General features: G+C 39.8%; 2 protein-coding genes across 3 annotated transcripts; both read right to left on the minus strand.

Annotated features, from left to right (window-relative positions):
* Window positions 1-7319: 7319 nt before the first annotated feature.
* LOC149163230 (uncharacterized) lies at window positions 7320-55948 on the minus strand. Of its 2 annotated transcripts, none has more exons than XM_089437579.1 (4): window positions 55802-55948; window positions 55210-55657; window positions 54901-55022; window positions 7320-7891 (listed from the first exon to the last, which is right to left on the minus strand). In XM_089437579.1, exons 2-4 carry the CDS (start codon window positions 55571-55573, stop codon window positions 7727-7729), a joined length of 651 nt encoding a protein of 216 aa, XP_089293705.1. In that variant the 5' UTR covers window positions 55574-55657; window positions 55802-55948; the 3' UTR covers window positions 7320-7726. The 2 variants fall into 2 exon arrangements, with proteins under 2 accessions (XP_089293705.1, XP_089293706.1); XM_089437580.1 differs by having other exon boundaries at window positions 55210-55644; window positions 55802-55931.
* A 69586-nt stretch (window positions 55949-125534) lies between these two features.
* LOC149163231 (uncharacterized) lies at window positions 125535-126296 on the minus strand. Its single transcript, XM_089435381.1, has one exon. The coding sequence runs from the start codon at window positions 126294-126296 to the stop codon at window positions 125535-125537; it is 762 nt and encodes a 253-aa protein (XP_089291507.1).
* Window positions 126297-144179: the final 17883 nt, after the last annotated feature.

Below are 144179 nucleotides of genomic sequence, written 5' to 3' on the forward strand. Positions count from 1 at the left end.
AGAAAGAAATGAAGATGTACAGGGATATTTTGTTACCCTAGCCAGTGAACTGTCAGAAACATGATTTACCAGAGAAAAGTGGTGAGAAGACAACTTAGTAGTTCTATTTTGCCAGACAACGGTGAGCAGAAGTCAAAACACATTAAAGAGTATTAGATCAAGCATTAAAGAGTATCAGTGCAGAATTAAAGGCAAGTCAAGTCAGAATTAAAGAGTATCGGAGCCGACAAAGAGAAGCAGATCAGAATTTAAAAGCATAATTAAGACAGACAGTTGGCACAGAGCCACTACAGAAGACAGTTGCAAGTCGAACCCTAAAGGCCTGCCTCCAGCGCAACATCAGTTATCTTTCTCGAGCCACTTCTATGTTACTTGTACACTGTTTTAGGTTAAAAATAAATATTATCTCACAGCTGTTATGAGATACTTGTTGTACATATTTTGTTGTATAAATACCCCCTTCATTAGAGTTTTAAAGAGGTTGGGTGCTGTGTAAATTCCTAAACTTTGCTGTAACTGTGAAACTTTGGAATAAAAAGCCGTTGGAATCAGATTGTTGTCTGGCCTACTGGATGAAGAATTGAAGCAGAGGACTTGTCACAGAATTCTTGAATCAGACTCCGGATCAATAAGTCCCCTATATCTCGTGTTTTACAGTTTTCTGGTTTACTATATCATCTGTGTTTCATGACCTGAATGGTAAAGAAAAAGGTTAATTCAGAATTTGCTTAACTGCACTCTGTTTTCAGTCTTTATTATTCTCTGTGTTTTCTTCAGAATTAGCATAAACAGTGAATTCTTAATTGCCCCTGTTTCATGGTTCTTTCATGTTAATTATTTGGTAAAGAATTCTTAACTGCTCTTTGTCAATAATCATCCATTTTCCCTCTTTCAATATGTTGAAGGATTCTTAACTGCCCTTCACCCATTTGAGTCCATTCCATCTGATTCCAGCCTTTATTTGTTCCCTGTTTGACTACTTTGCTCTGTGATGCCATCCTCTGTTAGAAACCAAATCCAGAAAACCATCTTCTTTTTGACTCCATCATGCCCAATGGACTGAACTCTTCAGTTTTACCTCACTGTTCTATCGAATCTCACCACCCAAACTCAAAACAAAACCCTCAAACTTCATAACTAGCCTAACACCTTTAAAAACAAAGCTACATCATAAAGAGAGAGCCCTCTCTGGATACAGATTGGCTAGATTTTGTATCTAAATATTGGTCTGTGGTTACCTCGGCCGTATTCCCTTTCTTACAACTTTTGGGAACAACCTGAGTGATAACACTACCTATGCTCCAAGTTTGGTGGGCATCCGCCCGAGTTTCATCCATAAAATCTCTCGCCCTAGGTGTTACTCTAAAAGGGAAAACCTAGGGCTTTCTCTCACCTTGGGGACTTCTTTGAGGGTTGTATGAGCTTAGCATTCATTGGAATAAATCATAAGAAGCCCTTTCGTCTCTCGAGCCTTGACCTTGTGAATACCTATTACGATCGAGAAAGCTCAAAGCCCTAGGTCTTGTGCCTTCTTTCTAGGGTTTTTCTTAGAGAGCGGTTTGCTTCATTAGAAAGCTCAAAATTTTGTATTCTTAAGGGAAGGTCGGCCCTACATTTGACCGACTGTATATATTCACCCTAGTCTTGGACATTCCAAGCCATCAATTCTTGGATTTGAACAACGAATACCAAGGAGTAGTCTGAGGCTTTGAGCTGCGTTGAAGATCTGGTGAAGGAAGCCGAAAAACTAAGGTTCTTTGATTCATTTGGCTTAGCTTTCTATAGTTGTTTTCTCGTTGAGCTTCTAGGCCTGATTTGAGGCCATTCTTGAACTAAAATTCCATCCTCTTGAGGCAATAAGGCTGAATTGTTTAAGATGGCAGACCTGTGGCATTCAATTGCCGAAACCAATCCTGATCTGAGGCCATTCTCAGCCCCTTCCTGAGGCCTAACTCAAGCCATTCTTGAGCCTATATTTCGGTCCCTGTCTAAGGCATTCTTGAGGCAAATCGAAGTCATATTTTGAGGCAGATCCAAGGTATCTCTTGAGGCAGATCAACAATCTTTACTGAGGCACATTTCAACGGTCTGAGGCAGTCTTTCCTGAGGCACATTTCGGTGGTCTGATACCTATGTGTGAGGCAAAAATCCATCTACGATAGAGGTCTAAATATGAGGGAGTCTGAGGGAGATCCAAATCTGAGGAAGTCACATATACGCTGGACTGATCCAGGTTTCTGAGAAGGATATCTAAGGCAAAATCTGAGGCCCTTGCTTTGGTACAATTAGGCTTGTTTTGAGGCTTACTTTAAGGCAACTTGTTGACCTGTTTGAGGAGTTTTGTTGAGGTAATTGAGGCCCTAGATAGGGCTATCCTAATTTCCGAATGAGGCATGGTTAAAGGTACAAGTTAGAACCTCTTTAATAAATTATATATCTTTAGGATCTCCACAGATTGGAAGGCAAAGTTACAATAGCATACATATTGGACAAATCAATTTAAGGAGCAGACCTGGTGTTGAATGTGACTTGCAGAGACAGCAGCGATTGAATGTTGTTGTAATCGGGTCATTGTCCCTAGTAGCCCAAGAATTCTTTCTCTATCTCTTCTTGTTAAGGGTGGCAGGGTGGTGCTAGGAAAGGAAGTTGTGATTTCCTTCAGGAGGTTGTCGCATCCTTTTAGTGGAAGTTGGTAAACTTGGGGGTGTATCCCTTCCAGTTGTAGCTTCCATCATTATATATATATATATATATATCATGTGTTCCTTTGATGCAATGTTATTGGTTAATGCTTTATGATACTAAATTGTAAGAAAAAGGGAAATACTAATTCACCCCCCCCCACCCTCAATATTTCCAATCGACTTGATGAGAATACTTAATTTTATGGTCTAATTTCTTGTGTGTTTGTCATTTGATCATCATCAATATAGTCCTAGTAAGTAGTAGCTAGTTGTGCAATTGAATTTATAAATGCAAATGTTCTAGTTTCTAACAAAATTTGAATCATTATGTCTATATTTCATTTTTTTATGTGTTTGTCCTCCATGACCTGTTTCCAGGGCTGCCATGTGTTAAAATTGGTAACTAGGGCCAAATTCCACTTTGGACAGCTCATTTGATGGAGATGATTATTGCAATGAACTCCTTGTTTCGAGAGGACCAAAATCGACCTAAAGAACATCAAATTTGGACAAGCAGAAGTGTGTTTTTGAATTTATGCCCACACATGTGCTAATTGTCAAGGTTAGCCTCATCATCATAAAGCCCAATAGTCATGTCACTAGACCCCAAATGATTTGTATATATAGAGGTGCCTTCAGCCTCATTTCATACATCACAAGGGCTCCAATTTATGTCTGAGGTAGCTGAGCTCTTGAGGAGGACGAAGGTCTGTCTGTTTTGGGTTTTTCTTCAGCAACTAGGGCTGGGATTCTTCAGATAGACAGCCGCAGGATTTAAGAAAATATCTGGGCAGCTCGTATGGGTAACCCTGTCATTACTGTTCCGAATTCAACCACAGAATGTCAAGCTGAGTTTGGGTATCGTCTCTGGGCTGATCTATGGTCAATTTGAGAAAGAATTTCTCACTTTGTGTGACGCACTTCAGAGCTATTACTCCAGGTAGGTCCGCAGGTCTGCACCAGCATAGACAGAGGGGCTGAGAAGCCTATCTTGGGTTCAGATCAATTCTAAGGGCCAGTGATGGGCAGCATCTTGCTTGCCAAGGAAAGCCGCAGTTGAAAGGAGGGTTTCTGGATCAGTTGAATGAAACAATAGTGGACTATAAGAAACCCTAACCAAATCTTAGCTGATTATTGTTGACAGAATGATGATATTGCAGTTTTGGTCTATTCACTTGTCTAAGGGCAGTCATATTGGATCTTCAAATTGGCAAGTCATTTTGACTTTAAATTATTGTACTTTCTCTCTCTGCTGAACATTCGATATTAATAATAAGATGAATCGATCAAGGATTTTCCCCGTCTTGGCGTTTTTCCCTGGCTTGTGCCATATCCTTGTGTTCTCTTGTCTTGGCTTGTCTTCTGCTTCTTTCGTTCATGTTCTTTCTTCAGTTACAGTCAATATGATAATGTCTTATGTGACTGCTAATGAAAATGGAATAAATTGAAAATCGGGCTAATCTGGATCTCTAAAGTAACTGTTCTAAACAAAGAACATGTTAATCTAAAATTAACATGGTATCAGATCTCAGGAGAAGTCAAGCCCAAGCAAGAGTAAAATTCTCTGTGGGTCCTAACAAGGAAAAAGATCACCACAGTTCTAGGACCGAGCTCTTTGTCAAATTCTGGGCAGAATCACTGTGTCTAGGCCGAAATCTTATCTGTGGAGAGCGAAGACTTTGAGGGCATACAAACCCTGATATGGAAAAGCTGGGGCTGATTCAATAGCCCACACCAAACTGAGTTTGTTGTTCAGGAAATCGCAGTCCTGAGCTCAACACATAAGGTCCGAAATTAATTCTGTGAGTTTCCTCAGAAGTCTGAAATTCTGAAGCTCTGTGAATTACTGTTTGAGTGATGGCACGGTCTAGAATCTACAAATTGAAGCATCCTTCACTGTCACTTCAGATCTGTTCTATCTTGACTCTACAGGACCATGCTCTCTCTCTCACAGATGTTTTAGAACTACTCTCGATCTCCTATAATGAACTTCTACATGATGAAGGACTCTCTATCTGGTATGATCTAATCATAATGACAATGATCTCGCACCTTTGAATAGCCTCAGTATATTACAGTCTTTGCATAATATGGTCTCGCTTCATACAAGTCTCCTCTGTTCATAATCTCGACAGCATAATTCCGGCACTGTTGTATACATTGAATTCTGTACAATGTATGGTCGACCTTAGTAAGTTAGTACCATATATGTACAGTGATATCAATCTCTGCATTCTTGGCTTTGTTATCATGGCTCAGTAATTGGTATAATCTTAACTCAACACAATGATGTATGGTTTGCTTTATAATTCACGTCATTCATAAAATTCTGTCTTGAAGAACATGGGGCAGAGCCATTATGAAGCCACGTTTGAAGCAGTACAGGAAGAACGAATCTCCAAGCATGCAGTTGGAGTATTGCTGTAGGATAACGCAGGTGATGTTTTCATCCGAGATCCTTACATTGATCTGAGGCTCTTCACATAGCTTTACTGACTCTTGAATTTTTTTCAGGTAATCATAACCCTTGAGGTGACATATTGACATGTTTTGATTTGAAGAAAGTGATTGTCTGTGATATTATCTAGCAGTAACTTATATGACAGAATGTGAGCTCTGAAATCCTTTGGAGTAAAGGCAACTCAAAAGTAAGGGTGTATTGTCGAGACCCCATGATCTTCTCCCTTTGCCAGTCTGGAAATAAGTAGACTATGGGTACACATTTGTTGTTAGACAAAAAGGGTCAATGTTTTTTTTAAGGTCTCAAATCAGTGATTAAGTCATAGGATAATAAATTCCGATTATCTCAGTATTAGAAGACCAAAAAATTAGTCAAATCGTCATACAAGATTGAACATCCTATCAAAGGTAGCTTTTTAAATATGAGGAGTGTTTCAAGTCTGTATGAGTAACAAATCTTCATCTGATAGTGGCCTATAGCTTGAACCTGTTTATGGCTCACTTACCTCAGAAGGGACCTCGCTCATTCTACAGCATAACTTGCCAATCGTTTGATATTCTTCAGGAATGAACCAAGTAGATTGGGAAAATCCTGCCATGGAGCCAAGTCTCCCTGTGATCCTAAGCTTATCCAGATTCGATACAACTGAAGTATCCACTGCAAGCAGTTAAATGATTGACAGTCGGGGAGCTATGATCTGAACTCATATATATATATATATATATATCCCATCCCTATCTTCTAAGAAAGCCGACCCGACAAGGATGATCGAATGGACCAACATTCTTGCTGTTCTCGAAGGAAAAGTCCTGGATTGTGCTTTTGATAATAAGGCCGAGAGTCTACATCAAAAGATCCTCAGTTATAAAGAATTCATCCCTGTATGGAATCATACAATGAGAGCAGTCCTTTTGTGAAGTCTTTTCCACAACCTACAACGAATGGTACATAGAGCTCAGTTGGTCTAACGATATAATTTTTTTGTTAACTGCCATCTTCAAAAAGTGCAGATCTGTGATCCTCTGTTCAGATTCACTTCTTATGCAGTAAGAAGGATCAACTGACCAAGAGGGAGTTGGTGCCTTGGTCTGGCCTGTTATCTTGAAAAATCTGCTCTCTTTTGTAGAAAGGTCAAGCCTCAACAAAGAAAGGACTTATGTGTTTTAGTGAAGTTGTCCTTTAAAGTCTGTGACCCAAATCAAGGTCAAAGAAAGAATTCTCTTCAAAAGGGACAGTGTGCACTGTGTAGATGCCTTGCAGCTGATGAAATCTTGTTGAATAGATTGAGGGCAGTCATTCATATCCTTATCTAAGTAGCTGAATCAATGGAAGCTCATACTGGCACCTTTGGATACCTCTTAGAGGTCTGGCAGCTGGAAAAAGAAGTGCATGGCACTTTGGAGCCGTTCCTTGTATCGGCCTTGATAAGCAAAATAGATGTCTTAGACCCTTAAATATGATAATGTCTTATGTGACTGCTAATGAAAATGGAATAAATTGAAAATCGGGCTAATATGGATCTCTGAAGTAACTGTTCTAAACAAAGAACACGTTAATCTAAAATTAACACCATGTTTCATGTCGGACACTCATTTTTCTGTGTGCTCCATGTACCATGTCATCATCTCTTCTGACTTAGCTCACAAGTCAAATTTAGAATTATACTAATAATATAGGGAAACCTTCTCAAGTCTCTGGAATAACTGATGCAGCACTGAAAAGCACACTAGAATTGGAGGTGGCACATATCCTCAAACTAGTACATGTAGAACCTAAAAGAGGATAATTCCAAATCACAGATCACAATAAAGATCCTGCATATAAGGATAGTTTATCCACATACAATCAATTTTATCAGGCATAACTACTGTAAGTAACATCCACAGGTACTAAAATATCTGACATCTGTCTCTTCCAGACCTTCAGGTGCTTTGGAAGGATGAACTGCAAAACATACCCCACTAAAGTAACAAGGAATTCAGGTAACTTTCGTATCTAGTTCAGAAAAAAGTCACTGATTTTTCACCCTTTTGGGTGTTCTCTGTGTGCACGTAAAACACTTAGGAGTATTCCTTTATCTGAATATTTTGGAACTGCACTTCTAGTTTGCATATCAGTTATCTTTAAAAAATGTAGGGACATCACACATTAATTACACCAAATCTTCACAAATCTATCCCGAAAACAAAATTTAGTGGACTCTGACATTCATTCTTGATATTGTTCCTTGAAAGAAAGTTTGTTTCAAAAGCATAGGAAGGATAAACAGTGATTATTGCAGAAGTTATTAAAAACAAGAATTGTAATATGTGCACAAATCACTTATGGTTAAAACTTGATAGTATATACTGGTTGTGTGAAAACTGCTAAAATTCGGTTGCAAATCATTGAACAGCCACCACCTTTTAAACACAGTGAGGACCAGAATAGTAGCCAAAATTTGGATCATTAATGAAAAAATAATACCAAGATGATGCTTATCTGTCTCCCAAACTCAACCATTGTTCATATAATCCCCATAAGTCCTGCCATTGGTCTATCTTGATATATAAGTTGTGAAGGAGTTTTCCTCCAGTGGGTATCAAGTCGTAGTTCTTCCTGCCTCAGCTTCAGCTTGCTGCAATTGCACTAGCCTTTCAGCCCAGGCTCTCTCCCTTGCAACAGCAGCCATCTTGCTCTCTATCTTTTTAATTGCTTTCCTTCTTCTAGCTCCTGCCAATTGGTCCTTCCGTTTTTGAGCTTCTTGCTGAAAGTCACAGGTCAGTATTGGAGTATAAATACCATTAACTGCAAATGCAAACGGTTCACATTTTCACCTAAATAACCTTTTAAAAAGAAGCATAGCTCTAAAAGCTTCAGCCGTCAAAAGCCACAAAATTCAAATGGAAACAACAATATAATTAACCTGTTCACAGAACCTCAATAGTACTTTTATCCACTAGTCAGTCTAATTAAGCCTCAGTGGGTTCCAACAACAAAAGATAGAACAAACAAAACAGCATGTCACAAATTTTCACAAGAAAACAAATAAGAGCAATTCTAAAGATATGAAAGAGGATGTGATAACCAAATCTGGCTCACTAATAAAATATCCAAAATTTGGAAAATAAAGACATTCAGGATAAATAAATAGTATATAAACATATGAATAAAAAATGATATGATTGTACAATGACGAGCTTCGTAAAAACACTAAGTTGGAGTGCCTTTTCATTTAAAATCCATATACTTAAGTTGAGACATGTCCTTTCACGTGTCTCTTCATTATTTATTTATTTACTTTTGATTTATTTATTTATTATTATTATTAATTACAATGTCTTTCCCTTTAGAAACGCTATAAATACTAAATTGGACTGTTGGAGTGCCTTTTCATTTAATATTATTATTAATTACATTGCCTTTCTCTTCAGAAGTGCTATAAACACTAAGTTGGATTGTTGGACAGCCTTTTCGTTTAAAATTCGTATATTAAGTTGAGACACAGCCTTTCATGTGTCTCTTCATTACAGTACATCTCTATAGAAATGCTTTGTCCACAAAGCATATTTATGAAAAGGCCTTACTCCCACGGCTGGTTGTATGATCATGTTCCGGCTGGCTCTTGGTGGCGGCTATGTATCCCACAATGGTTGCAATCCTCCTATTACTGACTACTCCATGCCCCCGACAACTTAATCCCTTGTGCTAGTGGCTGACCACTCGACTAGCGACACTGTCAACCACATCCTGCTGTAGACTCAACAACCTAGCTCTACCCCCGACTATAATCCGCCACAGTTTGCTATGCTAGCAACTACTCAAACTTCAGTTGTCGGCCACTTACAACCTTGTATGTCACCCTCTCCCTCAGCTAGCCACTGCTTTCCCACTCAGGGCTGATAAATTTTCTGATGGCTAGGCCGTGGCCCCTATGTGTTGATTGGCAGTAGTGCCTGACACCCTATCAACCTTGTCTGCCACCTATGTGTGTTAGTGTGTCACTGCAATCTAAAGTTTGCCCCTCTGCGTAGAAAAAATGAAATTTCTTTACTCAGCTGTTCCTATGTCGTATTGTCGTATGACCTTATTACTCAACCTACAATAATAAAAAAATAATGCCACATAAGGTTGTGGCCAAACCTGGCCTCTCGACACCTATACGAACTTGGCTTTTGTGCGCAATTTTCATAGTGGTTTTCAGGGTTTAAGCGTTGATACTTGATACCATGTTAAATCTTCCTTGAACCCGACAACCTAGTTATTTAATTCCTAACAGATTACAGATCTACTGAATAAAAGCACAAATGGGATTTTAACATAAATCATTTAGTGGAAACAAAATGACAATCAAATATTGTGCCCAATCAAATCAGTTTAAAATGATATCATAACCTACTTGAGCTTCCTTCCTGGGAAAATGACCCGACACACTTGGATAAAATTCCTTCTCCACCCAATCTCTTTGATCTCCTCTCAAGTTGTGTGTTCACTCATTGTTGTATATATTCTTCTCTCCTTGGCCTTGATTTATAATTTCTCATTGAGTTAAATCTCTAACCTTAATCTCCAAAGTGATCGATGGTCAAAATTGTGAAATTTTTAACAATTGCAGCAACTGGAACTTATTCTTCTAATTGATTAATATTAAGTGCAGTTTTATTTGCTACGGCAAACAACGAATAAAATCACAACTGCAATTTTCACCATAAAAACATTGAGGAAAATAAAATGTTGGAACTGAGAAATTATATGCACGCACACAATAAAATGACACTGTTATTTATGTACAAATTTCCTTGGAAAAAACCAATGTGGGAAAACCAATGCAGCAGATGAGGGTTCTATTATTATTATGCAGCAGCGAAATTTTTTAGTACAATTTGGATGCCAAACTGGCTATCCTCATCAAATAATCTGGCCAAAATTATTAGAAAAAATTTTCTCCCTCCACGAGCAATCTCGACACAACATGCCTCAGAAAACTGGCCCTCAAGAACCCTTGTGCAGGCCCCTGCGCAGTGCTTGTGCAGACCCTCACATGCACAACTTGAATCTACCTCTGATCAAGTCGTTATCACTGTTGCTGCAACTAGAAGCGATCCTCCGGACCTCTGGAGAGATTTTTCGGCCTCCGACAACTAAATCAACCCCCTGCTCAACCAAATCAAACTGCCTCACTTAAGTTGTCTGCACAGTCCCTACGCTGTCTCTAGTGGAAAACTCAGCCTCTTTGTTGTTGCCTCTCCGGAATCATTGTCTTTGCTCCCTCTCTGTCTTTGTGTTCGTTCCGGCTCGAACTCTTCTTCCCTGATCGACCTCTGTAGCTGGATAGCTCGATCTGCTAAGGAACTCGACCTCTCAAGTATGTTCTCCATCTACCCATTGAGTTGCTCTTATAATCTCTCATTGGTGAACCAATGGCCATGATTAGATCCACATCAACGGCTAAGATCATCTCAAACTCTATCTGTGTCAATTTCTATAGAACTTTCACCTTTCTCAATTAATTGTTGTTAATTAACCACTTCTCCTAAGTTATACTTAGGAAATATTTAATTATTAATCAATTAACTTAATTGAGCCATCTCTAGGTGTTTTCTTTTGAAACATTTTCTGGGTTTTAGAGATCTAATGTTTCTTAGCTTCTCTGACCAAAATTGAGACTAGAACATCTGTCTGATGCTACAAAACTAACACTCTCTCTTAGTGAGGAAGGTGTTCTTTCACTGTCTCGTAACATCTTCACATTCATGTTGTTGATGTCTGACAATTATGAAAACCTGTCGTTGTCCACCAAGCCATTGCCCAACTCGGCTACCTAAGAGGATTGCTACTCTTCTTAGCTTCTTCTGTTGCAACTAAACTCTCGTTGCCTTACTCGTGTAAATGATATAAACCAAAAAACAAACCAGAAAAGAGCTCGGATTATACTCTTCGTTCCTTCACTTGATAATAAGTTTCCTTGTTGTACTTCGCACCTTTTACTTCAGACTTGATGATGACCGAAAATTTGTGCCAAAAGTGATGTCGAGCAACCCTATTTATAGTTGTTTCCCCCTCAAATTAGCCAACTTGAAGAGGGTGAGTCAACGTGTCTGTTGGAGGAGTTTATTAATTCCATCTTGAAGCCGACTTGAAGGGAGATGCTTGTGCTTGACTTGGAGGGCTATTTATACTTATCTAAGGACTCATACAAAATGTAACATGCCCAGGAAGGGTCCTTCATACATGACATAGACTCAAATTGACTTTTATGACTAGATGATCAATCCTAAAGGCTCACAATGGGAGCCATCACTAAAAATAAAATTCCTTACTCATGAAACCCATGAGACAAGCATTACAATAATAAGTATTCTTCTTCTTTTCATCAATTACATAAAATCACAATTACACATGTCATTATGAAGACCAAACCTAGTTACAATTTTCGGCACTCCCTCTTATCTAGGGAGGTATTTATAATGGTACTTGGTCATTCTCAATCTAAAGAATTTCTCATAAGAAGAGTCGAATTGGTAACCCATTTGTTTAGCATCATATCAACCAGCATTGTAACATAGCAAGGCCTTGACTAACAACTCTATCTCTCCATGAGATCTGAGCTCAATGCTGGCGAGACCAATGATGTATAGACACCCTCATCATTGTCTTTCTCGGAACATACCCCACCCGGTTTCTCAGGGTGTGTTCCACCAGGACTATTCTTATCTTGGATTCCCAGTCCTCAAAGAATATCAGTCCTCTACGACTACTCTTATCTTGGATGCCCTAACTCATCCTCGAAGAGTATCGAATACCAGATGTTTACCCAATCCTCCATTATGTCTTCCCAAGTGAAGACAAGAATGATGTGTCTATCTCTCCCTCTTAATTAGGGACGACATATCTATTCCAATAAAGGAATGTACTCATTCCTACAAAAGGAATGTAGTCATTCCTACAAAAGGAATGTACCTAAGCTCCCTCTTGGCTTAGGAATTTCCAAGTTTCTTCCAAGTAAAAAAGTTGTTTCCAGGCTCCCTCTTACTTAGGGACCTACAACAGCTCCTCAGGTGGAGATGATGGGACAACCAACTGCTTTAAGAACTCCTCCTCACGATGTTATGAAATTCTTTTTGTTATCTAGGAGTCTTCATGTTTGGGACTTCTACACTGACCATCCATCACTTTCATCCATGAGTCAACCGTGTCATCATCAGAAAGTGATCCATCAATCCATATCTGACCTTCCTTCATGCCAAGTTACTTTCTCCATGCCATGTTTACTTAAGGATATTTCATCCTACTACATGTGCATCGATGGTGGAAGACATCCATAGATCTTCCCTTGGCAACCCTGCATAAACCCATCCAGATATTTGTTCAAAAATAAAGGAATGAACATTAATATCAACATTAACTTTGAGATGGTCTTTCATCATGACATCTTCTAGTTTGCATCAACATCCTGCATACATATCGACACATCTCCCAAAGATATATATTGTCAAGGGTCTCTTTCTTTTTCAGACTCCATCAGACTCTTCATATCTTCCATGTAGATATCCTAGTCAAATCTTCTTGGTCTTTCGGATGTTGATTGCCTTTACCATCGTTTCATATTCCATGATCTCTTCCTTCTTTTCTTCACACATTTCATTCACAGGAATTTCCAATTAGAATTCCTCAATTATAGTCAACCACCTCATATTACATATGAGGTCATATTATGTTGATTTTAGGGAATGTGTGACCCATGCATTTTTGCATTCCTTCGAAAGAGGAGATCCTTCCTTTGATTATGCTCTCAAGATAGAGCATTGATCCATGTTACTTGCAACCATATGACATGACTCTTCAATATAGACTGTAAGCATACATAACTCATTTTCCTTTGGGTCATCCAGACTTTCTGTAGCAGCTTCCTTGATTGAAAAAGCTTCAATCCCGATCTATTTCTCCTTTTATGTCATCATACCATCATCTCATGATTTCCACAAGTTTGGAATTCTTGATGAAACACTTGCTTCCCCTCATGATCGGTGAACTTTCAATGAAGATTCCATCAGAGAATCTTGAGGATCTAAAGTATTCCCATCAGCAAATGTTTTCTTTTGACAAATGTATGATGAACCTTGTACTAGATGACCTTGCCACTTATGTTTTCAATGAGATTTCCAAAAGCTATATCCTTGACTTCCATAGATTCTAACCATCTTTCATGCTTCTCTATGATGATGTCCTGAGCTCTTGCTTTCAATGCTTCTATGATGTCTTGATGCATCCCATTATTTTACATAGTGAATCATGATAGCCATATCTTACAATAGAAGACTTAGGGACTTGAAAATAACTTATGTGAGGAAGACTATCTCAATAGTGGAGATCTGTTACTTCCTCCTTAGATTTCTTCTTTTCAACTTACTCCACTTCCTCGGTTAAGTGGGCTTCTTCTCTTCCTCTTTTATTATTGTCCTATAGTGCCCATATTCTTGACACCCATATCATTGTATTTTATCCATGTTCTTCTTCTTTTTCTAAGGACCAAACATTCCAAATTTTTCCTTTCTTTTTGTCATTGCAGCATATGCTTGATTTTGCTCACCTGCTCCCACATCAAATTTGGCCTTTAGTTTAGATTCTTCAATCTTGCACAGTGACCATAGATCTTGGAATGGAGTAGCTTCTTTCTTCCCATAAATACTTGAAGTAAAGTTACCCCACTCTTTCGATAGTGCATTTAATACCATTGTAGTCATTTCTCTATCAGACATGGCTTCTCCCAGATCTTGTTGTTGATCCTAGATTTCAGATATCCTCATAAAGTATGAGGCTACTCCATCTGCCCTTGACATCTTCAGCTTGTAGAGTTATTGCCTTAATGAGATGACTTCTCCAGCAATGCTTACAGCTAAGTTGCAGGAAACGTTGGAGAAGGGTCCATTTCCGGCCGGAAACGAGGAAACTCGTACTGTACGGCCTGGAAACGCGTTTCTGGTCGTACTAACCCATTTCTCGAGGAGGAAACGTGGCCAGTACGACAGAGTTTCCTCTTCTAAATTGACTTTTTCTTGTATTTTTTATTTATTTTTTCGCTTCTAATTTTTTATTGGGCGACTAAAATATCTTCTGGATGCCTCTCAAGTTATAAAAAAGGAGGATTTTTTTGAGTGGGGCAGCCTAATGTTCAAGCCTATGGCCCTAGTGTTGATATGCAATTCAAGGTAATGTTAAGGCCCTAATGTTGATATGCAGTTCATGGTAATGTTAAATTCTTAAAGTAAAAGTGACATTCTCCTTTTACTTAAATTTTTAACATTACCATGAAATGACTCAAGATGTTTGAGAGTGGTTTCGCCCTCATTGGATTTCATATGGAGAAAGTAGAATTTTAAATCTCACTCAAAATCCAACAGACTTATCTGTTTTTCAGGATTTCAGGATTGGGGGGATTGCAATGTTTCCATTGGATTTTGTCATGTACTAGGGTATGGAACTAGTATTTAATCAAGAGAACCAAGCCCTCTATGCAGGGGAGACTCCCAATAATCAAGAGCATGTAGGATACTAGGGTATGGAACTTGTATTAATCGAGAGCACTAAGGTCGTTCGACTATGTAGGAGGAGACTCCCAATCAAGCATGAGACAAGAAATTAGAAATTTCTCGTGGCTGATTTTGGATATTGCTATTTTCATTATGTGATCATTCATGAGTAAATGTGATGTAAATTTAGACTTATAGTTTATGCATCGACAATTTAATCATAACGTAATTAATTAAAATGTATCATATATGCTTTATGATTGCACATATTTCTTAAATGTCCATATATATATATATATATATTACGTTTCCACGTTTCCAAAATTTGGGGGGTCACGTTTCGTACCCGTGCCCATTTCGTAAACTCGTACCCGTTTCCCCGTTTTGTGCAACTTAGGCTTACATAATATAACTCTACTAGTTTGTCATAGATTTCTTTTGAAGTTTCGAGTTGAGATACATATGGGATGACGGGATCCTTGATGGATTCTATGAGAATCCTTTAAGCCCCAACTTCCCCTTTCATATACTTGCAAGAGCTTGAGCATCTTCCTTTCTTGGTTTAGTCATTAGATCCTTTGACATGTTCCATAACCTCATTTTCAATGAGATTCAGATCTGTCCTTTTCTTTCATGCAAGATAGTTTGAAGCCCCAACCAATTTGTTGCTTTCCTTGCAAAAAGATATTTTGACAAATTCATATGTGGACATAAATATACTTACTTGATAGAATGCTCTTTCTCCTTGTTGCTTCCTTGATGTTGATGATAATATAAAGAATAGAAACTTCTCTTTGATGAAGATAGTTTTCTTCAATAATGATCCTTGATCTCACAAAGAGGGAGATCCCTTTTTATGGTGAAGTCTTGTTGATGAAGACCAATGATGACTTCTTGATGATGTTTTCTTTGTAGATCTTGACTTCAAGATGATCTTCGCTTTGATGCCTTCCTTGAGATTTGATCCTTGTGTGTCCCTTGATAAGATGCCCTTCCTTGACTTGGTCACCTTAGCTCTAATCCCATGTTGAGAAATCTAGGGCATAGCAATTAAGTGATTTCTCTTCTATTAGTAACTGCTTGTGAGTGTTTTTTACTTCTTTAGATTAGGATCTTCTTTTACTTAGGTTATTAGTGTTCTTCTTCATCAAACAGCTACCAATGCATAAACCATAAAGAGACAAGAGACACTCAACATAAGCTATCAGTCAGGGCCAAAACCTCTCCCACTTGACAGGAAAACCCAAACAAATTCTTCTTCTTATAGAGATTCCAATTGACGAATATCAAGACCAAGACCAAGACCCTTGACCTATTTGCCACTTCAAGAACAAGACACAAGTTCCCTTGAAGAGATACTTAGACAATGACAGTCAACTGTCTACTCTTTCCCTTTTCTAGGCTCCTCTTCCACTTCAACCTCCTTCTGCTTCAAACCTTCAGCCTCCTTGAATTAGGTCTGCAATCCTAATTCAAAAACCCTAGCTCATGCACAAGACCTTATCTTATGCCTTAACTTTCTTCGCTTTGGATAGGGTCTTCTTCTAGCTTGTCTCGGCCTCCCTTCTTGACTTGGCCTTCTTCCAACTCGGCTACCTAAGAGGATTGCTACTCTTCTCGGCTTCTTCTGTTGCAACTAAGCTCTTGTTGCCTCACTCGTGTAAATGATATAAACCCAAAAACAAACCAAAAAAGAGCTCGGATTATACTATTCTTTCCTTCGTTTGATAATAAGCTTCCTCGTTGTACTTCGCACCTTTTACTTCAGACTTGATGATGGCCGAAAATTTGTGTCATAAGTGATGTTGAGCAACCATATTTATAGTTGTTTCCCCCTCAAATTAGCCGACTTGACGAGGGTGAGCTGACATGTCTGTTGGAGGAGTTTATTAATTCCATCTTGAAGCCGACTTGAAGGGAGATGATTGTGCTTGTCTTAGAGGGCTATTTATACTTATCTAAGGACTCATACAAAAAGTAACATGCCCAAGAAGGGTCCTTCATACATGACATTGACTCAAATTGAATTTTATGACTAGATGACCAATCTTAAAGGCTCACAATGGGAGCCATCACTAAAAATAAAATTCCTTGCTCGTGAAACCCATGAGACAAGCAATACAATAATACTTTTATTTTTCTTCTTTTCATCAATTATATAAAATCACAATTACAGATGCCATTATGAAGACCAAACCTAGTTACACTTTTCAACATTCTGTTGCAGCCTACGTCTGGAGTCATCTCTTATCTGGTTTGGAAAGCAAAGAAGAGATTTCCTTGTGGTTTTTTTTGGTCTACAAGCACTAGAGTAGCAAAGATCTTTACTATGGTTTGTCTGGTCTGATTTTTGAGGCAATGAGACTTTCTCTGTGGATTCATGTGGTTCATTCAACCTCTGAACGATTGACTAAGGGAAATTAAGGCAATGTGAGATCTCCTATGAAGCAACAGTAGGGCAGCGAGGCATTTGAGGGTTTTGTTAGGAGGCCACAAGCGCAAGGCCGTAGCCGCAAGGCCGATGTCTAGCCACATGTTGGAGCTCTAACAACATGCATCCAGCAAGGCGGTGATTGGTAGTGGATAGGGCAATGAAAGGGAAATCTAGATCAAAGTTTGATACAAACTCACCTAAAGCAAATCACTGGAATAGGAAGGTCCCAGTCGGAAACCTCAGTGGTGACTGGAAGTCTAGTGAGTTGCTAGTAATAGCATAACTGGATTTAATTATGTAGTATTTCATGTTATCAAGAATGTCCTCAGCAGTACACAGCCCTAGAATGAACTGATTAACCAGCTGGTATTGCATTAGTGAATCTTAGTATTGCTATTGTTATGAAAATTGCCATTGTTATAGACTCAAAATTGTTGACCAGAATTAGTTATTAAATTGAAATGTTGTGAGTTATTGATTGTGTTGTGAAATCTATTGTTTAATTATATTGTTGTCTACTACCTTTGCATGGATGTTGAAAGGGATTATGTAAATAGGCATTACAATTTACTTCGCAAACTTTAAACCCTCAGGGCAAAATCCCCTTGGGACATTACAATGGTAAGTTGGCTTTCCTGTCAACCTGGAGGGTTATGAGAAAATGTCGCAGCAAGCATTAGTTTTCCCCTCGGGGAAGCAGAACATCAAGTTTTTGCAAAGATGCAAAGATCACGTTAAGGACAATATAGAAAGGGGAAAATGATTTGAAGCATGGATAAAGGCACACCCAACTGGTTGGCCATGGCTATACCCTGCTAAAAAGATAAAGAACCTCAATCTCTTGAATTCGGTGGTATGGGCAACTCAAAATCTTCACCTTACTATAGTGTAGGGACTCAAAATAAGTCTAAAAATGATGAGAAGTTTGAACAATGTTTATCCAATGAACAAAATTGTAATGTTCTAACTAAAGAAATACAATGAAATATCAAAACATGAACTAGCTACAACAAACAAATAAACATGCAATCTGAAAACTCCATAAGAACAACAAGTTTAGAACATTGTTGAGCAGAAATAATAGAGTTGAGCCATTTTATTAAATATCCAATGAGAAGTTGAGTACAAAATATAGTGGAATGTGTGCACTTGGGCTTGCTTAAGCAAGCACACAAAACCCAGGTGAGAATGAAGAAAACTCCACGCTGAAATGGATCACTAGCTACACACTCTACCCATAAATTTATTGTTGTTGCTACTAGAGGCAAACTGATATTTGAGGCTTCAAATTTGCTCCAAAAATTCTAAAAAATTAGGACATTGATCTCCAACCCGAGTCCAACAAAACCCAGAAATATTTTAGGCTAATTCCAACCTCCTAGAATTACCCAAAAATCAAGTGAAATTACCAATTACCCAACTCTACGTCCCACCAAAAAATCTATAGCTGCTCCACCAAAAAATTCTCCAAAAAATTCACTAAGAGATCACTGAAAGATAGCACTGAAAAGATAGAGTGAAATTCCAGTTATTTTCCTGGCACAAAATTGCAACAACTGCTCCAACAAAAACGGCCTACTTGTCGTAGAGATGAAATAGCTCACAAAATGCAAGAAAAGAAATATCCAATCAGCTCCAAGATTTCTCTCCTAGGGTGACACTTAAAGTTCACAGGGATTCTCCGCTTGGAAATCCATGTGCTAAACAGCATTGATTGACTTCGCTCAATAGCTTCAGCAAACCTCCCTCCAATTTAGAAATGAAATGCCAAAACCAGAATGATCAAAATGAGGCCCCCAACCTTCCTTTTATTTTTGGTTTTACTTCCTTATACCATGGTTTGATCCTTCCCATAGTTCAATTTCCATGCTTGTTAACTCCACAACTTAACTTTAATTTTTCTTCTTTCCTAATTCTCAACCATTGTCTTTTCTTGAAAATTCATTCAATATGTCTACAACTTATTTCTCCTAATTTTATTTAGCTAAATATATATATTAATTGCCAAAATTTCAAAATTGGGAATTTCCATGTCAAAATTTTAATTGGGGATATGACATTTCTCCCCTCCCAAATGTTGCTTGTCCTCAAGCAACTGTAGTGTTGGATGCTGCAAAATCTTTTCTCCTTCCCAAGTGCCATCTTCTTCAAGCAAATCCTTCCACTTAACAAGGAATCCTCTAATGGTCTTGCTCCTCAGCTTCCTTTCCCTCTCATGTAATATAGCCTCTGGTGTCAAAATCTAATGCCCCTCATCATCTAATGGTGGTAATTCAATGGCAGTCTTCACCCATTGTCCCAAGGACTTTTTCAAGTAAGAGACATGGAATACATTATGCACCCTACTTCCTAGTGGAAGCTCCAACTCATAAGCTACCTCTACCACTCGTCAAATCACCCTGAATGGCCCATAAAAATGAGGCTGAAGCTTTTCAGCTCCCTTCTGCTTTAGTGTGGATTGCTTGTATGGCTGCAATCTCAGGAAAACCAAATCTCCCACCTCAAAATGTCGCTCTACTCTGCCTTTGTCTACATATAACTTTTGTTGGTTATGTGCCATCTGCAAGTTATCCTTGAGTGCTCTAAGGATATCTTGGCTCTCATGTATCCAATCTTTGGCCCCTGGAGCTCTGTTATCTCCAAAAACCATATTAGCAAAAGTCAGTGCATCATAACCATATAAAGCACAAAAGGGTGTCATACCTATGTATATATGACATGTGGTGTTGTAGCAATACTCCCCAAGGTGTAGTGACTTCACCCACGCTCTTTGTTGTCCAGTCACATAGTTACGCAGATATCCCTCCATTCACTTATTTACTATCTTCGTCTGTCCATCTATCAGAGGGTGGTAGCTAGTGTTTGGAGTCAGCTCTGTGCCAACAAGGTGAAATAACTCCTGCCAAAATCCTCCCATAAATTTGGCATCCCTATCAATGACAATCGTCTTAGGCAACCCATGCAAAGTAAACACCTCCCGGAAAAACAACTCGGCCACCTGTGATGCTGAATATAGAGTTGGAATGGCAAAAAAGTGTGCAAACTTCGTCAGCCTGTTAACAACCACATGGATGCAATCTTTGCCCTGTATTGTCGGCAATCTTGTAATAAAGTCCATCGATATACTCTCCCACTTCCTCTCAAGAACAGGAAGAGGTTGTAGTAACCCAGCAAGATGTGTGTGCTCTCCCTTGTTCCTTTGGCATGCATCACACTCCCTGACATGCCTCAAAACATCCTCCTTAATGCCCTGCCAAGTAAAATGCTCCCTAATGGCCCTATAAGTCTTGTAGAATCCCCGATGCTCTGCCAAAGGTGAGTCATGAGCTGCGTGTAGGATCTTCTCCCTCAATTGTGATCCTAGCACCAAATAAATCCTATCTTTGTAAAGATAACATTATCCATCACTCGGTACATGTCATCCCCACGAGTACTCACATGTCTGTCGATCCTTGGAGTACTCCACCAAAAGTTGTGCCTTCCAATCCTGTGTGATATCCATCAAAAAGAGTGTCACGGGCCTTTGTGATAATGCATCAACTACTATGTTCTGCTTGCCCTTGACATAATCAATCTCAAATTATATGCTTGGATCTTACTAACCCATTTTTGGTGTCTCTCCTCCAGGTTTTGCTACTCCAGAAAAAATCAAAGACTGTTGTGATCAGTCTTAACCTTGAACATGTTCCCCACTAAGTACTACAGAAACTTAGCAAACGCATGCATGACTACTAGCATCTCCTTATCATATATGGGATACAATCTCTCATGTGGCTGATGTTTTCAGCTCTCAAACGATATGGGGTGACCTCCCTTTGACAAAACTGCTCCAATGACCTCCCCGAATGCATCGCACTCCAAGACTAATGGGTGTGAAAAATCTGGAAGGGGCAAAACAGAACAACTACTCATCACCCTCTTAAGGTGTTCAAAAGCCACTTGAGCCACGTCGGTCCACTCAAAAGCCACTTGCGCCACATCGGGTGTAGCTAACTTGGAAAACCCCTTCACAAACCTCCTATAGTATATTCAAATGCCCATGAATCCCCTCATCTCTGTCACATTCCTGGGCGTAGGCCAATCGAGGAAGACCCTAATCTTCTCTCGATGTAGTCGTACTCAATCCTTCCCAATCACATGCCCAAGATATAACATCTTTGTCAATTCAAACTCACACTTGGACATTTTCCCATATAGTTGTTGCTCCTCTAGTATGCGCAGGACCTCCTCAAAGTGTTGGAGATGCTCTTCCCAAATCCTGTTATATATCAAGATATCATCAAATAATACTAAGACACATCATCGGAACTGATTGCAAAACACATGGTTCATGCAAGACTGAAATGTGGTTGGTGCATTGGTTAGCCCAAGGGCATCACCAAGAACTCAAAGGGTCCATCTAAAAGCGGTCTTGGGGATGTCGTGCTCCCTCACCCGGATCTGGTGGTACCCTAAGCGCAAGTCTATCTTAGAGAAGTACTTGGCTCCTTTAAGCTCGTCCATCAACTCATCAATGCGTGGAACGGGATACCTGTTCTTCAACATCTTCTTGTTGAGGGCCCTGTAGTTTATGCACATGTGAAGGGTCTCATCCTTCTTCTTCACCAACACTACAAAAGAAGTGAAAGGACCGAGCTAGGTCTGATATGCCCCAACAACACCTGTATAGCCCTCTCAGTCTCATCCCGATATGCCTTGGGATGTCTATAGGGAGTGGTAACGTCTGTGTGAACCCCCTCCTCCAGCTCACTGGTGTGCTCGAACCCTCTATTAGGTGGCCTTCCTAGTGGAATCTCTCCAAATGCTGCTTGATGCCTCTCTAGGAGAGCCAATATGTCTAGATGTGTTTGTTGCTTCAACCCCCCAGTCCCTGAGATCCTCAACTCTACATCCTACTCAATGTCACCGCACCTCAAATCAACCTCCATCCTGTGTGTAGTTAACAAGCATGGAAATTGAACTGTGGGAAGGATCAAACCATGGTATAAGGAAGTAAAACCAAAAATAAAAGGAAGGTTGGGGGCCTCATTTTGATCATTCTGGTTTTGGCATTTCATTTCTAAATTGGAGATTTCCATCCTGCCCTATGAACTCCATCTCCAAATTCCTCCAATCACTAGTGACACACCCAAGAGAATACAACCACTTAAGTCCCATCACCACATTGGTGTCTGAAACATCCACCACGAAGAAATGGTCTATCACTAAATAGTTCCCCATGGTCATAGTCATGCTGGGAACATACCAGGTACACTGCATAGTCCTATCTCCTGGCACTAGTACTGAAAATCCCTCGAAAGCCTCTGTCTGAATGCATCTACGCTCCACCAACTGTGCATCAATAAAATTGTGGATTGCCCCATTGTCTACCAACACGGATACTCGTTGCCCTTGCACTGTGCCTCTGATCCTCAATGTCAAATACTTTAGAACTCCCCGAAGCGAAGTAATAACTCCACCAGTGGGTAAGAAAGCTCCTCCACTAGGTGGGGGCAGTGGACCACCTCCTCCCAAGCTCTGAGGTCCACCCTCACCTCCATCTACCTCCTAGTCAGCATCCTCCTCCTTTGGCCCACTATCTGGAAATGCCTCTATGTAGTGGGCCTTGCCCTTGGTACATCGATGCCTTGGTGCCCATGGCCCCTGACAAGTAAAGCATAATTTCCTCCGCCGAAGGTCCCTCCTCATCTCATCATCTAGTTGTCCCTTACCTGTCCAGGTCTGATGTCTTTTCCCTTCTAAGGGAAAGAGGGTTTAGTAGGTGTTGGAACCCTCAGCTTTGGAACAGCATCTAACATGTCCCGTGCTCGGCTAATGGCATCCTGCAATGATATTGGCCTATAAGCTCGTACCCAACCTCGCAAAGGCTCAGCCAAACCCTCAATAAACAACATGATCAATCGCGCCTCAGAAATATCTGAAACCATCACCACAAGCCTCCAAAACTCTGCTATGTAAACCTCTACGCTACCTCTTTGCTTCAGGTTAGCCAGCGCCCTGAAGTGCAACTTCGAATCCTTCCTATCAAATCTCTCTAACAACCTACGAGTGAACTCACTATAGGATGTGATGGACGCATGCCCAAGTGTAACTAATCTATGATACCACCACTCCTGCGCATCACCCTCCAAATGAAATGTAGCAAATCTGATGGCATTTGCCTCTCGCATGGGATTCAAACTAAGGTAAGTGTCTAGTTTTTGAACCCATGATCTCGCAGAACTCTTGGCTGACCCATCAAACCCTGGCAATGTCACCTTCCCTACTAGCTTCTTATTATCCCAATTCTGATTTTGCTGTCCTCCTCGGAATGAGGGCCCAACTCCCCTATATTTCTCCTTTAGATGGCAGTAATCTGCAAAGGAGAGTGTCCTTCTGATCCTGGGATCCAAGGCCTCATACTCGTCAATCTTGTCAATGAATGATCTAATTAACTTTGTGAATGCATCAACACCTCTCTCTTGCTTTGGTTCCTTCGTGAAGCGAGGCATAGTAGGCCTGGGAGTCTGACCATATGTGTGGGTTGTGCGTGGATGTACATGGCTCCCTTCTCCTATTCCAAAACCTCCTTCTTCTTCATTGTTTCCTCCCCCACCACCTTGAGGTCCTCCCTGCATATTCTGCAATTGCAGAGCCAACATCTGCCTCATCATCTCCATCATTTGTTGGTTTGATCTTGCCAACTCCTCCAATAGTGGGTCACGCCCACCCTGCTTAGGTTGATCTTCACCATTGTCCCCCATGTAGTCTCTGGTGTTCTCAAACTCTGTATTAAAAATATGCCCAGGCTCGTCCTCTCTACCACGACCTCTTCCTCTCCCTCTGCCTCTGCCTCTAGGATGATGAACAGCTCCACCAAACGGTCCAGTCATGACATGCTCTAGAGCCCAGAGTTGGCCAAAAACATGCTCTGATACCACTGTAATGTTCTATCTAGAGTAATACAGTGAAACATCAAAACATGAACTAGCTACAACAAACCAATAAACATGCAATCTAAAAACTCCATAAAAACATTAAGTTTAGAACATTGTTGAGCAAAAATAATAGAGTTGAGCCATTTTATTAAATATCCAAAGAGAAGCTGAGTACAAAATATAGTGGAACGTGTGCACCTAGGCTTGTTTAAGCAAGCACACAAAACCCAAGTGAGGATGAAGAAAACTCCACGTTGAAATGGCTCACTGGCTACACACTTTGCCCATAAACTTATTATTGCTGCTACTAGAGGCAAACTGATATTTGAGGCTTCAAATCTGCTCCAAAAATTCTGAAAAATTAGGACAATGATCTCCAATTCGAGACCAACAAAACCCATATATCTTTTGGGCTAACTCCAACCTCCTAGAATTACCCAAAAATCAAGCGAAATTACCCATTGCCTAGCTCTGTGTCCCACTAGAAAATCTATGGTTGCTCCACCAAAAAATTCTCTACAAAAATAACTGAGAAATCACTGAAAAATAGTGCTAAAAAGATAGAGTGAAATTCCAGTTATTTTCCCGGCACAAGATTGCAGCAACTACTCCAATAAAAACGGCCTACTTGTTGTAGAGATGAAATAGCTCACAAAATGCAGGAAAAGAAATATCCAATCAGCTCCAAGTTTTCTCTCCTAGGATGACACTCTAAGTTCACCAAAAGAGAGTTGGGATTCTCCGCTTGGAAATCCCTATGCTAAACAGCACTGGTTGACTTAGCTCAATAGCTTAAGCAAACCTCCCTCCAATTTAGAAATGAAATGCCAAAACCAAAATGATCAAAATGAGGTCCCAACCTTCCTTTTATTTTTGCTTTCACTTCCTCATACCATGGTTCGATTTTTCCCATACCATGGTTTGATCCTTCCCATGGTTCGATTTCCATGCTTGGTAACTCCACAACTTAACTTTAATTTTTCTTCTTTTCCTAATTCTCAACCATTGTCTTTTCTCCAAAATTTATTAAATATCTCTACAACTTATTTCTCCTAATTTTATTTAGCTAAATATATATATTAATCACCAAAATTGCAAAATTGGGAATTTCCATGTCAAAATTTTAATTGGGGATATGACAAAAATCCAGCCAGTGACGCTGAGTTGCATTGTTTAGTTGATGAATCCCAGGGAAATGAAGGTATGGTGTGGACGCCAGTGTGTGTTGTGAATCAAAATGTTATGAGCATTGATAAGCAGAAATTGAATCAAACTGGTGTTGAAGGACAACCTTTGTTGAGAATTCAATAGGGCAGTTAGTATGTTAATTCTCTTAACTTGATAATTGTTTCTGTTACCTTTTTCCTTATTAGCTTTGTTCCTTATTATTATAGTGTGAGATACATCAAACAACTACCAAAACAATAAGAACAGTGACTCAGTATATAGGCTGCAAGCCAAGGCCAAAACCCCTCCTCTTGAGGGGAAAACCCATAAATCTCGTCTTCTTTTAGATCTTTCAATTGATGAATACCATGACCTAGAGACTCAAACAAATATCCTCCAAGATCAAGATCAATTTGGCCTCTTGCTGCACTAACTTCGCCCTTCCACTGTAGATCCAAAATTCTAACTCTCGGCAACCACTGCAGCTGTTGTTGCTCCTCTTGGAAACTTCGATCTCCCTCGAATAGCCTTTTCTTCCCTTCGCTTGCCTTTCCTTGAGTACTAGGGCTAATGGGACACCTTTGCTTGCCTTCCCTTCTCTTCTTCTTCCAACATCGAACCAAAGATAGCCCTAGCGCAAAAACCTTAATTTCGACTTCACAAGAGAGAGAGAACTAGCCCAAGCACTTCGACTTCCTCTTCTTCGTACCTTCTTCTTCGACTTCTTCCCTTCCTCTTCTTCGCATAGAATGAGAGTAGTGAGTCTATCTAATGGAGGAGTTCCTCTCTATATATAGGCTCTTCCAAGGGTAGACGTGGCTCTTCATGAAGGTCGACTTGACTGCGCCTTAGGCTGACTTGATCTTGGAGGTATTTCGACACTTTAAAGACAAAATAAATTTTTGTTTACAAGATACAATGTGCCCATAGGGTCGTCAATATATGACAATGACTCTTTAACCTAGGACAAACCCTAGAAGCACTCAATGGGTGCTTAACCTATAAAATAAAAGAACTTGAGCATGAAACCCATGCTCCAATAATAATTTCTTTTCATTTTATTATTTACAAGAATACATTTCATACTTATGAAGACCGAACCTAGTTACACATTCTTCAACACTCCCTCTTAACTAGGGAGGTATTCATAAGAGGTACATGGTCATTCTCAATCTAAAGAGATCTCATAAAAAGAGTTGGATTGGTAACCCATCTGTCTAACATCATATCAACCAACATTGTTACATAGCAAGGCCTTGACTAACAACTCTATCCACATGATCAAAGCACAATGTTGGTGAGACAAATGATTCATACACACCAAAATCATTGTCTCTCAAGGTACATACTCCACTCAGGTGTTCACATAGTATGACCTTCCTTTGGATTATTCTTATCTTGCATAGCTAGTCCTCAAAGAATATCGGTCCACGACTACTCTTATCTTGAATGCCCTACCACATCCTCAAAGAGTATTGAATGTCAAATGGTCACCCAATCCTCCATTCTTTCTTCCCAAATGAAGACAAGAATGTAGTGTCTATCTCTCCCTCTCAATTATGGAGGATATATCAACCAAACCAAGCTTGTCTCTCAAATATACAAGCTTCTTGTTTGGAAGTGATTTTGTCAATATATCAGCTACCTGCTCATTCGTGGAGATGTATTGTAGTTGCAGCACACCATTTTGTACTAGCTCTCTGATATAGTGATACTTGTTGTTTATATGCTTTGTCTTTCCATGAAACATTGGATCTTCAGACAAAAGTATACAATTGGTGTTATCACAAAGTATCATTGTAGGGTTCATCAGTCCTTCAAACGAATCGGATAGCAGCTTCCTCAACCATACTGCTTCTTTGCTTACTTCACAAGCTACAACATATTCAACTTTAGCACTACTCAAAGCAATTGTGTCTTGCTTTCTACTCATCCATGAGACCATGGAGGATCCCAACCTAAAACATCCTCCCGTAGTGCTCCTTCCATCCTGCTCATTTCCTCTCCAATCGGAATCTGTTTATCCAATTAATTTGACATCATTCCTTCTATCATACTTTAGACAGTAGTGGATAGTCCCTTGTAGATATCTCAGAATATGTTTTGCTACTAAACAATGATTATGCTTCGGCTCCACTTGGAATTGACTGAGAACATTCACTGCAAAGCATATGTCTGGTCAAGTATTCACCAAGTACATCAATGAGCCAATGAGTTGTCTATACTTGGAAGGATCCACAGGGCTAGATTCAGAACTCCTTAGTCTCTTCAAGTTTGTGATCATTGGAGTAGTCATAGGTTTGCATTCCAACATGTCAAACCTCTTCAGTAACTCGATCACGTACTTCCCTTAACCTTTGCCAGACTTCTAGTCCCAAGTAGTAATGCATCGGCCCAAGATCCTTCATGTTAAATTCTGCCGCTAGTTGCTTCTTACATTCTTCAATTCGACCTTCTACACTTGTCAAGAGAAGATCATCTACATATAGAAAAATAATTACATGTTCTCCATCTACAACCTTGATATAAAGGTTCAAATCAACAAAACTTTTTGTGAAGCCTACTCTCAGTAGGTATGCATCCATTCTAGCATACCATGCCCTTGGTGCTTGCTTGAGGCCACATGGTGATTTCTTCAACCTGCAAACATATGCCTTTCTATCTTTAACTTTGAATCCCAAGGGTTGCTCTATGTAGACTTCTTCATCTATTGTGCCATTCAAAAACGCAGTCTTGACATCCATTTGGTGGATGTTCCATCCCATCGATGTTGCCAAAGAGACTAATGATCGAATCATTGTATATCTTGTCATTGGAGCAAATGTCTCTTCATAGTCGATGCCTTCAAGTTAAGAGACACTTCTAGCCACAAATCTTGCTTTGTACTTATCTATACGTCCATCAGCTGCATGCTTGATCTTATAGATCCATTTGGAAGTAACCACATATTTGTCTTCGGGCCTACGTACTATCTCACAGACTCCATTCTTCATTCATGACATCCTTCAGGCCTACGTACTATTATTGATTGATACTCTTCATTCATGGCATCCTTCCATTCCCAATGATTTACAACCTCTTCAAAGGAGGATGGTTCTGCTTATCTCAATTTTGTCATGTATGCAGCATATCCAGAGTATCTCTTGAGTTTCTTGCTTTCTCTAAATGAGCTTGTCGCTGCTCCATGACCTTTTGCATCAAGTAGTGTGGACTTCAACCAATTAGGTCTTTTACTTATTTTAGGAATGACCATAAGGTTGAACAGGTTCATAGGGACCTTCTTCTTCATGGTGTGATTCTTCTTTCCCTTGGTCAACTTCCTCCTCAAATATCAGAAGTTCTTCATCATCAGAGTCTATGGAAAGTTCCTTTGATTTCTTGAATGCTATGCTCTCATCAAATATGACATCACGACTAACTTTTATGTGATGTCCATCTTTCATGTAGATCCTATAAGCTTTTGATGAGTTGTTATACCCAACAAATGTTCCCTTCATGCCGGAAGGATCCAGCTTCTTTCTTTTGTCCTTTGGTATATGGATATATACAGGACACCCAAAGATTCGGAGATGATCTACAAATGGCTTCTTTCCAATGAACACTTCTTCCGGAGTTTTATTGCTCCGGATTTAGACAAGAAAACAACAAATTACAGAAATAACCATAAATACAGAGATGCATCGGAAATAATACTTCATTTCATTATTGTAAAATACTAAAATATGCTTACAAACAAAAATGGAACTAAACCAGCTAGGGCGATGGTAGCTTATCTCTGAGAAGAGATGTGGCAGCTACATGCCTCTAAACTATGTTACAATGAGGCTCGAAGGCCTATTTATTGTTGAGAAACAATGGAAATCCCTAAACATCCAAAAACCTAACCCTAGAAGATGAAACACCAAACTGTGGGCCCCGTTTGGGTAAATTGGTACATCAACTTCTCAGGGTCGTAACTTTGGCATACGATCTTCATTTGACACGCACAATATCTCGTTAGAAAGATCTATCCGAGAACTACAACTTTGGGAAGAGCAACATCGGTCCATGGACCCATGTTGCTCCCAGTTTTCCCAAAAAAACATGACTTAGGGCCTCAAAATGGCTTCGAAAGTTCAGGACCCAAAAAACTGCTAAAAATAGTAAATTGTGCTGCAATTAAGGAAACTGAAAAGCTGAAAGAAACAATGGTGGGGGTCCAAGTGGACTTGGAGGGTGGCCACCAATATCCACCTAGGTCATTCCTCCCCCCTTAGGAAGCAATGGTCTCCATTGCGTTGAGTTCCTCCATGAGATGAGGAAACTTCTGTTGAACTTGGTCCCTGGTGAGCCACTTGCCCTGGTGAAGGAGATGGCCTGCTTTGACAATTCGATACAGTTGGATATTCTGCTCGCGAGTGTGCTTGATTTGTGTGTCCATGATCCAATCGGCAATCAGTTGCAGCTTGTTCCATTCAATCTGGATTTAACTCTGTGGGTGTGAGTTGTTTTGCAATGTTGGATGTGTCTAGTAATGGTGGAAAGTATGGCCGAAGGCAGTCCACATTGAACACTGGGTGCAGGCCAAGCAATGGGGGAATGTCGAGCTCAAATACATTGTCTCCCACAGCCTTGGTAATGGTGTAAGGACCATATCGGAGTGATCTGAGTTTCCAATAGGCTCTGGTAAGGCGTTCCTTTTGCAAATGCAACCAGACTTTATCGCCCACCTGAAACTTCTGTGGCACCTGATGTTTATCATGTCACTGCTTGTACTTGGCATTTGATTTCTCCACAATGTCGTGGACCTGCTGGTGAATATGGTGGATGTGCTCAATGAAGTTGTTTGCCTTATCTATTTTGGACTAGACATGAGCCGAATCTGCGTGAGTAGCTGCAAATGGCATGGCCACATCAATGGGACATAGTGGCTGGAATCCCAAGCCCACCTGAAAAGGGTTGTGGCCAATCGAGCTATGGAGAGCCCGGTTGTAGTTGTGCTGAACATAGGGGTGGCTATCATCCCATGTGCGTGGATGCTTTGAGTTGTACATGCACAAAATGTGTATGATCATCCTATTCACAACCTTTGTCTGGCCATAAGTTTGAGGATGGAAGGCTGTGGACTTAGTGAGTTTAGTGTCCAACATCGACCAAAGGCTGGACCAAAATGTACTGAGGAACCTGTTGTCCCGATCTGAGATGATAGACTGTGGGACCCCAAAGTGTACCCATACTCGTTCAAAGAAGAGTTTGGCACTGGCTTCTGCGGTGATATTCTTCTTACAGGCCGCCATAATGGCCATCTTCGAGAACCTATCAACGACCACAAAAACATAGACGTTTCCATGCTTAGTAGAAGGAAGGCCCAACATGTAATCCATAGAGATGGATTCCCAAGGTCGACTAGGGGTAGGCAGCGCGGTATAGAGGCCTTTCTTCTTGAGGGTCGGTTTGGCAACGGCGCAGGCAGTGCATGATCTGATGTACTTCCCCGACATCTTGTCAAAGATTCGGCCAATAGAAATACTTCTGCAGTATTGCCACTGTTTTCTCAACCCCGAAAATGCCCAGCAGCCTAACTATAGTGTGCTTCCCAAATCATCTTGGCACACTTACTTGAAGGAACACAAAGGTGACCCAAGTGGCATAACAGGGCATCCTGGAGGTGAAAATCTGGAACATGCTGACCCTCCAAGAGTGTCTAGTATGCGTGGCCAAATTTTGGGTCGCTTTTGTAGAGAAGTGGCCAATCAGAAGTCTTGTGCCCACAAGAGTTGAGCAAGGTGGTTAACGCCATGATCGGTGGTCGACTAAGACAATCTGCAACATTATTGGTGTTGCCCTTCTTATACTTGATATTCAAATGGAACTGTTGCAGGTACGTGGACCACTTTGGTGATCATTGCAATTTCCCTTTAGTCTGTATGAACTGCAGGGATTGGTGGTCTGTGTGGATGACCGTTTCCTTCCCCAAAATGTAATGCTTCCATTATCGACAAGCCTGTACAATGGAATACATCTCTTTGTCATAAGTGGGATACTTCCGGACTGTGTCTGAAAGTGTCTCACTGTGATATGCCACTGGATGCTCATGTTGAGTAAGGACTGCCCCAATAGCATAGTCAGAGGCATCTGTCTCGACCTCAAATGGTTGTTGCAAGTCTGGTAATGCGAGCACTAGTGCCGAGCAGAGGCGATCTTTCAACTCTATGAATGCCTTCTGTTGAGACTCAGACCAAAAGAATTTTGCTTTCGCTCCTCCTTTGGTGACTTGACTCAAGGGCCAAGTGATATGAGAAAATCCCAACACGAACCTGTGGTAGAAGTTGAGAAGACCTAGAACGCTGCGGAGCTCTATCAGAGTGGTTGGAGATGGCCAATCCCGAATGACTTGGATCTTGGCTGGATCCACATGCACCCCCCGTTCATCAATAATGTATCCCAGATGCTGAACTTGGGTCATGCCGAAAGTGCATTTCTCCAAATTGGCACATAACTTGTGTTGCCGCAGTGTTTGGAGAACTTGTCGGATGTGGTGGAGGTAATCTTCCCAACTCTGGCTGAAGATCAGGATGTCATCCAAGTATACCACTACAAATGAGTTGGTGAATGGTCGCAAGATGTCATCCACTAGCCTCACGAAAGTTGCAAGAGCATTTGTCAATCCGAAAGGCATAACCAACCATTCGAAAAGGCCCTCCTTGGCTTTGAAGGTCGTCTTCCACACATCGGAGGGTTCGATTGGTACCTGGCGATATCCTGACTTCAAATCGATCTTGCTGAAATATTTTGCCCCCTTCAGTTGGTCCAGGTCATCAATCTGTGGGATTGGGTACCTATTACGAACAGTGATCTTGTTCAGCGCCCGATAGTCAATACAGAGTCTCCAAGTCCCATCCTTCTTCTGTACCAACACGATCGGGCTCCCACAAGGCAATGAACTCGAACGGATGCGACCTTTCTGCAACAACTCCTGAATCTGCCTCTTAATTTCATCGTTCTCCAAAACGGAACGCCGACAAATTGGTCCATTGGGCAGCGGCGCACCTGGGGTCAGATTGATGGAGTGCTTGACCTGACAGTGCAAAGGAACCCCTGTAGGGGACGTGAAGATGTCCTCGTACTCCTCCACGACCTTGTCCATCTGTAGTTGTCGTGCGGAGGGGCCCTGTCTGGAGGTCATGGCCACCGTCTTCTTCTTTCCTTGAGGGTGTATCATTAGAAAAACAAATTTCCCAGTTTTGGAAATGAGATTACTGCATTGTTTTGCAGTAACCAAAGAGATGGCGGTAGGCGGTGCTACCTTCGGTATCCTGTACAACTTATTTCCCAAAGTAACAATAACAGCACGGGGCCTTGATTCATACACAGCATGTCGCTTCCACAAGTATGCTTGTCCTAATAATACATCGCAAACATCAAGGGGAGCAACGTCACACAATACCTCATCCGTGAAAGGCTTGATGTTGTATGGAAGGCAACACTATTGGCTTACGTGAAGATCCCGTCCTTGGTGAAGCCACCCGATGGTGTACGGTTGTGAATGTGTTATGGTTAGTAAGCCCAAACGCTTCACGACCTCTGCTGAAATGAGGTTCTTTTGGCTCCCGCTGTTGACAATGAACTGTAGTGAGGAGCCCTTTACCCACATCTGGGAGTGGAAGAGACGCTCCTCCTCCTCTAGATCTTCGGGTTCCTCCTTCTGGATCTTCGTGGTGGCAACAGTGGCGTTGGGCTCCGCATCGATAATTTGTTTCCCTTTGTCATTCCCCTTGTTGGGTTCTAACTCAAAGTCGTAACATGCATCTGATTCTGAAACCCTTAGCTCGACCACCAGTAACTGCTTGGCCCAACATTCACTTGTGTTGTGAGTGGAGCTCTTATGGAACTCACACCACTTTCCCGTGTCCTTTTTCGGCTTCGCGACGTTGTTCTTTGCTTGCAGCTTTAGCGGGTTGTCTTAGGCCACCTCGCCTTGGCTTTGTCCTTTGTTCTGCAGTTTGGGGGCACCTTTCCCTTGCTTCGGATTCACAGATCCAAAGTCTCGCTTCTTCTGTTTAAACTTTTGCTCGACCTTGATGGCATATCGGTATGCTGTGCCGAGCGAGGAGATGTTCAAGAATTCTATTTCTTCCTGGATGTACTTGTGCAGGCAGCCACAAGTATTTGAGTACCAAATGCTGCTCCAAATCCTTGATACCCAACTTTGTGCAAAGGGAATGGAAAATATTGGTAAACTCTAGCACATCTTGGTCCCTTCCCTGTCGTAGCCTGGTCCACTTTATGTATTGATCCTCATAACTTCCGACAGGGTAGTATTGTTCCTTGATGGAATCCCAGAATGAATTCCAAGTGGTGGCGCTGAAAATAGTGGGCCCGTACTTTCATCCTTCTACTCGCAGTAGGTTTCCTGACTAGAAAAATCATGAACAGAAAAATACCCTTCTAGCAAATTTAACCATTTATCTACGGCATCTACGTCTATTTGACCCTCGAATATGGGGATTTCAAAATTAACTTGTACCTTAAAGGGTGTGGCGTTTCCAGAGTAGCTGTTGAAAGCCGATGCATCACCCATGGGTAGCCACTGAAGGATCTGGGCAAAGTTGTCCATCATCGCGTTCCTTTGTCGCTCGGGGGCTTCTTTAAGCAAGATTTTGATAAGATCTCCTGCCCCCTCGTCTTTCTTTTCATCTGCCATGGGAGGCCATTGGGATTTGCGAGGCTGGTCTTGCAAACCAATTCAAGCCCTAACTCCTTATATCCCAACCTCGTTCGGGACATGCAAAGAAAAATAGAGAAAAAGCAGACCCGCTCTGATACCACTGATCCGGATTTAGACAGGAACGCAACAAATTACAGAAATCCATAAATACAGAGATGCAGCGGAAATAATACTTCATTTCGTTACTGTAAAATACTGAAATATGCTTACAAACAGAAATGGAACTAAACCAGCTGGGGCGATGGTAGCTTATCTCTGAGAAGAGATGTGGCGGCTACATGCCTCTGAACTATGTTACAATGAGGCTTGAAAGCCTATTTATTGTTGAAAAACAAAGGAAAACCCTAAACATCCAGAAACCTAACCCTAGAAGATGAAACGCCAAACTGTGGGCCCCGTTTGGGTAAATTGGTACATCAACTTCCCGGGGTTGTAACTTTGGCATACGATCTCCATTTGACGCGCACAATATCTCGTTAAAAAGATCTATCTGAGAACTACAACTTTGGGAAGAGCAACATCGGTCCATCGACCCATGTTGCTCCCAGTTTCCCAAAAAATGTCGTTTAGGGCCTCAAAACGGCTCCAAAAGCTTAGGACCCAAAAAACTGCTAAAAATAGTAAATTGTGCTACAATTAAGGAAACTGAAAAGCTGAAAGAAACAATGGTGGGGGTCCAAGTGGACATGGCGGGTGGCCACCAATATCCACCTGGATCATTTATTGTCAAGAGATTTGTGGTGACTTCGATTCTGAATGTAGACAGCTACCTTCGTGGCTTCTCCCCACAGAAACATAGGTAGATACTGATCGTGTAACATTGCCTTTACACTTTCTTCAATGGATCTATTCTTTCTTTCTGCAACTCCATTTTGTTCAGGATTATATGGGACTATCAACTCCCTCTTAATCCCAGATTCCTTACAGAATGCTATAATCTCTTTGGATGTATATTCTCCTCCATTATCAGATCTTAGTATCTTGATTCTCCTTTCTGTAAGGTTCTCCACTTCAGCTTTGAATTCTTGAAATTTTGTAAATACTTCGTCCTTGGTTTTCATTAAGTAAACCCAGGTCTTTCTTGAATGATCATCTATAAATGTGACATAATATAGATGACCTCCAAGTGATTTAGGAGTCATAGGGCCACATACATCAGAGTGAATGAGATCCAAGATTTCTTTTGACCATGAAGCACTGCTTCCAAATGGTCTCTTGGTATTCTTACCCAATGCACATCCCTTACAGACACCTTCATGATCCTCCTTCAAATTAGGGATTCCATCTACTATGGAACTTAGAGTAGGAAGGATTTTGAAATGTATATGTCCAAATCTTCGATGCCAAAGTTCACATGGACTAATTTCAATGTGAACTAGGACTTGGGCCACAGGAGATATCAGTCTGTAGAGTCTTCCTCCTCGAATGCCAATAACTTTGGCTTGATCTATACTTGATTCTTTTCCCCAAACAACAACTTTTCCATCAATAAAGGCTATTCTATCACCCTTATCTTCTAGACTTGAAATAGAAAGTAAATTCTTGTGCAAACCTGGAACAAATAGAATATTGTTGAGATGAATGTTGCTTTTGTCTTCTAGCTTTATGGAGGTTGATCCAATACCTTTCACAAGATAGCTCTTGTTATCTCCAAGCTCCACCGAGTAAGCGGATTTTCCTTTTGATAAGGTCTTTAATCGATCGGAATGGCCAGTCATGTGCCTTGATGCACCACTGTCAATTACCCAAATGTCTTTTTCTTGGAATGTGCCAGAGAGAACCGAGAAGAGACCTTCATTTGTTTCAAATTTCTTCAATTGATACCTTCTTTGAAGTAAATAAGAAATTCCATGCTTCCTTTATACCTTTCTTGAGATGTCTCATAAGATAGCTATTGATCCTCTCATACCAATTGATAAGCATGTTGATTCCACCATTTCTCTTGGTTTTCATATTGATACTACTTTTAAACATCAATTAATTCATGATGAAGTGTTGGCTAATGGTGATTCTTTAGCAACGAGAGCAGGTAGTTTGGAAGTGACCGGAAGACAAGTGAGCAGTCTTCATTCTTGAAAATGAGGGGACAACTTTAGCAACACTTGAACCTGCAACTGCTCGAGGACAAGTGTTAATTTTAGATAACAATGGTATGTTCTATGATTTAGCACAATTTACTTCAATGTTTCTTATCAGCGCAATGACAATTTCCAATTATCTTCAGTAGCAATCACATTAACTTATACACATTGACAGTAAATGCAGATAGAACATAAAAACATAAGCAGAAGACAAGCCAAGACAAGAGGACACAAGATGTGGCGGATGCCAGGGACAAACCCCAATGTGGGGAAACCCTTTGATCAAATCTTCTTATTATTCTTCAACAGTTCAGTAGAGAAAGAGTACAAATATCATAAATACAGGGCCAAACAATTCTGCCAAATCCGCAGTCAATGCAGCCCTAACCAGAGAGTCAACGGTGGTCAAAGCTGCCCCAAAACGTCTTTAATCAGCTCGATCAACAGCAGAAGAATGTGGCAGTCAACAACAGAAGAATGTGGCCTCCAAAGACGGTCAAAGTCAACCCAAAACAAGCTCAGTCAACCCAGTCAAAGTTTGTTGTAATTCTACGGTCAAATCAAAAAGCCAACGTTGCAGTCAATAGGTCAAACAGCCCCCAATCACCTCAAATTTCATGCAAAAGAATGCAGCCAACAAAGATCGAAACGATGCCCCCAAAACAAAATTCAACGCAAGGTCAAACTACCCAAGTCAATGCTGGTCAACGCTGCCCTAATCTCTGAAATTTTCAGCCTCCAAAACCAGTCCAGAAACCTGCCTTCCTTCCACACATGCGAAGAAGAGTGCCTCCAAGTTGTATGAACCAATCAAGAGAGGAGAGAGAAGATGATGTGATGAGATGAGTGACGTCCAAATGAGAGAAGGGTCACTCCCATTTATACAATTCATTGAGGGTAAGGAGACACATCCATTGGGCTTCATGAGCCTACATTTGACTGAGGACGACCTTGATAATTTGACCATGAGAAAGAATAAACTCAAAATTCCATTTCTGCTTGTCAGAATGAGATGATCTTTATATCAGCTCGATCAACAGCAGAAGAATGTGGCCTCCAAAGACAGTCAAAGTCAACCCAAAACAAGCTCGGTCAACCCAATCAAAGTTTGTTGTAATTCTACGGTCAAATCAAAAAGCCAACGTTGCAGTCAACAAGGTCAAACAACCCCCAGTCACCTCAAATTTCATGCAAAAGAATGCGGCCTGCAAAGATCGAAACTATGCCCCCAAAAAAAAATTCAATGCAAGGTCAAACTACCCAAGTCAACGATGGTCAACGCTGCCCTAATCTTTGAAATTTTCAGCCTCCAAAACCAGTCCAGAAATCTGCCTTCCTTCCACACGTGCGAAGAAGAGAGCCTCCAAGTTGTACGAACCAATCAAGAGAGGAGAGAGAAGATGATGTGATGAGATGAGTGATGTCCAAATGAGAGAAGGGTCACTTCCGTTTATACAATTCATTGAGGGTGAGGAGACACATCCATTGGGCTTCATGAGCCTACATTTGATTGAGGACGACCTTGATAATTTGACCATGAGAAAGAATAAACTCAAAATTCCATTTCTGCTTGTCAGAATGAGATGATCTTTATATCAAAATTGTACTTGTCGGAAAGCGGAATCCAATGCAATAATCATCTCCATCATATGAGTTGTCCTAAGGTGGAAGTTGGCCCTAGTTGCCAATTTTAACACTCCCTCTCTCAACTAGGGAGAATTCCACTTGTCAATCCATCATCATGCCAACCTGTCATCCAATGTTTTAAAATTCAGGCGATTCGAAACGGAAACGGCCGAGTTGATCCGTTTCAATGCAAAAAAATTTGACTCAGTTGAAAAAACGGTACGGGAGGCCGTGTCATGGCTGACTTGGCCGAGTTATTGCATGACTCGGCCAAGTCAGCCATGACTCGGCCGTTTCCGCCATAACTTGGCCGAGTCATTATCTGCAGCCCGTAACCCTAATAAAATTGCGATTTGTCATATTTTTTTAAAATTTTCAGGTGTTTATTGATTGGTGGGGACTCCAATGTGTTTTATGGATTAGTTAAATGCTATTTGAGGTCCATTTCCCCTCCCAAACCCTATTTAACACACTCAAATGCTCTCATTCTCTCATAGCCATCTCATGCATTTGAGTGAGAACTTCATTTTGAGTTAGTGAGCAGTTCTTGAGTTTGTTTTTGGAGCAGCAATGAGGAGTCTTAGGCAAGCATTATAGCTAGAGTGAGGAGTTTCTTGGGCAGCCATTTGGAGTAGCATTGAGGAGTTGATTTTTGGAGCAAGCTTGAAGACGCAGTTTGTGCCTAGAGGTATTTTTTTTCACCTCTACAAATTTGTTTTTGCTTATTAAATTTTAGGTGCATATCTAGAAAGCCTAGAGAGTATTTTTTGTGAAAGAAATGAGCATTGAATCAATGTTTTTTTTTTTTCATTTTTAGATTGTTTGCTTTCATTTCCTAGTCAAAAATGGCACCTAGAGCGAGAGATCTTGCTTGGGCATATGCTGAAATGGTTGATAGTGAAATGCATTGCAAATTTTTCCATAGGAAAATTAAGGAAGGTCCGGGGGCATTAATAGGCTGAAACAACACTTGGCGGGGATTAGAGGCCAAATTACTCCATGTGCCTCACCAGAAATTGGGGAGATTAGGAAGCAATTGTTAGCCAGCTTTGAGAAGTTTAAAGAAGATAAGACTAGGCAAAGAGAGTTAGAGGCTGAAATTGGGAGGAAGAGGGAGATACAAAAAATGATGGCTACCAACCCCCATTATGATTTTGAGGGTTCTTCCTCTATCCCTCATACTGATGCATCCAACCCTTTCCAATATGTTCCTCCCTCTTTTGGTTCTGTTCAAGATAAGGGAAAGGGTACAATGAAAAAAGGTGATATGACTATCAAAAGTTATTTCACTCCCTCCTCTCCATCAGATGCACATGGTCCTCAAGCTAGTAAAATTCAAATGCAACCACTTTAGATGACCATTGGAAGAAAGAATTGAGGGAGATTGCTTGTGAGTACATAGCTAGATGGTGGTATGATGTTGATATACCCTTCAATGCTTCCCATTCACCATATTATGAGCCTATGTTTGATGCCATACATGCTGCTAAAAAAGGCTTCAAAGGCCCTACTATGCATAAGCTAAGGGGGTATCGTTTGCAGAAAGAAATTGACTCCATTAATGAGTATTTGAAAGATTTCAAGGACTCATGGGCAAGAACAAGATGTACCATCATGTCAGATGGATGGACTGATCAAAGAAACCGTACCATCATAAACTTTCTTGTCTTCTGCCCACGGGGAACCATGTTTTTAAAATCAGTTGATGCATCTGATAAGGTAAAAGATGGGCAATTGTTGTTTCAACTATTGGATCAGGTTGTTGAGGAGGTGGGGGTGGCTAATGTTGTTCAAGTCATCACAGATAATGCCTTTAACTATGTTCTTGCTAGTAAACTGTTAGAGGAAAAACACAAGACCATCTTCTGGACCCCATGTGTTGTACATTGCATAGACCTCATGCTTGAGGATATTGGAAAAATAGATTAGGTCAAAAACGTTGTAGATCATGCCAAAAGCATAACAAAATTTATCTACAATCATTCATTGATTTTGACCCTCATGAGGAAACACACTAGGGGCAAGGATATTATTAGGCCTGCCATCACTATGGGGGGAGGTCAGAGATGGACTGATTGATTGCATTGATCGCATGATCTCATTGGAGTCTGATCAGCTAGAGATACAACGACAGGTCACAACCTTCAGCAATGCCTTGGTACCTTTGGAAAGAACCTAGCAAAGATTCCAAGAGAAGCAGATGAGCCAAGTAAACAAAAATTTCAATTTTCAAATTCTTAATAGTTTTACTTTTTTTTAAAGTTTGTTAAATCGTTTATAATTTGAAAGTTGGATATAATTTGTAATTTTGTTGAGTTAACTCATTACATTCCTATGTTTTTTGCAGCACAATGGTGGGAGGCCTTTGGTGGCCATTGTCCTGAATTGCAGAAGTTTGCAATTCGTATTTTGAGTCAAACTTGCAGTGCTACTGGGTGTGAGTGCAATTGGTCTGTTTTTGAGAGGATTCACACAAAGAGGAGAAACCATTTGGATCAAAAACAGTTAAATGATCTAGTCTATGTCCAATACAACCTCCGACTCACACAAAACCAATTGCTGAATAAAAGACATGATTCAAATCCCATTATGTTGGAAGACATTGATCCAACATCAGATTGAGTAGTGGAGAGTCATCCAGCAGAGTTTGATCCTGATGAGGATCTTGATTTAGATTTATATATCGAGGCATTAGTTGAACATGTTGTTCAGTTGAATGCAAATCCCGATCCACTAGCCTCAGTGTCACAGCCAGCAAGGACTCCAGTTGCAGGCGCTTCCTCTGCTCAGCCACGACAAAAGCGCAACCACATATCTACTCTATCTCAGCTTGCATCTGCTACAGTTGCACAACCTGCTAGTGGTACCACTTCTACAGTTGCAGTCGGAGATGATGATGATGATGAAGAGCCATGGGGCCGCCAGTCTGACTCTGATGATGATCCAGAGATTGATCGACATGATCTTGGCTCCTCTGGCAGTAGCTACTAGCCAATAGTACTAGAGTCTGGTCACAGTTTACTTTTGTTGTAGAGGCCATTTCTAGTCTCCTTGGTTATGTGTTTTTTGTTTTGACTCTTGAGTCTTTGATCATGTATGACAGTTGACTATGTATTGCCATTGGACAGTGCACTAGGTGCCATTTTGATATAATGGATTGGTTCATGAGCCTACTTTGATCATATGTTGTCTTCCATCTATATTATAATGTTGTGTTTGGAACTAGGTTGCACGAAACAGGGAAACGGGTACGAGTTTCCGAAACGGGAACCGATACGAAACGCGACCTCCCCAAATTTTGGAAACAGGGAAACGCGTATATATATATATATATATATATATATATATATTAGGACATTTAAGAAATATGTGCAATCATAAAGCATATATGATACATTCTAATTTATTACATTATGATAAAATTGTCAATTGTCAATGCATAAACTATAAGTCTCTAAATTTACATCACATTTACTCATGAATGATCACATAATGAAAATAGAAATATCCAAAATCAGCCACGAGAAATTTCTAATTTCTTGTCTCGTGCTTGGTTGGGACTCTCCTCCTACATAGTCGAACGACCTTAGTGCTCTTGATTAAATACAAGTTTCATACCCCAAGTACCCTACATGCTCTTGATTATTGGGAGTCTCCCCTGCATAGAGGGCTTGGTTCTCTTGATTAAATACAAGTTCCATACCCTAGTACATGATAAAAGCCAATGGAAACATTGCAATCCCCCCAATCCTAAAATCCTGAAAAACAGATAAGTCTGCTGGATTTTGAGTGAGATCTAAACTTCTACTTTCTGCATATGAAATCCAATGAGGGCGAAACCACTCTCAAACATCCTAAGTCATTTCATGGTAATGTTAAAAATTTAAGTAAAAGGATGAAAATGAAAAATAAATGAGAATATCACACTAGGGCAAAAGTTCACCTTTATAACTTTAGACAGGCATCTAGAAGCAACTAGAAGTCACTAGGATAACCTAAAAATAAATTAGAAAACATATTAAAAAAATTAAAAAGAACAAAAGTAAAAAGCTGAAACGTGAGTCGTACGGCCTTGAAACGCGTTTCAGGCCGTACTGGCCACGTTTCAGTTTCGTGTAACATGGTAGTACGGCCTGAAACGCGTTTCAAGGCCGTACCATACGCATTTCAGCGTTTCGTACCCGTTTCTGTACGGAAACGCCCCCTTGTCCTACGTTTCCTGCAACATAGGTTTGGAAACATGAATGAAAAGCTTTAAAATTATGTTTAAAATCTTTAAAATTATTTTTTTTTATAAACAAACAAAAAAATTTAATGTATTTTTTACAACGACCGAGTCATTGAAATCGAGCCAGCCGAGTCGATACTAAGTCAAAGTCGGAGTCGGAGTCGATCCTCGGCCGAGTCGGAGTCGGAGTCGGAGTTTTAAAACATTGTTGTCATCCTATACATCCTGCCATCACTTCCTTGCTCTGTTGAACCATGAAGAAATAATGAAGAAGAAGTGATCTAGAGTGATCATAAGATCATACCACTCTCCACTAATAAAAGTCAGTCTTTGATCCCAAATCAAGTTGTTGAACACCATGCATCCTAGTCATAGGGAGTACGGCAGTACACGATGCATCCATCAGTGGTGCTATGGTCCCTAGACATCTTTTCCCAACTCATTGGCTAGATGAGAGGTACTTCCCATGAGTCCAGAACTCTATGGGCAGGCTGTATGTCGGGCATCAGCAAGAGAAGGTGAACCACTCATCCTGCTCACATACCATAGGAGAAGGTGAACCATTCATCCTATGCATATGTCAATCATAGAGGAAGGTGAACCAGTCACCCTACATGCATGTGTCCAGGTAGGGGAAGGTGAACCACTCACCCTACACACATGTCAACCATAATGGGGTATCACAAGAGAAGGTGAACCACTCAACCTGTATCCAGCGCACCACTAGGGGAAGGTGAACCACTCACCCTACACACATGTCAACCATAATGGGGTATCACAAGAGAAGGTGAACCACTCACCCTGTATCCAGCGCACCACTAGGGGAAGGTGAACCACTCACCCTATGGTCGCTCATAGCTAGCTCCAAGAAGTACCCCAAGCCCCCAGGAGCTCCTAGAGCTTTGTGTCCAACTCATACAAGACCCTCATAGGAGGGTCGTTCCACGACTCCAAGTCTCTCTCGGAAGGTTAGGAATTTGACCTTCCCCAAAAGGCTTTGTGAGAATGTCTGAAACCTGCTCATCCGTCCTGATTTGTTGGAGCCTAATTGTTCCCCGTCCTACCATAATCCCAGATAATGTGGTACCTGATATCAATGTGCTTGGAGCGATCATGGAACATGGGATTCTCTGATAGACGAATCCCACTCTGGTTGTCGCAGAAGATCATGGTGGCATCTAGCATGTGCTCAAATAGGTCACTGGAGAGCTTCCTCAACCAAACTGCTTCATAACAAGCCATACTCGCAACAATGTATTTGGCCTCAGTGGTGCTTAGTGCAACTGATTTCTGCTTCCTGCTCATCCAAGATATAGAAACAGCGCCCAGACATGCTCTTACAATCCACCACACTGCCAACCCAGTCAGCATCTGTATATCCATGTAGCCTCAAATTCCCAGCAGTGTATCTCAGTCCATAGTGGATTGTGCCTGGAGATATCTCAAGAGATTCTTGGCAGCAATCCAATGAATGTGATGAGGTTCAACCATATATTAACTCAACGTGCTCACAGCAAAGCATATGTCAGGAAGGGAGTTGACAAAAACATTAGGGCCCCCAAAAGTTGATGATACTTGATAGGGTTCGCCAATCCAAACCCAGCAGCACTTCCACATAACTTCTTAAAGTTGAGTTCCATCGGAGTAGTCATGGACTTGCAGTGCACCATCCCACATCTCTCAAGTAGCTTCACAATGTATTTTCCTTGAAAAAGGAAAATCTCAATTGGATTTTTTCGGACTTCCAACTCTAGGAAATAATGCATCAGTCCTAGGTCCTTCATCTCGAACTTGGAAGCCAACTCCCTCTTACATTGATGAATGAGAGGGTCATCACCTATCAAAAAACGTTCATCCACATAAAGGACCAGAATGAGAGGTTTGTCATTTTCAACCTTGAAATATAGGTTTGGGTTAGCACCGCTTCTTGTAAATCCTAGCTTCATAAGATAGCTATTGATCCTCTCATACCAAGCCTTAGGGGCTTGCTTCAACCCATAGGAGGATTTCTTCAACCTGCATACATGTGTCTCACGATCTTGAACCTCGAACCCCTCGGGTTGTTCCACATACACTTCCTCCTTAAGGGAACCATGCAAGAAGGCAATCTTGACATCCATCTAGTGTAGGTTCCATCCTCGCGAGGCAGCAAGGGCTATGATCTAACAAATGGTGGTATATCAAGCAACCCGTGCAAATATCTCATCATAGTCTACTCTTTCCTTTTGAGAGAAGCATCGAGCTATAAATTTGGCCTTGAATTTCTCAGCACTCCCATCATCTCCATGTTTGATCTTTTAGAGCCATTTCGAAGTGACCACTGACTTGTCCTTGGGTCTAGGAACCACATCCCAGACATCATTCTTCATGATCGACTCATACTCCTCGTTCATCGCATCCTTCCAAACTTGTTGCTTCATAGCTTCTTCAAATGTACAAGGCTCAAATTGTACAATGGTACTCATGGCAGCTAAGTACCCTTGGTACCTATTCGGCTTCTTGCTTTCACGAAATGTCCCCCTTGGTGAAATATGTTTCTCAGCATCTTCAAGAGTATCTTTGAACCACAAAGGACTTTTCCTTGAAGTAGAGGGCTCACTAGGAGGTGGATCAATGGGATCCATTGGATCTTCAACATCAGGGATTGCTTCATCAGACGGAGGTTCATCATGCTTTTCTGCATTAGCATCATCATTGTCCTTCCTAGGGATAGGAAGATCTCGGATCTTTCTAAGAGCAGAATCTTCATCGAAAGTGACATCATGACTTAATTCCACTTCCCTTTGACCAGGCACATAGATTCTATATGCCTTCGAAATTTCACTGTAGCCTACAAACGTTCCTTTCTTCCAAAATGAATCAAGTTTGTTTCTTTTCTCTTTGGGCACATGAAAATATACAGGACGACCAAAAATTCTAAAATGAGAAACACCAAGTTTCTTACCGGTGAATACTTCTTCGAGTGTCTTAAAGTCCAAAGCTTGATGTGGCATCAGTTTTGGACATACACAGCGGTGTTGGCAGCTTCTCCCCATAAGAAATTCGGAAGACCTTGATCATGAAGCATAGCACAGGAAGCTTCTATGATAGTACGATTCTTCCCTTCGGAAACATCATTTTGTTCAGGGGTATATGCAGTAGTGGTCTCCCTCTTAATGCCAGCTTCTCTACGATAGTGTTTGAATTCATTTGACTCATACTCGGTCCCATTATCAGTGCTCAATATTTTGATCCTCTTCCCTATTTGATTCTCAACCAAGGCTTTGAAGGAGCGGAACCATTTGATACTTCTTTAAGAAATAGATCCATGTTTTGCGAGAGAAGTCATCCACAAAAATAGTTGTTAGTTTAGGTATGTTCTATGCTTAGAGCAATTTATTTCAATTTTCACAGTTAGCTCAATATCTTTTCCAGATTAGCAATCACATCAGCATTAAAGTAAACTGCAGATAGAACATAAACATAAATCGCAGAAGACAAGCCAAGACAAGAGGACACAAGATGTGGCGCTAGCCATGGACAAACCCCAAAGTGGGGAAACCTTTGATCAATTCTTCTTATATGTTCTTCAATAGTTTAGCAGAGAGAGAGAGAGATAGTACGTTTACAACAGAAGTCAACACTTTGACTTATCTAGATAAGAGCATAGATCATCTCTAAGAAGATGATACATGAGATCAGTTGAACACATGCTGCCTCAACTGATTCTCAAGGGTGACTCCTTCACCAAAACCCATTTCCCCATGGTCCCTAACCCCATTTCCCTGCTCATTGATCACATGAGATGTACTTCCCATGAGTCCGAGACTGCATGGGTAGGATACCTCGACAAGAGAACTAATCATCTTGTCCACAGGAGAATGAATCATCATGTCCCATAGTTTCCATGGGAGAACAAATCATCCCATCCCACAGTTGCCATGGGAGAACTAATCATCCCGGCCCACAGGATAACTAATCATCGTGTTCCACAGTTGCCATGGGAGAACTAATCATCCCAGCCCACAGGAGAACTAATCATCCTGTTCCACAGTTTCCATGGGAGAACTAATCATCCCAGCCCACAAGAGAACTAATCATCCTGTTCCACAGTCGCCACAGGGTATCATAGGGGAAGGTTGAACCTGTCACCCTGTACATAGTGCACCACCAGGGGAGGGTGAATTTCCCTGTGGTTGTATGTCGCTCTAAGAAGTACCCTTCGCCCCCTGGAGCTCCCAGAGCTCAATGTGTGCATCATACATGACCCTCATAAGAGGGTCTCTGAACGACACCAAGTCGTTCTCGGAAAGTCAAGAATTTGACCTTTCCCCAGGGCTTTGACAAAATGTCTGTGACCTGTACATTAGTCTCAATGTGATGGAGCCTCCTCGCTCATTAACTTACCATATCCCAGATAAGGCAATATCTGATGTCTATTTGCTGCAGCAATCATTGAATACAAGATTCCTCAATAATCTAATCCCCCCTCTGGTTGTCACAGAGAATCACAGTGGTATTCATCATGTGTACAAACAGCTCACTGAAGAGCTTCCACAACTAGGCAGCTTCACACGAGATCATACTCGTAGCTATGTATTCGGTCTCGGCGGTGCTTATAGCAACTGACTTCTGCTTCCTGATCATCCATGATATCAAAGCAGAATCCAAAGAGAGCCAGCACTGAGAAGTTCTCTAGTGATCCTCCACACTGCTTGCCCAGTCAGCATTCAAATAATCATGCAGTTTCATATTTCCGGCAGTGTATCTCAATCCATGAGAGATTGATCTCAAAAGATTCTTGGCACCAATCTAGTGAGGCTCAACCAAATATGAGCTCACCATGCTAACTGCAAAACATATATCCGGACGGAAGTTCACCAAGAACATCAATGCAAATGATTTTATGAAACTCAGAGGCATTTCCCAAATCTATTCCGACATCATCACCATATAACTTCTGAAAGTTAAGATCCTCGAGGTAGTCACGGGCTTGCAGTTTACCATTCCACATCTGGAATACAACTCCCTCTTACTTCTACAAGTGAGAGGGTCTGCACCTGTTTGAAATAGGTCGTCCTCAGAAGGTGCTAGTATGAGGGGTTTATCATCCACAACCTTCAAACAATGGTTTGGATCGGCTTCACTCTTAGTGAATCTCAGCTTCATCTGACAGCCATCAATGCTCTCATACTATGCTCGGGGTGTTTTGCTTCAAGCCACAAAGGGATTTCTTCCACCTATATATCTGAGATTCTTGATCATGAATCTCAAACTCCTCGGGTTGTTCCAAACTTGTGGACCTGCTACATGAGGGGAATGGTCCCCTTGTAGGACTTTCCTTCAGTACATCTCAGATATGTACCTTCATGCTCTTCTTGAATTCAGGCATCCCTGTCATCATCTGACTCACATCGGGTAGGGCCCCATAAGTAGACCTCTGGTGTTATAGATGAGATATGTCAATTGACATGATCCCCAATGGACCATCCTACAACTTGGTACAAATTGCCAACCCTGAACCCAAAAACATCTTTGAAAATTATATTTTCAAACATGTACCTTTCCATCGATGAGTGCCACCCTATAACCTTTGATTTACATTGCCAAAATGGACACCAAGTTCTTCTTGCGATCAGGTACATAAAAGAGATTTTGTAAATGAATCGAGTTACCCTCATTCAATTGAGGGGTAACATTCCCTACACCCTTTCTGGGATAGGTGGCATCAGCTCCAAGTATAATCCCACGATTGTTTCCATCTCTACCAAATTAGAAAGTGCATCCTTCTATCCAATGAAGTGCCATGAAGCACTACAATCAATAAGCCAGATTCCCAAAGAATCTGAAGGAGAGGGCCAATACAAGATAATGCTTCTCTATCTTATCAAAAACAACATTTGATTCTTCATACGTGGGGTTCCTTGCTTTCTTTGAAGAGTCGGCCATTTCCTTGATGACTTGCATTGCCTGTCATTCCTTTGATCATTGAAGATGTCCCTGAAATGATTATTATCTTCATCAAGAGATGTGTCTTTGCCATTCGAACACTCCTTCGCATAATGGTCGAACTTATTACAACCAAGGCATCTGCCTTTCCTTCCACCCTTAGATCCGGACTTCCCAATGAAGTGATCTTTAGGTAGGCCATCAGAAACTTCCGCTGCGCCATTCTCATAATATTCTCTGCTTCGACTTCACCCTCGGTGAATTGAAGAGGGATGACAAATCCACTGATCATTTTGTCCTTTCCCAACTGTCTTCGGTGATTGCTCTTTCACTCTTGCTTGGGCATTGTCTTCACCTCAGCTCTGATACCATGTTAGTTTAGGTATGTTCTATGCTTAGAGCAATTTATTTCAATTTTCACAGTTAGCTCAATATCTTTTCCAGATTAGCAATCACATCAGCATTAAAGTAAACTTCATATAGAACAAAAACATAAATCGCAGAAGACAAGCCAAGACGAGGACACAAGATGTGGCGCTAGCCAGGGACAAACCCCAATGTGGGGAAACCCTTGATTAATTCTTCTTATATGTTCTTCAACAGTTCAGCAGAGAGAGAGAGAGAGATAGTACATTTACAACAGAAGTCAACACTTTGACTTATCTAGATAAGAGCATAGATCATCTCTAAGAAGATGATACATGAAATTAATGGAAGACATGCTGCTTCAACTGATTCTCCAAGATGACTCCTTCACCTATCATTGTGCTGCAGTTCGTCATCATGCTGCACCCATCATCACTATGCTATATCTCATCATACTTCGTTAATCATGACTGTACCCATCACTGTACTGCATTATGTGCCATTGTTGCACCATGTTGCCATACTAACCTATGTGTTGGTTGCACCTTGCTTGCTTGTTGTCCCTTGCTTTCTTGTTGTCCCTAGCATGCTTGTTGTCCTTAGCATGCTTGTTGTCCCTAGCATGCTTGTTGTTGCATGCTAGTTGTACCCATACATGCTTGTCCCTTGCATGTTGCTCTCCTTTGGAGACAAATGCTCCGGCTGAAACCCCGGATAAACACTCCAACAGTTCCGGCTATTCCCCGCAATTCTGGCTTCTGCCCTCTACGTCAGCTTTCCCAGCAGTTCCGGCTTCTGCCCTCTGCGTCAACTTTCCCAGCAGTTCCAGCTTCTGCCCTCTGCGTCAGCTTTCCCGGTTGTTCCAGCAGTTCCCGACAGTTTCCGCTACTCTCGGCAATTCCGGCTTCTGCCCTTTGTGTCAGCTTTCCGGCAATTCCGACTTCTGCCCTCTGTGTCAGCTTTCCCAGCAGTTCCGGCAATTCCGGCTTCTGCCCTCTGCATCAACTTTCTTGGCAGTTCCGGTTGTTCCTGGCAATTCCAACTTCTGCCCTCTGCATCAACTTTCCCGACAGTTCCGGCTTTTGCCCTCTACGTTAGCGTTCCCGACAAATCCGACTTTTGCCCTCCACATCAGCTTTCTCGACTATTCCGGCAGTTCTGATTGTTCCCGACAATTTCAGCTTCTGCCCTCTACGTTAGCTTTCCCGGCAGTTCTAGCTTCTGCCCTCTAGATTAGGGCAGCGTTATCCCTTAGGATCTCTCCTCCTACTAAAACCCAAAGACAAGTAGAGAGGAAGAGATCCCAAGTGTGTTGAAATGACTTGAAGGCCACCTCTATTTATACTAAAACGTTGAACACAAGGGGGGTTTATTTGGTTGTTGGCCAACCTTGACGAATTGTCCCATAACACAAATAAATTCATATCTCCATGAATACTTATCAGAATCGGATGATCTTTAGATCAATCCTACACCTCTCGATGAGAGGGATCCAAAAAAAAATCAGCTTCCATTAATAAGATGACCTACATGTAGTTTGGCCCTAGTTGCCAATTTTAACAATAGCATAGTACAAAAATCCACCTAAAGATGTCACAGGCAACATACCCGATAGATCGCAATGGACCAATTGAAAAATATTAGTGGTTTTAGTCTCACTTGAGGGGAATGGTCCCCTTGTACGTTTTCCACCTTCACATCCCTAACAAACACCTTCATGAGTTAAGTTGAATTCGGACATCCTTGTGACCATCTTCCTTACATCGAGTAAGGCTTTAAAATGAAGGTGAGCAAATCTTCGGTGCCATAATTTGAATTGAAGAGAAGTATCACAATTCATTTGCTCCAATGGACTTCTTCTAATCTGATAGAGACCTTCAACCCTGAATCCAAGAGTGAATGCATCTCTTGGGTTCCTTTGCCAAATACGAACCTTCCCATCAATGAATCTCACCTTAAAACCTTTGTTTTCCATCGCAGAAATAGAAACGAAGTTCTTTTTCAGATCAGGTACATATAACACTTCTTGCAAATGAAGAGTTTGACCTTGATATAAGTGAAGAGTAACAGTGCCAATTCCTTTCACAAGATAAGTGGCATTATCCCCAAGTATAATCTCCATATGCGTCTTCTTTTCAACCAAGCTAGAGAGGGCTTCCTTGTACCCAGAGAAGTGCCTTGAGTCACCACTATCAATCAACCAATGGTCCAATGTATCTGAAGGACAGGCGGTGGAGAGGGCATAAATAAGATAAAATTATTTTTGTTTTACAACATTAACTTCATCATACCTAGAGTTTCTTGACTTCTTAGGAGGACGACCACTTCCATTTCGAGCAAGGGGAGCAATCCTCTTTCCTTTGTTATTGAATTTGTTGTTCCTTTGATTGCCATTGCCCTTGAAGTTGTTGTTATTATTGTCATCGTCTCCTGGAGTATCGTTCTTGAGAGGACACTCCCTAGCGAAGTGGCCAAACCTATTACAATTGAAGCACCTTCCTTTTCTTCCTTCTTTGAATCTCAACTTGGACCCTTATGCTTGATTCCTTGGACCGGCATTGTTCCTTCTCTTAGAATGAGTGGAGAAGGCAGTAGGATTGTTTCCAGTTGAGGGCTTGTCTCTTTCTTGAGTGCATCTGGCCAATAGTTCATCAAATCTTGAAATCCTGTCATTGTTGAGAATGGTAGTGTTGAACACATCCCAATCTCTTGTAAGGCCCCCAAGTGAAATAAGAGAGAGCTCCCAGTCACCAATGACTTCACCAATAGATCGGAGATCATTCTTGATCTCAATAATCCTCCTGAAATAGGATTGGATGGATTCTCCTCTAGCCATATTGATATATTTCAACTTGTTCTTGAGAAAGAGAATTTGATTTGCATTGTTTACTTTGAACATCCCCACCAACTTTTCATACATCTCCTTAGATGTTTCCAAATCACAAATATAGGCAACCAAAAGCTTATGAATAAAATCAACAATAATCTTCTTAGCTTTAACCTCACCTTTTTTGTACTTGGTTTGTGCAGCAACGAATGCAATTGAAGGAGGCTTTGTTATCCTTCCTTTGACATAGTCCATGGCATCATTCTCTTCCAAAGTCAAATCCAAAGTCATCTTCCATGCATGATAGTCGGATTTGTCCTTAAGCTTGTCCTCATATTTGAAGAAAGATGTAGTCGTCATTAGGACTAGCTCTGAGTCCTTGTCAAACAGCTTCCCATAGTGATTGCTTTGCTTCACTCTTTCTTAGGCTTTGTCTTCACCTGAGCTTTGATACCATGTCAATTTTAGATAACAATGGTATGTTCTATGCTTTAGCACAGTTGACTTCAATGTTTATTATCAGCTCAATGACAATTTCCAATCATCTTCAGTAGCAATCACATTAACTTATGCACATTGACAGTAAATGTAGATAGAACCTAAAAACATAAGCAGAAGACAAGCCAAGACAAGAGGACACAAGATGTGGCGGATGCCAGGGACAAACCCCAATGTGGAGAAACTCTTTTATCAAATCTTCTTATTATTCTTCAATAGTTCAGTAGAGAGAGAGAGTACAAATATCAAAAATACATGCCCAAACAGTTATGCCAAATCAACAGTCAATGCAGCCCTGACCAAAAAGTCAATGGTGATCAAAGCTGCCCCACAATGTCCTTCAATCAGCGCGGTCAACAGCATAAGAATGTGGCCTCCAAAGAGGGTCAAAGTCAACCCAAAACAAGTTCGGTCAACCCAGTCAAAGTCTATTGTAATTATGCAATGGAATCAGAAAGTCAACACTGCAGCCAACATGGTCAAATTGTCCCCAATCACCCCAAATTTCGTGTGAAAGAATGCGGTCTGCAAAGATCAAAATTCTGCCCCCAAAACAGAAGTCAACGCAAGGTCAAACTGCCCAAGTCAACGTTGGTCAACGCTGCCCTAATCTCTGAAATTTTCGGCCTCCAAAACCAATCTAGAAATCTGCCTTCCTTCCACACGTGCGAAGAAGACAGTCTCCAAGTTGTATGAACCAATCAAGAGAGGAGAGAGAAAATCATGTGATGAGATGAGTGATGTCCAAATGAGAGAAGAGTCACTCCTGTTTATACAATTCGTTGAGGGTGAGGAAACACATCCATTGGGCTTTATCAGCCTACATTTGACTAAGGCCAACCTTGATAATTTGACCATGAGAAAGAATAAATTCAAAATTCCATTTCTGCTTGTCATAAAGAGATGATCTTTATATCAAAATTGTATCTCTCGGATAGAGGAATCCAATCCAATAATCAACTCCATCATATGAGTTGTCATAAGGTGGAAGTTGGCCCTAGTTTCCAATTTTAACAAGCAATGTAGGGAAAGGGGGATGGTAATATCTCTTTCAAATTAATTGACATAAGGAGGACGAAATAGCCTATCCAACCTCATAGGCTATACGAAATAGCCTATCCAACCCCGTAGGCTGTACTCTTTGATAAAGGGGGAAACCCATTATCCAATCTTATGGGGCAACATCGGGGAAATTTGAGGTAGCTAGGGCAAAGATATCTGAATTGGGAGCTACACTTGTAACCCCTCACATTAGATTAAGGAGAAGAGAGACCCATTAGGAATCTAGAAATAAAGAAGAGATGGAATCATTTTCTCATCATTAAATTGGATTGAGATATCTCTGTTTTCTTGAGTTGAGGCTCTGAGGGTTTTAAGACCCCTTCTTCTAGATTAGTTTCATTGGAGGTGATCCCACCCTAGCTAATCCCCTTTCTTTGATTAGTTTTGGTGGTGAGAGATTCCACCCTAGCTAATCTCCTCTCTTTTCTCACTTTTGTTGCAGCCTATGTCTTGAGTCATTTCTTTTCCGGTTTGTCAAGCAAAGAGATTTCCTTGTAGTTTTTCTTGGTCTACAAGCACTAGAGCAGCAGAGGTCTTTCCTATGGTTTGCCTGGTCTGATTTCTGAGGCAGCAAGACTTTCTCTGTGGATTCATGTGGTTCATCCAACCTCCGAACGATTGACTGAGAGAAATTAAGGCAGTGGGAGGTCTCCTCTGAAGCAAAAGTAGGGCAGCGAGATGTTTGAGGGTTCTGTCAGGAGGCTGCAGCCACAGGACTGACGTATAGCCACAGGCTGGAGCTCTAATGACATGCGGCCAGCAAGATAGTGATTCGTAGCGGATGGAAAGGGCAATCTGAATCAAAGTCTGTTACAAGCTTACCTGAAGCACATCACTGGAACAGCAAGGTCCCAGTTGGCAACTGCAGGGGTGACTGGAAGTCTTACAGTCCAATAAATAGTAAGTTGCTAGTAATCGGAGAACTGGAGTTAATTGTGTAGTGTTTCATGCTATCAGGACTGTCCTCAGCATCGCACAGCCATAGGATGAACTCATTAAACAGCTGGAATTGTATTAGTGAATCATAGTATTGCTACTGTTAAGAGAACTGCCATTGTTATAGACTCAGAACTGTTGACCAGAATTAGTTGTTAAACTGAACTGTTATGAGTTATTGATTGTGTTGTGGAATCTACTGTTCAAGTATATTGCCGTATATTACCTCTGCCTGGATGTTGAAAGGGATTCTTTGAATAGGCAATACAACTTACCTTGCAAATAAACCCTAAGGCCAAAATCCCCTTGGGACATTACACTAAGTTATAAATTCCTGGTATATCTAGCTTGCGAATTGTTGGATATACTCTTGGTGTTATAGTGGTAGCCACGCTTGCTGACTGTTGGATATACTCTTGGTGTTATAGTGGTAGCCACTAGGTTTGATCTTGGGCCTCACCCAGATTACTCCAACAAGTTACCAATTCATCATGGTTAAAAAAAAAAACATTGTTATAGTTGATAAATAAATAAACAAGGGAGCATTAGCTATGCTGTATCTAACAACATATAATATATTCTATTCATCTCTATGTAATTTGTTTACTGTTTAAATTTTCAATTTTTCTAGCATGTAGAAATCGTTGCATCAACTAAATGGATTTTGTTCATTTTTATTCGATCGAGTTGATGTGTATCTATTGGTCTGCGAGTGTAACAAAGCCTAGACTCACCAATTTTCTGTATTTCTTTATCATTGGTAAAATTAATAACTATAATCATTACAGAGGTCTTCTATCTAGGTTTCTGTGAGTATTTTCTGCAGAATCCTCAGTAATGGTTGTAGTTTATGTGTAATCAATCGAAGTTAATTAAGCTTGTAAAGTTAATAATTAGACTTTTGCGCCCTATCTAATGGAGTTAAGAGCAAATGATGTATAAGATGTAAATTTTTACTTTTCAGGTAGGGTGAGAACTACGATTAAGTCTTTCGCTTGTTGATTTGGGGTTTGTCAAGGCCTTTGCTCTGGGTAAGTGTATTATAAGCCTGTTAATCGAAGCAGATGTTTCGCTCAAGGGCATAAACACAGGCAAAATTGCGTAGGGCGCTAGAAGCAAATAGTTTCCGGGTTCAATACAAGCTTTAAGGTCCATAATAAACTTGAGGCTCGTTTTTAAACGTGTGTGTATGTAGACTTTCCAAATTTACTTTCATTTTCTTATCTCAAGAATCATGCCAAATGATCGAGCCACATTGGTAACCTATGCCAGAAAAGCATTATTCGTTGTAAATTTCTAAGCTGTGATAGAAACATCGAGATACCCTTTCACCAGTTACTTAGAGAGCTGAGGTTTTGGCACATAAACCGTGGCTACCAACCACGGATCATGACTACAAATACTAAACCCTAAATGCTGAGTAAAGCCCAGATAATGTGAATAAATTTCTTAAGGGAAGAAAAATGTACCGATCGAAAAGCAGCTCTTTGCTCCATCCGTTTGCGATGATTTCTTCCCCGGACGCTGCCCTCGTTTGGCCGACTGTGTGGTATGGGCTCACCGGGAGTGTACTGAATCCAGTAGTATGGACCTGCATCATTCAATTCCACCCCAACAACAGAGACCCCGATTTTTTTAATGCCTCTTGCAAAGGGCCCATAATATATTACACTATATCCACGACAATCGAACAAGTAATCTCGTTGGCCACGGAAGCGCCAAATGAATACGATAAATACATGATTGAACCCACGGCAATGGGTGACCGTAACTCTCACCTTTCGGTCTCAGGTAGGCTCGTTTATTGCGCTTCTTCATGCATGGCCTCCGCTTGGGCAGACGCTCATCTCCCAGGCTATGGAACCCCTCGTTCTTCACATTCCATGGTGCGCAACGACCAAGGATCGATTCCCTCGGGAACCTGTTTTTTACTAACTCTAGGGATATGGGGGGAAGAACATTGGGCTTTCGCGATGAAATGCAATTGACCTGAGACCAGGTTCCTACAAATCGGTCAAATGAAGGCCTGCAAATCGGACTCGATGCAAAGGAGATTTGTGAGAAAATAGATGAAGATTGTAACGGGGAGGAGTTGATGCCCGCGCGTGCCAGCAACTTTTGCACTGCTTTTCCCGCTGCCATTACGGCCTCTAGAAGATTATCAGAGAATAGCAAATCGCTATGTCTAATTAGTTACCACGTTCGAATTCGAGCTGCCATTTCAGACTGTACATAATTATCACGAGAATAGCAGATCATGTATTGTAAGTTACCAAGTTCGACTGTGAACACACTTCAATAAGAAAAACAAACAAAATTTAAATTGGATCTTCTGTAAAAAATATAGACTCCAAAATTTTTGGTGCATACCTCTTAATGCAAATTCCTGAATTTCCCTGGTTAAATATTACTGGGAGGGTTTTCTTGTTAAACAGTACTAAGGGTGAGACACGTTTAACTTCAACTTAGATTACTTGCAAGGAAAGTAGGTGTTGAAAAAAAATAACGATGAACCATTTAAATGATTAAAACTAAATTTCAAAGGGGTTGAATTTAGTTATCGGAAGTGGTGTGTTTTTCATTATTAGGTGAGGTTTATCATAAGGTTTTAGCATGAAGTGTTAGGGCTACATTGGTGGTTGAATGGTGGGTTATATATAATAGATTATATTAAATGATTTTATGATTTGTATGAGTGAATTAAAAAAAAAAAAAAAATTAAAGTGAAATTTTATTAGTATAATTGGTTTTTAGTGGTTTTGTTTTATATGTAATTAGTTTGAAACTTCACAATAATTTGAAAGGAGAAATTTAAAATTTAGCCATGTTAAAAGTTGGTGTGGTTCAGGCTTAATGCAACCGTTAGATGATTTTAATGGCTTAGATGTCCCAGGATCGTTGTTTCGCAGACCACATGTTAGTCGTGCAAGTCGAGGACACACTAACAAACAAATAAAATAATAAAAAATATATGAGCAAGAAATTGAATGATAATTGTATTTAGTTTCATGTATGGGATTAAGGTTAAATGTTACTACAACTATATGATTTCACTAGAGGCATCCTCGATGATAACCATAAGGGACATTTGCTTTTTTGTGAATATTATCTCAATTGCAACTACCTTTTCGCATTGGAGTATGACTTGAAACTACTTTCAATTAGCTAAGAGCTTATCTTCCTCTAATATAAAGATACAGATTAATGGCTAATGAATTCGAAGTGGCATGGCTCCTAGAACCCACATATGTACACTATAATGTGTAAAGAAAATGACACCAAGAGTATATGCTCCAAAATCCTTCAAAGGGGAAATTATATTAATAAACCATTTCGTGAGTGCGCTTTTATTATACAATTAGTTCCATGTATATAATAATAGGTGATCATAGCATCTATGACATAATTAGATAATTAGTTCAAACCATGTGCATAACTATCTCCATGATATCTCTTTAAATCTTTTCACGAATCTCTCAATATGTCATCATCTATCACTCTATTCTCCAAATCTCTTATTCTTATGTAGATGTATAGAGTTAGTGTACATCACTACAAACTAACATATTACTTAGACATTTTTCATAATCACAATTAGGGTTTTTTCCTTCATAATCCCCTTTAATATATGCTTGTGATTCCAATATGTGATCATTGTCTTCTTTGGTCCTATTTTATGCTCCTTACCTTCATTGCTCTTAGCTTCAACATCAATGTAACTACCCCTCCCACATTTACCCAAATTCACAAGCTCGCCAACGTAAACATGAGATGAGTGTCATTATGATATGACCCGACCTCCAAGTTCCAGTTATGGAAGTGGGGCTGATAAACCGAAAGCTTATTGATACCCCTTAGGAGCACTAGATCACCCATAAGTTAGTCCACAACCTCTCGTGACCAAACCTTGAGCTAGAACATCTTTTTCACAAGCATAAACCCCAACTGCACCCGCAACATAGCATGCATGCAGTTATGAACCTCAAACTGCACTCATAAATGTGCTTCCATGCGGTTATGACTCAAAACTCAAGTTCAGTGCCAGCGGTTCCAAGATTTGAGCCATTTTTCTAGGCTAGCGTCCATATCACTACCCATAACTACCTGTAACTTTCCAAAAACATAAAAAAAGATTCTAAAAATGCTAGCCATTCAGAACTCAAGCAAGAACTTGACCTAGATGTAACAGCCCCTGGTTGATTTCCATGTTAAAAAAAAAACCCAAGGTCATGGGACACTATTCCAAATTGAATGGTGGGCACAACATCCTGGTGGGTGTCACTTCAGTTTATTTATGGCTAAGGAAAATGGCAAAGGCAAAGTGGCAATAATTGGAATTTTATTTAAGAAATAAAGGAAAATAGGAGAAAAGGAAGGTGAAGGGTCACAAATTTGCATGAGAGGGAAATTGAAGGAAAAATTAAGAAAATAGAGGCCTTAATGATAAAAAGGATTATGAGGATCAGTTCGTGACCTTTTGATAGTTTTGGATGGAGCCCTCTTCTATTTTCTCACTCTCTCATACTCTTGCACACCTAGAGTTTCTTGGAGCATTGAGGCATACTTTGGATTTGGAGAAAGAAGGCAAACGAAAAGCAAGAAAGCATAAGGGGACAGCAGGATTAGCGGCTACAACTAGATTGCTTTGCAAGTATCAAGTTGCATGTATGATTTCCTTGCTAGTTTTGGTATGCATGGTACATGCATGTGGTTTCTTGGATATGTGTTGTCATTGGCATGGAGATTTGCCTGGATTGACAGTGGTTTTACCTAGCCTTGCCATTTCCTGGATAGCCATGGTGTTGTGGGTTTTTCACTTGTTTTTTTTTATTAGTGCTCAGGTTCCTTATGGTTGTGGATTGAATTATTAGTTCTTGTAGCCTTGGTTGGACAAATGCTCTAGAGCCCTAGAACAACTTGGGTTGAGTTACTAGTCCTGGAGCCTTGGTTTGACAAACGCTCTAGAGCCCTGTGGCAGTTGTGGGTTGAGTTACTAGTCCTAGATTTGGGTTGGAACAGACGCTCTAGAGCCTAGAAAACTTGGGTAGAGGCCAATATGGTTGGTGTTAGTGATGTCCAGTCATGAGGTGGAATCACTGGTTGAGTGTTAAGGTGGATTGGCCTCTGGAAGCCCTGGTTTGCTTTTGGTTGGTTTATTCCATGAGATCTCACATTCATGGTTGGAATATGGCACGGGGGTGATTGGCTGAAAGAAAGATTTGGTTCAACCCAACCTATGGTCGGGTGGTACATGGAAGTCCCTAAATTGGTTGGCATTTTCATATGTTAATAAGAGGTATTTTCTATTGTGATCTATGAGCATATGTATTGATTATGATCGTGAAATTATGGTTGAGTTACCATGGGTTATATGTTGGTTATGTGATGTATATTACTTATGGCTCTTGACATGTTTTAATGTATGTATAAATGGTTGATGAATGCATGGACTAGCAAATGTTATTTTAGCTATTATGAGAGGGTATTAGACCTTCTTGGTGAATGTAAAATAAGTTTCAAACCCCTATGTTTAATTATGCATTCATGACCTGTAGCTTACATGTATGCCATTTGTTTGACAAAATGACTGTCATGGTTAGGTCTAGTTAGGTCAAGTCCTTGATTAAGTTTTGTGTTAGAGGGTCTGTCATTGTGACATTTATTCTTTTGGAAAGTCTCATAAAGTTCTAACCAGTTTTCTGCAGTCTAACCCTAAAAAGGTGGCACATATCTCTCGGTTGCAGGATCGAAACTGAGAAATTGGGACTGCAGTTGCTACCTTGTCGGCTTATGCATGTGACTATAGGCCTACAGTCACATGGATGTAGGCTTATGCATGTGAATGGAAACCTAGGTCAGTGAAAAGTTGTTTAGCTTAGGGTTTGGGCACCTTGAGTGGTTGTTTAGCTCTTGGGGGTCCTGTAGCTCTTGAGGAAGGTCATTCAAGTGTTGGTTTGTTGATTACACTTCCTTAATTATACTTAGGAGGTTGAGTCATATCATAGTAACTCTTCATCACATATTTACCCCGATGGACCGGTGAACTTAAGTAAGTGTGGGAGAAGATGGTTACAGGGTGGTATTGAGCATGGTTCAAACACTTGGACTAAATAGGCGAAATATTTTGTCATGCATGCATGTTAGTTGTTTGTGTTGTTATGCATGCATTGTGATGGTCATTATTGTGGTCTTGTGTCATATGATGTTGTTGGTATGTTGTGAGGCTGACATTTTGTCGAGATAGAGCAAGAGATGCAAATCATTAGAGCTATGTTGCAGCACTCGACCTTGGAGTAACAACAGATCATCATACAAGTTTATATGTTTGGCATGCAGGTATGTTGGCTAATGGTTGTTATAAGCATTACAGTTATGTACATGACTGTCATTCTATTATTGTTGTGGTTACATGCATGATAGAGGCTAATTAGTCATTGTGATCATATGCACGTGTGTCGGTTAGTCATGCATGGTAGTTAATTTGTTGTCATGTACATTATAGTCATAAGCATGATTATTATGATCACTGCATTTAAGATCTTGATGTTATATGTACCATGCTAATCTAGATTGCCCTGTGCAGATGGTCATGGTTATGATATTCAGGTATGTGTCGATATATTTGTCATATTGTGTCATATTAATTTAGTATGACTTGTGCAGATGTGATAGCCTCCCTTGAGATACATTGTGGTATGAGTTTGATTATGTTTCTATTTAGTTTATCTATCATGGTATGTTTAAAGGTTGTTTGAATGTTTGATTAATTGCATGATATGAGTATGTGTCTAGAAGATTGCATTAAGAAATGATCTTGTTTATGTGTTGAGACAAATGATATGCACTTGAGAGTAGGTGGGTGCTAGTTGTAGTATTATGACTAATGATTGTGAGTTGATTATGACATGACTGATAGTCTTGGTAAAGGTTGATTTCAAATTAATAGACCTGATGTTTTGAACTTTGGAACATGTGACTGACATGTGTGAACAATTGCAAGGCAACAAGCTTGGTATTAGCGTGAAAAGGTAATAGTTAATTTATTTATATAACTAACAGTTGGGTGATGTGGCAGTACATAATAAGACTCAATTGCAACAAATTAAATAGGTCAAAGAAAGGAATTGGGTGAGAATTCCTTTGCCTGTGTTTGAAAACTGCAATTCCAAATGAATGAGTGCTTTGCATGAATATAGGAAGTCTTCTTAACCTTTATTTTGTCTAACATTATGTGGATATGTGTTATAGTCATGAACATGTATTTGACAAGTATATTAGCTAGTTTCTAGTTATAGTTGGATTCTCAAGTGAATTTGAATCCCTTTAGAGATGCATGGATGTGTTCAGTTACAAGGCAACCTTCTTGCCATAATGAGGTAAGGTAACTAGTATGTTGATATGTTTATTTAGGAACTGACACTTGTGTGTATATGGCAGTGTGATGCAGGGGATTGCATGGAAAAAGAGACTGCCATGAAATCGTGAAGAAGGCTTAGGTTGCTTACTAGGTGACAATTTGTTTACGAGAGCAAAGCCATTGATACCATACAAACTGATTGGGTTCTAAATATAAAGTTGCAATACGTACCTTTTGTGTGTTTTGCACATTATGGAGATCAAAATATTGCTCCATCTGTAGTATCCATGTTACTGGATCCTTGCCATCAAACTTCCTCATATCGATCTTTGGAATATGGTGGGTCTTCAATCCAATGTTAGATTTTATGAAATCATGATTAAATTTTCTTTTGTTCTCATCATGAGTTTCCTCTACTACCTTTTCGCCATTAGGAAGCCTTTCTTGTAGCAAATTTGTCAAACCTTCCTTCAAACCTTCCATGTTGCCTTTCATTTTTGCTTCTATACCATCGATCTTAGCTTCCATGCCATTCTTCAAACCATTGATCTTAGCTTTGATTCCATTATTCAAACCATTCATCTTAGCTTCCGTTACTTTTTGTGAGAGCGAAATTTGTTGCACTTGGTCTCGTAATTTTGATATATCATGTTGCATTTCTTTAGCTTCTTCATGTGTCATGGTAGAGATTTCAGGTTGCTTACTAGGTGTTTCCATTTTATTTCTTTGGGGCATCAATTAATGATAATTATGCTTCATTATGCCCTTTGAATCACTTCAAACTATTTTTTCAAACAAAACTTATGCAAATTTTTAAAAACTACACACCTTTTTTTCGCTTTGTAGGAGCTCGATATTGAATCTATTGTATCTCTATAATTTTAGATCTATAAGGTCTAAAATTTCATCCTATGGTAGCCCTCTAAGTCTTCTTATAACCCCACAAATGACCAAGATTGGATTCTTCAAGAAAGAGTTATGCAAAATCTCCCACGATGACCTAATTATTTACTAGTTCAATAGAACGAAGTTGTATAGGATGCCACATGTCAGTGTTTCAACCTTCCACCCTTAAATTAATACACCAAAAACTGCATTCCATGCACTTTTAGCCACTTTTTACAAAATTCAAATATGATGCTTGAAATGCAAGTTATGACGATTTTCCCTATGTCACTTGTTTGAGACGGAATTATGGAGCCCACAAAAACCCTAACTTCCTTGGAGCATATTTGTGAAACTATAGAGAACCAAGATCTGAAATTTTTACACGAAGTTCTTGATGATTTCAGATACATGTGGTAAAAATTTCAGCTTTTGAATGATGGTTTTCCCTAGGTCACCTATTTGAGGCAAAATTTTGGAGCCCGAAACAACCTTAACTTCCTCAGAGCATATCTCCGAAAATATAGCGAACCAAGATCTGAAATTTTTACACGAATTTCTTCGAGATTTTGGTTCCACGTGGTAAAAATTTCATCTTTGAAGCCTTGTCGAAAAAAAAATTATAGCAAAAATTCCAAGATGACATGTTTGAAGAAGCGAAACCCTAGAATCCAAAGCTCTGGTACCAAATGTTATGCAACCAACTCACAAAATAGAAGAAGAGATAGATTAATGAATTCAAAATTAGGCTCTTCGAGGGGGGAACCTATTTTACATTACACAAATGAACAATTCTTAGATGATTCAAATGATAAAATCTCCTTTCTATATATAGGAGCCTAAGGGGTCACAATATAATCAGAGTTGACATAACAATAATAATGTAAGGACATAACAATAACAATAGTGGGTTTCTATGGAGCACAATAATAACAATATGGGGACTACATGGGCACAAAAACAACAATAAGGGGGCTACACTAACAATAACAATGAGGGAATACACTAGTATTATAGGGACCTAACACTGGATTGCTCGAGGGACTGTGTAGCAAAGAAGGGAAGGTTGGGGAATACATTGATTTTGGTCGTTAGCATTGCCAGATGGAATCATAAGCACATTGGGAGTGTTCCTTGAAGCAATGAGTCAGTAATTGTTCACTGAGAGGACAAGTGGCGCAAGGATTGTAGCATTGGACATTGGATCCAAACTTTGATTTTGGTCGTGGAATTTGTATTTCCTTGGAAGGGGGTGAATCCTGGTACTACCTTGAGGGTGGAACTGTGAGCCTCTAGATTCCCTTGTTGTTGATGCTGGCATCGCATCCTTTTATTTGCTGGTTGAGAAAATTTGCATGCGTATATGTGTATATTGTTGTAAATATTGTATCGGGTTGTGTTATAAAGCTTCGTAGACATTATGGTTATTTATTGGTTGAATCAAATGTGTATGAGTGTATATGTGGTTGTTACTGTAAATACCGTAATGAGTTGTGTTATAAAGCTCCAGTAAACAATATGATTGTCATGTGTTTCGGCAGGATGTCATTGTAAATACTGCAACAAGTTGTGTTATAAAACTTCATGGACAATATGTTTTGCTTTCAACAGTTTGTTGGCCATAGGTGTCATAGAACATTGAGGATGGTGTTCCCCTGGGGGGTTCTGTAACAACCCCTGGTTGATTTCGATGTAAAAAAATATAAGACCAAGGTCATGGGACATGTATTTCAAGTTGAATGATGGGAAAAACATCATAGTGGGTGTCACTTGTCAAAGGCAAAGTGGTAATAATTGGCATTTTATCTATGAAATAAAGAAAAATAGGAGAAAAGGAAGGTGAAAGGTCACATATTTGCATGAGAGGGGGATTGAAGGAAAATGAAGAAAATAGAGGCCTCAATGATAAAAAAGGCTTATGAGGATCAATTCATGGCCTTTTGACAGTTTTGGATGGAACTCTCTTTTATTTTTTCACTCTCTCATACTCTTGCACACCTAGAGTTTCTTGGAACATTGTGGCATACTTGGGATTTGGAGAAAGAAGGCAAAAGAAAAGCAGGAAGTGCAAGGGGGCAGCAGGATCAACTGCCACAACTAGATTGCTTTGCATGTATGATTTCCTTGCTAGTTTTGGCACACATGGTACATGCATGTGGTTTCTTGGATATGTGTTGTCATTGGCATGGAGGTTTGCCTAGATTGAAAATGGTTTTGCCTAGCCTTGCCGTTTCTTAGATAGACATGGCATTGCATGTTTTTCCACTTGTTGTTTCTAATTGGTGCTTAGGTTCCTTGTGGCTATGGGTTAAGTTACTAGTTCCTAGATCCTTGGTTGGACAAATGCTTTGGAGGCATGGAAAAACTTGGGTTGAGTTATTAGTCCTTAAGCCTTTATTTGACAAATGCTCTGGAGCCCTTGGTGCGTTGAGTTACTAGTCCTCGAGCCTTAGTTGAACAAACGCTCTGGAGCCTTGCGACAGCTGTGGGTTGAGTTTCTAGTCTTGGAGTCAGGTTGGCACAAATGCTCTGGAGCCCTAAACAGCTTGGGTAAAGACCGATATGGTTGGTGTTAATGATGTCCGACCATGAGGTGGAATCATTAGTTGAGGGTTGAGGTGGATTGGCCTTTAGAAGCCCCTACCAATACAAACCCAATACACCTTCCCAATTTAAAAACCCCCTAGTTCCACTAGGTATTGTAGGTATCCAATTTTCCATTAGCAATTTTATACCCCTTTACATTTTTTCATTAACTTTGAACTCCTTTGTTTATACCTGTCAATATAAAAACCCTTTACCCCCTATATATCCCCCAATATATTATGTCATTTTTTCCTCAATATATATCCCCCAATATGAACCCACGTGGTATGGTATTGCTCCCCAGTGAAGCCCCCGTGCCATCCCCCCTAATTTCCATGGAGTAAGCCATGAAGGTCCTGAAACATTTCTTTTTGAGTTTGAAGTCTTGTGTAGATCTTATGACTATTTGCTTGATTCTAAAGAATTTAAATTGTTTCCAGCTACTCTTAAAGACGGAGCACTTAGATGGTTTATGGGATTAGGAACACATACCATAAGCACATGGGAAGAAACGAAAAACGTGTTCTTAGAAAAATACAAAGATTATTGTATGCCTCATAACCTTAAAGATGGAGTCTTTAAAATGATACAAAAAGAGGATGAAAATTTTGAAAAATTGGTTGAAATATTTGCTTATAAGGTTAAACGGGCTAAGATGCATAATCTAGAGGAAGAAACTCTGAAAGTTCTTTTGCTAAGAACCATTAGAGATGAGTGGGTAGATCTTCTCAATTTAATGGACAAAGGAGATGTTTCTCAGTTATCATTTAGAGAAATTTGTGAACTGTGTACACACATTTCAAGAGGAAAGGCTAGAACTGGGAAAAATCCAAGAGACCCTGTTATGTCTAGGATTAATAAATCCGCAACTGGGACAATAAGTAGAGCAGAAATAGACAATTTGCTTGACAACTTCAAAATAGATGTTTTAGGGAATATTATTGAACAAATAGATACCCTTAAGCTTCAAAACAAGCAAAAAGATGAAAATGTTGCATTATCAATTTTTTGTCCTAGATGCATAAAGAAACATGCTCTAAGAGAATGCCCTCTTGATAGTGTATAAATATGTGCTATATGTTTAGAAAGTCATATAACAAAGGAATGCCCTTCAATCCCTGAACTTAAATCAGTCTTGCAAAATGAAGCTGAAACAAGCCAAGCTGAGTCACTTTGTTTTATTAGTAAAAGGCCATGGTCACCACAAAAGCCAAACATAGTACAAGGTAATAATCCTCAATACTAATCATATACACACCCTCATAACAATTGGAATACTACAATGCCTTGGCAGAATTGGCAACCTCAAAATCCATTATGACACATGGTTGGTAGTATCCTCCTAGAAATCCTTAGTATAATCAATTTCAACAACCATTTATCCCATATCAACCTCCATATTATCCTCCTCAATCAAACTCATTTCCACAATATCAAATTCAAACTCAACCTTCTAATCAATCACTTCCATTACCATCCACATCATACCCCCAAAAAACCAATCAACTACTTGCTCAGCCACTTCCAAATCCAAATAATAAAAGTTCACAACTTGTTTACAATATAGAAGGTCATAGGTTCCAAGTTTGCATGATAACTCCACTAGATCTAAATAATGTCAAACTTAGATCTGGTAGAGTTTGGAAAAGAATCTACCATCTATTTTCATTCAGGAATCTGGAGAGGATGAACTCCTTGAGAAAGAAACATATCTCAATCAAGAAGAAATTCCTCAGAAAGAAAGCACCCCTATACATGATACTTCAATAAACTCAACTCTCGTTGTTGAACAACCTTTTGTTTATGTTCAAAATCCACCTTTTCCTAAAAGGCTAAAATTTACAAAGGAGTAGAAAAACAAATTGTGTTGCCTAAATATGATATGTTAGATGAACTAAAGAATGTTTGCGTCAAATTCCTTTGTTACAAGCTATAAGGGAAATACCAATATTTGCAAAGACAATCAGGGAGTTAAGTATTAAAAAACCAGGAAGAAAAATAAGTTAAAAAAATCCAGTTAGTTGGAAAAATTGTAGATGTTATGATGGGAAAACCAACAATTCAGAAATATCTAAATCCAGGTAGTCCCATTGTAAATACACACATTAATGGTATCGAGATTCCAAACACTATGATCGATTTAGGAGCAGCTACCAATATCATGCGTAAACAAACTATGGATTAATTAAATCTTTCTAATCCTCAATACACAACAACATTACTACAGTTAGCAGATAGATCTGTTATCAAACTAGATGGTGTGTTAGAAGATGTATCTGTCTCCTTAGATTCTTGGGAATAACCTATTGATTTTATGATTTTAACTCCCAATAATAGTTTAGGAGGACACCCATTGATTATAGGCAGACCCTGCTTAGCTACAACTGATGCTTTTATAAGTTGTAGATCTGGTGATATGTTTATCTCTAATGGAAGCTATACTAAAAAATTCACACTATATCCTCCTGCAAAAACAACAATAGAAGTAGAAAGTGACGTTTGGGTAGATAGTGATAACGAAGACTTTGATATACAACCAATATTTGCTACTTCACAAATAGATGAAGAAGATCAATTTTTAATTTAATGAATAATAATGATTCTTCCTCATATTGTGAACAAGACTAAAATTTCAATAACAATGCAATGTTGAATATTTGTCATCTCATCAAATGGCTTTACATTCTATGGAAAAATTTGGCAATTCTTTAATAGAAATCTTTCCAGGAAAAACTTTGAATATTAATGATAATCTGGAAGAATCCCAAAAGAAAGAATTGATAAAGATGTTACAAGAACATTCCTCTACACATGGGAATACACTCATGTGAAATGAATTGATCCTAATACTTGTATGCATCATATCTATATTGAAGAAAATGCTAGACCAATTCAACAACCCCAAGACGAGTTACAAAAATGTTGAATGTGAATTTCATTTACCTAATATTAGATAGTGAGTCGGTCTCACCATTAGTGATTGTTCCAAAGAAAAATGGAAAATGGAGAGTATGCATTGATTATAGGGAATTGAATAAAGCTACCTTAAAAGATCATTTTCCACTTCCATTTATAGATCAAGTCCTTGATACATTGGCACAGAAAAATATTTTTCATTCTTGGATGGTTTTAGTGGATATAACCAAATCTAAGTAGCTTTGGAAGATCAAAAGAAAACAACTTTTACAACTTATGCTTATCGGGTACTTCCTTTTGGATTATGTAATGCAATTGCAACATTCTAAAGGGCAGTTCTAGGCATTTTTTCTGATCTAATTCACGATTGTGTGGAAGTTTACAGGGATGATTTTACTGTCTATGGTAATTATTTTGAGGAAAATCTTGAAATTTTAGAAAAAGTTCTCTTTAGATGTAAAGAAACAAATATCTCATTAAGCCATGAAAAATGTTTTATGATGTTCACCGAGGGAATTGTTTTAGGCCACCACATTTCAGGAGATGGAATTAAAGTGGATGCATCTAAAGTAGAAGTTATTTCCAAATTATCAATTCCTGCTTGTCAAAGAGATGTTAGAAGTTTTCTTGGTTATTACAGAAGATTCATAAAAAAACTTCACAAAAATAGCCTCTCCACGTTTCAAATTACTTACAAAATATTGTGAATTCATTTGGAATTTTGATTGCCAAAAAGCTTTTGAAACATTGAAAGAAAAGATTTCTGAAGCACCCATCTTAAGAGGACCAAATTGGAGTCTCCCTTTTCATATTTCAACCGATGCTTCAGATACAACCTTAGGAGTTGTATTGGGACAAATATTTGACTCCTTATGCCATTTATTACACAAGTAAAAATTTAACTCTTGTAGAGTTGAATTATACTGTAACAGAAAAGGAGTTTTTAGTTGTTGTACATGCCATTAATAAGTTTCGACATTATATCATTGGTTATGAAACTTTTGTTCACACAAATCACTCTGCAATTAGATATTTAATGAATAAATCAATTACTAATGGCAAAGTTACAAGATGGTTATTGTTTTTTTTTCCCTTGGAAAAAAACCGTAATTTTCATTGAGATATAAAAATTACATGTTGTATATGCAAGAGCATATGCTATGTGAGGCTATGCCTGTCAATTATAAAAAAGGTACAAGAAAATTTTGCCTTTCTTCCACGTAGGGAGGCTTTTAGCTTTAGATAATCATTTGCTGTTCTTGTCAAAAAAAAAAAAAAAATGGCCTAAGGCTGCGAGTTTTATAATTAGTCAAAAAAGTTCCTGAAGTAGCTAGAAAATAAATAGATCATATGAATATTTACATGTGGAAGATTGTGAATAGAAAAAAGAACAAAAAACTAAGCTCCCTAAGAGCTTTCTACATCATCTATGTCCATAAAAGGTTTGTGGTAGAACTAATAGAAATGCCCTTCTCTATGCTCCTGTATCAGCCAAGTGCCAGGAGGCTGCAACTTCTTTGGATAAGCTGTCAGCATCCACATTTCGCTCCCTATAAATGTGTTGACATGTAAATGAGTCAAAAGCAGTAATAAGACGATGGGCCTCATCCAGAATGTGAAACAGAGAGAAAGCTGAGCATCTGGTCTTTTTATTAATCCAATCACAGACAATTTTTGAGTCACTAAAGAGCTGAAGGTCTCGGCATTGGGTTTGTAAGGCATATTGGATGAGGATTTTTGCAGAGCATAGTTCTACAAAATTGTTTGTACCACCCCCTAACCCCATTTGAATGTGGAGAGAATGTGAAACATAGAGGTTTAAGATGGCTCCTCCCTCGCATCCCTCCTCTTGGGCAAACCCGTCAAAATAGGCCCATGGCTTTGAGTGGTCTATGGATTCCAGAATGATAGTCCTGGATCGAGATATATCTTCGTCTTCAGGGATGAGGGAGTAATCAGAGATGATTCGGGAAGAGATGGAAGGCCAATGCGGCAAGGAGTTTTGGAAGATGAGATTATTTCTTGCTATCTAAAGGCCCCAACAGACCAGAAGAGGTAGGTTCCTAAGTTTTTTGCGGATGGCTCTTGTCCACTAAGATGACCAGGCTTTCGAAACCGAAGCACACTACCATCTTGTCGGGGAGGGGATTGTTGTTGAGATTGATAGCCAAAGATCACAAGCAGCCTTACAATCAATAAAGAGGTGGATTGCAGATTCATTGTTGCATTTACAAAGATGACACAAGAAAGGGCCATGATGAGCTCGCTTTAACAAGTTATCTCTCGTGGGGATTTTGTTCTTCAAAATAGTCCACATTAGTAGTTTGCTCCTGGTGGGGGGGATTTTAGTTTCCATAAATGCTTCCACCAAAGTTCTAGGTCCTGTGGGTATCGCTCCCCGGCAAGAACCAAATATCCCTCCTTTGGCATATATCTTGCTACTTTCGAGAGTGCCCAAATGATTTCATCTTCCTCTTCCCTGATCTTGATCTGAGCCTCAGAGAGGGCCCGGTGTAGTCATTCCAAAGATGAGTCCACTGAAGGGGAATGTTTAGATATTGGGCTATTTTCCAAGCTTGTTGGAAAGGGGTGGAGCGCTCCATATCAGCTATTTGACCTATATATGAAATATTGTTGTCCTTAAGGAAGGATCGAAGGTCCTCTGGCAGCCTATGAAGGTTTCCACATCCAATCCAAGGGTCTCGGCCAATTCTTACTCTCATACTTGATTGGATTTTCCAAGTGAGACCTTCCCTGATGATGTTGAGGGATTTTAGTACTGCCTTCCATATAATGGAGACCCCTGGGTGTATACTTGGAGGTTGGAAGATCCAGTCCATCAGAGGTACAGGGCTGATGTATTTTGAGCAAGCCACCCTGGTCCATAAACTGTTCGATCAGAGTAATTTCCATACCAATTTTGCCGCAGAGGCTGAGGAGAAATCTTCTAGTTTCCTCAATGCCCCATCCATCCCATTTCTTAGGTAGAGAAATGGCCTCCCATTTTATCCATGCAAATATTCTTCCTGATTGTTTCCCTTTCTAGAGGAGTCTACAACATATGGCCTATATCCTGGCTAGGATGACCCTAGGGATCCAAGCCAGTGACATCTAGTAAACCAAGGTGGCTTCCAAGACAGCTTTGATAAGCGTAAGTCCGTCGGCCCTGGAAAGGTATTTCTAGTACCAAATGTTTAATCTATTTTCCAATTTGGATATTAGCCAGGTCCAATCTGCAATTTTGTACCCCCAAAGGCTTCAACTTGTAGCCGAGATATTTAAGCCCCTCCTCCAGCCTAAGCAAGGTCTATTGAAAATGATGCATTGCATAATGAATTTCATGGGGGAGCATCCATTCTCTGTGAGGGTTGACTTGTTGCAATTAACAGTCATACCCGTAGCTTTTTGGAATAGGGCGAAGATGTTCCTCAAGATGGTTAGGTCACCAATACTACCATTGAGGAAAATAAGCATGTCGTCCACAAAAAGAAGATAAATTAAGATGCAGTTTGCTGTAATTTTTATTCCTTGTAGTCTACCTCTTCTGTGCTCATCTTTTATCTGCCTACTAAGACCGTCCATTATCAGAAGGAACAACAGAGGAGATAAGGGGCATCCTTGTCTGAGTAAAAAAAAGGGGAGGCAACTCCATTGATAAGCACGCTGAAAGGAATATTGGTGATACAACACATGATCCATTTAGTAAACTCAAAAGGAAAACCCAGGCGGGTTAGAAGCATTCTGATGTAAAGCTAATTTTCTCTATCAAAGGCTTTTGAAAGATCTACCTTTAGGATCATACCTTTAATTTTCTTGGAGTGCAGCGAATGAAGCACCTTCTGTGTGGTTCCTACTACTTCATGAATTTGTCGCTCTTGTAGGAAGGCAAATTGCTCAAGTGAAATGAACATGGAAAGGATGGGCCGCATCCTGTTTGCAATGATCTTGGCTAAAATTTTATAAATGCAGTTACATAGCGAGATGGGCCTAAAGTCATCAAAAGAGGAGGGGTTGTCAACTTTTGGAATGAGAGAAATGCAGGTGGAGGTGAGGGAGTCAGGGAGCAATCCACAGGTTTTGGAGTGTTCTCAGACCTTCAAGAGGTCTCCTCCCAGAGTGTCAAAGAAAGCTAAATAGAACTCGATCGCACAACTGTCCGGTCCTGGGCTCTTTTCCTTGTTGAACCCCTTGATCGTGGCTTCCAATTCCCCCACTTAGATTTCTTTTGTCAGCTCCATGCTAGCCTCCTGGTCCACAAATCGAGGGAAAAGTTGGGCTACTTGCATGATTTTAGCAAGATTAGCTTCAGGGGGGGCCTTGTAAATCTGCTTGAAATGAGAGTTTGCAAAAGTGGCCAACTGAGGGAAGGTGTTTGCATGATGACCATGCTCATCTAAGAGTTGCGAGATGGTGTTGATGTTTTTCCTTCCATTTGCAAACTTATGATAAAATTTTGTTTTGTCATCTCCCTCTAGAAGCCAAGTCGCCCTTCTCCTTAGTCTCCATGCTTCTTCACGATCCATTAGGATTTTCCTTCTAGTGGTATAGAGCTCCGCGAGTCTAGCTTTCTGATCAGTCATTCCGTAGGCTCGGATTAGGTCATTTTCTAAGTCAACTATTTCCTTCTCAGCTTTTAGTATGGTTTGATCATCTTTTAAGCGCTTGTTGTGAGCCCAGATTTTGGAAAGGTTCTTCAGCCCCCTGAGATTTTGAGAAAAGCCCTCTATTATGCTGCCACACTCATTAAGGGTGCGAGCCTTCCAGAATTCCTTGATCATCTGAATGTAAGAGGGATCTTTAAGCCAAGATGAGCTAAACTTAAATGGACCCTTAGGCTTTTGAGGACCTCCTCTGATTTCCATGAAGATAGGGAGGTGATCAGATACTCCTCCTGAGCCTACCCATTGTCTGTGAAGGAGGCCCATAGTTAATAGCCCTTCCTTAATAAGAAAACAGTCCAATCTTTGCGCAAGACTGTCCTCTCCAGCTCTGTTGTTTCTCCAGGTAGGCATGAGCTTGGCAGAGGGAATGTCCAGAAGATTATGGAGCTCCAACAAATTCTCGAAATAGGCAAATAAGGGGTCTTGCTGGGCATGAAACCCCCAAGATTCTGAGAGACCTAAGAGAAGTTTAGATCCCCACCCAAAATAAGAAGATTTGTCTGAAGAACAACAGAGTCAAGAAAATGGTCCCAAAAAACAGGTCTATGTTAACAGGCCCATAGACATTGAGGATTCATATCTCCAGTCCCAACTCTGATGAGAATAGGTCAGGTCCCATGTGGTCATGGCCTCCCCAATAGTTGCTGAGATGAAAAGAACGGGTATTGAAGCCCATAGCTAGACCTCCTGATCTTCCATTGGCATCTATCCCAAAGAAACTCCATCCGATGAACATGGCCTCCAGGAGATGGGAGATGGAGTCAGCGGGTCCTAAAGTCTCTTGGAGGAGGATGATATCGACAGGGGATGTTTGAAACAGTCTACGAAGGGCTAGTTTCTTATCAGGCCTAGCCAGCCCTCTACAGTTGAAGGAGGCTATCTTCATAAAGGGGGGAGGCAGTCGAGGGGTTCAATGCTCTAAGTACCCCATTGATGGTAGATTGCTTTCCCATAGAAATTTCGATGCCAGCTCTAAATTGTGCCTTTGAGAGAGAGGAGGGTCGACCTCGAGGGAGTTTGGGGTGAAAGGGGGTCAGTGAGGGATCTAAACCAAAGGGTTCCTAAGGGACTAGTTTCTGTTTGGCCTTGGACCTAGTTTGGTAGCGAGGGGGAGGGGAACCAAGCAATAGGTCCAGGGTGCTCTTAGAGGGGAGGGGAAGGGAGGAAGGGGAGGCCTCAAGGAAGGGGGGGAGAGGAGAAGGAGGGGGGGGGGCGACCAAGGGGGGACGAGGGGGCACATTCAGAGGGGAAGGGGAACCAGAATCCTTCAAAGAATTGTCTATTGGAGATTTAATTAAATCATCAAAAGCATGAATGCAAGAGGGAGAAGGGGAAATATGTTGCTTACCCGAAGAAACCACCGACCCTACAGCCGCTCTTGCCCTGGTGAGAGGAGGGGAGGGAGGCCGAAGCAGAGGTCTGTCACGTTTCTTTGGGGATCCCTGTGAGAGAGATTGATCAATTGGTGCATGATCACTCTGTTTCCCTTCATCTGAGTTGCGGACCTGCTTCCCTAATTCTGGTCTGACTTAGGGGGAATTGTCTTTCCAACTTCCCCTCCATTCAAGTTCTTGGAATTCTTATTGAGGGGGCAATCCTTAAATAGATGCCCAACCTTGTGGCACCTCCTGCATCTGAAAGGAACCCCTTCGTAGTCTAGGTTCTGCCTGCGGGAGAAATTCCTCCATTGAATTGTAATATATTCCTATAATCTGCCACTAGTGTCAATGTGAACCAGAATTTGAGCATACGCCATCTTCCCTATCGAGAGATAAGACTTGCCATATTCTAGATATGTGCCCAGAGAGTTCCCGATGCATCTAAAGATGTCTTTAGACCAGAACTGGAGGGGTAGACCAGGTAATCTAACCCAGAGAGGGCCGACCCCTAACTGTTCTCTTTCTGGGTCAAAAAGTGGAGTCCATCACCAAAGGAGGACCAGAGCTTGTTCAATGTGCCAAACCGCTGAAAGGACCCAGTTGGTGTGCTCTGCCCTGGCAAACCAGAGTGCAAACCATCCTTTCACAAAAGTCTGGACCACCGGGGGTTCGGCAAGGTGGTCGCTCCAAACCTCTGAGACCCACTGTTTTAGCCTGGCAGCGCTGTAGTGGCGACCTCAAACTCTTCCAACAAGAACCCGCTCAGCTGTATCCATGGCCTCACTCCACTGGAAATCCTCACCCAGCCTTAAGAAAACCTCCAAATCTTTGGGTCTAAGGATCCTCTGCTTCTTTAATTTGCGGGGGCCTTCATCAAGGGAGGGGTTTAGAGGGGGTTCATGGGAAGGGTTTGTCTCAGGATCAGGGTCGCCCAAGGGAGGGTTTGAGGGGAAAACCCCAGAAATGGGGGGGACTTTAGTGAAATTGCTGGAAAGGGGTAACGATGAGACTAGAGCGGGTAGTCTAGGGGTGGGGGTGGCGAGATCGTTGATGGAAGCTGCAGAGAGAACCAACGGAGGAGGGGAGGCCTTCTGTAGGTAAGCCCAGGCTTGGATCAAGGGATTGATCTACGAAATTGAGGGTAGAGGGAGGCAAGGGCTGGGCTGAGAGGTCAAGATGGATGGGGTGGCTTCGGTGAAAGTCGCTGCCAAGCATGAGGGCCCTGAGATCGAGGGGAGTGAGGCTACTGTGTCGGTGAGTTCATAGCCAAAGTGAAAGCTGCTTGCCGGAATAACCTTCAGAGAAGTCCAGATGGAGGTGACCTCGAGAGGGTCTTCCGAGTAGTCAACTAGGTCCTCCATAACCGACTCTAAAAACTCGCGCCAGCTGCCTTCAGAAACCCTAGGTCGAGTGTCGTTGTAGAGGCCGGTTGGAAGGTTAGGAGTAATCTCGTAACAGTAAAAAAGTAAAAAACCGAAAGGCGGACGGGCCTAAGGAGTAACGGGCTGGCGTACGGGAGGCCAGGGGAATCTGCAGTAGGGTCAGGCTGCCTTAGGGGAGGCACAAGCTGTGAAGAAATAGGCGAAACCCTAGCCCCATTCCTTTCGTCGCTTCCGAGAACCCATCTTCCTTCTTTTCATCTCTTCAATACCTACCGCTATGCATTCTTGTTACTGAATTATGCGAAAGAATACATGTTATTGCAAGATGGTTATTGTTATTACAAGAATCCAATATTACTATTTTGGATAGGCCTGGAAAGGAGAATACAATTGTTGTTTTTCTATCTAGAATCCAAAATGATAATAAGGATGTTCCTGTAAAAGATAATTTTCCTGATGAATATATTTTTACAGTATCTATTAAATCTCCTTGGTTTGCAAATATTGCTAACTATTTGGCCACAAGAAAGTTACCTTCGTATTTGTCTCCTCCGGAGAAAAGGAAAGTTATTCAAACCAGTGCATCTTATTCATGGCTAATTGGAGAATTGTACAAAATAGGGTCTCTTTAATCATTCGAAGATGTGCGAGAGAAGATGAAGTAACAAAAATATTAAAGGCTTGCCACAATGAACCATGTGGAGGACATTTTGTTGATAAAATGACTGCCTATAAAATCCTTCTCTTAGGATATTATTGGCCTTCTCTTTTTAAAGATGCCAAAGAATATGTTAAGAGATGTGATAGTTTTAAGAGAATGGGAAAGCCTATTCCTTCAGATGAGATGCCTCTACAACCTCAGGTACTTATTGAACCTTTTGAAAAGTGGGCTCTAGATTTTGTTGGTCCAATCAATCCACCATCAAGGCAAAAAAGGTACATTCTTGTATGTAAAAATTATGTCACGAAATGGGTAGAAACTAAATCACTTCCTTTTGTTACTGAAAATGTTGTAGTTTCATTTATTTTTTAGAATATATTCACTCATTTTGGTGTCCCAAGGGAAATTGTGACAAATCAAGGTACTCAACTTACATCCAAGTTGGTGCAAAAGATAATGGAAGTATACAAAATCAAACATCTGTAATCTACTCCATATCATCCACAAGCAAATAGACAAGTTGAAGCTACTAATAAAGTATTTGAAGCAATTCTTACCAAAACTGTACATCTACATAGAAGGGATTGGGCAGAAAAGCTTCCAGAAGCTTTATGGGCATATCGTACCACATGGAGAAACACAATAGGGCATACTCCTTATGAACTTGTTTATGGGAAGCAAGTCTTGTTTCCTATTGAGTTCCAAATAAAGACCTTCAAAACAACAGTCAAATTGGGTCTTGATCTATCAGAAGCCCAAAAACAAAGAATGGAGCAATTGAATGAACTTGATGAGATACAATAAGATGTTATTCATAGAACCAACATAGTTCAACAACAAAGATCCAGATGGCATGATAAGTTTATCAAAGATAGGAAGTTCCAACCGGGTGATTGGGCATTACTTTTTTATTCTAAATTTAAAGATTTTCAAGGAAAATTTCAAACTCATTGGCTTGGTCCTTATGAGATTGAAATTGTCTTTGATAATGGAGCAGTCATAATTAAAACCATTGATGAAGAAAAAGTAACTTTCCTTGTAAATGGTCATAGATTATGAATATATCATAAACCATTGACAAAGGAAGAGTTCATAAGAAATCTGCAAGATAATCTTGATTTGAAGTTGGTCAGGAAAGATTCTTCTTCCTCTCCAACTTAGATTTCTACTATATATATATATATATATATAAAACCAACATTGTTGGCATGTTTATACAAAAAATCTAAGTTGAAAACCAAGAATTCTTGGCAGCCTAGATTTTCTTTAATTTCCCTATTCTTGTCCCATTTCTTTTATTCCTCTTTTGCAGAAATAAAACAACTACAGAATTGTCAATAATCTACAGCTCTCATGAAATTCCACAGCTAACTTGACAGATTACAACCAAAGCAACCTGAATGGAGATCGTAGCCAGAGCAACCTAAGCAACCTACAAAAGAACAAATCAGTAAGGCAGAATGAAAGGTATGTAAATATTAGTCAAATATTAAAAAACATTGAATTATGATATAAATAGATGATTATTTTAAAACTAATAACTGTTGCCTCCACCATATTACACAATGATTACCCTTGTCATGACATAACATTGGTTTTCACGATTCAATTCATGAAATTTTTGATAATCATGTCTTATCACAAGATATGAATGTCAATTAAAACCTTGTCATCATTTGAATTTATTCCACTTCATCCGTATATCATCCCACTTCTTCTGTATCCCATCTCATTTTCTTCGCATCATATCCCACTTCCTTTGGCTCTGTTTCATTTTTCTCTGTCAAAAACATCTCAACCACTACCCAAATCTCGTCCTTACTACCAAAACTCCATAATTTTGTCAAAAAGGGAAATTAAGGATTGAAACTTCCTCAACATGGGAGTTATTGTGCATTCTGAGCTGAATGGGACCAAGTTTCTTGAATCCTATCCACAAGTGAAGCAACAATTGCAGCAGGCACGATGGTTACAGTTCTTTGAGAAGTTTGATGGGCATGACAAGGAGGTCACAAAGTCATTTGCTCGGGCCTATGATGGGATAGAAGCAGAAATTGGAGATATCAAGTTGGTCTTGACAAAGTCATTTATGGCAAAAGCTACAGGATTACCAAGAAATGGGGAAAGTTGGTTTAAAAACTAGAAAATCAAAGAAAAAGAGTGGGAGATCTTCCTTAAAAACCTAGGTATGGACATCTCCATTTTCAAGAAAGGAATTCTAGTAACAACTTTAAAAAGTAAATGGAGAAATTTGTTATTAGTCATTCAAAAGTTTATAACCTATGAGGGTAGGTTTGGGAATATGTTCTTCTACCATGCTCAATTGATGATGCATTATTGATGGCAACAAAAGAAATTTGCCATATTTCCTGCTCTGTAGTTTAATAAAAATGGCCGCTAACATCCAAAGTAAAATACAGTTTATTGACAATGCTTTGTATCATCACGGGTTAGTAAAAATTTTAATTGAAGCTCATTTGAGGAGTAAAGGGGATAATTGGGAGGATTTTCTGGTTCAAAATCATTTTAAAGAAGTTGAGCAAGATGAACCCAGTTCTAAAATAAGAAGAAGTCGACGAAAATTTCCCTCAAACCCTAAGCTTCAAAATAAAGATTTACCTGCACAAGAAATACAATAAGATAAGCATACACAAAAGGATTATGATGATGAAACCCCTCTTGCAAATGTTTTATAAAATCTTAGAAAGAAGAAATCCATCAGTACAGATGAAGGCCCGTCAAAAGAAGGAACAGAGCAAGACAAAATTAGCAAGAAAAAGCGTGCTCTCACTGCTGAAAAACCATCAAGAAGAAGTGCACAACTTATGAAATCAACCATTAAATAGTCTCCAGGTTTTGTTGATTTAGAAGAAGAAGAAGAAGAAAGAATACCATCACCAATTGCAATTCCAACAAGAAAGACCTTATCAATCGACCCTGTCCAACAGGAAGTCTATGATTATATAGAATCTCTTGAAAAAAAGGCCAAAGGAAAAGTTGTTGATTTATCTCCAAATCGAGAAGAAATTCTAAATGAAGAAGTTCATTTCAACCCTTCAGAAGAATCTAGAATTGAAAATACTCCTAAACAGGGAATTTATGAATTGGAAGTATTAAATAAGTATCTGAAGCAAGAACACGAAGCAATGAAGGTACAAAATGACATTCAAAGAACTCAAAACGATAATATTCTCCTACATCTTTGCCACTAGTATAAGAAAAACAAGAAGTTAAAGGCTAAAAATAAACTTCTCAAGAGTAAAATCAGAAGTTTGCAGTACAAGATAATGAAGAAACCAAGGATGACAACCAGTGCCAGAAAAGCAGAAAGTACTAATTTAGATGTTCTTGCTCAAGCCTCTGAGGTAACTCAGTGACAGGGTGGGTTACAAAATTTTGAAAATTTGTGCATGAGGACATGCAATATATTCTATGTGGGGGAATGTTGAAGACCAAAATTGTTCCTTTTTGATGCCTTCCTTAAACTCCATTCTCTTCTTTTTTACCATAATAACTCCAATTAAGTGTCAGATTGCAAGGTTATTGGAAAAACCATGTATTTAGTCATCTTTTATTCATAGTTTGATAGTTTATTTATTATTTGATTTAATATTTGCACAAGCTACCGAATTGCATCAATTTTGCAATTAATAATCGATTCTGCAGCTTACCATATGAACCAACACAACGATATCCACCTATTCCCCTGATCTCGCAAGTTGATAAGGACTCCTGTATGAGCAGGTAAACGTGGAAGTCAACCCAACCAAAAAGACCGAAGATAAATCAAGCAAGCAATAAAATCGTTGGTTGAAGTTGATATTTTGCCTCGTGATTTTCTTCTTCGACAGAAAATCACGAAGAATCTTATTTCATTTAAACAATGTTGTTTTAAGATGTTTTGTTGAGAAGGTTAGGCTTAGAAATCTCCATACAGTTTAACAAAGGAGGTTATAAAACCTGCCTCTTGGCACGATGATACACACGACTGGTTATTATTTTAAAAACTCTTTGCAATCGGTTAATTGAGCTCTTGATTCCACTATGTTTTGTGTATTAATGTGTGGTTAATCTTTGTTGGTCATTGTATACCTACACTTGCAGGAGGCCCCCCTGGGATTTGTAAGGTTTCACTTTTATTTCTAGCTAAGTTTTTTGTTTCATAGGATTGAGTTATCTCAGTGATTATAAAATTGGTTTTTAGAAGAACGTTAGTAACAGTTAAAGATATAATTTGTTATAGATTTCGTAATAAAATATGATGTACAATTCTCTCTTTAGAATTTATTTCATAAATTTAATCTCGTTGTGTGAATGATGAAGAAAGTACTCAAAGGGATTTATTATGCACATGTAAATTTTAATTGATAGATAGAAAATAGAATCATTTGATTTGGAATTTGCAATTAGTTCAAGTTTTATTTCTGTCAGTGTGAAGAAGATTCTGATTTGCTAGTGTAATATTTATTTATGCACTTTAAGATTACTTTTATGTCAGTGTGAAGAAGATTTAGATTTTATTTTGCTATTTATTTCTGCACTTTAGATTAGCTTTATTTTTGTTAGTGTGATACTTTCCTTTCCTACAAGAGTGCTGATCTTTTTATTTTGAGCGATTCTTAGATAAAAAAGTGCATGAAAACATCCTAATTCAATTTGAAAATTACTCACATAATAAAGAATCCTAGCACAAATGGTGCACATACACTTCATCAGTTTACAAGCTCTGGTCGATAATTTATGAAGTAATTTAAGATCAATTAAATTACCAACAACTACAGGTCATGAATGCATATATGGTCATAAACTTCTGAATTTTACCTTAGAAACACTAATAAGGCTCCAAGCCCTCTCTAGCTAGCTGCAATATCACTTGTTAGCCCATGCATTCATCAACCATTCAATAACTTATCAAAACATGTCAAGAACCATAAATAATATACGTCATATAACCAACATATAATTGGCATATAAACAAAATGGAAACCATGGAAAATCACCCATAAAATCACCAACATAATCGCTCCAAATGTTCATGGATCACAATAGGAAAATATATCATATTAACATATGAAAATGCCAACCAAGTCAGGGACTTCCAGGTACTAGCTGACCATAGATTCTAGGGACTAGTAACTCAACTCACGAGGCTCCAGAGCGTTTGTCCCAACCTGCAACTCCAAGAATTAGTAACTCAACCTAGTTGTTCCAAGGCTTCTAGAGCATTTGTTCCAAACCATAACCATAGGGAACCTGAGCACCAATAAGAAAAAACAAGTAGGAAAACCGCAACACCATAGCTATCCAAGAAATTGCAAGGCAAGGCTGAAACCACTGTCAATCCAGACAAATCTCCATGCCAATGACAACACATAACTAAGGAATCACATGCATATACCATGCATCCAGGAATCAATAAGGAAATCACACAAGCAAAATGTTATCTGCAAGGTATCCCTATTGTGGCTATTGATCCAATTATCTCCTTGTGCCTCCTTGCTTTCCTTTGATTTCTTTCTCCAATCCAAGCGAATGCCAAAGTGCTCCAAGAATGCTCCAAGTGTGCAAGAGTGTACGAGAGATAGAATGGAAGGAGAGAGCCAAAACTAAACTAACCAAAGTTGTAATGACCAAAAGTTGTGAATTGATTCTTTGATGCCTTTTTATCACTAAGGTCTCCTTTTTCTTCATTTTCCTTCAATTTTCCTCTAATTTCCCTTGCATGCAAATTTGTGTCTCTTCACCTTCCTTTTCTCCTATTTTCCTTTATTTCTCATATTAAATTGTCAATTATTTCCTCTTTGCCTTTGTTAATTTCCATAGCTATTATTAATCACAAGTGATGCCCACTAAAGTGTTTTTCCCAACATTAAACTTGGAATACGTGCCCCATGACCTTGGTCTTATTTTATTTAGATGGAAAATCAACTAGGGGTTGTTACAAACCCCTCCCCCTTGGGGGAGCGTCGTCCTCAATATTCAATGATGCTTATAACCAACAAACACATGTTTTCCATGGAGCTTTATAACCCAACTCAATGCAACATTTACAACACACCAACTACTAAAAACATGAACACCATACTGCCTACTCAAGATTTATAACACAACTTTATGCAATATTTACAACATATTGTTTATTGGAGCTTTATAACACAACTCATTGTAGTATCTACAATACACATATGCATAAACATAAACCAAACACATCTACTCAACTATCAAATAAGGAAGGATACAAAGCCCACGTCTGATCAACCATCTCCCATGTAGCTTCATCAGACCCAAAGTGGTTCCACTACACATTAACTTTCTTGATTGCTTGGTTCCGGAGCATGAGTTGTTTCCGCTACAAAATGCATTGAGGTTATGGCTGGAATTATCCCTCTGGTTCCACCTATAATACAAACTAATCAATCGCATGATTAACATCATGTACATATCTCTTAAGCAACGAAACATGGAAAACATCATGGAATTTCATTGTTGGTGGCAATGTAAGTCGGTAGGCCACTGGTCCAATCCTCCCAAGGATCTCAAAAGGCCCACAATAGTGAGGTTCCATCTTGGCACATGATTCAATCCTCAAGGAGCTCCTCTTAGGCTTGATGCGCAAGTACACATGCTCTCCAACCTAAAACTCCTTGAATGCTCTATGTTGATTTGCATAAATATTCTGCTTGGCCCATGTTGCTTTTAAATTCCTCTTGATAACTTGCATCTACTATTCTATGTCAACCAACATATTTGGTCCAATCAACACCTTGTTCACTGGATCACTCCAGCTGATAGGAGTATTGCAACTCCACCCATAAAGAGCGTTAAATGGACTCAGCTTCAAGGACTCATGATACCCATTATTATAACCAAACTCTACCAGTGGAAGATACTCCTCCCACTTCATTTGTTGATGCATGACATACATCCTCAACATATCCTCAAGATTATTGTTAATCCTCTTTGTTTGTCCATCTGTCTATAGATGATAAGCTGTATTGAAAGCCAACTTTGTCCCCAAACCTACAAACAACTCCTTCCAAAAATTGGAAGTGAAATTGGCATCTATATATGATATGATCTTTTTGGGAAAACCATGCAATCTCACTATCTCCTTGATAAAGATCCGAGATACCTCATTAGCTGAATTATTAGACTTCATTGCAATGAAGTGAGCTACTTTACTCAAGCTATCAACCACGACTATAATGGAATCATGCTGCCCATAAGTCCTCAAAAAACCTATAATGAAGTCCATGGAAATGACCTACCATTTCCATTCCAAAATCTAAATAGGTTGCAATAGACCAGTTGGATGCTTACACTCTGCTTTAACCTATTGAAAGTCCAAGCATCTAGCAACAAACTCAACCACCTCTTTTTTCGAATTCAGTCAATGATAGAACTTCTTAACAGTTGTCAATGTCTTCTGATATCCCAGGTCACTTGAATATGATTTGACATGAAACTCCCACAAGACACGCTTCTTAACCTCATTGCTATCCAACACATCAATCTTTATCCTAAATCTGACCAATCCATCTACTGTGAACTGATACTCCTTATCTCTATCACCTTCACTCCACTTCTACAACCTCTACTTCAACCGCTGGCACCTGTCACCATGTTGCGTTGCTGCCTACAAGATCCTCTCCTGCAAATCTGTCCCATAAGAGCTCACAACTGAAATGTGATTCTGTTAATTTTTGCAACTGCGATCAAATTCCACCTTGGAAAACTCAGATGACAGAGATGATGATTGCATTAGATTCCTCTTTTCGAGAGGACCAAAATACCTAAAGATCACCTTATTTGGACAAGTGAAAGTTGGTTTTTGAATTTATTTATTCACTCATGTATATTGGATTAGATCGATCCTAAGCACATGTTAAATTAGAAAAGTCAACCTCAACCCCAAGTGTGCCCTCATGAAAGCCTAAACAGAGGAGACCTTAAGCTCATTTGGACACATTTGATTAAGCCATCTTCTCTTCTCTTTTGTCTTGGTTTGCACAAGTATGACAGATTAAGTTCATGTAAGGGTTCGAAATCATAGGGATGAAGCTCACACTGATCTAGGGTTTTCTGATTCCTTGATGCTGGCACAAAACTAGGCATTTTAGTCCTTGGACGCTGGCACATAGTGGTCAAGACAGTGTCTAGAAAGACCTAGCTGTTGCCATAAAGTGTTTATGGGAGTGTCAGGGAGGCTAGGGTTTTCACTGCTCAATTTTGTCCCTAGACACACGCACAGTATGGTCCTGAGAGTGTTTGGGTTGCCATAAATGCTTTCACATAAGCCTTATGAGAGCATCCAGGGTTTGAGGCAAATCCGGGTATGTTTGACCCTGCACACCCTCATCCAGTTCACCTAGGAGTATCCAGATCTGTTCCGGACGCAGTCTTCCTATTCTGTAGAGAGCATCTAGGACTGTTATAGATGCTCGCACAACTCTTCTGTGTGTCCAAGACTCAAAGATGAGATTTTAGTATTTCGAAGATTCCGCTCATTAACAACAGTGTTCAACGATTGTTTACAGTCAGTGACAACACATTACAGCTATCAGAATGAGGGTTTTGATTATAAGCATGATTAGATCTGTTTCATGGATATCATAGTTGTTTTGTTGCATAGATAAAGTTATGGATCATTGTACTCTCTTTTGCTGAATCATTTGATGACTATCTAAGAATAAGAAGATTTGCAAGGCTTTCCCCATAGTGGGTTTTGCCCTGGTCTCAGACCAATCTTGTTGTCTCTATGTGTGTGCATGCTTTTATTATATTGTTTATTCATGTTGATGATGATGTTGTTCTTTCTAATAATTGCATATGTTGATGAATAATGGTGTAGATATGAATAATGTAATGATGATATGGGGTGAACTTAATGTATTAATGAAGAAATTAAATTATCAAAGAAAAAAACAATGTAGCCCTATGAAAGATTAACATGGTATCAGAGTTGGGTTGAAGAAAATCCATGGAGATCACCCCGATGATGACACCTTTGATGGAAGCAATAAGAGGATGGTGTAGACCTAAAAGAATTCTAGGGTTTGAAGATGTTAATAAATCTAGGGCATCAACTGTTAGGTGATTTCTTCAATTAGTAACTGCTTGTGAGTGCTTTTTACCTTTTTAGATTAAGATCTTCTTTTACTTAGATTATTAGTGTTCTTCTTCAGCAAACAACTATCAATGCATGAACATAAATAGGCAAGAGACACAAAATGTAGGCTATCATCCAGGGCCAAAACCTCTCACTCTTTAAAAGGAAAACCCACACAAATTCTTCTTATAGAGATTCCAATTGATGAATACCAAGACGAAGACCCTTGACCTATTTTCCACTCCAAGACCAAGACACTAGTTTGTTTGACTGCTAACCTTCTGTTATTTTCCTCTTCTTGATTCCTCTTTCACTTTGACCTTCTTAACACTATGACATTCACTGTGATAGAAATGAGATAACACCGAAATATATTGTTGTAATGTCATCAAAAACCTCATCACTGCACTGAGAACTTCATTACTGTAATACTACCAAAATCTTATCTCTTTTAGGAGCACCGAGACCTCATGAACTGTAATGATACCCAAACTAGGATATCACCAAGACTGTGACTTGAGCAAAGTTAAGACTATGATAGCATTGGATCCTTCTTTCTGTGGTAGCACTGAGACCCTTTCATTGAAGTGACATCAAAATAGAAATTGCACCGAAACTGTGGGAGTACTACACTATGGGAATACTGAATTTGTGAAGTTGGCATAACACCAAACTGTAGTCTTCTCATAGCACCGAACTATAGTTTCTATACCCTTTTCTAAACTATGTAGCCTTATCTGAGCTTCTTTCCTGAAATGATATCTAAACTTGTCACTGCAACTGTCCATCCGAAATTTTTGAGAGATGTTTGAACTTCTGTCTTTATGGAATATGCCGAGGTGCCTATTTATAGTAGTCTGTCCATCATAAATAAGCCGACATGAATCATATGAACAATTGTGTCTCTATTTTGGTGAAGCTAACATGAGATCTTCATTTTATCTTGAGGTTGACTTGAAGAGGGATGGTTTGTGCTTGTCTTAGAGGGCTACTTGACAATCCTATAGACTCATATACATTGTAACATGCCCAAGAAGGGTTCTTCATGACATTGACTCCTTTTTACTTTTATGACAAATCCTAAAGGCTCATAATGGGAGCCATCTAAAAATAAAATCTCTTGCTCATGAAACCCATGAAGCAAGTATTACAATAATAATTTTATTTTTCTTCTTTACATCATTTACAAAAATCACAATTACATGTCATTATGAAAACCGAACCTAGTTACACTTTTCAACACTCCCTCTTAACTAGGGAGGTATTCATAATGGTACGTGGTCATTCTCAATATGAAGAATTTATCGAAGAAGAATAGGATTGGTAACCCATCTGTATAGCATCATATCAACCAGCATTATCACATAGCAAGGCCTTGACTAACATCTCTAATTCTCCACATGATATGAGCTCAATGCCAGTGAAACCAATGATTTATAGACACCCCTATGATTGTCTCTCCTGGAACATACCCCACCTAGGTTCTCAAGGTGTGTTCCATCAGGACTATTCTTATCTTGGATTCCCAGTCCTCAAAGAATATTGGTCCTCTACGAATATTGTTATCTTGGATGCCCTATCTCATCCTCAAAGAGCATCAGATGCCATATGATAACCCAATCATCCATTATGTCTTCCCAAATGAAGACCATAATGATGTGTCTATCTCTCCCTCTCAATTAGGGAGGACATATTGCTTCCAAGTTTCTATCAAGCAAGAAAAATTGTTTTCAAGCTCCCTCTTAGCTAGGGACCTACAACAACTCCTCAGGTGGAGATGAAGGGACAACCAACTGCTTGAAGAGCTCCTTCCTTCGATGTCATGAATTTCTTCTTTGTCACAGAGTCTTCATCTTTTGGGACTTCTTCATAGGGCACAGACCATCCATCACTTTCATGCACGAGTTAGTCATGTCATCATTACTTTCATTAGAAAGCGATCCATCAGCTTACATTTGGCCTTGCGTCTTGTCATTGTGCCTTCTTCATGCTTTCTTCGAAAGGATCTTACATCCTTCTACATGTTCCTCTTGGAAGACATCCACAATTCTTCCTTTGGCAATCCCGCATAAGCCCATCCATATATTTGTTCAAAAATGAGAAATGAACACTTGAATAAAAAATTACCTTTGTGAAGGTATTCCATCATGACATCTTCGTATTGGCATCAGAATCCTGCATACATGTTAACACATATCCTAAAGATATATATTGTCAAGGGTCTCCATCTTTTCCAGACTTCCATCAGAGTCTTCATATATTTCTAGGAGATATCATAATCAAATATTTCAGTTCCCAGATGTTGGATGCCTTCTTCCATGGTTGCATAGTCTATGATCTCTTCCTTTATTTCTTCACACATGACATTCCTAGGAAATTCCAGCCAGAGTTCTTCCAATTACTCTCAATCACCTCATATTCCATATGAGGACATATTATGTTGATTTAATCTAGTGTGACCCATGCCTTCTTGCATCCTTTCATAGGAGGATATTCCTTTCCTTTGATCATGCTTCTCAAGATAGAGCAGTGATCCATGTTACTTGCAACCATATGACATTACTTTATAGTATTGAATACAAGCATAGATACCTCATTTACCTTTAGGTCATCTAGGCTTCTTTCAGTAGCTCCCTTGATTGAAAAAGAGCTTCAACCCCTTGATCTGATTCATCTCTTATGTAATCATAATATCATCCCATGAATTCCACAAGTTTGAGTTCCTTATGAAACACTTGCTTCCTCTCTAGATCGTTGAACCTTTCGTTGAGGATTCCATCAAAGAATCTTAAGGATCTTACATATCCCTATCCAACAGATGTTTCCTTTTGACTGATGTATGATGAGACTTGTCCTGGATGAATTCTTCCTTTTTCCCATAAGTGTCACTTGAGCTTTTAATGAGGTCACCAAGAGCTATATCCTTCATAGTTGATTGTCAGGCATCCTTCATGTTTCCTATGGTGATGTCACGAGCTCTTACTTCTAATGCTTTTCCTCTTCCTTAGACTTCCTTCGCTTCTTTGGTGATATGTTCTTCTTCTCTATCTTTCTTGTTATTGCACTTCTTGAGCTTAGGACAATCTTTACTGTAATGCTCATAGCATTGAATCTTAGTTATGTTCTTCTTTCTTTCTAACAAATGTTTGAGCACTTTTTGCCCTCAACTTGTCTTCTTCTATCTTGCATAGAAACCAAAAGTTGTTGAATGGAATAACTTTCTTATCCTCATAGGTGTTTGTTACCTTGTTCATCATATAGTGCATTTAGAACAATGGAGATCATTTCCTTATCCGAAATCATCTCTCTCAGAACTTGCAATTAAGATTTTATGAAGATAACCCTTTATCCTTTGATACCTTTAATTTTTGTAGATAAGATCTAAGTGATATGACCTTATTTATCGCATATTTAGAGAATAGTTATACCAACTTATCATATATCTCTTTTGATGCTCCATTCCTGCTATATGGGGAACGAGGGACTCTTTGATAGTTTCCCTAAGAATCTCTTAAGCCCTTCGATCCTTTTACCATGTATTCAGATAGTACTTGACCTTCAGATGGTTTGGAGACTTTTCCATTGATATGATAAATGACTCAATTTTCTTCAAGGATTATTTCTATGCTTCTTTTCTATGCAAGGAAGTTTGATGACCCAACCAACTTATAGATCTCCTTGCAAAACAAAGTCATTTTACTAGATTATATTATAGAAGAAAAAGGTACTTACTTGTCAAGTGAAGATAAAATATTCAACTTGATCCCTTTGTTGAGGGTGATCAATGAAGATGTATTGTTGCTCCTAAAATGATATTATTTTAAGAAAAAGAAGGTCCTTGCTTCAATGAGGGAGATACTGCCTTTGAACCTTTTGAAGATAATGATCAAGCCATTGATCTTGCTTCTCTTGGTTGAATAGTCTACAAACTCTTTGAGGTTTCCTTTCCTTATGATAGAGTGAAAATCTCATAAATGCTTCTAGGATTTTGACTTTCTCCAAGATGATATGATGTTTGACCTAGAAATGCTTCTCTTGGATGAATATAATTCTAGTTTCCTTGATTTGTAGATCCATTCGTCTTGAGAAGAAATGAGGTTTTGGCCTTGATTATTTGATTAATGATCTCAAGACTTCTTTTGAAGTAGACTTTCTTCTTTCATCTAGGGTTTGATTCTTCAATGTAGATATTGAACTTTTGCTTTGATATCCTTTGACTTGCTTTGATGCCTTTCTTGAAACTTGATGCTTGAGTGTCTCTTTGGTTAGATGCCCCTTTTCTTGAATTTGTCACCTTAGCTCTGATACCATGTTAAGAAATCTAGGGCATCAAGTATTAGGTAATTTATCTTCAATTAGTAACTACATGTGAGTTTTTTTTTTTTTTTTTTAGATTAGGATATTCTTTTCCTTAGATTATTAGTGTTCATGTTCATTAAACATCTACCCATGCATGAACATAAATAGACAAGAGACACAGAATGTAGGCTATCATCCAGGGCTAAAACCTCTCACTCTTTGAGAGGAAAACCTGCACAAATTCTTCTTATAGAGATTCGAATTGATGAATACCAAGACCAAGACCCTTAACCTATTTTCCACTCCAAGACCAAGACACTAGTTCACTTGGATGCTAACCTTCTTCTCTTTTCCTCTTCCTGATTCCTCTTCCACTTCGACCTTCCTAACAATGAGACTACATCACTGAGACATTCACTGTGATATAAATGAGATAGCACCAAAATGCGTCACTGTAATATCATCAAAAACCTCATCACTGCACTGAGATCTTCATTATTGTAATACTACCGAGATCTTATCACTTGTAGGAGCACCAAGACCTCATGAACTGTAATGATACCCAAACTGTGATATCACTGAGACTCTGACTCGAGTGAAGTTAAGAATATGATAGCATTGGACCCTTATTTCCGTGGTAGCACCGAGACCCTTTAATTGAAGTGACATCAAAATAGAAATTGGACCAAAACTGTGAGAGTACTGGATTGTGGGAATATCGAACCTATGAAATTGGCATAGCACCAAACTGTAGTTTCTATACCCTTGTTCGAACTGTGTACCCTTATCCGAGCTTCTTTCCTAAAATGATATCCGAACTTGTCACTGCAACTGTCCATCTGAAATTTCACAGAGAAGTCTGAACTTCTGCCTTTGTGGAATAGGTCGAGGTGCCTATTTATAGTTGTTTGTCCGTCATAAATAATATTACATGAATCATATGAACAATTGTGTCTCTATTTAGGTGAATTCGACATCAGATCTTCATTTTATTTTGAGGCTGACTTGAAGAAGGATGGTTTGTGCTTGTCTTGGAGGGCTACTTGACAATCTTATAGACTCACATATATTGCAACATGCCCAAGAAGGGTTCTTCATGACATTGACTCCTTTTGACTTTTATGACAAATCCTAAAGGCTCACAACAGGAGCCATCTAAAAATAAATTCTCTTGCTCATGAAACCCATGAAGCAAGTATTACAATAATAATTTTATTTTTATTCTTTATATCATTTACAAAAATAACAATTATATTTCAATATGAAGATTGAACCTAGTTACACTTTTCAACAGAAGAAAACCCTAGGCAACTTGATTATTAGGGTTTGATGGATTCTATGAGGTTAGGGTTGCAGAGAAAACCTTGGTTTATGGAAATAATATGAGATATGGAACCTAACTGGTCAATGTGAAGATGATCAAGCACTTGACAAAGATTTGATGAAGCCCTAGATGGGATAATCCCTAGCGGAACTGGTTGGATAATTGCAACATTGGTATATGGACCATGGACATTGATAGCTCTTGAATATTGGTCTAAGAGGGAGAGGATCTCCTCTCATTGAAGATAAGTATTTATTGGCTTATGATGCCTTTTACTTTTGTTTAAACCTATGGATATGATGATTATGTTTATTGCTTACACTTTCTGCATATGTATTTGAGTATATGGATGTTTCTAACCTCCTTGATGAGGTGTGATGAGTAGATCCTTCTTGAGGACCATTTGAGATGCAAGAAAGAAAATCTAGATCTGGAAAGAGGTAAAGAGGTACTTGATGAAAAGGTGACAAGCACTACAAGCTTCCTATGAGAAGGTGCACACGTATTTGAATACCACAAGGTATGCATGTTATGTTGTATTTCAGCAATAACATTGATGGTTAGGTAAGCCCTAAGGTATGATGATAATGTATCTTTCTTTGATGGCTCATACATGCATATGAAAGTGACTTGGATCTATGTTTCCTATGATGAAATAATGAACCTGGTGTTGATCATTTTGATCTTCTTGAATTCTATGAGGCTATCTAATGTTTATACATTGATACACTTGGTGTTTCGCTAACATCCATCCATTGGACATCTTGATATTATAAATAAGGCTAGCACCTTGACTCTAGTAAACGGTATTCTTAATACTTGTCATGATGGATTTCATATAGAAGGATAACTAATTGACCCTTACACATGATACTATTGGTAATGCGTGTGATAAGCATGATGAAAGCATATGAAAGAGAGATTGACACTCTTGTTGTTTTGGTAAAGTTTTATTGAATGACCTAACTTGATCTCATTGATCGTGATAAGCATGGTAACCTTGATGTTAGAGGTATAAGTATGAGATTGATATTCTAGATCTCTTAGTACCCACTGTCTTGTCTTGATGGCATATGGCTAAATTGAATGTCCTAACTTGATGAAGTGACTTGATAGAAAGTGTTATTGTGCTCATAATCTTTGAGACATGATGTTGCATCTATATGTTGCATTGAGCCTAAATATTGATGTCATGATGTGGATAACCATGATAGATATATGTTTATGATATAACAGATTTGTTGTTGCTTGACTCTAGTAGAGGCAGGTTGATGACATAGATTCCCAATCAAAGGGAGAATCTCTTCTATCTATTCTTACTCTTATTACTATATACATTATGTATTGTTGAAGTATGTGCGCATCTGACATTATTGATCTGTAGCAAAGTCTTAGATATGAAGCTTGTACAAAAATTAGGGTTTCTGCTATGGACACAGGCACTGAACTGGGAAATCTCGTCCCTAAACGCACACATGCGAAGGCCGAGGTAGCATCCAGGCAACTAAAGACGCTCCCATGCTAACCTAAAGGGAGCTTCCATGGGTTTGACTACAATTGACCATCGTCTAAAGCTTTCTGAAGTTGCCTGAACTCTGAATCAAGATGTCCCTAACATATTCTGCCACTGTAATCCAATTTCTGAAGTTGTTGGGTTAAATTGTTGATAACATAAAAATAAAGTATTGTGCATGAAATCAGATGGTCACCTGGAAGATTTTAGTTCCACAAATGTGTTGTAGAGAACAAGATCTTGAATATGGAAAATCTTGAATGTTTGCCATAACATAAACATGTAGATTGAACTTGTGTCTGCAGGTGACTGGGACATACATATAGATATGTCACTATGTTTGTGCTACAAGAGGTTGGCATGATTTGGTTGATTGATATAGATGAAAAATGTGTTGTCATGATGCTTGACAATAACTTTGGCTTGATGATTGAGATATGATTTGATTATAGATATCTTTACAATAGCAAATTTGTAGCTAACCTGATGTCTAATGATTTGATCTGACGATTGTTGGTTTTCCCTGATGTCAATGCTATGTGGGTATTCATAACTTGGCCTCCTTGTTCCTAGCACAATGGATGAGGTATTGATAACTGTGATGCAACATGAGCATGGAACCCGCATGACTCATCCTTGGTGTATGCATTTGCACTAGTGACAGAAATGACTTGTATCATGATTATGAGAATGACTTGATAAAGTTCAGATTTATAATGCATGGTTGATGACAACTTGTTGGCATGATAATAAATGAATTCAAGGTTTCATATGAGCTCCACCTATCTCCTGGTTGAAATAATTGATACTGTGATGTTGATGACTTTGATAATAGTTGTGATTTGACTTCTCAACTTTGAGAAGCTGACTTTGTTGATGTGATGATACAAGTTTGATTTATGTAAAGGTTGATTACGATGGCTTAGCAAGGCATCATGCTTAGAGATTGCATGAAGCAAGCTCCCTGATCCAGATATGTCTATATGTGACAATTATCTGATGAAGTCAGGATGATGAGTTCCAAGGTATGACTTTGATTTTGATTATGGTTTTGGTTTTGGTTTTACATCCTGATGGTCTACTCTTGACAGGTGATGAGCCTCTGATGATCTAAATAAGAGGGAGATAGCTTCTAAAGCTCGAAATGATTTATCATGGCATGATGAATCGATTTCTAGAATTTGGGAAAGAAATTCCATATTGCAAAGCTATTGAAAAATGCTTTTGAATAATGGAAATGCAAATCCTTGGATACTCTGATTTGAAGTTCAAGATGTTTTTGAACTTGACATGGCATCCGATCATTGTTTGAAGCATTGATGTTCCATTTTGAACATCCATCTGTATATATATGATGTGCATAGAACCTGGATAAATTCATGATTGAGATGCTTCAGTCACATAGAGTTACCATCAAACATCCTTTGAAATATTTGCATGAGATGTTTTATTTTTGAGGTTGAGATATTTCTCCTATGATATGTGATTGTATGGATGTATTGTTGATATTTGAGATTATTGTTGATGAGCACATTCAGATGTTGCTTTAGTATGAGATCTACCATGATATATTGGATGAGAGGTCCATAGTACGATTGAGGATGATTATGATGTTGCTAGCATGGCTAGCTGTGAGGCAGGATGAAGAAGCTCCTTAGAGAGTTGTCCGAGCATGATCTGGATATGACATTGGTACATTGTGATGACATAGAGTGAGAAATGATTGGCAGAAAACATCATATTTATAGTTGGGACCAAGATACTCTCATATATTGAGACAATGCAGCTATTCGAGACAAGATTAGGCTTGTGGTTGGCACCTCCTTGAGAGGGAGAATGAATATGGTATCCTTTTGTGATTTATATGATTATTTATGATCTAACATGATATTTGATTTGATGTCCTTTATGAACAGGAAACAACTGCTATTGAGACAAGCATATACCAAATATGAGTATTATGAGAGAAACATTGATCGAGAACACTGAGCCAACCTTCTTTCTTGTCTGTGCTCCTAGGGTGAGGAATTGAGATAGAGGGCTCCTGATGTTGAGGGAACTCTAGACAATAGGGTATGACCCCTATCTTTTACCCATAGGGTTGAAGATGCTGTTGCTCTATCTTCATAGGGTCGGAGAATGTTGCTCCCATGTTTGGTCGTTGTAGAGTATACCCCAGTTGGCATCATACCCACAAGTTGGGCTTGTCAGGAATACCACTCCTCATTTGGCCAATGAGTTGAGAGTGTACTTGGGATGTACAACCCAAAGCAATTATGGTGTAGGTGTTCTACCACATGACTATTCAGGGTCATCGATGGGAAGATCAATAGGCAATAGAATGGGCTAAGATAACCCTTTGCGATTTAAGGTTGAGATTGAGCTCCCTGATGAGATCCCAGGGTCGAGATGTGTTCCCCTATGTGTTTGTATATCCCATTGCTTGATATGGGGTTCTAGATGTATAACTCCCCCATGATATTCTGGGTCGAGATGCGTTCCCTGATGTGGTCCTTGATGATATGCTCTTCGATGATGATTTATGATGATATTCCAGGTAGTAACCCACTAGCAGAAATTCCAGGTAGCAGCCTAATGGATAGAAGGTGGTAGCTTAAGCTCCCCTCAAGTAACAAATTCTTCTTCTTCTAGATCCGAGAATGTTCAACATACGAGCAGGAATAAGCAAGGGATAAATCAATATGTACATTGATGATTTGTGATGATGAGATACTTGAGGTGGTCATGGAATGATGACTACATGATAGAGTTGATTAGGGATGATACATGATGACACTTGAAGACACAAGAATGGCATATTGATTGATGGGCATATATTGGCAAGTGGAAGTCTCCCTAGTTGAGAGGGAGTGTTAATTTTTGCAATTACGGTCAAATTCTACCTTGGATAGCTCAGATGACTAAGATGATGATTGCATTAGATTCCTATTTTTCATAGGACCAAAATTGACCTAAAGATCACCTTATTTGGACGCGCGAAAGTTGGTTTTTGAATTTATTTATTCACTCATGTATGTTGGGTTAGGTTGGCCCTAAGCACATGTTAAATTGGATGGGTCGATCTCAACCCTAAGTGGACCCTTATGAAAGCCTATAAATAGAAGAGACCTCAAGCTCATTGGGACACATTTGATCAATCCATGTTCTCTTCTCTTTTGTCTTCGCTTGCATAGGTCTGATGGATAAAGTTCGCGCAAGGGTTTGAAATCATAGGGGTGAAGCTTGCACTGATCAAGGGTTTTCTGATTCCTGGACGCTAGCACAGAACTAGGAATTTTAGTCCCTAGACGCTGGCACACAATGGTTAAGCAACATCCAAAAATCCCTAGCCACTGGCATACAGTGTTTATGGGAGTGTCCAGGAGGCTAGGGTTTCTACTGCTCATTTTGGTCCCCGGACGCATGCACAGTATGGTTCTGAGAGCATACGAGATGCCATATATTCACACATAATCTTTATGAGAGTGTCCAGGGTTTGAGGAAGATCTGGGTATGTTTGACCTCGCAAGCCCTCATCCAGTTCACTTGGGAGCGTCCACATCTACTCTGGACGCAATCTTCCAGTTCTATAGAGAGCGTCCAAGACTGCTATAGACACTCGCACAACTCCTCCCTGCGTCCGGAACTCAAATATGAGATTTCAGTATTTCGAAGATTTTGCTTAGTGACAATAGTGTTCAACAATATCCAATAGTTGACTACAATTAATGACAACACATTACAACTATCAGAATGAGGATTTTGATTATAAGTGTGATTAGATCTATTTCATGGATATCATAGTTGTTTTGTTGCATAGATAAAGTTATGGACCATTGTACTCTCTTTTTCTGAATCACTTGATGAGGATGTAAGAAGAATAAAATCTAAAGAAGTAAAAAAATTAACTCTAGAAATTATAGATAATATTATAGCAAAATAACTCACTAAATCTATAAGGATTAATTAATTAATTAAAAAAGTTAATTAATTAATCAAATAAATAAATAATTAAACAAAGAAATAAAGACATAAAATTAAATTAATAAACATATTAACAAAATAATAAAATTAGTTAATTAATCTATTCTTTTAATTAACTAACCAAACAAATTAGTTAATAGTAAAACATATTAATGAATGAATTAATCAAATTGTTATAAAAAAATAAATTAATTTTACATAAAAATAATAAACATAATAATTAAATCAACAAATAGCAAAATTAAGTAATTAATTTATCCTTTTAAACTTATTAATTAATGAATTTATTAATCAAATTAATAATTTAATAAATTAATAAACATATTAATAAAGAATAAATAATTAATTTTATTAATCAAACAAATTAATTAATTTATTTAAACAAATTAATGAATCAATTATACCAAATATTTAAAATAATTAATTTTATATAAAAATAAAATTAATAAACATAATAATTAATTCTATAAATAATAAAATTAATTAATTAAGTTATCCCTTTAAATAAATAAATTAAATAAATTAATTAATTTATCTAAAATAATAATAATAAAATAAATAATTTAATTAATTAATTAAATAAATAAAAAAACTAGTAGGATAAGAGCCGACCTATTTTCTTATTTCTTTTCTTTAATAACCTATATATACCCTAAATATAGCTCTTGGATAGATCATTAAGATCTGGAGAATATCTATTGACACATCCCCTGATGATGGACTCACTTGGTAGTCCAAAACGTTGTGTTCACAAAACTCTACAACAGGTCATTCCTCCTCTATCTAAAACTATCCTCACTTGTATGGATTCATTATTTAAGAATAATATTTTCAAGGGTTTTCCCCATAGTGGGTTTTTCTAGTCTCGGACCAATTGTGGTGTCTCTATGTGTGTGCATGCTTTTCTTCTATTGTTACTTTATGTTCTGCTGCATTGATGATGATGATGATGTTATTCTTTCTATATAATTGCATATGCTCGTGAATAATTGTGTGGATCTGAATAATGTAATTAAGATATGGGGTGAAATTAATGTATTAATGAAGAAATGCAATTATCAAAGCAAAGAACAATGCAACCCTATGAAAAATTAGCATATTCACCTCCACTCTCCTACTGAGAGCATCTGCAACCATATTCTCCTTACCCTTGATGTATATGATCTCAATTTCAAACACACTGAGGGTAGTCAACCACCTAGATTTCATAGCATTCAGGTTGGGTTGGTCAAACAAGTACCTCATTCTATTATGATCACTCATCAAGGCGAACCTCCTGCCAAGAAGATAATGTCTCCACATATTCAATGCATGAATGATAGTTTCCAACTCAAGATCATGAGTCACATAGTTCTACCTGTGCTCATTCAGCTTCCTCGAATCATAACATACCACCTGCCCTTCCTACATTAGGACTCCACCAAGTCCTTCCTTGCAAGCATCTATACAAACCACAAACTCCTTATCAGGATATTCAATCTTCAAAACTAGAGCATTTGCAAGCAAATGCTTCAATTGCTCGAAAATACCTACACACTCGTTAGTCCATTCAAACTTCTTCCCTCTTCTCTACAAGGATGTAATAGTGATAACCAATCTGTGAGAAATTCCTGATGAACCACCTGCAATAACCTGTTAATCCCATGAATGATGTGGCCTCATCCACATTCCTAGGAGTTGGCCACTCCATGATAACTTTAATATTTTTCAGGTCCACTGTTATGCCTTCCTTGGAAACAACATGTCCTAAGTAGTGAATTTGAGACTGAAAGAAACTACACTTGCTAATCTTGGCATACAACTGATTCTCTCTCAATAATTTCAACATTATTTCCAGGTACTCTACATGTTATTCCTCATTCTTATAATATATCAATATATCATCAATAAACACTATCACAAACTTTTCTAGATAAGGACACAACACAATGTTCATCAAACACATGAAAGTGACTGGAGCATTAGTAAGACCAAATAGAACCACTACAAATTCATAATGTCCATACCTGGTACAAAATGAAATCTTGTAGATATCTTCTTCTTCTTTGATGCACACCTGATGATATCTTGATCTCAAATCAATATTTGAGAACATTGTTTCTCCCCTCAATTATCAAACAAATCATCAATCTGTGGCAAAGGATACTTGTTCTTGATAGTCACCTTGTTCAACTTTCTGCAATTAATGCACTATTTGAGAGTGTTGCTCAATAGAAAAGTCCACTTCCATATGGGAAGGCGATTCTGAAATATTTGTAGGAAACACATCTCGAGACTGCTACAAAACCATATACTTCTACGAGACTTCATCATCCTCAACATCCTTGTCTTTGTCATTGGAAATATGCACTACAAACAGTACACATCCCTTTTTGCAGCTGCACTTTTCCTGCATAGCTGTAACCATTCTCATTGATATAAGATTCTTATTTGCTTGCAATACTCTTCTTTCTCCATCATAATCCAAGCACTCAATAGCGTTTTCATAGCAATCTACCTTAGTCTTGTGAATGAACAACCAATGCATGCCCAAAAGCATACTGTATGTGTAACAACCCTGGTAAAAATTCCATGTAAATAAAGTTAATAAAGGAAAAATAATAACCACGATTATTGGGACGCTTATTCCAAGTTGAATGTTGGGCAAGACATCCTAGAGTGGGTCTTCATTTGATTTATTATGGATAAGGAAATTGGAAAAGGAAATGGGAAAGGCTTTGGAAAGGAAAAGTGGAATTTATTGGCATTTTATTTATGAAAATAATGGAAAATGAGAGAAAAGGAAGGTGAAAGGTTAGAGGTTACATGCGAGGAGGAAAATGAAGGAAAATTGAAGAAAATAGAGGCCTCATTAATAAAAAGGCTTATGAGCATCAATTGGTACCTTTTGTCATTTCAGTTTTGGAGCTCTCTCTCTATTCTCTCTCTCTCTCACACTCTTGGACACTCAGAGTTTTCTTGCAGCACTCTAGCATTGGATCAAGAAGAGCAAAGAAGGCAAAGGGAAGAAAAGATCAAGCAAGGAAGAGCAGGATTAAGCAGCTACAATGAGATTATTTGTAGGTATTGATTTGCATGTATGATTTTCCTTACTAGTTTTGACATGCATGGTTTTGCATGTGTGTTATTGGTTATTTTACTGTCATGGGCATGGGTTTTTCCAGCTATGGCAGTGTTCTTTAGCCTTGCCTTTCCATTTCCGGATAGCCAAAATGTGATGGGTTCTCATGTTTTTGGTTGAGCTGGATTGTCAAATGAATTTGAAACTGAGTGAGGTGGATCTCTCAAAGGAAGAACACATGGCCTAGTGATCCCTTAACCAAACTGTGGTTTGTGGTAAAGCCACGACCTAGTGACCCCTGAACCAGACTATGGGTTGCGGTAAAGCTATATTTTGTGTTGCCTTGGTGGGCCTAGGAATCCTCAACTGATGAATGGCATGATATACTTTAAAGCCTAGAGGTTGGTGCTCTCTATCAGGTCTAAGAATCTTGGGATGGGATATACAATAAAGTCTGGATAGTGGAGTCGCAGTCAGGGCCTAGTGATCCGATGTGGATTGTGGTAAAAATTAGATACTGGTGTCTTGATTAGGCCTTGGAATCCTCAACTTCTGAATGGCGAGATATACAGTAAAGCTTATAGACGAGGAGATAGGAAAATTCCGCATGGTGTAGGTGGAGAAATCTAGTGGAATCTATGCTTGTTTTGGCCTAGCGATTTGGTGAGGATTGCAGTAAAGCCTGGTTCTATTGATGAGGGTGAGGTGGTGTAGCCTCGGGAAGCCCTAGTTGAGTTTTGGTTATAAGTCCCACGTTCATGCTTAGAATATGGCACGAGGGTGATTGACTGAAAGAAAGATTTGGTTCAGCCAATCTATGGTCGGGTGGTTCGTGGAAGTCCCATACCTAGTTGGCTTTTGCATTCATTAATAAGAGTTCCTTTTCTTGGTATTTTATGAGCAAATGTACTGGTTCATATGTGGCATTTATGGTTGATGTATCCTTATTACTTCTATTGTTTATATGATGGTTATGAGTATGTTTTATGATATTTATGATGTATGGCTCTCATCATGTTTCGATTGATAAATGATTGAACAATGAATATATGACCTAATAGATGATAATGCAGCTAATGTGATAAGGCATCAATGCTTCTTAGGGATTCTCAGATAAGTATGAGAATCTTATGCTCAAATATGTTGTTATGACTTGTATATTTCATAGTCGTGATATGTTTGACGAAATGCCTGTCATGGCTAGTAGGGGACAATCAAGTATTTGCATTTGTATCATTGCCTCAACGTTACTTTTCATTCCTAAAGGTTTCATGGAGTTTTGGGCAGTGGCCTGAGTCTTGGCTCTGAAAAAGTGGCACAGAATTTGGGGCCGTAAGCTCGGAACTAGTTGAAAAATACCCTAGTCACTTGCATGCCCATGTTGTGAGAGCGACTGGAGGGCCCCAAACGCATGCATGCCCATGTCACAGGAGTAACTGAGGCCATAGGGAAGTGAAGTGTCAAGTTATCTTAGGGGTTGATCACCTATAGGGTTGGTTGGCTCTTGTAGGTTCTGTGACATGTGCAAAAGGTTAGAATGGTTGTGTTGTGTTGATTCCAGTTCCTTAACTGTACATGGGGAGTTGAATCAGATTGTAGTATCCTCTCGTCACATGTTTACCCCAGCAAACTGGTTAACTTCGATAAATGTGGGAGGAGGGTGTTACATAGTGGTATCATAGCATGGTTTACCCCTTTGGACTGGATGGGCACTGTGTTGGTCATGCATTCATGTCAGTTGCATATGTGTTCCTTATACTCGTGGTCTATGCACTTGTTACGTATGCATGGTGTTGTTCACAGTTGCATTTATGTCCCATGTGGAAGTTGATGGTGTGTTGTTGGATGTGTTTATCATGAGGTTAGGTTGGTTTTTCACTGGTTATGCATGGCAGTGTTTGTATGTATTGTGTGCGCATGTAGGTTGTATGTATGTTGATTATGCATAAATTGACATGGTTGTAGTTTTCATGCATGAGGTCATGATGTGTGGTTGATAGGGTCATGCATTGATGACTGGACTCTAGTTAGGGTGATATCTATATGTTGTTATGATTATGTTTATACATGTATTTTTCTAATCTGGTTGATCTTGCAGATGAGATATCCTCCCCGAACTACACTGATGTATGTTGATTATGTTTATATTTTGGTTTAGCTGACATGGTATGTTTGGCAGGAAAGAGATCGAGATGACTAGCAATATGGTACACTACAATGCACAAGACTCTCCCTATGGATCAGATGAGCAACACGGTGTTTGGCACTCTTATAACTTAGAAGAAATATTGAGAAGCTTGAAGGAAGAATTAAGAAGTTGCAAAGCAGATAATGATAGAATCATGTAGACATAGGAGAAGCAAGCGGAAGTCACCGCAATAATCCTTTTTAGTTTATCATAATTGCAGAGACAGGGACCACTTCGTATTAGCCATGGACAGGAGGACAAAACTAATGGGGCATATGGCAGTAGATATCATGGTGGGCACAGGTTGGATAGGGATGACACAGTTAGAGATGACATGTTCTTGGACACTCCAGATAGGAGAGGTGATGGACACATGTACTATTCTAGTTCTGGTTCCGATAGACACTATGATCGTCATTGTTATCATCCTTATAGGAGGAGTGACAGGGGATATTTTCCAGATGAGTTTAAGAAAGTTAAGCCACCTACTTTTGATGGATATTTGAAGAAGTCGAAGGATGCAGAGGCTTGGTTACTTGGGATGAAGAAATTCTTTGAGTTGCATGAGTACACAGAGAATATGAAGGCCAAAATAGTTATCTTCAACCTCAAAGGGAAAACAAACATCTGGTGGGAAGATGTGAAGCAAGTTAGAGACATCAAGATGAAGGAGTTCATTTGGCATGAATTTGAAAGAATTTTTAGGAAGAAGCACTTGCCAGAAAGGTATCACAATAGTAAGGCCAAAGAATTTTATGAGATAAAGATGGGATCAATGACAGATGAGGAGTATATGATTAAGTTCTTTGAGGTACGTATAGTATCTTAAGGATGAGAAGGATAAAGTTCAAAGATTTATTAGTGGATTGCCATTAGCTTTTAGAGATCGGATTGAGTATGATGAGCCTCGGTCACTTGAGGAATTTATTGGGAAATTGAAGCATTGTTATGAGTAATCAAAGCGTAAGAATGAATCTTAGCAAGGATGGAAAGGGAAAGATAAAGTTAAAGGTAAATGGAAGTTGAAAAGAACAAGGCCTCAGAATGCAGAAGAGAAAGAAAATGTTGCACCATACAAGAAGTTCAACGTAGCTAGACAGGGACATGGGTCACAACAATAGAATAGAGATGATGGTATAGGACAGTTGGAGTGTTAGACGTGTGGTAAGGAACATCTTAAGAGAGATTGTTTGCAGAATCAGGGTGGTAGGCCTCAAATCTATAATACACAAGAGGTGCAGATTGTTGGGGATGTTGGGCAGAGCATTCCTCGTATCTATGCAACATTGGATAACAAGCAGGCAGATCACCAGGAAACTGTTATCGAGATGGACGGTAAAATTTGTGATCAAGTTGTTTCCATTTTGATTGACCCTAGATAAAATTATAGTTATGTTAGTCATGAACTAGTGGATAAGTGTTGTTTGAATAAAGAAGTGCATGTAGAATCCTGGTTAGTGCATTTGGCTACTGATACAAGGAAGAGAGTATATCACTGGGTAAGAGCTTGTGCATTCGAATTGAATGGTATGCCTACATCAACACATTTGAATGTATTTCCATTAGGGTCATATATTATGCTATTGGGTATAGACTAGATATCTCTTCATAGGACCAAAGTGGATTGTTATGACAAAGCTATTGAGTGCTTGGATGACAATGGAGAACATAGAGTCTTGCAGGGTAAGAAGAAGGCAACATCAGTTAGAATGGTGACAACTATGCAGGGGAAGCATCAAGGGTAAGGAGAACAAGGTTGTAGATGCTCTTAGTAGGCAAACATAGGTGAATCATATAACAACTATGAGTTCTTATGGGAGAGACTTACATGATTAGATATTACAGGCAAGTCAGCAGGATGACAGGTACATGGAACTTATATGCAGGTTACAACAGGGTATAGGTGATCAAGATGTGGACTATCTACTTACAACATATGGCTTGATCAGATTTAGGGACACGATATATGTGTCAGACAATAGTGAACTCAAGAAGCTCATCTCGAGGGAATTTCATGCTAAGTTGTATTCAAGTCACTCGGGATATCAAAAGACATTGACAACAATGAATAAGTTTTATTATTGGCCAAATCTAATGAAGGACATGACATAGTTTGTGGTTATATTCTTGGATTGTCAGCAGGTAAAGGCAGAATGTAAGCATCTAGGTGGACTACTACAACTGATTGCAATTCCAGAGTTGAAATGGGATGTCATGTCCATGGATTTCATCACAGGGTTGCCAAGGACATCTAGACAACACGATTCCATAATGATTGTGGTGGATAGGTTGACAAAAGTAGCACAATTCATTCTAGTGAATTCTAATTATTCAGCTAGTGATGCATCACAGGTCTTCATCAGAGATGTGGTTAGGTTTCTTGGTGCTCCGGAGAAGATTGTGTCAGACATGGATGCTAGTTTCACTTCCAAGTGTTTGAAGGAGTTGTTTGCAGGTTTAGTGACAGAGTTGGCCTTCACTACAACTTATCATCTACGGACAGATGTGCAGACAAAGAGGGTCAACAAGATACTGGAGGATATGTTGAGGATGTATGTGATGCATCAACAATGGAAGTGGGAAGAGTATCTTCCACTAGTTGAGTTCACTTACAACAATGGGTATCAGGAATCTCAGAGGATGAGTCCGTTTGAGGTATTGTATGGACGGAGTTGTAATACTCCCATCATTTGGAATGATCTAGTTAACAGGGTGTTGATTGAACCGAACATGTTGGTAGAAATGGAGGAAAATGCAGGTAATAAAGAAGAATCTAAAGACAACATAAGACAGATAGAAAAGTTATGCAAACCAGAATAGGTTGTTTAAATAGTTTCAAGTTGGGGAACAAGTGTACTTGCGTAACAAGCATGTGCCAAGCTGGCACCTCGGTTTTGTGGACCTTTCAAGATTCTTGAAAGGATTGGACTAGTAGCCTATCGACTTGCGTTGCCTGCAACAATGAAATTCCATGATGTTTTCCATGTGCCATTGCTTAAGAAATATGTTAAAAATGTTGATCATGTGATTGAATGGTCTGTATTATAGGTGGAGCCAGATGGATAATTCCAATCGAAACCTCAACGTATGTTGCAAAGAAAAATGCTCAGGCTCCATAACCGAGCAAAGTGCAGTGGAAGCACTTTGGGCGCGATGAAGCTACATGGGAGATGACGGATCAGACGTAGGCTATGTATCCTTCCTTATTCGTTGGTTGAGTGAATGTTTTTGGTATATGTTTTGGTGGGATGTTTTGGTTTATGTACATATGTATATGGATGTAAATACCGCCATGAGCTGTGTTATAAAGCTCCAATAAGCGGTATGGGTGTCATGTCAATATAGTTGTCATGTTGGTTGTTTCCCAACATGTTGATCATTATAAATACTACAACGAGCTAAGTTATAAAGCTCCATGGGCAGTATGTTTTGCTTACAATAGTTTTGTTGGTTGTAGGTGTTATTGAACACCGAGGATAGTGTTCCCCCAAGGGGGAGGGTTCTGTAACAACCATGGTGAAAATTCCATGTAAATAAAGTTAAGAAAGGAAAAATAATAACCACAGTTATTGGGACACTTATTCCAAGTTGAATGTTGGGCAAGACATCCTAGTGTGGGTGTTCATTTGGTTTATTATGGCTAAGGAAATTGGAAAAGGCTTTGTAAAGGAAAAGTGGCATTTAAATGATGAAAATAATGGAAAATGGGAGAAAAGGAAGGTGAAAGGTGACAGGTTGAACGTGAGAAGGAAAATGAACTAAAATAAGATGAAAGGTGACAGGTTGAATGTGAGGAGGAAAATGAAGGAAAATAATGGGAAAATGAAGAAAATAAAGGCCTCATTAATAAAAAGGAATATGAGGATCAAATTTCCCATGTTTACCTTTGTCTTCCCTTCTTGAATCCCACTTGAGCACTTTGTCACCAAGGTAGAAATCTTCAGCCTTGGTTCTTTTATCAAAAATCTTTTTAACCCTTTCTTGCACAGCTTGAGACTTGATATAGACCTCTTCCCTGGTTTGTTGAAGGTGAATAGTTTGGTTGTTTCTTCTTTGGATACTATTAGGTTCAACTTGCAATTCTTGAATCATCTTCATTACTAGTACTCCCAAAAAGGATGGAAAGAGAACTTCCATCCCATAAACTAGCTGATAGGGAGAAGTTCCAATTGATTTCTTAGTAGTCAATCTGTCTGCCCACAAGGCATTGACTAGCTTCTTATTCCAAGTTTTCTTATTGTCCTCTGGTAATTTCTTGATGATGTTTACCAGGATTTTGTTTGAGGATTCTCCCAGTCCATTTCCTTGAGGGTAATAGGCTGTAGAATGACCCAGGGAGATATGATACTTATTGCAGAAATCTATCATTCTTTTGGATTTAAAGGCTGTTGCATTATCAATAATGAGCTTAGTTGGACATACAAATCTTGATAGAATGTTGGTTTCAAGGAAGGTTATGATAACAACATCTATGGCTTGCCTTGAAGGTATGGCCTCAATCCATTTTGTGAAATAGTCTGTGGCTGTGAGGATCCATTTGTGCTGGGCAGAGGAGGGTGGGTGAATTTCACCAATGAAGTCTAAACCCCATTGTTGAAAAGGTATTTCAGTAGAGATTGGCTTGAGGGGTATGTTAGTGTCAGTCTTTCCAGCCTTCCTCCAGTGATCAAATATGCTCTTACAAAGTGATTTTAAAGTGTCAAGGTCAAATTTTGTCATTTCAGTGAGTCTTCAAGCAAAATTTGGTCACTAGGCATTAGGTCTAGGGTTTGCTTTCACTCTTTTCAAAATTGTCCAAATGGCAGTCCATGTCATCATTCAGCTGAGTCTATCATCATTCATAGGGTTTTCATTATCATTTCAGTGTCCAATGAGTCATTTTACACCTTGTTCATGCTTCAGTTGAGCCTAGGTAAGGTCATTTCCCTCTCCTAGGGTTTTGAAGGCAATTTCTCTTGGACGGTCAAATCATCAGAAAAACTTATATCCTGATGTTCATACACCTTCCCCTATCATTAAAGTACCTTATCAAACACTTCCCATCACTGAGATCCCCCAAATTCCTCATTTTCGCACAAACCCTAGTTTCTTGCTACAACCTGGCAATTTTCTAGGTTTGACCTGTGTTTTGCCTTTTTGGACCCCTTCCCCTCACTCAATATCTTAGATTCCACTTTCCCCTGATTCCTAACATCCCTCCCTACTCCCCAAAATTTCCCCAAGAATTTAGAAGCCCCTTATCCCCTTCATTTCGCTTCATTTCCACAAAATTCCTTGTTTCACACATCGGGATAAGTTTCACTCAAAAGATGTTTCAGAGCAATCAAAGATGAATTTTGGAAAACTGAGAGAGGTTTTTGTCCAAAACACGCCAAACAAGAAAAAAATCCTTCACTTTTTACACAGGTATCATGGTTTTAGAGAAATGTCAAAAATACCGTTGCCTTAGGAGAATCAAATGCACCTCTGAAGTGACCTTGGGAAAATCAAGTTTTCTCCTAGCTTGGTTGGCCAAATGACTTTCTTGATGAGTCAAATGATAAATAGATATAAAGATATTTCCAATGAGCTATCATGAGCTCAATTTGGAGTTGAGAAAGGCATTCAAAAGTTGACTGCAACAGCACTCTGCCTTGAGGCAGCCTCATTTGGCACATTTTGACCAGTCTTGGGAGATTTAATTTTTGACAAGGCAAATGAACTCCAAATTGAGAAATTCGAGCTGGGTTGGAAAGTACACTCAAATAAATTTCCAACGAGCTATCCTGCGCCCGATTTCGACACCAGGAAGGCCTCCAAAAGCCTCCTGCAAAATGCACTATGTTGCTGAGGGTGCGCTACGCATCAGGGAGGGCGCGCTACGCGTCAGGGGCGCGCTACGCATCAGGCTGCCTTTCTCAGAACAAAATTTCTCGTGCGCTACGCATCAGAGGGGCGCTACGCATTGGGAAAGGCACGCTACGTGTTGGGTTTTTCGCCCAGAAACTTGCCAGCAAGCTATCAAATCCCCTCCTCTCCGTACAAATTTGCAGGTAGGCTCACATCCACCACTTGTGCTTGGCTTTTGAAAGATAAATGTAATGGGTTCATGAAAATTTTGCCGTGGATATCCAAGTTTGAAGCGCTCCTTTTGTCAATATAAAAAGTGCTGTAGGGTTTGAAAACAGTGTGTTACCAAGGTTGTATTTTTCCTCGTTTCCCTTTGGCATATTTGGCACTTGAAGACAAAGACATCAAGCCTTCATTCCTCATTTTCAACAAATCTGACATACACTTGGCATAGACTTTCAATACCATGGAGGCGGGCACCAATACATCATATGACCAAGACAACGACTCTACAACAGAATTGCATGCACCGGGAGGGCACTAAAATGTCGAAAAGGGAGGATAGACTCCAAATTTTGGCCGAAGCCTCTTTGAATGAGCATAATACTTGATTGGGGACCCCTAGCCCAAATTTCAAGAAATTTGGGAAAAATTTTGTCAATTTTGAATTTTTTTTGCTAAAAATAGGTTTTTGCCCTCAACGTGTAGCGCGCTGCGCGCTACCCTTAAGTTGGGGAGGTCCATTTCACAAAAACTCAGCATTTTTGGATTTTTCATGACAAATTACACTTGCTCAGCCACTGCCAAGACATTTCATGGAGATTTGAGCCCCCAAAAGGTCAAAAAACAAGCAAAAAATGACCTTCTGCCACTTTTTGGACACACAGGAAGCAGTCTTGGGAGATTGCATTTTTGGAGGGGCAAATGGCCACCAAATTGAGAAATTCCACTTGGGCTGGAGAGTAGACATCCAGACCTTTCCAACAAGCCCACTTGAGCCTCATTTGGATGCCAGGAAGTGCCCCAAAAGTGGGCTCAAAGGCGTGCTACGCATCAGGACATTTTCTCAATTTTTCACCTTCAGCTCAGGAAAACGCAGCATTTGACTAGTTTTGACTTTTTGGTGGGATTTTTAATCCTCCTTGATGTAATTTCATGTTTACATGACACTTTTTTACCTATTCTAGAAGATTCATTCATAAAATGGCAAAAAATTAATGAATGAATTGGTTTCCTAGCTTATAGAGGCAAGTTGTTTTGACTGCCTAGATTGTAGTGCTCAGTTTAGAATTGGTTGAAACAGCTCCTAGGATGATGAGCTCGACCCCTAGAGGCTAGGGAATGGGTTGGCATGGTCTATATTATGTATTTTCTAAATCATTTTCATGGTTGGGGAGGTTGGACTCTTGAGGGATAAGCTTAGACTGTATTACTCTTTGTATCTCTGCAATTTTGGCAAAGGAAAGACCAGGGTTTTGCAGCACTATTTGGGATTCCTGTGGTGATTTGTGTTGATGGTGTGTTTCTCTCATGTACTTGTAAGTTTGTTATGTGTATCATTTTCCTACTCTTCTCTTCTGCAAATTAAGTAAATGAAGTGTTAAGGTAGAATTCATGGTTTCTATGCTCTGCCTTTAAGTTTGCTTAATATATATGTTTTCATCTGTTTAAGGAGAACTCTTGATGGTTTCTTGCTCTCCTTAACTCCTCATCGGTCATATCTATCCATTCACTTATTTCAAAGGCATCAAGACAATCTCCTACCTTGCCCCAAAAAGACCTCTGCAAAAACTGTGTCTCATCCCCGCACCCAAAATTGCCGTGCTCAGTTTTCCAACAAAACCCTAAAAATTTAAAATCAAACTTTCCCTACCAGTTTACTAGCCTAAAATCAGTGTTCTTTATTGGTCATCTTAGCCATCTGAAGACCTTTTGCCGAGATAGACCCGGAGAGAGCCCTCTCCTGTCCCCGTAGGGCTAGCTACGAGGCTAAGTGGTTTGATGTTGCCTTGGATTTCGTCTTTTTCAGCCTGAGGCCAAATTCAAGCGCTAACATATTGGTGACCATACTGGGGAAATCAAATGGTTTGCTTGTTGATGTCATTTGTTTTATAAGCTACAGACGGAGCCTGAAGTTATGCCAGGTAGCCTTCGAAACGCTTTTGCTTTGCATTAGCAGAAGTAGATAAACGCTGCTTCAGTCAATCTCCGGTCTAGCTTGTAAACGTGACATCTAACTTGTTAATTACCCCAGTACATGTATCAAGTTCAGATCTGATTGTTGATGGTGGACAACGATCAGACACTGACAAGGCTGAAATCATTCACCTGGAAACTCTTTTCACTGAAGAATCCAGTGATCAGTGCTTCATGGTGACTTCACTGCAGAGAGATCAGTGGCTGTGAGATTTTCAAGATGGACCGAATCACAAGAAGATATGCTCCCATGAGCTGAGATCACATCCCTGGTTTTCCAAATAATATTCCGAAGGTAGATTGGTCAAGGAATTTGCCTACATTTAAAGATGATGGTAGGAAGGACGCTGCTCTACATCTGGTTAGATTTCACATGCATATTCACAAGTTGAAAGTTGATTTTCCTGAAGATTGCTTGATGAAGATATTCCTGGCCACTCTGGAAGGTGAAGCCCAATCCTGGTATGAAAATTTGCCGCTGGCCTGTATTTATTGTTTAAAGGATTTTCATGCCTTGTTTATTGAAAGATATCAAGCATCTTATCCATCATTAAATTTAGTTCATGTCTGTTGCAAACATGCTTCAACTTTTATTGAAAGCCTTGAGAAATATTATGAAGATGATAATTTTATGGATGATGGGATCATGGAGGCTCTGTATGAAAATCCATTTCAGCATACTTGTCAAAATGATCAGGACATTTTGCAGTAGAATCAAGATCAGCAGGTTGAAGATAATATGGCTGAAAATGATGAAAGGGAGAATGACATTTCAGATCTGCCCACAGAAGACAGCAGCATGCAAGTAAGTCCAGTGTTGATTGTAGATTGTGATAATGTCCAGTCAGCTACTCCAGGTTCTGTTGAAATCATTTGGAATGCAGAAGACATAGTAATTCATACTGTTAGTCCATCATTAGAACACAACCTTCATGAAGAAGCAATCCAGTCAGTTCATGAACAGTAAGGTGAGATCTTTGTGCAAGTAAGTGATGAATCTCCTTTCAATAACTCAGTAATAAATGATAGTCTGAGTGCCCTGTCATATGAAGATAATTACTGTTTAAGCAGAAGAAAACAAAAGGCATTGTCTCCTTTGTCTGAAGAGGAGATAGATCAGCTCTTGAAAGGTCTTTTTACAGCCCAAGCTACAGCAGATTTGCAGTGCACACATAGTCAGGAAAGTGTTGGGAAAACTTCTTCCTCTGTTAAAAAAGATGACTGTCTTGTAGATCAGCAAACAGATAACGTTTTCCTTCACAAAGATGATAATCCGGCTGTCATATCATTTGAAGATGACCTACCATATTGTCAGACTACAGACGATCAGAGCATACAGGATTACCTTTCAGATTCTTCATATGTTTCATGTGCTGAAATGTTTTTCCAAGAAGAGATCTGCTCATCCATTTGTTCGCAGTTTTTTGAAACCCATGAGCATACTTTTATCGAAGCACATGATGAAGGCAGATTAGAATTTGAAACAAAGGACACCTTGATCTTTCAGCAGGAGGTGGCAATGGCAAATCTTCATGTTTTTTACGATCCTCTAGCAAGTTTGTTGCAGCCAGCAGTGAAAGTGTTTATTTCAGTGTTTTATTGTAGCCATGATCAACTATGTTTTTGGATGCCCAGTGATAGGTTTGTACTATTGACCAGAAGATCTGATCAGGAGAATCAATCAAGAAGGCATCTGCTTGATTGGTTGCATTGGCATTTTGATATAGTTTGATGTATATTGTCTTGTAAGAAACACATGTGGTTGTCATCATGATTTCAAATCTTGATGGACTGCTGCCCTTCAATAAGCTTTGTAAGTTCTTGTTTTAGTTAAGTCAGTCATGAGTCATTTGTGAGTTAGTTTTCAGTCATGTAGGTTTCATAATTGAGTCGGTTTGAATCAAGTTTCAGTCAATAAATGTGTCAAAGTCTGTGTTGGTTGTCGAAATAATGACTCCATCGCCCAATGGATGAAAGCACTGGTCTGCTCTCCCAAAGATCTGCCGTTCTTGGCACCTCCAAGGAGCTACCATCCCCATTGGAACCAATGTTAGTGTCAGTCTTTCCAGCCTTCCTCCAGTGATCAAATATGCTCTTACAAAGTGATTTTAAAGTGTCAAGGTCAAATTTTGTCATTTTAGTGAGTCTTCAAGCAAAATTTGGTCACTAGGCATTAGGTCTAGGGTTTGCTTTCACTCTTTTCAAAATTGTCCAAATGGCAGTCCATGTCATCATTCAGCTGAGTCTATCATCATTCATAGGGTTTTCATTATCATGTCAGTGTCCAATGAGTCATTTTACACCTTGTTCATGCTTCAGTTGAGCCTAGGTAAGGTCATTTCCCTCTCCTAGGGTTTTGAAGGCAATTTCTCTTGGACGGTCAAATCATCAGCAAAACTTATATCCTGATGTTCATACACCTTCCCCTATCATTAAAGTACCTTATCAAACACTTCCCATCACTGAGATCCCCCAAATTCCTCATTTTCGCACAAACCCTAGTTTCTTGCTACAACCTGGCAATTTTCTAGGTTTGGCCTGTGTTTTGCCTTTTTGGACCCCTTCCCCTCACTCAATATCTGAGATTCCACTTTCCCCTGCTTCCTAACATCCCTCCCTACTCCCCAAAATTTCCCCAAGAATTTAGAAGCCCCTTATCCCCTTCATTTCGCTTCATTTCCACAAAATTCCTTGTTTCACACATCGGGATAAGTTTCACTCAAAAGATGTTTCAGAGCAATCAAAGATGAATTTTGGAACACTGAGAGAGGTTTTTGTCCACAACATTCCAATGAAGAAAAACCTCCTTCACTTTTTACACAGGTGTCATGGTTTTAGAGAAATGTCAAAAATACCGTTGCCTTAGGAGAATCAAATGCACCTCTGAAGTGACCTTGGGAAAATCAAGTTTTCTCCTAGCTTGGTTGGCCAAATGACTTTCTTGATGAGTTAAATGATAACTAGATACAAATATCTTTCCAATGAGATATCATGAGCTCAATTTGGAGTTGAGAAAGGCATTCAAAAGTTGACTGCAACAGCACTCTGCCTTGAGGTAGCCTCATTTGGCACATTTTGACCAGTCTTGGGAGATTTGATTTTTGACAAGGAAAATGAACTCCAAATTGAAAAATTCTAGCTGGTTTGGAAATTAGACTCAAGGACCTTTCCAACGAGCTATCCTGCACCCGATTTCGACACCGGGAAGGCCTCCAAAAGCCTCCTGCAAAATGCACTATGTTGCTGAGGGCGCGCTACGCATCAGGGAGGGCGCGCTACGCGTCAAGGGCGCGCTACGCATCAGGCTGCCTTTCTCAGAACAAAATTGCTCGTGTGCTACGCGTCAGAGGGGCGCTACGCGTTGGGCAAGGCGCGCTACGCGTTGGGTTTTTTGCCCAGAAACTTGCCAGCAAGCTATCAAATCCCCTCCTCTCCGTACAAATTTGCAGGTAGGCTCACATCCACCACTTGTGCTTGGCTTTTGAAAGATAAATGTAATGGGTTCATGAAAAGTTTGCCGTGGGTATCCAAGTTTGAAGCATTCCTTTTGTCAATATAAAAAGTGTTGTAGGGTTTGAAAACAATGTGTTACCAAGGTTGTATTCTTGCTCGTTTCCCTTTGGCATATTTGGCACTTGAAGACAAAGACATCAAGCCTTCATTCCTCATTTTCAAAAAATCTGACATACACTTGGCATAGACTTTCAATACCATGGAGGCGGGCACCAATACATCATATGACCAAGACAACGACTCTACAACAGAATTGCATGCACCGGGAGGGCACTAAAATGTCGAAAAGGGAGGATAGACTCCAAATTTTGGCCGAAGCCTCTTTGACTGAGCATAATACTTGATTGGGGACCCCCAGCCCAAATTTCAAGAAATTTGGGAAAATTTTTGTCAATTTTGAATTTTTTTTGCTAAAAACAGGTTTTTGCCCTCAACGCGTAGCGCGCTACCCTTAAGTTGGGGAGGTCCATTTCACAAAAACTTAGCATTTTTGGATTTGTCATGACAAATTACACTTGCTCAGCCACTGCCAAGACATTTCATGGAGATTTGAGCCCCCAAAAGGTCAAAAAACAAGCAAAAAATGACCTTCTGCCACTTTTTGGACACACAGGAAGCAGTCTTGGGAGATTGCATTTTTGGAGGGGCAAATGGCCACCAAATTGAGAAATTCCACTTGAGTTGGAGAGTAGACATCCAGACCTTTCCAACAAGCCCACTTGAGCCTCATTTTGATGCCGGGAAGTGCCCCAAAAGTGGGCTCAAAGGCGCGCTACGCGTTGAGAAATGGCGCGCTACGCATAAGAACATTTTCTCAAATTTTCACCTTCAGCTCAGGAAAACGCAGCATTTGACTAGTTTTGACTTTTTGGTGGGATTTTTCATCCTCCTTGATGTAATTGATGTAATTTCATGTTGACATGACACTTTTTACCTATTCTAGAAGATCCATTCATAAAATGGCAAAAAATTGATGAATGAATTGGTTTCCTAGCTTATAGAGGCAAGTTGTTTTGACTGCCTAGATTGTAGTGCTCAGTTTAGAATTGGTTAAAACAGCTCCTAGGATGATGAGCTCGACCCCTAGAGGCTAGGGAATGGGTTGGCATGGTCTATATTATGTATTTTCTAAATCATTTTCATGGTTGGGGAGGTTGGACTCTTGAGGGATAAGCTTAGACTGTATTACTCTTTGTATCTCTGCAATTTTGGCAAAGGAAAGACCAGGGTTTTGCAGCACTATTTGGGATTCCTGTGGTGATTTGTGTTGATGGTGTGTTTCTCTCATGTACTTGTAAGTTTGTTATGTGTATCATTTTCCTACTCTTCTCTTCTGCAAATTAAGTAAATGAAGTGTTAAGGTAGAATTCATGGTTTCTATGCTCTGCCTTTAAGTTTGCTTAATATCTATGTTTTCATCTGTTTAAGGAGAACTCTCGATGGTTTCTTGCTCTCCTTAACTCCTCATCGGTCATATCTATCCATTCACTTATTTCAAAGGCATCAAGACAATCTCCTACCTTGCCCCAAAAAGACCTCTGCAAAAACTGTGTCTCATCCCTGCACCCAAAATTGCCGTGCTCAGTTTTCCAACAAAACCCTAAAAATTTAAAATCAAACTTTCCCTATCAGTTTACTAGCCTAAAATCAGTGTTCTTTATTGGTCATCTCAGCCATCTGAAGACCTTTTGCCGAGATAGACCCGGAGAGAGCCCTCTCCTGTCCCCGTAGGGCTAGCTACGAGGCTAAGTGGTTTGATGTTGCCTTGGATTTCGTCTTTTTCAGCCTGAGGCCAAATTCAAGCGCTAACAGGGTAAAGGTAAAATCTTTTTCTTTCCCTCAAAAATTTGACATCTGTGACAGGAGGTCACATATTTCTTGACATCAGAAAACAAGGTAGGCCAGTAAAAACTAGCTCTAAGTATTTTAAATGCAATGGTTTTCCAGTAAAGGTGTCCTCCACAGTCACCTGCATGAAACTCTTGTAAAACTCCGTCAGATTCATCTTTTAATAAGCAATTAAGAAGAATACCTTCATGATCTTTCCAAAACAAAGCATTGTCTAATATACAAAATTTCAAGGATTTCATCTTTGAAAACATGCTTTTAGTCCTAGATAATTCGCGAGGAGCTTGTAAGTTCTGTAAAACATAAATGATATCAGCATACCAAGGTGATTCAATAAAGGCCTGGCTGATTAGTGGAGTCACCATCTCCTCTCCATCATCTATTGCTGCAATAAAGTTCATATCCAAGGCCTGACAGTTCGATTCAGCCATGTGTTTGGCTAAACCTTGGCCCTTGATTAACTTAGTAGGTTTGATTTCTATTTCATATTCTAAAATAGTAGCAATCCACTTTCCCCTCTTTCCATCTGGACCTTCTTGAGTTAGGATGTCTTTGACTACTGAATTTGGAACGTAGGCTACTATATGAGAAAATAAGATGTATACTCTGAAGTCCTTAATGGCTTTGACTAAAGCCAATGCTTGTTTTTCCATTATATTGTATTTTAAGGGGGCATCTCTCAGGGCATTGCTAAAGAAAGAAATAGGTTGTTCATAGCCCTTATCATTTTTCAGCAATAAAACTGCAACAATTGTGTGCTCAGAAGCAAAGGAAAATAAGATGAAATCTCTGTCAAATTTTGGACTGGTTAACGCAGGTGTTTTAGTTAAGGCCAGTTTATTGTCTTCAAAGAATTTCTTAGCTTGAACAGTCCATTTTATGGTCGAATCCTTTTTCAACATATTGTTAAGTGATCTAATTAATTCTTCTAGATTAGATATAAATCTCCTAAGAAAGTTAATTTTTCCTAAAAAAGCTTGTAATTCTCTAATGTTCCTCAGGTGTTGTATTTGCAAGATGGCTTCTATTCTCGTAGGGTCTATTCTTATGCCATCTTTTGAGATTATGTGACCTAACAACTTTCCTTCCTCTAACCCAAACAAAGACTTGTTGGGGTTTAAGGAGATTCCAAATCTCCTGCATTTAATAAAAACTTGCCTTAGATGATCCAAATGTTGATTGTCAGATTTTGAAAAAACAGTAATGTCATCTAGATATATCACAAGGAAATCATGAATTTCTTTTGCAAAGGCTATATCCATAGCCCTCTGGAAAGTTTCTCCTGCATTCATTAGCCCAAAAGGCATTTTCACATACATAAATGTGCCCCAAGGAGTAGTGAAGGCAGTCTTGGGTTGGTCATCTGGATGAACCAAAATTTGATTGTAACTAGAAAACCCATCCAATAATGAGATTCTGGTTGATCCAACTACCCTTTGTAAAATGTGATCCATTTTGGGGAGAGGGTAATTGTCTTTTAGTGACACTTTGTTGAGGTTTCTGAGATCCACACAGAGTCTGATCTCACCAGTTTTCTTCCTAGTTGGCACCAAGTTTGAGACCCAATCAGAAAACCTGATTGGTGCAATTATTTTGGCATCATACATCCTCTGAATTTCTTTTTCAATTGAAGGTAATAAGACATGATTGATCCTCCTAAGTTTTTGTCTGAAAGGCTTTTGATTTTATTTAATAGGGATTGTGTGCTGGATGATGTTGGTGTCATAGGATTTGAGGTCCTCATAACTCCAAGCAAAAGCATCCTAAAATTCTTTCAACAACTCAATGTATTTTACTTTTTCAGTGGGAGGTAATGATTTTGAAAGTTTGATCAGTTTAGGATTTTCTCTCGTGCCTATATTGCATTCCTCTATATCAAACCTTATTGGTTCCATTTTAGGTTTCCTAGGAACATCATTCGAATCAAATAAATCTTCCAGAGGGGTTAATCCCTTTGGCAAGAAATTATCCTTGAGATTAATTATTTCGGTTTCTTCACGTACTATTTCATCAATCTCAATTTGCTCTAAGTTATCTATATCTGATTTAGTAAATTTAGTTGGGTTAAATCTATCTAGTTCATCACCTTCTATCTCATTTATTGCTAACTCATCCTTAGAGTCAGGATCTATGGATGTATCAGTATCTATATTGTTATTTATAAACTCTTCTTCTGAAATCAAAAAGTTATTTATCTATTTATCATTAGAAAATACTTGCCAATTCTTCAAATTATCTGGAATTTCTGGTCTATGCCTAACTTTAGCAATGTATTGATGGTTAGGTTGAAAGGGTAATTTGCAAGTGTTGGCAAACATTGCTAAACTATGGGCTTGCATATTGTGTTTTCTAGGGATTACTGCAAGCTTTGTTTCTAGGAAAGTATTAAGTATTTCTACAATAGTTCCTCTATAACAACTTAATCTAGGGTCTTTTGTCATACATACAACATCAATCTGTTTTATAACTAGTTCAGAGTCTTCCATGACAGAAACTCTTTTAGCTCCTAGATTCCTAACTAGCTTAAGACACAAAATTAATGCCTCATATTCGACCATATTATTGGTACATTTAAAATTCAATCTATATGCATGGCCTTCTGAGTGATTATTTTCCAAACTGTATATCCACACTCCTACTTCTGCTCCAAACTTATTGACTGACCCATCAAATTCAAGATGCCATAATATCTCATACTTATAATTTTCACTATCTGGTGCAACAAACTTTTCATCACTTACAATAGTTTGCCCATCTTGTTCATTGAAAAATTCTGAAGTTTGGTTAGTTTCATTTTGTGTAGAAACTGCAATTTCTTTTGGTTCTGTATTAATACTATCTGAAATTTCTTCTGGTGTTTGATCAACATTATACAGGATAAAAGAATCAATGTCTAAGTGTATGGAGTAGATGGGAAAGTTTTGAGGTTGATCCTGGCTACTTACCATGTATTTCATTAAGGTTTCTCGGTATAGTTTCTTAGGTTGTCCAAAAATAGAGATTGTTGCATATGACATATCTAGTTGTAAGGATCCCTGAAGTTTGGCTCCCCATGATCTGGATAACAACATGCCATACTTTGGTGGGATGTCAGCAACTACAATATCCATAAGGATGCTTTTGGCAGGATATTGGACTAGAGTAACACACAAATCTTTAATCAATCCTAGACACTTTACTTGACTGGAGTCAAATGAGAATAAGTCTTTATAAGGCCTTGTAATGTCTAGTTTTAATTTCTCCATCATTGATTTGGGCATTAAGTTGTGAAAGGCCCCAGAATCCAACATTGCATTGTGTAGATTTTTATCATGGATATTAAGGCTGATGTAAAAAGGTGGAACTCATCCTTCTACTGGTTTGCCATTCACATCTGGGCCAAATATGAGTTCTGGCTGGTCATCAAACAAGTTAACAGAATCTTTATTTTCAACAATGTTTAAGGTCTGGTTTATCTGTGATTTGTAAGTTTCATTCTTGATTAGTTCTGTTAAAGGAACTGAAATCTTTAGTTTTGCTATCTCTGCTCCTAGATTGAATGGTGAAGAAACTTTTTCTGTTTGAAGGTTTTGGATTTTTGAAGTAGGAATTTAAGTAGACTTGTCTTCCTTTCCTTTATTGGGGATCTCCTTATGTGGATTTTCAGATCTGGTGTTTTGAGTTTTGTCCACTGGTTCCTTAGGTGGAATTGAGGTGGATGGTTGATCAACAAAAGGTTGATCAGAGGTTATATCTACAATGGTGGGACCAAAAGGATTTGGGTTCTGCCTAGGGAGAATTTGGAGGATCTTTGAAACAAGGGCTTCTTTTATTTTCTTAGGTTGATTTTGCATTGTTTTCTTGGTTTGGTCAGGGACATCAACATTCTTTCTGCTTCTTAGATTATACTGTTTATGTACTTCAAAAATGGCAGAATCATATCCCTGTTTATAATCAAATGACTCTCCAGACTGGATTTGTAATTGCTGCAACATATGCAGTTCCTGCTCATCTTGGGTTAGAAAAACAGTGTCCTCATCATTTATTCCCATTAAGTTTATTTGTGTGTCTTGTTTTGGGTCTTCAAGATGGGATGTTTCTGCATAATTTTCTTGAAAAGGAGGCCTAATGTTCTGATCTGGTCCATTTTTCCCAATGTTTTGATTTTGGTTTTTTCTAAAATTTGGGTTTCTAACTGGAGGTGCTTGTTGGTTATCCCATTGGGGTTTCCTTTCTATGTTATCTATTCTATCCATTAGTTTTTCCATACTTTTGGCTAAACTATCTATTTTGATGTCAGAGGGTGAAGCTTCATCTTTAGCAATTCCTCTTTTTTCATTTCTAACTTTAGCCCTTTTAGCTAACAAATTAGCTTCAACGCTAACGACTACACTTTGCATTGCTTCTAATGTCGGGGGTTTCTTTCCCTAAGTTGGTATGCCATATATGTGTCAAAACCATCAGGGAACTTTATTAATGCTAAGACAGGTGGGGGTCTAAGATTAACTGGGATGGCGTTATATATACTGTAGAACCTAGTGTAGTAATCTTGAACAGTTTCATTAGGTCCCCTTCTAATATTTTCATATTTTGAAAGGATTTGTAGGGGGTTCTTTTTCTTTTCCCATCTGTTAAAAAATTGCTGATGGAATGCTTCTAATCTATCAATACCATTAACAGGCAATGCTCTAAACCATTTCTTAACATCACCAGCTAAAGTCTGGGCAAAGAGTCTCACCTGAACATTATCTATATCAATTTCATGCAACTCAAAGTAATATGTTTTCTTGTTGACATGTTGTTGTGCAGTGTAATGTCCTGTGCCATCAAATTGAACAATTTTACTTTGATAGTCTGCTGGCATAACCAAGTCGGGCAGGTAAAACAAGAGGATTATATCTATTTGCCATGGCTGTAGGCTGGGAGGGGTTAAGATGTGGATGAAGAGTGGATGAAGAACCAGGACTAGTAGGTGATGAATGGGAGATGATAGGTTGGTGAGGAAGAGTAGGTACAAATGGTGGTGAAGAATGGACTTCAGAAAGTATTATTGATGAAGTTGATGGGAACAATGGTGAACTTAAAGTGATGGAAGATTGTTCAGAAAGCTCAGGGGCTGTGGAAGTATTAATGGATGATTGGGGAGATTTTAGAATGTACTCATCAATGGATTTGTTGGCCTGTTGAACTTCAAGGTCTGCAATGAATTTGGATCTAGAACAGTTTCACTGAGTGCACTTTCAGATTTTGTTCTAAATAACGAAAGATCAAATGACTCATCAAATGGAAGTTCTTCTAGAAATAACCATTCATCAAGGCATGAATTAGCTTTAACTAAAGGTGTTTGGCTAACTGAACTTTCTTCTTTTTTGGATTTTCTTGAAATTAGGTTGGGATTATCAACTACTGGGGTAGGATTTGGGTCTGGGTTAGCCCTAGTAAAATGAATCTTCATGGAAGCCAGAATTTCAAACTTTTTAATTGTTTTTGTGAGATTTTTCAAGAGAACTTCTAACAAATGACTTTAAGAGGCTTAAAATAAAAATTTAGGATTTTCTTAAAGCTTTATTAAGACTGAGGATTCGAAATCCCTAGTGGAGTTGCCACTATGTTATCACTCAGAATTTTTCCCTATAAGTTATCAGAAGAAGGAAAAGACCGAGGTAACCACAAACCAATCTTTTAAGCATAGGCTCTAGCCAACCTATGGCTCAGAGAGGGCTTTCTCTATACGATTTAGCTTTGTTTGCTGGGATTTTAGGCTAGTTCTGAAAGTTCAGGGGGTTTTGATTTGTATTGAAGGTTGGATGATGGAATCCTTAAAACAGATGGATAGAATGATGTTTCTGGACCATTGGGCTATGGAGTCAAAGAAGGGCAACAAAACTAGAATTAACTCACTAAAGGGAGTGTTCAAAGGGCACGCTAGCAGAGTAAAGTGCAGGTCTTTGGGCCGGATGGGTGAAATGATCTTAACCAGGGTGAGACTTCAGAATTCTCAGACCGGGATTAAAATGAGGAACAGAGGTTAAGAATGAGCAAAGGGAAATTAAGAGTCCTTTGCTATAGATTAGAGGGAGACTACCTAAACTAAGGAGCAATTAATAATTCCTTAACTTAGATAATTAGCATAAAACATTAAAATGCATAATAGTTAAAACAGAGTGCAATGAAGCAAATTCTAACATATCGTTCCATATTATAGCATTCAGATTTTAGATACATTAAATATTGTGGAAAAACTTTTAAAGAAAGATAACAACATAAGAGAAAATACTTGTCTGCACTTCGCTCTACACATGAATCCAGTGAAATATCTTGTCTTTATTCATTAATCCAGCTTGCTGGTCCAAACAATGATACAATAGCTTATAGTCTTTCGATCAAGAAGGTCTATAGAAATGTCTAAGAATCCACCCTACATACTTCGAATTGTGAAGTATTTATACAAACATTATTACAAAATATCTCAAACTAACTTGAGATTTAATCTAGGAAATACAAATATCTTCTTGCAAGAAGATAGAGACAACTATTGAATTGTTTCATGTTGTCCCTTTTTATGTGGTACTGCTGGCTTTTATGGTTGGATTTGTAGCCCTTTATGCTGGCTTGCAGTTGTGGTCTTTTACGCTGGAATCTTCTTCAACTTTTATCTTTCACCTGATACTCTTTGACCCTGATACTCTTTAACCATGTTGTCCTGTTTTCATCTGTTTACCTAGCTGTTCTATTTTTACTGTGCAGTAACTTTTTACTGTAAATTTCTCACAGTAAATCAGTCATCGTTTCCCACCATTCTGCATCAGGTAATTTGACATTCATCATCTGCCTATATATCTCATCAGCTTCGGTATACTTGGAAAAATTGGGCTTAGTGATGAACAAGTGTTTAATCTCATGCTGGAGAAAAAACAAGTTCTCGAAGGTGTTATACAAAACTTTTCCTGTTGGCAGTGCTTTTATAGATGAAGTGCTAGCTTGTTCTTTAGCCAACTACCTGAGTCTATTATCATAGTCCAGCTGTGTCATAAGTTTGTCATTAATGACCAATGGATTGGGCAATCCTTTCTCCCTCAAAATTTAGAATTTGGCCATGAATCTATCAATGACCACCTGCAAGTTGTGGCACATTTCTTCTAAGTTCAACATTATGTTTCTTTTGGAAAGGACCTCCCTTATTTCCAAAATGGTTTCAGTCCTGTCTTCTATATTTAGATCCTGAAGCTCATATCTGTTTTTACTATTAAGGAAGTGGATGAGTCTATTGGCATCCTCAGGCATGTCACCCAATTCCTCCTTGACTTTCTGAATAGCTACTGTAGCTATTTTTATCAATTATGTCTGCTAAAAAATAACTTGAATAGATGGCCAAATATCCTTGATGAAGTCAATGATATTGGCCCATAATAGTTCCTTGGCTTTCCCAAGGCATTTCTTTAATGTCAAGTATTTCTCCATAGCTTTGAATCTTTCACTCATTTTGCTGGTCTTTTGTGCCTCTTCCTTTTGCATAATTTGGGCAAGTTTGTAGTCAGTCTCTAAACTTTCCATCCTTTCCTTCAGTATATTCATTTATGTAGCCTGAATTGACATCTCTTCCATGGCTCTAACTAATTCTGTTGCTTTTTCTCTTGATGCACCTGTTGTTGTAGACTGTTGTAACTGGCAATGCTGTGGCAGGTGGAGCTGTTGGTGCAAGTGAAGCTGCTAGTATAGAAGGAACTGCTGTAGATACTGTAGCGATGACATTTGTAGAAGTTGTGGCAATGTCAATTCGTTTTAATTGGATCAAGCTATCCAATTTTTTCTCCATCTCCCAGAGTTGATCATTGAGTTTTAGGACCAGGCCCATCAACTCTTCATGTTTGGTTTGGCCCTCTATTTCTGGTATGGGGTGGTGGATGAAAGGTCCTAGCTTGACCTTTTTCCTTTTCTTGGTAATGAATTCTAAAGGGTCATATCTCCATACAAAACTCCTTTGGAATTTCATTCTTTGCAGGATCAGGTCTGCCTCTTTCCCTGCCTCTCTGGAATTGCATATGAAGGGACCTAATTGGTCTTTGATTTTGAAATAGGCCTTCTTCTTGGCATTGACAAAGTTGACTTCATCTGCATTGATGATTTGTCTGTAATATTCTAAGGCAAACAACCTCATAGGGAGGTATCTTGGCAACTTATATGGTGCAAGCAGGCAACCATATATTCTTATTTCTATGTGGTTTTCGTAAAGGTACCAATCTCCCACCTTGTTTTGCTTGGAAAGTTGGAGGACTCTTTTTATCTCTAGACTTATCTTAGATGGAGGATTTCCAGTGAGCATAGTCATGATTAGATACACAAAAGAATCTATAAAGTTTGAGTATGTATATGGTGATCCAAACTCATGGAAAAGTGGGGTCCAAAAAATGACAGATCTGGGCTAGCCCCTGATGTCAAGCTTCTAGAGAGTGAAAGGAAACTCATTTGACTGATAATACAAAAATAGATGGTACATTACAAAGGATTATTTGAATACTCTCTCATTGCCCATTCTTGTGAACTTCTCATGGATTTTATCAGCTCTGAAATTGGCAAAGTCATATGTGGTTGCAGGAGGCTGCCTTGGGGTATAAATGGACATGAAGGCAAGAATAAGTTCATTAATGTATTCACTGGTAGAGTAACCCAAAACACATGATATCATGGTTACAATGTACTGGCCCCATTTAGAGAAAATATTTGATACATATGGAGGGGGATCCTTAAGGATGTGTTTTTCCTCTCTAATGAAGGTTTGGAACAACTGGGCCAATCTTGATGGGCTTAGCTTGGGATACTGGTCCAACAGGTCTCCAATTGAGAGTGGGGCTAGGTTTGGCCCTGGTTGGAACTACATCATTTCATTAATGGACTCAACTGTGATAGTGAATAGAACCTTCTGGTCATGAGACATTATGGCTCTATGGCTGGGGACGTGGCATGCATAGTACATATGAACAACTTCTGGAAAGACATGAACTTGGGGGAATTGGTATCTGGGTAAATTGGACTCCCAGAGGCCAATGTCATTTATATGGTTCATGTGTCTGTCTTTGCTAAAGCAATGAATTTTTAGCAGAAGCTTTATTGAAGTTGTGTCTTTGATTTGGAAATCGCTGTCAACCAAGGGAAGGTGGTCCAGGTCTAAGTGTGGAGTGGTAATGGGTCTAACGTCCATGGCAATAGGGGTAGCCATAATTTAGTTCTTGTGGATTTGAATTATGCTCTGGGGGGTTTTATTAGAGGTTTTGAGACTTTTTAGAGGGTTTAGGCAAGCAGTTTCTTAAAATTGGCAGTATTCTTACTCAATTTTTAAATCAAAACACTGCACAGGCTAAAGGTTTTGAAATTTGCAGGGGTAAGGGGTAATTCATGGTGAAATACTTGGAATTGGGCGAATTGGCTCTAAAAATGGTGGTTCACGGCAGCTGCAGTGGTTGGCGTAGTCCTGGTACGGACTAAAAAGTCAGTTGGGTTGTCTGCAGCGTCTTCTAGAGCGGACTTGAAAGTCTGGTGGTAAATTTGGTGTTCGCAGGGATTGCAATGGTTCACAGAGTTTACACAGAGAATGCACAAAAAAAGAGTGAAAGAGGGATTCACGGCCTTTTATAGAGAAAATGATTGGTTTTGGCGGGTTCATTTTTAGATGAATAGTTGACGATTTTTTGGTTAATTGGGGGAAGCAGTTTTGGAGGGCCATCACACTGCTTTTGTGGTGCGGGCGGTATTCGGGAGGGGTTACCCGATATGATACAACATTCGACACGTAGCATCCGGGGGGTTGGGGAAAACCACTTTATTGGGTGGTTATCGTTCAACCATCGTGCGTGGCCGATATGGTTGTACGCCGTTGGAAGGGGGGGGTGATGATCAACGGTAGTCAGGTGGAAGAGATGCGCGGGGGGGAAATGACAGGAGTTGATGGGGGGCCTAGGGGTTTAATTATGGCGGTTCAGGATTAGTTTAGGGATAAATAGGAGGTTTAAAATGTTCGGGCCGGGCTTAATGAGGGATTAGGAAGTCGGGTGAGGTTAATACCGGGATTAACTTAAGTTTACCGGGATTAGGTAAACTAAGTAAGGTTATATCAGGGTATGGAGAATTTTTATTGGTTTTTATTAAAACTAAAGGTTGGGGTATTTTATATAGGGATTTAATTATTATACGGGATAATGGGATTTCAGTTTACATAATAATATTAGAAATTAATATGAAATATAAAGGGTAGAGTGGGTTTTTTCTAAGTAAAAAGGTGGAATGCCACGTTTGCGCGCTTTTCATACCTTCAATACTTAGGATAAAGTGTTTTTCGTGGATTTTTGAGTGAACAAGGATTTACATGGGAGTTCTCACTTTTCCTAGGTAAATGATCTCTTTTTCCGAAGAAAGATAATTCATAATTTCTATTAATAAGAAATTACATGCTGTTGATGCCATTGGCATATGCTGTAGTGTGGTTTTCACCACTGTTCAGAAAAAAACAAAATTACATCAAATAGATACCCACAGAGATACGATGGATCTGTATCCCTCAGAGAAAGTGCAATGTCTCAAAAAAAACCAAAATAAACAGAGCTGTAGAGTGTATCCGCAATACATAAACAAGATCTGTACAGTGGCTGTTATATACAATGAGTATCATAGCATAGAAAAAAGGACAAACTGTACTGTGGCTGTTATATACAATGAGTATCATATCATAGCAAATATTTAGATGGAAGCATTGCCCCCCTGTAGAAGGCCGTCAATATATGGTCGATGATAGAATCTGTGCATCCCATCTGGATTGTATTCCTCGATCAGCCAATCTCCTAGAGGTCGATCCGCCGCTTCTTTCGAGAGCTGGTCAACAATTGAATTTCTTTCCTTGTAGATATGAGAAACAGTGATCTGGTCAAAATGTGTTTTAAGAAAAACAATTTCTTCCAAGATATGTTTCAAAGAATATGCATGACAAATAGATTTGTTATTTGCCCAATCAATCACAATCTTTGAGTCCCCAAAAATTTGAAGTTGCCGACAGTTTTTGGATAAAGCAAAATAGAGGAGATGTCTTAGAGTAATTAGTTCAGCATGGTTGTTGGTGCCCGGACCAAGTCCCATTCTCAGGTGAAAATAGTGTGTATCAGATAGATGAAAAAGAATCCCCCCCCCACAGCCTTGCCTCGGTGCAGCCCCATCAAAGTATGCCCACGGCAGATCCTTGTTAATAATTTCAGGCATAATGTTCTTGGGAGTGTTATGTTTATTTTCAAATGGGATCTCCGTGTATGCCGCGCATATGGACGGTGGGAGTAGGTGCCAATTGACCATGCAGTCCTCAAAGATTATGGCATTACGTCTGTTCCAGATGTACCAGGACACCAGAAGCGGTAAGTTCCTAGACTTTTCTGAAGCCACAGCAGACCACCACTATTCCCAGGCCGTAGGTATATCTGCCCCCTGCCAAGCTGTATTTATATTAAGGGCCTGTGTGACCTGGTTCCATAAATCCTTTGTGACCTCACAGGTAAGAAAAAGGTGTAAAGTTGTTTCTTCCTCTTTTCTGCATAGGACGCACCATGTTGGTCCAGCAAAAGCTCTTTTCCTGAGGATGGAGCCAGTTGGTAATTTGTCTGCAAGAATATTCCACATGAGAAGTCGAGCTCTTGGTTGAGCTTGTAGATGCCAGATAGCTGACCACCAGTTTTTATGCATGTCAGGTTTCTTTGCCTCGATCAACTTGTAGTAGCCAATCTTCGGAGCATAATTACCAGATTTGGCAGGCGCCCAGATTAACTCATCCTCTTCCTCATGTATCTTGATGTGCGATTCGGTTAGTGCCTGTATGTAGCCTTTCCAATTAGAGTTCCATTCATCTGTCAGTTGCCACTGACGGTCAGTTATCCATGCCTGTGAAAAGATGGAAGAATGTTGCTGATCTCCAATCTGTGCAAGATATTTTATGCCCCTGTTGTTGAGATAACGAACCAAATCTTCCGGCAGTAGGTGCGCATTCCCCGAGCCAGGCCAAGGATCCAAGCCAATGCGGACTTGTGTACCATTACCAATTCGCCATAGAAGATTGTCTCTAATGAGGGGCATAGCATTTAGAGTGGCCTTCCAGATCGCAGATATGCCTTGTCGGTTCCAATGGGGTCTACGGATCCAGTCAATGATGTTAGAGGGCCACATGTACTTTTGGTGTATAACTTCCGCCCATAAACTGTTCAGTTTAAGAAGTGACTAGCCCTGCTTGGCTGTCAACGCTTGTGCAAATTCCGATAGAGATTTCAGACCCCACCCTCCCCATCTCTTTGGTGTAGTGACCAATGACCATCTTGTCCAGGAAAAGATCTTCCCCTTTTTATTGCCATTCCACAGGAATCTGTTGCAAATTTGTTGAATTTTTTGAAGAATGTTCTTTGGGATCCATGTGAGGGACATCCAGTAAACTGGGGTAGCCTCAAGAACAGATTTGATCAGCAGTAGTCTACCTGCTTTAGACAGAAGACGATGATGCCAACAATTTATCCTTTTTTCAATTTTGTTGATAAGCCAAGACCAGTGCTCAATTTTGTACCCATCCGGCCTTAGTCTGAAGCCAAGATATTTGATGCCCTCCAGTAAATTATTTTCCAAGAAGGGGAAATGCTGGGTTGCCAGCTGTGCTTCCTGATATGTGCACCCCATCGTGGACCTGGTTGATTTCTCCCTGTTAGTCTCCATGCCTGTGGCTTTACAGAAGAGTTGAAGAATGTCATTTAGAGCAATGGAATCCCGGACACTTCCATTCAAGAAGATTAAGATGTCATCAACAAACAGTAGATGAGTAGATAGTACTGTTCAGTAATCTTGAGTCCGTTGAAGTCACCATTCCTTTTTGCTGTAGCTATAAGCCGACTGAGCCCTTCCATGACAATAAGGAAGAGTAGTGGGGAAAGAGGGCAGCCTTGCCTGATACCTCTGTTGATGTTGAAGCGAGCAGAGGCCGAACCATTAATAAGGATAGCAAAGGAGACAGTAGATATACAACCCATTATCCAGTTAATGAGCATGTAAATGAGTGAGAATCATTTTCAAGTAGAGCCAGTTTACCTTGTCAAAAGCCTTTGCAAGGTCGATCTTTAGAGATATGCCTTTAAGGTTCTTTAGCTTTATGGAATGTAAGGCTTCCTGGGCAGTACCAATAGCCTCTTGGATGTGGCGATTTTGGAGGAAGGCAAACTGTTCTGCAGATATGTGTGAGGACAGAATGGGTTTAATGCGGTTGGCAATGATTTTGGCAATAATTTTGTAGAGGCAATTACATAATGATATAGGACGAAAGTCATTGAAGGATGAGGGGTCATCAGTTTTGGGTATCAAGGCAATGAATGTCTGGTTCATAGGTGGGTGTATGTGCCCAGTGATCCGGCTCTCCTCTATGACTTCCAATAAGTCCTCGCCCAGAATATCATAGAATGCAAGATAGAACTCCACTGGCCAACCGTCCGGCCCCGGACTTTTGTCTTTTTTAAACCATTTGAGAGTACTTTCCAGCTCCTGTTTTGTGACCGGTTGAATGATATCTTCAATGTCCTCTTGTCCCACAAAGCGAGGAAAGTGACCTGCAAGATTGATGATGTCTGGTAGGCTGATGACATTCGGTGTAGTGAATTGGTGCTTAAAGTGTAGAACCCCTAATTTGGCAAGTTGCTGATGCGTGGTAGCCCAACCATCTGGTTCACATGGCAGTTTCCAAATAGTGTTTGATGCCTTTCTGCCATTTGCGAGATTATGGAAGTATTTAGTATTACTGTCTCCAGCTTTGAGCCAAATGGCTCTGCTTTTAAGCCTCCACATCTCCTCCTTTTCTTGTAGTATCCTTGTTTTTTGCCCAAGCAGCTGATTCAGTAATGATTTCGAGTCATCAGTGAGGTAGCCAGTACCCTTCTCATCTGTCAATAGAGCTATCTATTCTTCAGTGTCCTTTAGCAACTGTTCATTACTGATCCTCTTTCTCCTCGCCCAGATCTCAGTCAATTCCTTGAGCTTCTTTAGTCTATCACAGAAATCCATCGCTTTCCTCTGCTCTCTCAGGGGAGGTTGTGATGCCCAGAAATCCGAGACCATCTCGATGTAATTCGGCTCTTTGAGGTACCCAGCAAAGAATTTAAAAGGGGAGCGTGGCTTTAATTTTTTATCGCTGACCTGAAGAAGAATCGGATGATGATCTGATAGCCCCCTAGTGCTGACCCATTGTCTATACAGGGGAAACAATTGAATCGGCTCCTCATGCATCATAAATCTGTCTAAACGCCGCCCCAGAGCTGCCTCACCAGTACGCTGATTGTGCCACGTTGGGAGCTTCTTGTTCATAGGTATATCCACTAGTCTATGTGCATCAATTAACATATTTATTTGATCCGCAATAGGATCACTCTGTGCATGGTGTCCCTAGGATTCTCCAACCCCTAAGGAGAAGTTGAAATCGCCCCCCAGCACTGTATTCTGTATAATATGATTGCCATTCAGAAAGTTTTGCCAGAAAGAAAGCCTATTCTGGTTGGGGCTGTTAACACCCAGGTTGTTCCCTTTGACTCCCAAGGGAATACGGCCGGGGTAACCACTAACCAAGCTTTGGATCATAGGTTCTAGCCAACCTGTAATCAGAGAGGGCTCTCTCTTTGACTTTTTAACTTTGTTCTTAAAGATCTTAGGCTAGATATGAGGTAAGGTGAGGGTTTGGTTTGAAAATTTTGGTTGAATGATGTCTTTCAGTACCTAAGGTGATATCTTCAGGCAGTTTTAGACCATTGGGCAGTGGAGTCTGTAGTTGCAGGTTGTTTGAATTTGTTGAGTGTGATTATTGAAGCAACAGGGCCATTTAGATATTTCATGAAACAGACTTGAAATTGTGATGATAAAATATGCTTAACCAGTGGAAGGCAATTAAGAATTTTCCACTAAATTAGTGATGTGAGAAAGAGCTGTATTGACCAGGAGCAGCTTTAAATTCCTGAACGATAATCTATGTGAAAGGTATAGTTTGGAAGTGCAGCAATTAAGAATTACACTCTTATAACTATAACTGAGGAAAACATACATAATAGCTTAGATTGAGTTCAGGGTATTCTATGAATAAATCCTGAAACTATTCTTTTTCTTTGCCATTAAATTGTGAAACACAGAAACATGAATGGATTATGAAGGAAATAACAAACATAATGAACAGGTTAAAGAAACTTATTGTTCCATGAAATACGCAGGAATCCTGTAGCATTCAGCAAGCACACCAAAACGCATCAGACAACACAGAACTTTGGAAATTCCATCAGCTTTGTTGTATTAAAACTCTGAAAATTTACAGCATAGTATCTCCTGAAGAGAAAATCAACAACCCCTGCAAGCTTATGCGAGGGGGAATATATACAATCGGTTATACAAAAATATCTGAACCGCTGAGTCACTTGATAAATAAATGCGCTCACCAACTTTACAAAATAGCAGATAAAGAAGTTATTACTGCTCTAAATACAAAATGAATACTCTTTAATGCTGTCAGAAGTCTTTTTGACCTTTGGAGGCCACTGAGTCGGTTGAGCGTCCTGTATTAATGCTGAATGATGTGTCTTTATGCTTTGTCATGCTGTAGCTTTCTCGGCCCTGTTATCTGTAGCTGTCAGTGTTGCTTTAGTGGCCGAATCTTTCTGCTGAGTTGGCTCAGTCCACTCTTCTCCAGTCATAGTGTATGCATCACACTTTCTGAACATGATGACTTATGTTTTTTGATGAAAAAACTTGATGAAAGCCTTTTGTTTACAGTAACAACTGTATCATTTTGGTCCACCATTCCTGTGTAGGCAGTTGATGCCTCAAAATTGCATCTAAGGTTTCATCTGCCTCTGTATATTTGTAGAAGTTTGGAGGCACTTCAAACAAATGTTTGATCTCATTCATAATAAAAAATAAGTTCTCTACTCTGTCATAGAGACTTTGCCCAGATGCTGGTCCTGTTTCTTCTGAAGCACTTGCTCCTGCAGTGATCTCGTTAGTGGCAAATGTATTCACCCTTTTGGCATAATTTTCATGTGATAGTAGCCTCCCTGCGCTGCTCAGCAAGCCAGGAAGGCCTCTGCTCTATAATGCTGCAAACTTATCCATGAATCTGTTTACTTCTGTTTGCATGTCCTGACTTCTTCTATCCAGTGTTTGTACAAGGCTTCTCAATGTAAGGACCCTCTTTATCAGCAGGATGGTTTCAGTTCTATTGGGGATCCCAATTGCTGCCAGCTGAGGACCTGTGCGGTTATTGAGCACGTTGATCATTCTATTGGCTATCTCAGGCATATTGCCTAGAGATGCCCTTGCCCTTTGGACTTCCCTGTGTGCCTTGGCTATGAGTTCCATTTGCTCATGAATTGTCTCTATATACTGCCATTGATCTGTGATTGATTGGCCAATATTGGCCCATAAAAATTTCTTGATTTCAGTTACAACCTTGTCAAGGGTGAGCTCTTTCTCCAGCTCCTTTATCTTCTCCTTAAGGGCCTTTATTTCTCTTCCTTTTTCTGCTACACTTTGCTTAGATTTGTCATATTTTTCATTCAGCTTAACTAAATTCTCCTTGGCTTCATTCAGCTCTGCCATCTGGGCTTCTAGGATCTTGATTTCACTCATCAACTTCTGCATATCAAGGCTCGGAGCCTGCTTTGAGGTTGGTGCTGGTGTTGATGTTGATGGAGCTGTTTGAGCTGTCTGCCCTGTGGGAAGAGCAGTAGTCTGTGGGAGCTCCTCAAGGTTTATGATCTCTGGAGGGGGTTGAGAAGTTTGACCTCCTTCTTTCGGCTGTAGGGCTGCCTGCAGTGCAACCTATGTCTCTTCCAGCTTCCCTTGTGTTTGCACTAGCTGCTTGTGCAGTCCTACCAGCAATGTTGCTACATCCTGGTCTTGTCTTTGCTGGGCAACCTCTTCTGTTTGAGGGTGAAGGGTTGCTGGGATTTTAATCATCTTTCTGAGAGCTGCAAGGTCTGCATCTCTTATTTTTAGCAGCGTTTGTATAGCTTTTGGATCCTTTGGGTCATGCCCAAGCTCTATGATTATATCCTCCAAAGACCTGATCCTGTTGTCTTTGGCTTGAGAGGATGCCTTCTCCAACTCAAGTTGGGCAGCTGTATTGTTCAGGCTGTTTTCCAACCTATTTGCCAATAAGGTTTTATCTGCCAGTGTTGAATAGACCATCTCACCCGTTTGCTTGTGAAGTTCTATTTGGTCCATAGGGTGGATGTCCTTGGCAAGGACCTCAAGGTTGGTTCTTATATAGTCTGCGGCTGACTGTGGCTGCAGCATGGTTGGCATGAAATGACTCATAGTCATTTTCCCCTCATTTATGTCATAAGCTGACATAAGCCTCTGCTGATTTGTAGGGGCCATCTTAAGCAACTGGTTGTAGATCTGGAGCCTGAGTGGCTCATTTCTCTTTTTGATGTCAATGAATTGTTGCTTGATGCCTGTCTCCCCTCTCCTTTGCTGACTTGAGGAGCTGACTTCTCCTCCAAGGGTTCTTTCTTGTTCCTGCTGAAAGGAACTGGCAGATGCCTCCATGCTCGGTGGGCCCATGCCCAATGATTGCCCAATAGGCATTTCTTCCTCGGAGAGGGGATTCATTCTCTGCCTTTTCTCCCCTTGATTTGTGGATGTGGTGAGGGGAGTCTCCTGCTCTCTATCCCTCTTCTTTCCCTTTTCTTCTTTCCGTGGAGTTTGTAGCACTGAGGCCTCCACTGTCTTTTCTTGCCTAGGAGGCACATTCTCTTGAGCCTGTTGCTCAGTGGATATTGGGGCTTCAGCTGTTTGTTCTTGCTGTATTGGCTGCCCCTCTTTTTGCTGTTCTACTTGCTTTTCTGCTTGTTGTTCTGCTATAGGAGGTGGCTGTTCCTGCTCCATCTGCTTCCCTTTATCCTTGCTGGATTCCTGTTGAACAGTTCCGGCTGCTTGTTGCTAGGCTGTAGAGGATGAGGCAGCTGCTCCAAGTTGCCTTTGATAGGAAGAGGAAACCTGCCCACAAGTTTCCAGTCAGCCTCTTTCTCAATATTCTTTGCCTCTCTTTGTAGCATTTTCTCTCTAGTCATTGGCTCTTCTAGAGTGCCCTCTTTCCAGCTTAATGAACTGGCATGTTTCTCAATATGAGGCAGTCTCAGGTGAGCATAGCCACCCAATTTGTATTTTACCCTCCTGAGGGAAATGAAATGATTAGGGTCATAAGGTACCCATTGGAAACTGGTTTGCGGGTCTCTAGGATCAAATCTGCTTCCTTCCATCCTTCCTCCCTTTTGTTGTATAGAAATGGGCCTAGCTGGTTCCTTACTTTTAGTTGCACCTTCTTGTTTTTACTGTGGAAATGGACAAAGTCTGCATTTCCAAACTGCCTAAAATATTCTAAGGCAAAAAGTCTCATAGGGACATATCTTGGCAGCCTATAAGGGTTCAACTCACAGCCATATATTCTGATTACTGTATGGTGTTGGTAAAAGTACCAATCACCAATGCTGTAGGCCTTTGAGAGGTGAAGTATCGTTTGCATCTCATCTGTCAATCTTGGAGGAGGGACACCCAATAACAAGGTCATAGCTGGATGGATAAAAAGGTCTATGAATTCACAGTAGGTGTATGGTGAAAAAGTTATATGATGAAAGACTGAAGACCAAAACACCACAGACCTTGGGTTTCCCTGGGCATTTAGCTTCTTGAGAGGAACAGGGAAAGCATCTGGTTGATAAAATAAGAACAAGTGATAGATGTACCTAGTGTATTTAAACACCTTTTTCCTTTCTAGATTCATCAATTGTTCATGAATCTTATTGGCAATGTATGTAGCAAAATCATAGTGCACAGCAGGAGGCATCCCAGGGGAGAATATGGATAGCATGGCCATAATGGTTTCATCAACATCCTCATATGACCCATAACCCAGGATGTAACTGATCAAATCCACAAGCATCTTGCCCAGCTCACTAGGAGGGGTTCTCACAACTTCAGAGCTTGGTTGAACGGCGAGCTGATTAATTTTGATGATCTGAGCACTGGACAACTTGCCCCCTTTCTTTAGCAAGTCATTGATGGAGAGAGGAGTCAGTGGCTTTGCAGTGTGAAAGTGCAGCATCTCATTTATGGCCTCAGGGGTGATATGGAACAATACTGAGCCTGAGGGGCTAAGGACAGCTTTTTGACATGGATCATAGCTGGAGCGGCATTGATTTATCAAGTCTGGGAGGACATTGACTTGAGGGAGATTGTAAATGGGCAAATTGGAGTCCCAAATTCCTAAAATATCAGCCCCACTGAGATATTGGGCCTTTAACTCATTTTGCAGGTGAATGTTAAATTTGGAACTCATGGCAAATGAGTCTATCATCTGGTAATCTCTATCACCCAGGGCCTTCCACTCTAGCTCTCTATGTGGGGCATTCAGAGGTTGAATATTCAGGGCTACTAGTGTTTCCATGGTTAAGTAGTACTATGACTTGTACTAGAACTGGTTTCAGTGGGTAGAACAACACAGAGGGGTACTTTTGCAACAGTGAGGCAGATTGCAAGGAAAAATGGGGTAAACTGTGGTGAGAATAGTTTAAAGTGCTCCAAAGAGAGTTAATTGAGCATATGCAGGGACTAGTACCACTGTTTTCCTGGTGAATTTGTGCAGCTCAGGTTTTAAGTCCACGAATGCGCGGACTGACTGTGGGTTTTGTGAAAACTTGGCTAAACGAGGCTCTGCAGGTGAATTTCGACTCAACAATTGAAAATGAAGGCTGGCCACCGGGGATTTGCTGGTAAATACAAGCTTCCTCACTCTTTTAACTTAGTTTCGGACAATTATGGACATAACCAAGCGCGGAGGGAACGATTTGGATAAATACCTGGTGAATTGCCGGCAATGGTTACAAATGCAGGTGGGTTGAGGGCGCCAACGGTCTTCGGGTCGATTTCTGCAAGTTGGCGACGGATGGTCGTAATTTTCATGCAGAGGTGAGCAATAGTCTTTTTGGCAAAAGTGACAAAAAACACGAATTTTGGCTAAAATATGGACTTTTTGGGTTATTGGCGCTTTTTTTGGATGACGTCAGCATGACGTCATCAGGTGGGGTCAGGGTCGGGTGACGTCAGCATGACGTCATCGAGTGACGTGGCGGCCTGTGAGTGGTCCACGGGGATTGCATAGGTGGCGGACATGTCGGAGCGCTGGCGGGCGGGGGTGCTGACAGGGCGCCGAGTCGAACTGACGTGGGCGTGACGTAGTAATGACGTGGGCATGGCGGTACAGCACAAGCGGTAAGTGGTTTTTCTCGGACCGCTCTGGATACGGTCATGGTATTGTCAGAGGGCGGCCCGAGAAAATATGGGGGTGACGCGTGGCAGAAGCCTGACGTCACCCTCTGACAGTTTCTCGGGCGATAAAGTCCAGTCATCGGGGCCGACCCGATATGAATGTGGGCCGTCAGATGGAAAAACCCAGATCCGACGGTCGACGGATCGCGAAGGCGCCAGGACAATAGGGCAGCAGTGCGGGAGAATTTTAATATTTTATTTGAAATGCGTGCCCGGCGGGGACTTTGGCTTTTGGCGAATTATATGGGTTTTTCAATGTATTTTTTATGAAAATGCGTATTGCGCCAAACTTTGGGTAAAGCGGAAGAATGGGTTTTTTGGTGCATTTTGCAAATAACGCGGGTTAGGGGTAATAGTGGTTTTTTTTACAAGGTCTTTTTGCAAATGAAGTGGGTAAATGGTTTCAAAGGTTTCTGAAGGGAAAAGAGGGGTAGGGCTTAGGTTGTTAAACTGACCAGAGGTTAATTTAACCCCTGACTTTGGACATATGGCTATAATGCCAGATGGGAGGGAATATTTATAGATTGCTTGGGGTTTATACACCATAGTGTTTATAATAGTAAGGGAAAAGGGGAATATAGGGGATTTAGATAATAAGAAGTTAGGGGTTAATATGAGTGGAGGAAGGGGATGAGGGGGTAAAGCACTAAGTTTATATGAAATCAACTTAGTTTAGGAAGTAGATCAAAATGAAAAGAATTTTACACAAGAAATGTGGCTCTTAAAGAGACAAGAACCCACAAAAGACTTTGACTTTCTTTCATGAACATAGGTAGTATTGAGAGGTTAGCAATGAATGTGATGGGGGATAATCTGGAAGTTAGACATGCTTCATTGTATTGCTGCAAAATTGCTGAATAAGAGACCTGCACTGGCACCATGTTGTTAGCTTTGCTTAGGCCAGTGAAGTGCCATAAACCATGCTTTCTGCAACCCCAACTACCTACCCATTCTATTGCCTAGCATTTTTTGTTACTTCAAAGAGGGTGCATTTAGACTTGCAGACCCTTATGTGCCTTTTCTTTTCCTTTGGCTTTTTTCTTTTGATTTTCTATCTAAGGCTAGCCTTATTGCTTCCAAGGCCCCAGATTAAACAGTTGGGAACCTTCATTCTCTACCTAACTACTTTATCTGCCAAGATTAAACAGTTTGGACAGACTTCTTTCTCTATTCTAATGACAAGGAATTGAAACATGGCATGATCCAGATTAGGCTGTTGGACCATCCATCCAAAATTCAGTCAACATCAAGCTATGTACACATATTGCATTCTCTTGAAAATATGGGATCTTTGCATCACCAAAGCAGAGCATATTTGGAACTTTCTTTGCCAATCATGAAATATGAAACCTATTGGTATAGGTATCTAACAGGGGCCATATATGTTAATAATCCTGATAGGGATGCCCAAATCGCCCATGAAAATGTCCATGCCGAGGAAGCCTCTGCCCCCCCATATGAAGAGAGGTCTGCTTTTTATGGGATTAATACTAATGACTAGACCACCAGATCGGCCACACGCATCCAATCCATGTAAAATCCAGCCAGGGAGGAGAGCTTGTAAACTTCGCACCGCCTCCTCAGATGTGCATAAGGTTTCCTGAAGGAATATTATATCGCATCTTGATTCATACATAAGTCTTTTCAGAGCCAGACGTTTTTTGGGGTTGGCTAGTCCCCTGCAATTGTATGAGAGCCAGATCATGGGGAACCGCAGATCAGGGGCTCAATAGCTCTAAGTGCCCGTTCAATGGTATACTGTCGCCCCTGGGCGACATCAGCAACAGCATTTTGTATGGCCGAATTGATTTTAGATGGTCTACCCCTCTTCGGCTTGCGGTAACGACCAGGGGATGATCCCAGACCCAGTAATCTGGGTCGATCCCGGGGTCTGAGATGATAAGGGTGAGATCCGGATCCAACCGGAGAGGAGGAGGATTCAGGGTGACCCAGATCCAATTTGTGAGAGGAAGGTGTGGTAGAGAAGGTGGGTGGAGGAGGAGCAATGGTGCAGGGGATGGAGGGGAGGGGTATTTGTTCAGAATGAGGGGACCGCAAAGAAGAGTGTATAACAGATTGCATAGCATCAGAAATATTGTGAGAACAGTTGGGAATAGAAACATTACCCGGATGAGCAGGAGCAGTCTCCGCAGTCTTGGAGTGGGTACGAGGCGGCCCAGGTGTAGATGAAGCCTTTCTTCTGGTGTTCTTTTTGGCGCCTTCACTAGCCAGCTTAGACGGAGTCTCATGTTGAGTCTGCTCCCCTTCCGTAGGAATATTAACTCCTATATTTTGATCCACAGTAGGCTGCCGTCTGAAACCTTTGGTATCCTCGGAAGTCACCCCCGAATTCAGTGGGCAATCCTTATAGAGATGACCAATTTTATGGCATCTTCGACATCTGAATGGTACACCTTCGTAATCCAGCAGTTGCTTGCGCGAGACATGGCTGTGATGCAGGGTGATTTTCTCCTCCAATCCCGGCCTGGTGTCCTGATTCCCGTTTTCTCGTAGGATCTGTCATGCTCCAGGTAAGTGCCTAGAGTGTCCCCAATTCGCTTGAAAACATACGGGTTCCAAAATTGCATGGGCAGACCAGGAAGACGAACCCAGATGGGTCCAGCCCCCAATTGTTCACGTTCCGGGTCGAACAAAGGATCCCATCGCTTGAGCATGACTGGTGCTAACTCGATATGCCAATATTGGGAGAGAATCCATTGAGTATATTCAGGCCTATGGAAGTGCAATGCGAACCAGCCCCGCGCGAGGACCATGATATCAGGAAGTTCTTTGAGCAGAGTGCCCCATATCTCCTCCACCCAGAGCTTGAGTCTTTCCACAGAGTAGGTACGCCCCCTTACCCTATCGACCAGGACTTTACGGGCAGTTTCCATCACATCCGGCAACGGTGCTTCTTCCCCAAAGGTGATGTTGAAGTCTGAATCAATAGCTCGAAGGCATCTGCCTTTTTTCAATTTCTCTGTGCGCTTGCCAAAGGGGAGGTCCTTTAATAGTTTACGACACGGATCCGATGAACTGTGCTGTGCGGATCCCGCAGATCGAACCGGGAGCAGAGGAGTGTGAAAACAGCCCGAGCGTATCGGGGAGCGAGGTCCAATACAGCTAGTGCCCGGGAGGAGAGAAAGGGGGGGGCGGGGTGAAGCCTGTTGGTTCTGCGGCATAAATGAGACGAAGGGTGAAAGTGAAGTCGATGGAGGCGGAGGCGGTGGGGGCTTTGGTAAGGCAGGGCGAGTGGGGTTCAGAAGCGGAGAGTCGAAGGAAGGCGAGGTCTGAAGGCAGGAGCCCAATAAATGTAGAGTAGCAGGGGAAAGGGGCGGGCATTCAAGGGCCGGAGAGTCGGCCAGGATGAAATCAGAGGATTTCTTCTTCCCTGTGAGCGGCAGATGCGGTTGCAGAGAGGAGGCAGCTGTCTCAGAGGCCAGTTCAACACTCCGAGGTTTCATAGTAGGCCTCTTCGTATGCGCCCAGATGTCTTGGTGAGGCGTGGGGTCCGCCTCGTAGTCTACGAGGTCTTCGTCGCCCATGACTGCCTGTCGATGCAGAGATGTCCCAGAGGGGACCGACCAGGGGGCCGCCCAACGGAAAGGTAGGAGACCTGTGCACCAAAATGACCGGTGGGGGACCGCAGCGTAAAACAAGGTGCCAAAAAGCCCGTGAGCAGTTGTCGATGCAGCCAGTCAGAGATCCGTGAACCCAACGCTCAGGCCGATCATCGCCATGGTTAGAATCGTGCCTGCACAGAACCTAGGGTTAGGGTTCCGCCATTGTCACCGGAGCTCCTTCATCGCAACCTCTTCCTCCCTTCAAATATTTAAATTCGAGTTACCAGGTAAATGATGTCAATCATAGGAAAGTGTGATTTTATTAGGGAAATGAGGGGAAATAAAGGGAGATGAATTTTTGATGAAGGGGGTTCTAGTACTTGTTGTCCATAAGCCATCAAGCCGAGGGTCTAGTCCCTCCAAAACTCAGAGAAATGCTCTAAGCCTTTTTGACTTGTAGGATTTAAGTACTAGAACTTCTTTATGGGAAATTAGTGAAGTAAAGGGGTGAAATGAATGAGGGGATGTTAAATAAAACAAATTGTGAACCATTGTCATTTGCTTTGTTTACTAATGCATATTTGAAAGATGCATTTAAAACAATGACATAAGCGCTTTTGTGTAATGACATGATATTTCTGCAACCTTTCTACTACTTACCCATTTACTTACCCTACCATTTTTTCTTCACTTTATTTGGGTGCATTTAGGCTAGCAAACCCTTATTTTTGGGTGCAGGAATTACACTTAAGTAAACTCCTCAACACTTAAATTGTCAACCCGGGGGATTCGTAAACTTAGAGATGAAGCACAGGCAATGCCAGAGATGGTATGAATGTTTCTAATATCAATTCCTACTTTCTTTAAAGGAAAGATTGCAGAATCAAACTATAGAGAAAAAGGCAACTTGAATCATCAAAATAATCTAAGGCTGGAACAAGAAGAAATGTACTTGCAAAAGAGATTCAGAAATAAAAGGGGGCAATTACTCTAGCTGACTATTGATTAACTACTGCGAGTGTGTTTTCTTTAGCAAAGACACCTTAGCAGTCTTCAACAGATGGGCCCTTCAAACCTGCTTATGTAAAGATTTCCTTCTCGCAAGAATCGATCTTGCACTAGTGCAGTTTGCTTGCACTAGTGCAGGAACAACAATTTATGCAGAGGGTGTAAAATGATGTCTGTACTAAAAGTTCTTTTCTTCGTGCAAGGGCTTGAACTTTCTCAAGTCCAAAGCACTTAGATCTAGTAACAAGAAACTGGTTCTTGTACCCGATCAAAGCTTCTTACACTTTAAATTTTAATTCTTGAAATCAATGCTTAATTACTACAAGTGTTATGAAGCCAAATTTCATACCAAAAAGATGAATGTTTCTGAGTTTATCAAAGTGCATAAATAGAGAAACAATTTTTTTAATTTGTCTTGTTATGAAATATTAATGAAAGCAAGAAAACTGTTAGAAGTAAACTAAAAAGGCTTGCTGCATCACACCATCTAGCACTAGTGCAAGAACAGTTATTATGCTCGGACCAGTCGGGGAAAACCAAACAAAACGTGCAGAAAGTGAATAGCACATAAATGTGCACTGGTGCAGGTGATTTCTCCTGCTTGAACCAGGCGGGGAAAACCAAACAAAATGTGTCGAAAGTGAATAGCACTCCAACGTGCACTGGTGCAGGTAATTTCTCCTACTCGAACCAGGCAAGAAAACCAATCCAAAATCAGATGTAGGGAAAGTGAATATCACACCAACGTGCACTGGTTTAGGTAATTTCTCCTGCTTGAACCAGGCGGGAAAACCAATCCAAAAGCAGATGCAGGGAAAGGAAATTTAACTACTTCATGTTGCACATCTGCTTTCACTCAAACAGAAATTTAGATGCTCTAAATTAAATCACACTTGGTAGTTTAAAACATAAATTACAAGAACAGAAAAGAGGGAGAACGTGATGGGTTGGCTGGGCCCTAGCCAACCAGTGCGTTTCCCTTTCAAATAAAAATGCTGCTCAACACTTGATCAATTCATCAGCATTCAAAACATAAAAAGATATAGTTTTTTGAACATAAGGCGGAGTTCCCTTTCTTAATAAATTGTAAAGGCAAATACATGCGTGATTACATATCCAACGCATGGGCGATAACAAAAGACAGGCCTGTTGCCGCCTTCCTGGTTCAATCTCTGCTCTATACAAATCTATTAACCATTAACCATTTCGTCCTATTTACATTTCTCCTTATATAGATCCTTGGCTGAAGGCCAAAAGGATCATTTAACTCGTTACATAGCCGATTTCAGAATTTAGATCGTTACAACAAATTACATAACCGATTGCAAAATAAGCTTTTGGCCTTCAAAATTAGGCATTTTAACAGAACAGGTCGTGGCTATCTCCAGCTGTTCATTCCTCCTAAATCCAATCTCGGCTACTCTAGATTGCCTTGCTGTCATAACTGGGACTCGGCTGCCTTCAGATATGTTTTGCTGTCGTGGCTAAGGCGGTGCAAAATTAGGTGGCAATCAAAGAGATCCAGATTTGCTGCCAAGATTCGCGGTGCTAGTACTGGTGCGAGATCCGATCTGCACTAAGATCAATGGTCAAGGTAAGAATTCAACTATTAAATAACATAGGAGATATCGATATGTTACGAAAGTAATTATAAGCAAGAAATCACGTAATAAATAATTAATAAATGCTAAGTTAAGTTAGAAAATGTAAAATATAAAGTTAATGCAAAATGTGTCATCGTTCTTGCACTAGTGCAAGATGAGGGCGTATAAGATAGGTAAAACAGGGGTAAATGGTTATGATTTGGGAAGGGAAAAATGGTAAAAAAGGATGCAAATTAGGGGACTAACATCCTCCCATCCCTAAACTATTGTGTGTCCTCACACAACTCTTTACCTCTGCAAAAAACTTCAAAATTTTGAGCACTCCAACTCAATCCTGCTCTGGCACATTGTCCTCTGGCTGCACTGTTTCAGCCTTCTTCTTCTTGATGTGCCTTAACTTCTTTACTACCTTTTTCAACCGCCTGAAACAACGTCTAACCCGATATTTCCAAACTCTGACCTCGCTTTTCTTTTGTTTGAGCTCTGCCATCAATTCTCCTCTACTTTGTTCTTTCTCCTCCTGTGCTTTGGCCACAAGTTGCTCCAAGTTTTGCACTTGGAGCTCTAACTCAGCTACCCGAGCAGCAGGAGTCACCGATTCTTTTCCTCCCTCTATCTTAGCAGGGGCTGTAACTTTCTCAGGGACTTCCATATCTGCCATGGTCACATCAGGGAATTCTTCTCCCTGTGGTCCCTCTTTTTCCAGGTCTTCTTCCTTCTGTTCTTCTTCCTCCAGTTCCTCTTCATCTGGTTTTGACTTTTCTTTTTCAGGTTCTTCCACCTCTTCTTCTTCTTCTTCTGTTTCTTCATTGTTTGGTTCCTCTCCTCCTATCTCTTCTTCTTCTGGTTCTTCTTCCTCTGGGGATTCCTCTGCGGATTCTTCTCCTCTTGCATTTACTTCTTCTTCTACTTTTTCTTCTGTTTCCAGTTCCTTCTCTCGCACTGGTGCTTCTTCTTGTATTGGTGCAGGATGGGGTTCTACACCTTGTGGGGGCTATGGTTCTATTATGAAACCAACTCAAGGAAAGATGGGGTTCTTCTTCTTCTTCTGTTTCTTCATCGTTTGGTTCCTCTCCTCCTATATCTTCTTCTTCTGGTTCTTTTTCCTCTTCGGATTCTTCTCCTTTTGCATCTACTTCTTCTTTTGCTTTTTCTTATGTTTCCGGTTCCTTCTCTCGCACTGGTGCTTCTTCTTGTATTGGTGCAGGATGGGGTTCTACACCCTGTGGGGGCTATGGTTCTGTTATGAAACCAACTCAAGAAAAGATAGAAAAGATAAATCAACGCCTTAGAATTCAGCCTCTTCAAGGGGGCAACCTCCTTTACATTACATAAATGAACAATTCTTGGATCATACAAATGAAAAGACCTCCTTTCTATATATAGGAGTCTAAGGGGTCATAACATAATCAGGGACGACATAACAATAATAATGTAAGGGCACAATAATAACAATAGTGGGCTTCTATGGGGCACAATAGTAACAATATGGGCACTACATGGGTACATCAATATAATAAGTGGGTTTTACTAATAACAATAAGGGGTTACAATAGTAGTATAGGGACCTAACATGCCCCTCTCCTTCAAAAAGCGTTGTCCTCAATGCTTGAGTAGTTCTTGATGCTTCTGTATAAAATTCTTGTCCTCCCATGTGGAATCTTCAGCAGGTAAGTTCTTCCACTTGATGAGATACTCTGAAATTGATCGATTTCGTAGCTGTCGGGTTCTTTTTTCTGTGACTGCTCCAGGTTCCAATATGATTTTTCCTTCCTCTTCAATTTCTGGCAATATTGTTTGAATTGGGATCTTTTGCAACTTTTGAATAAGTGGCCATACTTCTTCGTTCTTCTTCCATTCATCCCTTGCTTTGTTTATCCAATCTGGTTGGATAATAGAAATAGTACAAAAAAATGCTTCCACATCCTCATCCTTGAAGAGTCTTCCCATTCGGTAAGGTCGCCATTTTTTAAGTGCATGTAGTATTGCCAACATTTCCTTCTCATAAATAACTTGCTTGCGATGTAGCAATAAAAATACCCAATCACCTACATCAAAACATTTTTCACTACGATGTTGATCTACCTGTTGTTTCGTTTGATTTTGCACTGAAGTGGTGTTATCCTTTAAAAGTTGGAGAACTTGTTGTTGATGCTTGATGTGATATTTCACTGCTTGAACCTCTTTCTTCTTAATATGTCCTTCTATCTCTAGAGTTTGAGGAGTGGCAATTTCTTCCAATCCTTTACAAGATATGGTTGGATTCATTTCTTGATGCTCGATGTGATCTTTCACTTCTTGAACATTTTTCTTCTTGATGTGTCCTTCTATCTTGATAGTTTGAGGAGTGGTAATTTCGACCAATGAATTACAAGATATGGTTGGATTTATTTCTTCTTTCTCGATGTGATCTTTCACTTCTTGCACCTTTTTCTTCTTGACATGTCCTTCTATCTTGAGAGTTTGAGGAGTGGTAATTCTTGCCAATGCTTTACAAGATATGGTCTGATTCATTTCTTCTTTCTCTGGGGTGGGGTCCTGGCGTATATCCTCTTCTTTTGATGTTTCTTGATCCTTTTCTTCCTCCTCTTCATATTCTATGTAAAATAATTTCTTCTCAGCACACTTATGACCTTTAGTGCATTTGCCAGCATAATTGTAACAAAGCCCTTTTTCTCTTTTTTCTTCCAATTGTTGTGGTGTAACCCTTGTAGGTTGTGGAAGGTTAGGAGAAACAACACTCCATCTTTATATTTGTGAGGGGTATGCTTCCTGGTTTTCGAAATTTTTCTTTCCACTATGTCACAAAGCCCTTTTACCATTTCCAATTGTTGTGGTGTTGCTTTAAAGAAGGTGTTGCTCTTTGTATCCTCATAATGTGCTACCATTTCCTCCGTGAAAATTGACCATGTAACAAGTTGTTTACGAGAACAAAGCCCTTCATACCATAAAAATTGATTCAATTCTAAATATGCAGATGCAATACATACCTTTTGTAACAATGGTACAGCATGTAGATCAAAATATTTCTCCATCTGAAGTATCCAATTTACCAGATCCTTGCCATCAAACTTCCTCATCTTGCTTTTTCTTCATTTTAGGAGCTTGATCTTGAAACGACTGAAACTATGTACTTTAAGATCTTTAAGTTCTGAAATTTTGACCTGTAGTAGCTCGCTGTGTCCTCTTTCCAATGCCACCAGTTTGATCCAAATTGGATTCTCCAAGAAAGAGTTATGCATAATCTCCCAAGATGACCTTATTATAGACCTTTCCAGAAGAGTAAACTTGTATGAAGTGCCACGTATCACTGTTTCGACCTTTGGCACTGAAAAATATATACAAGAAACTACAATCCATCCTCTTTCTGTACCTTCTTACGAAATTTCAATCAGATGCTGAGAGAGAAAGTTATGATGATTTTCCCCAGGTCACCTGTTTGGAATGAAATTCAGGAGGCTGCAAGAAGACCAACTTCCTGAGATCATATCTCTGCAAATATAGCACGAAAAGCTCTAAAATTTGGACCCGAGATTCAA

This window comes from Pinus tabuliformis, chromosome 5_2, assembly GCF_031772625.1.
Source record: "Pinus tabuliformis cultivar Carrire ecotype Pingquan chromosome 5_2, CPIR1, whole genome shotgun sequence".
NCBI lineage: Eukaryota > Viridiplantae > Streptophyta > Pinopsida > Pinales > Pinaceae > Pinus > Pinus tabuliformis.

Coding starts and splice junctions, on each gene's coding strand:
- LOC149163231 (XM_089435381.1), bottom strand. CDS start 126,296: ATGTGGCCCTCTAACATCATTGACTGGATCCGTAGACCCCATTGGAAC.
- LOC149163230 (XM_089437579.1), bottom strand. CDS start 55,573: ATGGCAGCGGGAAAAGCAGTGCAAAAGTTGCTGGCACGCGCGGGCATC. Junction 55,023..55,209: donor AGCCTACCTGAGACCGAAAG/GTGAGAGTTACG, acceptor TGAATGATGCAG/GTCCATACTACTGGATTCAG. Junction 7,892..54,900: donor AAAGAGCTGCTTTTCGATCG/GTACATTTTTCT, acceptor TGTGACTTTCAG/CAAGAAGCTCAAAAACGGAA.